Below are 144,179 nucleotides of genomic sequence, written 5' to 3' on the forward strand. Positions count from 1 at the left end.
CTCGTTCCATTAATTAAATTTTCTTATTGTAAATTTTGTCAAATAATCTCCCATGGAACGCTTTCTTCGCTCATGCCAATTTTCCGATCAGAGACCTAGACGCTCTAACTTAATTAGTTAGGTGGTTATTTGTTAAAATTTGATGTCAGCGGAAATTTTCCTTGGTAACTAACACTCTATTGTGTGTCCTAATACCTAAAAAATGAACCCCACATCGTACACCCCAATTGGAACTAATTTGCCCACTGGCAGTCTGGTCTGATCAAGAGGATCGATTGTTTAATTTCTGATTAGTTCTTCAATATTAATGTAAATTAATCCCGTGGAACTGTAACTCCGGTTGGCTGTGGGATGTTCTTCATAATCGTGACCTAAATCAGTCCATCTGTGAACCGACTTACTTGGTGATTTTCTTCAGTCAGTATGCTTTAATATTTTATTCGTATTTCAGTTACACCATCCGTCAATGTAATTCGTCTGTCATGAACTTCTCCGCGCGTAAATCATCTAACATTTGCTACTTAGGAAGGTCTTGCGCAACGTATGACGCAGCGTGACCGCTGGTCGAGAAAGGACGAACTCCGTCAAATTTTCTGAAAGGAAATATTTCAGTTAACTTTTTCCGACGCCTCGTCTGAATTTCCCCACTTGATGGTGGTCTGAATTTTTTTTTTTTTTTTGGGGAGATCCTCTGATGATTATTAACGATTAGGCCTCAAGATATTCATCAATATTTTTCGTTCATGATTCGGAGATGAATTCTACAACAAAAAAATTTACTGATATGAGATTTTTTTGGTATATAAATGAATTACCAGTTAATATTTTAAATAAATATTTAAATATTTTAATGATTATTACTCATTACGAGGCGAGTGAGGTAAAGTGAGTATACATGCAGAAGCGACACCAACGCCGGATACTATCATATTATCTATGCGTATGCTGTTATTCCATCACCATACATACTTGCAAATTAAAATGCGCTTAATTTTATATTATGTAAAAGTCTTAAGTTTGTCAATTTAACTATCATATAAGAGAATTGTTTTCAAATAATAACATGACGATTTTTAATAGTGAATTTCAAGATATTATTTCATCGTACCATGCATCAGGTCGACAAGAACATCATTTCGGTTACGTTCTTTTCTACAAAATCCAAATTTGCTCATTTGCATTTCAGTCAATATCGTTAATCGAGATATTATAAAGTGCAGTTTTTGTGCTCTCAACTAGTAATGCATTTTGAAAGCAAAAATTCAATTCCGGAAGCCAATGTTTGTTGTTTTTGGGATAGAAATGTCAACTTTCATGCTTGTGTACCAATACCATTTTTACGCTCACGCATTTAAACAAATATGTTTAAATTTTTTATTATTCCAATATTTTGCTTCTACTTCTGTTAGGATCTGAGTATCCAAGCAAGGGTGTCTGAGTAGTTCATGCTCACGTGTTCTCAATTACAAGCACCCCCATGTTATAATAAACGTATAATATTTTATTATGGAGTGAATACTACAAATTCGAGGTGACATGGGGAAATCACGAGCAGCAAAGATTCTTGTTTCGTTTCTTGCTGTTAATTAACGAAGGGCAGTGAAGAAGGCGTCACCTTGAGCCGTCCAGCCGTCAACTGCTTGGTCCTCAAAAAATTGATGCGTCCGGATTACTCCTGCGACGTTAGCATGGCTTACCTGAGCTTTAAAATACGAAGTAGATTGTTTAGTTTTATTTTCTAGCTCGTAAGCGTTACGAATAAGTTGAACAATTCTTCTTTGCACAGATAATACAGTATGCATTTTATATTGAATGAGCTCCACGCATTTCAGTGGACCACAGTGTGACCTTGCTATGCGTGAGTCATTTAATTGCACGCTTCCTTGTCCGTTGAAAGATAATCCTTTAAACTTAAACTCGTCCATCTCTTTGTAATTGGAAAATGCCTCCGTTATAAATAAATTTAGAAGTGCAGCACTTTATTACGACCGCGAACAATAACCTTACTCCACTGTAAGATTGCTATGTACTTCTAAGGACACAGTACAATTAGAATTGTGATTTTTACACTTCAATTATACATTTACGGTCTGTATATTTATTGTCACTTTAAAACCAATCCACCAATAGCGCGAAAGCGAAAACCTATGCTGGCAAAATGATACTTCATCGGTCGAACTGAGAAGTTTTCATTTATACGGACGGCGCCTAACTTGCTGTGCCTCACTGCACTCCAGCCTGACATTGAACTATCGGTGCGGATTGATGTGTTGCTTTTGCTGGTAGGTTGGACTTTCTCGTTGGTTGGTTCTCGTTATTTTATACTTGTCTTTTAGATAGCGCAGCACCTAGTAGCTAGGTTCTTAATTTGGTAAAAAAAACTCTTTAGAATTTACTTGGAATTGAGAATATATCAAGACGTATAAATACCAGTGTTGGCATAACTAATTAGGCAGAATTAATACATTATCGCTCGTGTAGGAAAACGTCGTATAAATCTCTTCTACTTCGATTGGTACTGATATTAACAGTGGCGCAACCAACTGACTGAGAAGAACAATTTCTAAAATGATGTGCTTCTTAAATTCAACATTGAATCTTGGTGTGAAATATTGAAGTCTGTCGAACATAGAAAAAAATCCTGTGTTGTCTGTAATATAAAGTCTTGCGCTACTCGATTTCACTGAAGTTTTTGATTGAATTTTACTCATGTAGCTTACCAATACGACTGAGATTCTTAGAATCCTGATAATAATTGAACACAATTCCTGGAGCTTAGGCGCTCGCAGATATTTCCATGCCTTTTTGAGCTGATCGTTTTTATTTTTTTCGTTCCTGGAATTATGACGAAAAGATTATTGAATGACTGCTTGCTCAAGCATATGTTCTTAAATATATTTTAAATTATCATTTAAATAATCTAAAGAGAACTGTGGCAGACACAGGGAGTCAAGACCTTCATGTAAGATTCCGTTCGACGTATTTTGGATGAAGTGTTCCCTGTATCACGGATTACAAATGTTGATGCCAAATGCGTTGGGTTCAGCATGGGCAAAATTTTGGCACGTGTGACTGTGCGACATAGACGTGTTGGGAGAAGAATTTTCTTGACGATATAATTGTGTATTTTACATAGATCTTACGATGTGTTTTCTGTTTTTCTTTGAAATTTTTTAGTTTTTGTCTTGAAAACTCATCTTAACTATCTTTGACATCAAACTTTGTTTCTTGAAAGCAAAAAAAAAAAAAAAATTCGTTCGAAAACCGACACTAAATCGACCAAAACTACGCTTATCTCATCATGTGCTTATATTTCATGATTTAAATATATGATTATATATTCATTTATTATTACATATGATTCCCGTTATAGTATTCCGCTTTTGATTAACGGAAATCCCGCCAAGCGCGGCGCCGAATTCAGTCGCCACGATTGTAGTGCGGAAGCATACGCGCGACGAGCGCCGGCCACCTCATGCCGTCGCCGTTAGGAGTGACAGCGTCGGCAGCAACAGCGACCGCCGTGACCGTGAGCGCCCGTTAGTTTTTCACGATCTTATTCATCCGTGAACGGACTTACCGACGACAAAGAAGTGAGTCGTTAATCTTCTCTCTAAGAGCGATCGAATGTCTTGGTAGTTATTCTGTTTTTGCGTGAAGTAATACGCGAGTTTCCAACAATCACGAATGACCGTGAACTGTATTTGTGCTTCGAATATGTTTCCAAACGAAAGTTAGGTTCAACTTATATTCCTGATGATTGAAAAAATGTTGAAATTGTAGTTAATCATTATAATATATAATATGCCAATTTTTCATTATGTATTCTAAAATTTATATTGTGACTTACTATTTATGTCTCAATATTTCTCATTTTCGTTGTGAACAGGCGCGTTCATTTAACGTTTTTTTCTTATACATCTAATATTATTTCATCATTTCTGAAGTTTATAGCTGGCAAATTATTTTAAAAATTACCTCCTACTTTGATAATGAAAACTGTTTATTGTTCGACTATAATTTCTAATAAATGTCAAAAATACCTTGCACTGTAATGATACTAAACCACGTTAATATAAAAATGCAGTTCGTACGTCGTTTGCCACATCATTCTAGATTGGCCCTATTTTTTCGTGACATCGTGGCTATTCCAACCACGTGTTCCTATTAAAGTTTGATGAAAACTCGTATCGCCAGATTCTTTTTGATAATTCATATTACATTGCTCTAATAGCAAATTTTGATTTGTGCAGACTCCGCTGATGAGCAACGAGCAACCCTGTTAGCTCTTGTGCTTGAATTGTGAGTACTCGACTTTTAGCGCTCGTACATAATTTGTGAGTACTCACATTTCAGCACTTGTACTTGAATCGTGAGTACTCGCCTACCACCCTAACAATATATAATAGGGAAAGCCTAGGACTCGGGGAGCACGTAAATCAGCTTCTCTTTTTCTGCTTTTTGGTCAGCATCCCGATCCCAAGTCAGACAGCTACGAGAGTCTGGTCCAGACTCTGGCGGCCACTGAGCGGTTCGTACGTGTCGGGTACGTCCCGGATCCGTGGCAGCTCCGGCCGAGCACGCCAGTGTGATAAAAAAAAATCACCCCCCTTCTTCCTTTGAAGTGAAAGAAAGGGAGGTTTAATTGAATTTATACGTTATTTACTTTCAATGCCTGTTTCTGTAACTTGAGATTCTAAGTTTTCCAAGAGCACGCTTGGAAAACTTGGAAAGAATCATGCGTTTTAATGCTCGTGGGTAAAATTTTTTCCCTCACTACCGAAGAAATAGTGCAAGATGTTATCGACAACCAACTAATTGTGAACCGAACAATAACAGGGTTGCGTAATCTCTGCTATGATGAACGTTGCCGTATCGATTTATAGCAAACTATTGGCAAATGGACGAAAAATTAAACTACTATGCTATTAACTTTCGGTTGTTTTAATTGATAACAGCTTCCCACTCTACGTACCCATAGTGATTGATAAGCATTTATAGCCACAAAGAACACGCTAACTAACGTCATGTTGCGTACATACCCACATACCCAGTATAGCAGTACAATCGACAATGGGAAACAGTGGGAGTGTTGTTATGTAGTTATGAGCTTAAGAATATAGAGCTGGTTGAGCTCCAAAGCGCTCTCTCTAGAACTTGAGGTTTTCATAATTTTCAAAGATAATTTGTAATGGAAGCAGTTGTAGTGTCTTGATATCTAGAGATGTAATTTAGTTATCAGTCTCCCTATTCATTTACTCCTGCATAAATCTCGCTGTATTTCTGAAACATTTGAGACACTCGACTAGAAGCTATACAAAAATGATGCAATGTCAGCAGTGATTGAAGGGAGTGTGCAATGCCAGACTGGAGTCTAGAGGGCAATGGACTTAACGATTGCTTTATTTGCAAAGTCATTCACACTTTGGCTGGTCACAGATGAGGGCAATGATGCAAGCTGCTTTATTATAGATACGTCCATGGTTATGCTCAGCTTAATAAAGTCAACTTAGTATGTATGCTCAATATATTTCTCTCTCACGTGGAAATGGCAAAGTAATGTAGCTGAACTTTTTGAAATAGTCTAGAATTTTCCCTGCATTTATCAGATTAACTGTTTAACAAGTGAAGGTTCAACTGCGCGGCAAAAAAATTTATAAGCGTTCACGAACTAGTGCTGCATTAGCCCCAGATTTCTTAACTCTTCAAAATCGCGATAAACACAGCCGTTAGAATAAATAATAAATAGCGTGGACGCAACAATCTGACCCTCGCTAATTTCTTCATTTTCTTCATCTGATACAACATAATAGAAACTCAAAGGGTTTTATTTGATCCTTAAGATATATTTGGGTTAGCGGGCAATTCTAATCAATGGTTTATTAAGGAAAGTTTAATTGGAGAAGGGGTGAAAAATGAAAGCGCTGGGGAATTTTCTTGGTTTTTTCTCGGATAATTTTTGAGACTTCTTTTGCGTAACTTCGCTTAGTCATTGAGTGTCATTTCTCATTTGTGAGGCGAGATTCCACCTTCGCGGAGCGCTGCTGCCTCGGGTTCATAAAGCTATTAAATAATGGAAAATCTTTTAATTTCATAAGTTATTTTGTTATTAATTAATATATTATAGTATTAATTTCATAATAAGTTATTAATGATTTAAATTATTTCAAGTTTCATATTGTGTTTCTTCTTTAATGTTTTTAAATATTCAAAATTGTCTTTCAATTATTACCGCTTCCATTTGTTCAGTTTCAATAATCCGTGCTATTTATTGAACATGTTTGTTGGACGATCCTCATTCTAAAGTTTGAGGTTATGGACCGCTCTATAAGAATATTTCATATAATGGGTGCACCGTGGCCACTGCTTCACTGGAGTTCTTAATAAATCCGCGAGAAGATTTAACAGCTTGCAAGACCTTCATAAGGCCACCGTTCCAAACATGGATATCTCCATGCTCCCTGCATGCTGTTGGTTTTAGCCTCAGGTACGAGCCGTTATGTAATGCTCATGTTTATCTTGTGTAATATCATGACAACGATAAATTTTGACTTCACACTAAGAACTTTAAATGAAAAAAAAACACGATTGTGATATCTAAATTATGACAAGCTCGTGCAATTATTTCGATAGAAAAATTGATTAATTTTATTTAGAATTTTCTTGTCCGTTCTTCCTATAAGTTTTACGAAATTAATCGTTGAACCTGTGTAAATAAACAATTTCTGTCATCTTATATTGATTCGATATCTACACGTTTATACTGCGTGTTGAAGACCGTTACTGTCGATCCGTTTTGTGAAGTGCTTGACAGGGATTGAATTCGACCATGCTTTATATGTTTGACATTCACAAAGATTTTTTCAGGAAGTACATTTTGTACAACTATGATAACTAATGAATTAGGTTCTAATTAAAAGGACTGTGCATCTAATTTACTGGTAGATTCGAGCATCACGTTACGAAGTCAAACAAATTAGTTGTCTTTTGGGGTAAAAAGTCAAATGTGAGTATTTTTTATTTAAATAGTTTTACAAGTTCATTTTCTTTCGTTGATTAGAAATAAAGATCACAGGCCGAATCGTTCGTTCGTTCGTTCGTTTGCAAGGTTACTTGCCATAGCCACCTGAGGAAGATAGGAAAATAATTGTATGAAATAAGTCGGTCATGAATTAATATTCTAATTATAAATTTTTGTTAATTAAGCGCAGGCTAGTCTAGTTTTTCATACATGCTCTTATTATGTATGATATCATAATGAATAAAAATGTACTTATTTTAATATATTATCTATTAAAGAGCTCTATCGTACATGAATAGTTGTTTCTCAGTTACCTTTAGAAGTTAGATCATGCATATATTATAGATAATTTTTAACAACATTCTAAAATGTGAGATATGTTCAAAATTTTTCAATATAAATTGTTTTAAATCCATAATTTTATTTTTGCTGATAACTCAATCTATCGCCAACTGCTGGCTTAATAAGAGTTTATAAATTTCGTCATGCATAATACTAACAATTTACTCTGCACCGTAATTCCTTGTGATTTCCATCTTCCATTTGGAGTTATTCCATACATTTTCTTAATTTCAACATAATATTGTATCAAAATTCATTAAAAAAATGCAATTCGACAGCTTCGTCTTTGTTGGCTAAAAAGCCACAACATATTACATGCGCCGCCGTGGCAACGGTCATTTCTTGGCCGTCTTCACAGTCAATTAGTCGCGTGATTTCTGGTCACGGTCTCATGACTTCAAAATTTAATTCCTTCAGAAATTCGTTTATGTACTCTTTTATGCAAAGTCTTGCTGATTATATTCTCATTTCGCCAATAGAGTTTATACAAGCAGTGAATTTCAAATGAGAGATTGAAATATTGTTGCAGATACTTCAACGTTGGAGGAATGTCAGACTGTTCACAAATAAATTTTTAAAAAATATCATGCATTTATTATTTTGTTAATTTTTGACATCTGTTAACAAGTATTTTGATAATGAATTATTGGCTAAAAATTATGAAATATTAGCAGTCTAATTAAGTTAACCACTAACGGAAAAATCTAAAATGTACAGCCATTGGAGATTGGTTACTTCATCTAGTAGCTATGGTCAGTAACCTCCATGGGCAGTAAAAACTTCTTCATAATTTATAATCTTTTCCAAAATGGTTTATTTTATTGATCAAATAAGTATCTGCTGAAACCACGTTTTCTTTCAGCTATTCTTTTCGTGGAAAAATATCCGGAACTCACTGCCATTGTTTAAGCGAGACAAGTTGTTGCATACAATGTTTAGTGCTTAACAATTTCTCTGTTTTGGAAGCAATCATGCGCGATTTCATATTTTTTTCTATTAAGATGTCATTAGAAATAGTTTTACCACATCCTCAACACCGTGTCCCCTCAAACAAGTAAGAAGAACGTTTCGTATACGTTAAGGGCAGACTTTTATTTCCGACCTCTCATTGTGTCTACAAAATTTCCCTTTCGACGTTCAGTGGTGTTGGCATCAAGTTTATTTGAATAAACAATCGAAATAAATGGATAATTCTGAATTAAATTCTCAAATTATATCCACTTACCGCCAAATCCACCGTGGCCGCCTCCAAATCCACCGCCGCCGAATCCACCGCTGCTGAAACCACCGCCAAATCCTCCCTTTCCGCCGCCGAATCCTCCGTGGCCACCTCCGAATCCACCATGACCTCCGCCGAAACCACCTTTGCCACCTCCAAATCCACCACCACCGAATCCACCGTTGCCAAATCCACCACCGAATCCTCCCTTTCCTCCTCCGAAGCTGCCACCACCAAATCCACCATGGCCTCCGCCGAAGCCTCCTTTTCCACCACCAAATCCACCTCCTCCAAAACCGCCATGGCCTCCTCCAAAGCCTCCCTTTCCACCACCAAAACCACCTCCAAATCCACCTTTGCCTCCGCCGAAACCTAAACCACCGCTGCTGAAGCCAGTCGCTCCGCGGCCACCATATCCGCCGCCACCGAATCCACCTCCACCGAATCCACCACCACCGAATCCACCTCCACCGAATCCACCTCCACCGAATCCACCACCGCCAAATCCACCTCCGTGACCATCTGAAAAGTATTTCGAACCTCCAATAAATACGCGTTGCATTTTGGCTCAGGGTGACTTTTTTGCCTTTGCGATACAGAATATTCAAATTAATATTTCTGCGCCAAGAAAATAAAATGTTGATATTAAATTTATCCTCGGACAGTTAGCAACTCTAGCAGCAAATTTAGCAATTTTTATGAAAAGACTAATTATATTTCTCGTAGTATTCTCTTTTAGTACGAATGCCGAATGTCCTAATCAGTATGTCGACTCGATCGCCTCTCAATTACGCTTGACCAAGTCAAACGTTACCGAAACCCTATGTTACCGAAGTACAAACTAACGCCGGAACATAACGGGTGTTAAAACTTTTCAACTATGAAACATATTTTCTAAAATAAAAGTACGCCTGATCTACAGTTGCGTGCGTTTCCAATTTTTGAGAAAAATGAGCTAAGCTAAACATAATCTTGCTGTGAGGACTAGAGATTTCTGGACGTTCGTTTACGCGTTGAACTTGTCACTGCTTGATGCTTTACTTCTACGGTGATTCAGTTCTATCTCTATGAAATTATTCCATTTTGATCATTTATTAGAGAATTCAATATCTATGTCCTATTGATTCTTGAACAACTCTTGTTTATTGTTTCTAGAATCAGTTTGAAATCAAGGGGAATTACGAGTAAAAGATTTTGATTAAAACGAATTAATTTTAAATAAATTTTGCATTAATACATGAAATGACTTATATTAATAACACATTATCGGCTCACCTGCGCTAGCGATGGCGACCAGCGCTGACACAGCGAACGAAGCGACGACGAAGAAACGCTGGGAAAAAATGTTCAAAAATTAATCTTTACATGTATAACATTTTTTATCTTTTAAATTCTGTTATCAGCTAACAGATTGGAGATTGAAAAATTTCTTGAATTCAATCCCAAAATTTTTTCAATTTGAGTGGAGAAATTGATTGTGCATTTCTGAAGAAACTTATACATCTGCTTCGTATATGTCAGAGTCTGGCACCGTAAATACATCATATTAAGAACTAAGTGATACAAACATTCAGGTAATTTATTTTTCAGTAAAATTTATATTGTAATGATATTTTTACTAGTTCTTTTTTTATTGAGCTTTCAAATCAGGAAGTTTCCGTGAATCACCCTTCATATAGAGCCTGTTCGGGCTCATATCCACGACGCTTATCGCGTTGGGACATTACCAGGATTTAATAAATATTATAGTGGTCTCATGAGACAAAATGTGAGAGTTTGATTTGAAGGCAGTTTTAATGTTGAAGATTAAAAATGTAATTAAAAACAAAATAGTAAATGCTTCTAAATTAACGATAATTAAATTTGAATTTTTTTGTTATATGCTTAACGAAACGGGAGTTTCTTTACTGAACTTCGGAATAAAACTATTAACTGAATTCAGGATGAAGCGATTCTAAAATTTCAAGGATTATCTTTACATGGCAATTCCTAGAATTAACTATAACTAAATCGTATGAATATATTTGCATTATACATTATTGCACCTCGTCCTCCTGTTTGAATAGTCAGATGAACTTCGAACTTTTAAATAAAATTATATAACTGTTAACTTAACAAAATAAAAAATATCATTATTCCAATTATTGTTTAATTAATTATTAAAAATCTTATTCTTAATAATTAATTTATTTAACTTGTTTCTTTACCATATTGGAGTGGCTGAAGCAGTACCTGAGTGGAGTGTGAGTGTGTGGCCACAATTCGCTGCTTATATACAAGTCTGTTCGTGAGGTCATCAGCTCACAGGGTCAAGCGATACACATTAGTAAGTCGCTCAGCCCCTTCAAGGTTAACTCGGGAGCCGCTTTTCGTTTCTGTGCAACAAAACACGATTTAAAATGTGGAAAACTTCCTTCTGCTGAATGCGTATCTAGGTTAAAATATTAAGTGGTATATGAGCCAATAGTGCATTACACCTCATCGGACCTAGCAGTCTGCTTCATGTGGCGGTGAACATTTTCATGCTTGATATTGATCGTGCTATGATGATGTATACTGTTCATATGTAGGCAAAATATGAATCTGCATGTAAGCAATGATGGATATCAGTAAAATTTAATAATAGGCAACGTTCAACATAAAATCGTGCAAGAATTTGTGTTACGATAAGAATCGTACGATACGACTGTGTGCTTAGTGCCTACAAGTGCAGAATGGCGAAATATATTGTGCAGCATGGCAAAGTATGTTGTGCAGTATGGCAAAGTATGTTGTGCAGTATGTCGAAGTATGTTGTGCAGTATGGTAAAGCTGTCTCTTATACACATCTAGATGTGTATAAGAGACAGCACCAAATCCACCTCCACCTATGGCTCCACCACCACCACCATATCCACCACCACTTCCCCCATGTCCACCACCTCCTTTCCCACCACCAAATCCACCTCCACCTATGGTCCCACCACCACCACCATATCCACCACCACCTCCCTCATGCCCACCACCGAATCCACCTCCAATTCCACCTTTTCCACCACCTCCAATAATCCCACCGCCTCCATATCCATCACCACCACCACCAATGACCCCACCACCACCTCCACCAATGGGTCCACCACCGCCATATCCACCACCACCTAAGCTTGCACCTCCACCATGACCACCCCCAAAACTTCCGCCTCCTCCATCATGTCCACCACCAAATCCACCTGCAAGAGGTGAAATTATATAAACATGGGGGAAACGAACGATTCAATTCATCAAGTTAAAAGCGATATAAGAACTGGATGCAGATTTGATAAGATTATACACAATGAAGCATATACATTAGTCCGTAGGTTTAGAGCGGATATTAGTAAATCATTTTCATTGCATCTACAGGTAAAAATTATCATTCATGAATTCAGCGTTCGGTTATGACGGAAGCACTTTTATTTATTTTAACATAAATCTATTAATTATTTACACTGCACAAACTCAGAATCATCGAACTCTCAGGTAAGAGCATAGTTTACAAAGTATTTATGTTATTCTCGGTAAACAGGCTTAAGAGTTAACTTGAAATAAAAAAGTTAAATATAAATTTAATTTGCTTATGAAGAAAGTAGGTTCGCACTGCATGAATGGATGTGGAAATATAAGTTATGAAGCAATCAGCGAGCATTTGTTTAATGTTCTTATCAACGTCTAGCATCAATTTTTTAATATTTCAACCTCTCATCACCTCCAAAACCTCCTCCTCCTCCTCCTCCGCCTCCTCCATATCCACCACCCCCAAATCCACCTCCATTCTGATGTCCGCCGCCAAATCCGCCACCACCCTGGTGGCCGCCATCAAATCCACCGCCTCCACCGCCAAAACCTCCCCCAAACCCTCCCCCTCCTCCACCTGTAAATTGGAAAAAATTATCTTACGGCTGCTTTGCTTAAACTTGCCCTTTTCTTGCTTGTTTACGAGAACCCTGTTTTCACAAGGTTCTTGTGAAAATTTACGATCGAATAGTTATATTTTTGCTTCAAAATAATTCCGTTCCATTCTTATTGCTTGTTTAATGATCTACTGATCAATCGTACAATCAATATTATAATTATATTGATAAATAATGGAATAATGGCATCAACTTGGGCTCCTAATTAAGTACGAGTTTGCTTATAATTAGGCCGTTTTTAATAAAGAAAAAAATTATCAGGCTGTCGACGAATCCAAAGCTTTTTTTCTAAAATTCATTCGGATAGGAAAAAAATTCGAATTAACATCAATTTTAATTATAGGTTTCGAAATTTTACTTGTTCTGATCGAACAAAGATTAAATTTCGACTCTCCAGTCCACTCTTTCTTTCATAAAATTCCGAAAACATCTGAAGTGGAGATTTCATAGTAAGTTTTAACCCTCCTTGATCCGGCTAGTTAATTAACCTGAAGCTGTAGCATTTAAAGCTACATGTAAGGCAATTAGAAAAGTTAAGGTTGTGTAATAAGCCAGACTTGTTGAAATTATTTACCTTTGCCACCACCTGCACCGTGATCAGCAGTCACCAAGTTCACTGCCAGCAACACCACCAGTCCAAGTCTCGGTGTCAGGCCCTGAAAAGTAGAATTCAAGTCTATCAAAATGCATCCATAGTTCATCCATTGCCAATTGCCATGTTCACCTTCTTTTTTAACATAAAAACATTTGAGCATAACTTCGTTCCTATGAGGGATTTTCCCAGCGCGTCCCAGATCGTTTTTTCAAACGTGTTCGTCGCTTACGCATAAATAATTACGAATAAATTGAACGATTGCGAATAAATTATTCAATTAAAATTTTTTAGGAAGATAAAACTTGAAGCCAGGTGGTGTAGCTATTTTTCTCGCTATCACATTTTAACATGGTTGAATCGAAGTAGAATTCGAACCCTCCATTTAGCACGATTTTCTTTTAAATCCATGCAACATCTTTTTCAAGGCACAGTCTTGAGTCTTTAAGAAATACAACTCTATTTATTCAAAATCCGTTGAAAATTTTTGGTATCAATGAATGTTTACAAATTGAGACCTTTTAATAAGTTTTCCATTTTTAGCGCTTTATCTCGTTTATGGAAAAAATGCCCTATTGTGCTTGTCATGTCCGTCCGTCCGTCTGTCCGTGACTTCACGTTTTCGTCGACGAGAAAATGCGCTCTGTCACTCACTGCAGTGAGTACTGAGTTATATTTTTTGCATATATGGTCGATCGCACTACTAACTAAATACTAAGTAAATGATCAATAAAAATACTAAGTAAATGCGCTACTTAGTAAATTCAAGGCGGTAAATGTGTGGTTTCGATCTAATATCTACATTGATGAAAAAACTTTTGGTTTAACACTCGTCAGGCCGCCTAATTTGGCAACGTTATGCCATAATCAGAGTAGGTAAAGTTGCACAAATTAAGTCTGACAAATGTTAGATAATTATTAAAGTATGTTCAAGTTTTTGAAACTTACCATGTCTGTGTGAGAGGGATTGCGAGTCCGCAATGCGATGGCCGTCATGTATTTGCGTTCTTTTATAGCGCATCTCAAGAGTGCTGCAATGACTCGCTTGTTTGAGCTGAACAGAGGTCGCTCGGCCCCAGCTACCGCGTGCAGAAGTTTGTTCCAGTCACCGTGAAGAATTAACAGCTTTTTTTCATCGTGATCGATGGGCGCGCAGGTTCGAATGTGCTGTACTAATGTTTTCGCTACGGCGTACTTAATGATCCGAGACCGGATCCAGTGACCGGAACCTAGTCAGGCTGGTGAGGAATCTGCGTAAATTGTTGCTATTCGGGGCTGACCTCCGTCGATACAGTGATAGTAATTTTTCCTAACAGATTCATGGTTTGCCACCGAGGTGAAGATTGCAATGTTCGGCATTGATTGATCTTGTCTATTCATCGAGGCAATATTCAAACAAATGGCATTTCAGGCCTATACGATAGCAAATGGATTGATTGAATAATTGTGTTGAGATTTCTGCTTTTCATTCTGATTGAGACTATAGATACATACTTATTCGTAATTATATTTTGTGTTTCAATAAGTTGAAATGCCTTTCTGGCTCATTAAAGTGGATGTCGTCGTTCCTTACACTAAAATATGTGCAGAAGAAATTTAATAGGCTTGGGCAATTGATAAAAAAAAACAATTGTTGATGACTGTAACACAATTCATTCATGAAAACTGTAATCATTTTTATGTTTGTTTTATCATTGAATTCGGAACTGTCTCGTTTACTGTATTTATTGAATTTTTTCCATAGCGTTAGATTTTCTTAAAATATGTTAATTCGTGGGATACATGGAATCAAAGGCTCAATATTTATAGCACGACATTGACTTTTGAAAAAATTAGAGTCAATCCAAAGATACACATTTTTTACAGAAATTAAAGTAATATAAAAAGATTATATTTAATATCATCGTACTTTTATGTATGCTCTGTTGTATAGCAAAACATGAGCCTCGTGCCAAAAAAGGCACGTGCCAGAATCAAATTTTCTTCGCGTTTATAGTGTTTGCTTTGAAGCAGCTCACGGTCTGAACTTAATTCAGATCATTTGATGTAATTATGTCTTATGTCTGATATAGAATTGCTATAAATGATGATTACGCAAATCATCATAACTTTACCTTTAAAGAGCATTATTTAAAAAAACTCTTCAGGTCGCTGGATTTAATATGAATGAAAGAGTGAGCGAGGAAGAGAGAGAGCTAAGGACATAAGGTTGTTAGCGCCAAGTCTACTTAAGGCCAAGGCCTGACCATCTTGACTGAGGGTTAAACCAATAAGTTCTTTTATTGAAACATCCATTCGTGCTGGTAGAAGATTTTATCTGAATTTCAAAAAGCTCGTTGCAACGCTTTTGACTATCATCTGCTCACTCGGCCGAAGGCCAAAATTTCTATATTTTTTCATCTCAGTGTAAAATCAGTATTACTGTCTTTTTCTATTGCGTTCTTCTGAAAAAAATGCATGTATCGTTTAATATACTTAGATAGCAAGCTGATGATCAACTTCTTCAAATTTATATCATGCAATAGTGACTGCAGAAAATTCTCGTCCATATATGTGTTAAAAATCGGTGACGTCTTCTTGGATAATAATGAAGAATCATTTTCCGAGCACCGTGGTGTTACTCGGCTCGAACGGGAACACGTTTAGTGCTTCCTATTTACTTAGAGGAGAAATTTTATTTGTGGACACGGCGAACGTCTTAAAAGCCATACCTCACTGGATCAACACTTGTATTTCCAAAATGCCTGCGCTAGATTTTCCTGTTTACACAGCAGGAATATTGAGAGCAGCTACGTAGAAATTAGAGTGGATATATATGAAACGCTTACAAAATATTTGAATTCCTCCAGTGAATCAGTGGCTTAATTATTTCTAAGTTATGGGTATTTCTATAGAGTATATTAAAACGAACAGTGTATTTTTGCCACATAATTTCTGCTGGCTCTTAATTGGTGGATTGTGATATAGACAGACTCTAACAAATTTTTACACCAAAATGTGACACAAATTTTTATGATCACTCAATCAATTGTGGGTCAAATCTTCAGTTTGTGCGAGAGGGTATTAAATTATACTAAAAGTAAATCTTTCAAAATTGCATTCGCTTATTAAAAAATTTTTACTTGTACAAATTTCGTCTAAAGTTGAAATTTACGCCATTCAACTTGCTGATATAATTATCGACAGAGTGAAAGCAATTTATTATAAGCGTCTTTCGCCAACGCTGACGAAATGACTGTTAAAAATGTGTAACGGTGAAAGTGGTAGTGTCATGTCACTGCTCGCAAGGATTTTTGTGAGGATTCCTGCTACCATTAAATTTACAAATTGTTTACTATTATATGAGGATCATTGTTAGTATCAGTGGCCGTAGCTGCTTGCTATGCGTGTACTGAACATCCGCTTAAATTATCATCGAATTTATATTGAATTATTTTTCCATGGTACTAAAAATTCGCATTCATTTAAGTTATTTTTGAAATTCATTGAGAGCACTTCTGGAACGTACAACTGCATATTAGAATATTATGACTGAATTTCGGTGATTTTTATTATTTTTTGTTCCAGTAACGATGAGATTAGAACAAGTTTATACTCAAACGTTGATCGATTCGACGCCGGCACTAAAGTGGCTTCAGCAATATTATTATGTGCAGTCCGTGTCGCACAGACATGCTGATGCACCGCCTTCATCATCCGCCGTCCCGGCACCTTCCCTCTTCTCTTTTCGGCTGAGTACAGCCAGGTGCTTCAGCCTCCGTCAGAAGTAAGAGCTCCCGCTATCAGCCGATTCTCGACAAGGAGATCGCTGGATGGCCTCCAATTGCCGCATCGCACCCGCCAAAGGCGCTTAATGCAGGCAGCAGTACTTCAGATTGAATAATTTTTGGGTTATGAAGAGTGTAATGATAGTCACCGCTTCTCTTAGTCGAAATTTTTCGCCAGATCCACTCCCTTCCGTTGTCTGCCTGTCCGTTCAGAGCACATAATAGCACTGCATTAGCACCGATAATCTGGTAGCATTTGCCCTTCAATAGAACCAGCACTATATACGTAGCTTCCTTCCCTCAAGATGTAAATGTCAAAAGTGCACTATCATGCTCTGCTCGTAGAATTAAGATATTGCTCAGTATTAAAGATTTTCTGTAGAAGAGAAATAATTCTATTTGTGCAAATAAATATTCATTTGTCTGTGTTAAGCTTATAAGTTACGAGCTCTTTGTCGGAAACAAAGGGAGAAAGTTTCCGAAGAATCACCTGCAGAAGCGAATGTTTATTTCGCCTATGTAATTCCGTCGTGCACTATGAAACTGGGATCTTTCCACAGACGAAGATTTAATCGCCTTCATCGAGATCCACTTTTATTTCATGGAATCTCTTGTTCGCCTCTAAGAGCTTTGATCGCCTTTGTTGAGAAGTTTCGCTTAAACAAAAAATGCCTTTCGAAATAATCCGGGAAATTTCGGAAGAAGCGATATTATTTTACGTGCAAGTTTCTCCAATTAAAAAACAACGCAAGGAAGTACAGAATGGTTGTTTTTTCTGTGTGGTCTTTATAAATAATCTAAAAAAATTAATTCTCAGAAGCGCCGGTTTATTGATGTTAGTTTACATTTAATAGTCTGCAACAACATGAATTTTGTATTATGCAGCGTTTTTTTAAGTGCATTGTGTTTTGAGAATTATGTTAAATATCAAATTGTTTTGAATTTCAAATTGAATTGCGTTAAAATGAAGTTTAATCCCGTGAGGCAATGAAGCGGAAATAATGACATTGATAACATTTATTTCGGGTGAAATTCACTCATATATGAGTTGTCATGGAAAATGTTTTTCTTCGTTTGTTCATTGACTGATCTCTTTTTTATAACTCCCTTACTTACGTGGACACAAAATTGCTACCATTAATCATGAATCTTGTGATGTGGGAAGCATTTTTCATCTATGCTCAAGTAATGAGTAAAAGGATTCATATACGCCTCACGACGCCTCACGTGTCTATATCGACCTTCACACTCTGCGTGCAGAGCGAGTGCAGTTTACTCACGCAGTTCATGGCTTCCAGTAATAGGGATGGCAAACTGATAATGCACAACTGGATTTTGACACCCTAAAGGTTGAAGTGATGTTTCATGCTGGGTGGGCTTTCTAAGTAACAAAGAATGCTATCACAATTCCGGGTGAAAATATGTCTCTCTCGGATTCTATCCATATCTGACAACTTGTTTAAATACAAAGTTGGAGACTTTGCGGCACTGAAATTTAGCTCGTGAATGCATTTTAAAAACAACCTGGAGCTGTAAAATGCCTTCTTGTAAAATTCTTGTAATAGACAATAAATCGGAATTTTATGTAATAATGAAAACATAAGAATGAATCTTTTGCTGAATATATGAATCGGAAAAAGGAAAGAGTTAAATCGAGAGTGATTATTTTAAAATTAGACAAAAATAGCAAATACATTCCATTGGGGATGAAATGCTCACGTGAACGTCATTATCACGACGCCAAGGAGCTGATGCTACAACACGCACCCACCCTAGTAGTGGAGTCAACTTGAATATTGTTTGGTCTAATAAACGTAAACTCATCGTTGTTTCAACGTCATTTGTCCGGTGGGGCCGTGCAGTTCCATCACTCTTCGGAAGCTCTATGAGCTGCACTCAGCTGGTCAACGTGAGTTGGCAGAATTAAGACGGACGGCACCTACACTTTCACTCCCGCGTGTTCCTGCAGAGAAGCGAACCTGGTGATCCTGCCTGCCTGAGGGGCACACGGCATGGCGAAGGATGCTATTTCTGAACAGAGATGCCGCAGAATGTATTACTCTTTCGGCACTTAGAAGCAGCGGTATGCTTGAGGCTTGTGAAAAATTAGATTAGAACGACACTCAGGTGCATCTGCTGGCGAGCTCTAGAGGCGCTCTACAAGGGCTCAGGATCACAGCTAGAGTTTAGGAAGTCAAACAATTGGCGTTATGTTCAGATTCAGTAGCTTAAGTTGCGTTCAATTACTTCATTCGTCTGTGCTTAAACAGGGTTTTATCTCCGTATAAACGCTTCATTTCATTTGATTCTTGATAAAAGCACATCTTGATGGATCTTATTTCCTCGTTAGAGGTCATTACTGATAGCCATTAAAGTCCATGAAAGAACGACAAAATTGTTGATTTATATTGAATTAACTGCTGAATTCTCATTTCAAGGAAGAGCATCCAAAAATGACCACATCCACACTCATGGGACGAATTTCCATAACAGGTTTTTCACGCATACATATTTCAAATCGAAACCGATCCTGAATTATTTAATAACGAGGCCATTTATTCAGAATACACTCCTGCGTGCGTTTTCAGAATTATTTTGGTCCGCTTTGTTTTCACGTACGTAGTGCCCTAAAGGCCAAGAATTAGAATTATTTGCGCGCCTAACTTAGCGTTTAGGGCATCATACATGATAACGAAACGGAAAGAATTCATTCTGACAACGCCAGCTGGGAGTGTATTGTAAATAAATTGCTTCGTTGTTGATTAATTCAAGATCAGTTTCGATTTGAAATATTTATGCGTGGAAAATCTGCTAAAACTTAGCGTTTACCGCGTTAAACAAAAACGAGACGGACAAAAAAAATTCTGACAACTCTCGCATGATACTAGCAGGATATCGATATATAGATAGCATCGCTGTTAATTAGATTAATATTATAATATCAAACACAATTTGACGAAGTTGTGCGTGGAGAACCTGCTTAAACTTAGCGTTTAGCGCGCTTATTAAAATCGAAACGGATAAAAATAATTCTGGGCCTAATGTCAGCAAATATCTCCATTCTTAATTTAATCCTGTGATCGGTTTCGCTGTGACAAATTTGTGCGTGGAAAATCTGCAATGGAAATTCGCCCCAAACGTGTCGATGTGGTCCAAGAATGCTACATACCCCTACACAGAATATATCCCAGTTTATGTTTCATTGTATGTTTTAAAAGTAAGTTGTGATGAGAAATTATCATCTTTCTTGTGATGTTGAAACTACTAAAAAGTCTACAGTATTATCTTGGATTTCATTACCCGACATTTTCCGCAGATCTTCAGATTTATTAAATCAGTTTCTTATTTATCAACTCACACAGGGTAAATCTAATTGCTCACATTATATTTAGTGCAAAAACTGAATGGCTAGCGTTACTTTATTGAGATATTAATACTTATAAGGCGTTGTCTGTATTTGGCATTGAATTTAATCGAGAAATGAGGATACGAGAGTAAGCGTAGCACTCCTACATAATGCATGGACTCCTAGCAGTCCTAATGTAGTAAAACTTGTAGTGATTAGACGGTAGATTATATTTTATCTACTGCAGCATATGTAAATGAGAACTGAAGAATAGGTTTGAGTAAAATAGAACCACAATGGGATAGTTTATAATCCAGATATTTTCCATACATATTTGATTGGCACTGCAATACATAAAAGACTCAAAACGGACGATAAGTTGTTGAAAACGCAGGGAATCTAAACGGCAAAACTAACTAATGACCAAAGTATCGTGCAAATATTTTTTTTTTGCATGAAATCGATTTCTGAAAAGCATATTAAATTACCTCATTGAACAAAATTCAATTTCATAATATGAAAAAGTCGATCGATGCTAAAAATTAGCGAATACGTCTTTATTAATCCTTCAAAGTAACATAAATGCCCATAGGTGTTTAATACCGTGATTTATGAAATCAGTAAAGAGCCGCCCATGATCATCCAAATTTCAAACAAAACATTCCATCTGAACATCCAGCGAAACTCCTGAAGCTAAATAGCTCTGAGAAAAAAGCTGTTTATACGATGTTTTAAAATGGAGAAACGGAAAACTTTGAACTTTTCACCTACTGCATAAAAGTCCGACACCCCTTTCCAGGAAAATATTTTACAGTAAATCGAAATAAAGTTTACCGCAGTCCTTGAATTAATACTTTCATGAAATTTATCAAAGTTTGAATCTAATGCTATAGAGGCCCAGTACTTAGTAGCATTTCAAATGTTGACAGTATGAACCTTTTTGGAAAGAGTGGGTCCGTGTTACAACTGACCAACAAATTACGGGTACGTGGTAAATTCTTACATGATGGTGTATAGGACACGTAGCGATGTGATCATTTGGTGTACGTAGAGGATGAAGCATCAGGTGATGTTGATACACTTTAATGACGACGAACAAGAGACGACACAATCAATCGGTGATGAACTTTCGGGATGGTCGGACACACGTATATTATTTTGATGATGTCGCGAAACAATCATGGGCGAAGTCCAATGTTAGGCAGGACACATCGAAATCACGACGATCATTTAGATTATTGTAAGAGGTTACACTGAAAGATTTTATGACATGAAAGTGAATTGAATTGTTTCCCCGAGTGATTAGCAATACACTAATAATGAAAAACATAACGTGAAAATAGGTAGATGCATTTTTTTAATGCTGATTTAACAGATTCGATTTAGGAATGAATAACTAAAGAGAAAAATTAGAGGTTACAATTTTTTACAATACAAAGATATTTTATATTTTCTTGCATCTGAGAATATTCGAGGTAACACGCCTTCTGGACTAGACTGATTCTGTTCAAATTTATATTGGCATTTATTTACCATAAGCCTAAAATTTTGCCAGGCCTTAAAGTATGTAGGACGGCAATTAAGTTTGACTAAGTACTTAAATAAGTTGTTCGATACTTGAGACTAGATCGTTCTGGTCCTACTAAAGATAAATATTTTATTGGTAACTAAAATGATCGAGTAGCTCACAGCTTCTTATGTTATGAATAGTACATACAATTCCGTACCCAATAGTCTCATACAATTCCGTACCCAAATATTTGCAGAATAATCTTATTCTTTTTTAGGCTTCAGAAGCATCTTAATAGGAAACGAATTCGAAGTAATTCATAGGAAAGCAATGAGATTTTACAGCGTTTTAACACAAGGTTATAAACCAGACATTGAATAAATAATACTGAATAAGGAGCACAACAGACAGATCAACGAGCCGATATTTAGAACTATTATAAAGGGTAGAACACATTCAACAAACTGACTAGATACAAACTCACGCTAAGATGCTATTAAAAAAAATACATGTGGTGGTTCTCGAAAGGTAACCATTTGACTAACTACATAAAGTCTAACAAATAATAATATAAGAAATTGTCTATAGTCTTCTTGTAGTGATTAACGAACGAGCGTCAGTCAATGGTAGCTCCAGACCACGAAAAAATTAAGTGCAAATCAACAAGGCGTTCTAAAAATAAAATGGCGGAACGAATAAAATGTTAATAAAATTTTTGTGCTTGAAAAAAATTGTTTCCTTAGAACGTAAATAATCAAGAAATTACTTACATCTCGTTCAAATTATTTCAATTTTTTGAATGTGCAGAAATGCTTCTAACTCAAAACTTTATTCGGCTAATTGAATGCAAAAATGCTAATGAATCATCCAGACTACATCTTTACAATTTCTATTTACAATCTTGCCAGCAATTACAATTGCAAGCATCAGACAAAACTACTCGAAAAAATGAATTTGACAGATTCGTATGACAAGTCGAGTAGCGAAAAATTATCGTAAAATGAACTACTTCGGTAGTGCTCACAGTATTAAATTCTGATCTGGTAAATAAAACGATTAGATCGAAAATAAGTTGAAGCATAAAGTAGAGATTTTAATACGTAATAAAAACAGAGATATCTTGGATCGTGAATGTTAATGAAAAAAGAAAAAAAAAACTAGCAGCGATGGTTCAAATATCAATGGAAAATCAGTTGGGGATAATGCTGACAGATAGCCCAGAATACTGCAATGATCGGACAAGCAAGTCTCTCCTTGATTTTCTGCTCTTGCCAGCTGTCAAGCAGACACTAATTAGCACAGGAAATATAATGCTCATCGCCAAGTAAAATGGTAATATAACTGAGTATTTCAGCGCCAAAATCTAAACTTAGAGAAGATAATCTTCATAACGTTATTTTCACGTGCATAATACAGTCCCCTTCTCATGTGAAGCACTACGTCTGGGAAAAGATACTTACAGGCTTGACTTTTTATACAGGAATATTACTAGGCCTAGTAAAGGGGACTGAAACAAGCAGCAAAAATATAGAAGATTGTCAGTACACGTTCACATGAGCCATATTTGTTGACTACTTGTGCGCTTAGGTCAACTACCAGTACAAAAACATGGCCATATTCATTAGACCAGAGACGCGTTCACAAGTAAACACTTCCAAGGAAAACATCAACTCGGTCTCCTGGAAACAGTTTCCCCCAATAAATCCTTCCACGGGTTCTTGAAATAATTCAAATTATTTGGAACCAAACTTAAGCTCCAGCCAATGTCTCAGTTAATAAGAGATAACACGCATAAATCGAGGTATTGTCCCAATTAACTCAACATAATGGAGTATCAATCTGTATTTCTGTTAGAAACCTAATATTCGCGCATACTATTCTCCACGTGCCAGCAGGAAATGCAAGGAGCGGGCATTCATTAAACATTTATTTTGGTCAGTAGAAACTTAAACTTATTGCGCAATCAACACTTCAGGCCCATCAGGATACATTGGAACAATTAAACACTGACAGATAAATTTAATCCATTTGCACATGAACACCAAGTGGATATAGTGCAGGATAAATATTAAAAGGGATTGAGCGAGGCGAACTGTGATTGCGTCCTGTTCATGTCCAGGCTAAACTACTTCCAAGTTTAAGGCTTGCATTATTCTCTACAAACTTTTATCATTCATCGATAAAACGCAAAATTGACGAGAAATTTAACAATTGAAATAACAAATTTTTCATTAAAAGTTGTGAAACATAATGCTAAGAGAAATCAACATCATTTATTTCTGTTTCCAAAAGATTTATATCTCAATTATAATTTAACCTCATTTCACTCGATTAGAAAACATTTTAACTTCAATGGATTAGCTCTGATTCAATCTAATTAAAAATTAACCAACTTCTTACAACGTATCAAGAACCATGGTAAAAATGACTCATTTAAAAAAATATGAAAACTCATGTCTGTGAATTAAGTCTTTTTAGGCGTTTAGTTTAGTTGAATATTAATTGAGGCTGGCAAATGGAAAGGACAACGAGCATTATAAATGGGAAATAAACAGCATTGGTAGATACCTTCGTTCAATACCCAGCATATTTATTGTTCCGCAGCACGATTACGAACAACTTTTGATATCACGCTACATAAAATGCATCCAAATTTTGAGTTCTCCAGAGTGATATTCCGTACATCCCCGTCTAACATCAGAACTTGACAACAATATGATGTTACGAAATCTCACACCGAAGTTTGAGGTTGCAATTGCTTCTTAGGCCGAGCTTTACATGAAAAAGAACATCGGTATGTAGAGGTAGGCTTCTTAGGCCGTGTTTTACAGGAAAAAGAACATCGGTATGTAGAGGTAGGCTTCTTAGGCCGAGTTTTAAAGGCAAAAGAACATCGGGATGTATGGTTAGGCTTCAAAGGCTGAGCTTTACAGGTAGAAGAAGATCGGCATGTAGAGGTAGGCACGTCATCTCCGTATTGCCGATAGCGCGTCAGAAGGAAGCTGGCCACATTTGGTCTGGGGCTGGAACGAGGGAAGGCAACTGGAGGTGAGTGCACCGTCGGCTTAACGTCACGCCAGCTTTATCCAGCGATCTATGGAGTACTCGAACGCAGCCAACCACCTGCAACGAGTGTTAATTAATGAATAAACATTGCACGTATTGAAAATTATATCCGTGGCTAGTTAATTTGAACAATGTTATCCGAACAATGTTGTAGCGGACGGAAAACATACGCAGAACCAGAGCTCGCAATCGAAGAAAATATTTATGATAATTTGTGGCCTGATCTGATCAATCGTCGTCATTGATAACAGGTTAGCGTACTTTTCTTTCGGGCCAAATTGTGTCGAAATTTCCAAAATTTGCTCTAACATTAGTATCGTCTCTTTACGAGCAATACCAAATACTGATCGGTAAGAAAGGTGTAATTGTGGGGTATGAGGAACTCTAGTACGGACTGGATAATATTGAAAACTCCTTTCTTATTCTTAATTGGTAAGCGTGAAGATCGCTTGACTCTACACAGTAACAAAATAACTAGGTATTGAATGGAATTAACACACACCGAAATCTTGTAAGTTTTCAACGATCTTGAAGTCTAAATAAAAAATAAATTATTTATTCACAGGGGTTTTCTGATCATCAGAAGATATACATAAAATGAATTGAATTACAGGAAACAATGATAATCACAGAGCTTATCGTATAATAGTGTCAATACGATAATAAATGTGCAAAGTATGCAATGTAAAAATGAATAAATGATGCACGAGTCAAAGGAGTGAAATGTATTCACACAATTATGACAAAAACCTCTTCTTGTCGTAATCGGAGTCGGCATGGAAGTAGAAGTGTCTGAACTTGGACTCGGGAGGAAGCAGCTCGAATACGTGTTTCTTGCCACCGATTGATGTGCTCTGAACGCGGTAGCCGTGCAGGTATACCACGCCTGAAATGCCAAATAGACAAATTTCATGATAATTTCTACAGTTGAGAAATTATTATTCCGAGACAATACCACGTAATAATTTGTCTTAGCATCAATTTTGCAACTGCATTGATGACAATTTTCAAGTATTTTTCCCGCCGAAAATTCTCATCAAGTCAAAATGACATCACAGCCGTCATTCATTCTCGACAAGCAACGGATAGTTTACTTCTGGCGCTCTTCCTTTCACCTCATCCAATTCAAGACTCCATCCTTTGGATGCGAGTTTTTCATATCCAGGTCTTTCATATAACATCGGATTTGAATAACCTAACTAATGAACAGCTTTCGCATATGGCCTGTGCAGCAAACGCATCGTCGCCACCAGACGTTTTTGCTTTAAATTAATATTCGATAATGGATATTTTCATGTTCAGAACCACATTTATATATTTCCTTGTGTGTTTAATAAAATTCATTCACCTCAAAAAATTTTTCCACAGCAAAAATAGCGTACGAGTCGGCCATCTTTCTTATCTAAATCAGGGTTTGTTTACTATTTATTTCAATCCGACGACATCTTTGTTACGACACAAAACTGAAGATTTACCGCTGGCTATTTCCGGAAAATTACAACAAAAACCTAAACTTTACCGGTGTCCATAAATCCATTATTTTACATATCATAGGTTATAAACTTCGTTCTTCCTCAATTATGCTTTTTTTCAAAACAAGCACATACAATAAGGAATATTACCTATATTTAAATAAAAAGGAAACCTAATGTCTTGTTGGTCCATGATAATGTTGGGCTAAATTAGCCTACCGATTATTTCATCATAGTTTCGGGCTAAATTAGCCTACCGATTGTTTCATCATAGTTTCGGGCCAAATTAGCCTACCGATAGCTTGGGTGGCGTCCGTGTCGTAGTAGAGGTAAAGGCAGGCGTCTTTGAGGACACAGTACCGCCTCTTCCAGAGGTGCCACCTCGCGCCTAACTTGTGCAAGTAACCAAAGCAATCTGGAGCTGCGATGGAGCCTGGAGCTTGCTGGACTCGGCGCGCTGATGCTTCCAGGAGCTCATCTCTCTGCAAGAGAAATGTTCAAGTAAGTAAAACGCCATCCAGAGATGAATGGCACCTTGAATACCAATTTTGTAATTATTAAACAGGATCATCAATCATCGATAAAAAAATTTAATATGTAACAAACTTGAGAACGAGAAGTTTTTGCGTAAATTAGGTAGAAAAGTTGAAATTGAAATATCTTGTCGAAGATCTTGATGTCGTTTAAATAGCTATCAAACTGCTTCACACTCGGCAAACTATTCAATGTCTATAGACATTTTTAATTTTCAGAATAATGTTTTGCATCCAACAATTTATTGGCACGTCGATATATGTTGAAAATCCAACAAACAATTGAATATCATATAATATAAAAGTAACCTGAGCGGCTTGCTCAGAGGCCTGCGTGATGACGTGGCCCCAGCGGCCCCTGGCCTCTGCGGTGTGGGCGGCGAGCTGCAGGCCGACCTCCCCGGCCAGCGACACCGTGAACGCGTACGGCCGCGACGCCGTCGAGAACGCGTGCACCGTGTGGCCTCTCAGGACCACAGCCCCCAGCGGGTGTGGGTCCTGAACACATTCACAGAGTTACGGTGTTAGGATAAAAAGTGATGAATGGGTTAAATGTTAAATCTAGTAGCGGTAATTACCTAGTAATTTACAATGCTAATAAGCCTAACTTCTCCAGTTGTGTCGTGCAGTGCTTGTTCAATCGTCAATTCAGTCTTACAACAATACGCTGACCCTTGTAACACATATTTTGGAGCTTGAAAGCGAATGAGAATAAAAAGATAGACGAAAATACAAATAGAGCATCGTCATTCTCGAGATCTTGCTCACGCTAATATTGCACTCACTCCTTCACGCTTGTAGTGGTAGAGACAATGGTCCTTGGTCAAGGCGAACCATCGTCTGTGCCAGCGTCGGGTGATGGCAGAAGACCCTGGCGCTCGGTGCGCAGCTCCTAACTTGTAGAGGTAGCCGGCGCAGAGCGGCGTGGGGTCTGTGGTGATCAGCGGGGCCAGCAAGTTGCAGGTTCGAGCCACCTCCAGCTTCAAGGTGTCGCACCCGCCTGAACCCAAGTAAATAATCAGTGTGCTGTATGGTTGGCATGACATTAGTGTTTATGATATTTAATCGCATGATTTATAGCTGAAAATTCTACTAATTATTATGTAATTATTAATGATGACACCAATATCACGCACAAAATAAAACAATCTCATTGTGCGCAGTACGGTATAAAACTTATAATTAAAACCCTAAGTCTTCTCCTAATTTATCCATGCTACGTGGTTCATGATTCGCTTTCTATAAGATGACACCAATAGCATTAAATTCTTGCCTGTCGTATAGGAAGGGTGCATGAATTTTTGTCGTATAGGAAGGGTGCTCGTCTCAATTTTTCTTTAAATAGGCGCTAATAAATAACTCGATTGACGCTAGTAAATAACACACAGGAGTGAATACAGCTTTTTTGGCAGCCCAACTTCAAACTTATAGAAGATAAATCATAGATTCGCCAACTTTGACATTGAAATAAATGTTCGAGAATGAACTTGACTTACCATACGTATTAAAGATCCTTGAATTAGAACGAGAAATATGACTACACGTAGAGATTTTTCAATCCCTGTAACTAAAAAAGCAATTTTGGAAACTAATTCAAAATGAACTGATGCTTAATTACGGAGTTTAACTCACCAGAATGTGCGAGCTTGACAACCTCGGAGTGCGAGGCCTCGAGGACACTAACGTCGTTGATGGACAGGACGATGTCGCCCACTTCCAGCCCCGACGTCTCGGCCGGCGTGTCCACCTCAATAGCGGACACAACCACAGGCCGCGACCCGTGGATCCGGAAACCAAACTCGCCCGATGCGCGAGATACGTAGACCGTTCGATCGCTTTCTGAATGCAACAAAAACCTTGTAACCTTGTAACTCGTAACCTTGTGGAACGAAGATTTGACTCTTTTTATCGCATTTTCTCATTTATGGAAAAATGCCCTATTGTGCTCGTCATGTCCGTCCGTCTGTCTGACCGTGGCTTCACGTTTTCGTCGACGAAAAAATGCGCTCTCTGTCACTCACTGCAGTGAGTACCGAATTATATTTTTTCGCTGACATATTAAATGTCGTTCCTGCTATTCCTCTCGAAGGCCTGGTAATCACAGTTACCGGTAGTAAACAAAAGTTTAAACAAGTTACAGGGCAGAATAACTGTATATCACCTAGTTGTTGATTCACATTCACAACGGATGAGTTCAGCGTTGAACAATAATCTATTAATATTTTGCGGACATAAATTGTAGGTTGTTCACTGCATGGTAAGCATAAAATGATTCGAATACTGGTTGCAAAAGAAAAAACGTTAAAATAGCTAATTTTGTACATTTAATCACATTTTTGTACATTTAGTAAATTTTTGTTTTATCAAAAGAAAAACTAAAATTTTAAACACGAGAAAAAAGTTATAGCAAGCAACCAATGCTTTTTACAAATACTTTATTTAGTTGAATTATGAGACAGCATTAGTTTGCTAATAACTCGATGAAAAATGCATATATTACGTGAAAACAGAATGAACAAGTTTAGAAAAGAGAACTGCGGCGAATGCAACAATGGTTAATTGGGATTATTATGTTAGAAAAATAGCACATGAATCTCACTACGGGTGTTATTAATCATGTTATAAAAATAAATTAAATTAGGCTTATGAGGTAGTAGAGCCCGGTCCACATTAATAACATGCATGTGCGTAAATAATGAAGCTGTCAAAAGCACCGCAACGAAAGTGAACATACAAAAACGGTCGTCTAATTGCGGTACAGAATAACGAAGCTTCATATCTCATTACTTGAACAGCTTCGGTCATGATAATTGTTACAGGAAAGGATTATATATTATCTTATTCCCTCCTACATCTGTTCGCTGAGTCACACATACTGTATTCGTGTTTTGTTGTTGGCGCGCGCAAGCCATTTGTGTAGCGCACAGCTTGGGACTCACTCGCCTTGGCCCTTAAAACCCTCTTGCCTCTTTAATTGGCACACGGTCAAGCAGCACGGGGCGTAATGCGTCACTAAAAGAATTCGCGTCTAATCAAAACGACTTTGTTCTTTCCGCTAATTGGCTAAACTGCGAAATTTTTGTCAAATGCCACGAAACTTTAAATTCGTCACCGAGACTAGATGTTTATTCAGTGCAATACTTATTGGGTGAAGTATACTACAACCTTGTGAGCATTTTACTCTTGAATAACGTGACAATTTTTCTTCCCTATTGAGAGAGAAGACCACGTTTTACTTGTCTGTGGCACAACAAGGTCTGGGGTCATATCTATATCCGCCTATCTCTCTAAATAGGACCAATATAATAATTTTATCACAAAAATATTTTCCCAGAAATAAAATAAGCGCAAAAGTGCCACGTGACGAATGCTCTACTACCCTTAAATGTTTCGTATCGCCACATAGAATCGCATTGCCCAGCTAACGATTCCCCGTTAGCTGCGGGTCAACCGATTGTTGTGTCCGGCATCGTAATTTCCAATTCGTTCCCAGAATCGATAACCAGATTTTAAATTGATTTTCAGAACAATTTTTTATCTAATTAGAATCAGTGATGCTCGTTGATCATTGTGAATTACTTCTCAACTCGACTAATATCCTAAATATCCTATGCATTTAGGTGTTAGTAACACGGAAGAAACCATTCCAAAAAGAGAGTTCAGTAATATTCTGTCATAACTGAAGAAAAAAATTCAAGGTCCTTGAAATAGTAAAAATTTCGTTGAGAGTAATACCAATCTTTCTCTTAAACAAATTCCTGAAAGTTTCGCAAGAAACGCCAGATCATACCGACCGGTATCACGCTGGTCTATGAACCTGCCCGCTTGGTTCTGTCGGCACCACAAGCGCAGCATGTCCCTGAAGAGATGCTCCATCACATGGCTGATGACACTGCTTTTGGCTCCCTGATTCAACGATGGTTCAGGATACAGGAATTGTGATGAGCCTTGACTGGAACTAGTGAGTGTTGGTGATGTTGAGGCCAAAGTATGAGGAGAGTAAGGATAAAGGGTTGAACTAGGATACAAGGAATTAGTCTGATTCTGTGTGTTAGCAGTTTGAAGAGACTGAGACTCGAGATGTGGAGATGCATTATGCGAGGTATTGATCGGTTCAGACTCCAATCCATCGGTACGGCTTGTCGAGAAATAGAAAAAATCTTGATTCCGAAGCGAACAGGAAGAAACTACTTCTGTGTGCGGAGAGTCAACTGACGTGTTACTTTCAGTTTTGCTGGAACTACAATTGGAATTTTCAATCTGAACTTCCCTGCTTTTGTCTACTAAAAACGACGAGTTATCGGGCATCGAATGAATATTTGAAGTCTTTTCACTTCGATGGAGAGACGGTATAAATTTCAAATCATTGCATGCACTTGAAGCAGAAACATTCATCAAACAGCTTCTTCCGCTTTCAATTGATTCACGAGTAAATACTTCCTCCTCTTTTTCAGAAGAAGCCGAATTTGAATGAGGTATTTGTAACGATGCAAGTGTTGCTGGGCCTGATGAGCTCTCTACCTTTGGCTTTCGGGCTTGAGCAGCTGTACAAGGCGAACTAAGACTAGTACCGGCTCCTTCAACTTTCAGAAGCGATAACAAAGTATTTCTTGCCCGAATTCTTCCAGAAAGAGAAACATTTGTGCCACGGAGAGCTAAATCATTTCGTTCGTGAGGCAGTTCGTCATGTTGCTGAAAAGTTGTATCATCATTTTTTAACAAGGAAATGACACCTTCATGTTGAATTGCAGTGACATCGTATTTGAAATTTGTAGCGTTATTCGGTTGGAAAGGGGAAACTTGTGTACGTTGAGGAAGAGCAACGCGATTAAAGCAATATGGAATCTCTGAAGTGAGGACTAAGGAGTCTGCGCTGTCGCCGTCAGCAGGAAACGAAGGCGATGATGCTACTGACCTACGAGAGCTGCTGGAATCGGAATGTGCGAACGACGAAGCGAGCGAATTCGAGTTACTTGATGGGAAAGTAGATCGAGAGTGTCGATGTGAAGAATCATAACCTAGAGATGTCTCATGCCTATCAGCAGAGAGTGTTCCTGAATTATCGAGCTCATCAGACTTTCGTCGCTTCTTGAAAAAGGACTTCGGAAGCAAATAATCGGAATGTATTGGGGCAGATATAGGTATAAATTCATAACACTGGAAACATTTTGGAGTTGAATGATCGGAATTTTCATTAGATTTAATATTCGTCTTTTGAGCTGCTACGGGCTTCAGTCGAAATGAATCGCAATCTGCAGAGATCTCGGCATCTTTGTCTCGATCAGATTTAGACAAAATTGAAAAGGCAGATTTTATGTCCTTGATGGATGCAAACCGCCGTTTTGGGTAAGGAGAAAGTACCGATGTTCCAAGAGAGCTGCTTTCATCTTTGAGAACGGAAAGGCCTTGCCTTGAGGTAAGAAAGCTACTGTCGGTCTGAGTCTGCTGGTTAGTCCATTGTCGTTTAAAAACTTGTGATAACGTTGACACGTCTCTTCCATCATTTTGGTATAAGCTCGAAGATGTATTTTTGCAAAATTTGCTTTTTGGTGGTCCGAGAGCCTCGAGCCGTCCATCAAAAGTGTGATCCGACAATGAAGACTCTGTGGTTTCGAGACGTGGACGAAATTTTGCCCTGGATGAAGACAGAGAGTTCTGATGAACCGAACTCTGAAGCGACGCCACCGGTGGAGGATAGGAAATTGGAGGGGATGGAGAAGGATTGGGTGTCATTTCAATGGCTATTGGCCCAATAAACTCGTTCGTGATATATAATAGCCCGATAATATTTCAGTCATGCCAATGGACGACGAGTTTTTTTTGCGAAAATTAAAACAAGAACAGTGTGGGGAAGTGGAAGGGAAGTTGTGTAATTTATGATCATGAGAGAAGGTCGGGGTGAGAACGAAAAAAGAAAAGAAATCCATGAGTATGACGAATTCAGATCTTTCAATATAATTTTCAGTAATAATTTTTAAAAAAATGCGTAATTGCGTTTAAGAAATGCAGCAATGCATCAATGGATGCAACACGAATCAGGATGTTCATTTTATAAAGACCTGACTTAATAGCTCATGTTTCAATTTGCCTTCATACAAATTGGAATTTCCTCAAAATGTGATGCAAGCTATTTTTAATCCGCTCACCTGAGTCGTAACATGTCGAACTACTTCTTGAGGGCTCCATAGCTAAGTTATTAATTCGTTCGTTATCTCAAACAATATTCATAAATAACAGGATTAACTGAACTAGCGCACATTACGCATCATATAAAGTTGCACCATCTGCAAATCGATAAAATCATGCATGTTTTATTGAATATTTACGGTCAATATCAACATAAAATTTAAAGTTTTAAGTCAAGTTTCCAACCGGCTAGTAAACTTCATTTCAAATCTACGAAAGTGCTGAAAATGAAGCCTAAGCAACCAATGGTAAAAGAAATGCCCTGCACCACATCAGTTGCCCCCATGAAATAACTTGCTGTACCAAGAACAATTGCACAGCTAGTTGTTTTATTGATTTTAGATCAGCGAAGAGTAAGAAAGTACTATATATATCTAGCATTAAAAATAAGACAGTGAATATTTCTAACTTCGTCAACTATTTGAAAGAAATTTCACGTTTTAAGGCGTTTCTTATCGTAAATAACCTGTATTCTATTTTTACTGCTATGTTGAAATCATTAATTTTTGCTTCAATGTAAATATTTTTATATTTAAAATATAAATATTTCAAATATTAAATTCTTCACTTGCGATACAAAATTTTACTTTCGAAAGTTCACCAATGTGCAAACGATGAACCCAGAATAAAGCGTTAATAGCTCTGTTCGCAATACCTTATTTCAACGATACTATCTGATAATAACCTCTGAAAATGGGATGATTGAAGAGTAGTTCACTGTAATGCACTCAACAACACAACGTCTTAGGCCACACTGGAAAAATAAATTTTCTTTTAGTTGATTTTCCACATTTACGGTCCACGAAAGCTTAATTCTACAATGCAATTCTTGGACACAGCTTTGACTGCGGACAGCGCGGCGGGTGCCAGCGAACTGCAGCTGCTGCACATCTGAAGCACGAGCCTGCATTGCAACATGCATGACTGCTGCAAACACACGCAGTCACAATATTGAACAGCGATATAAAAAGTCATCCATTCGGAGAAGTAATGCATAAAGAGTATGCAACGGAGGAAGCGGGGTAAACAATGTTAACGAGGGTTAGCAAAATTGCTGCCCAATAGTGAGCAGCCAACGCAGTATAGTAAGTACTTAAAAAAATATAACTCAGTACTCACTGCAGTAAGAGACAGAGAGCGCATTTTCTCGTCGACGAAAACGTGAAGTCACGGACGGACAGACGGACATGGCGAGCACAATAGTGCATTTTTTCATAAATGAGAAAATGCGCTAAAAGGGAAATTAAATGTGTCGTGAAAAAAGAATGTAATGACAGCTTCTACTGACTAGGCTAAGATTATCGATTAAACCGGTAATAGATCAATACCAACAAAAACATACGAGTTTTTAAGGTATGTGTCTGCTTGAAGTAAATCTCAAGAAGGAACTGAAAAATTGAACATTTGAAAAGAGTTCCAAGCATCAAATTGGATTAAAAGCCAGATAAATACGCCTCGCATTGTTAGTCACCCCAAACGCACGCATGCAATGAGTCTCGTATCTGATGCGGTGAAGGTCGCACTTGAAGGAAATTATTGTATTAAATAAAGTTCATTCGCATTGCATTCATTCCATCAAGTCACTAAAGCGACATAACAGAGCGGCACGCACGTCTGGCACTTGCCCAGGCTATACTCGGAGCCCAACACACGCACCGAAACTAGACATAAATACTGATGAAAATCAGAGGCAATACGTTGGGCGTTTAGTATAAACTCTGCGAACGAGGAATAAATTAAATAAATGATTAGTGGCAATGAAGTAAATGATGCGTCAATGAGAACTATATAAACATAAATAATTCGTAATAAAAAAGTAATTCAGATAGCAAGAAATGTGTTAGAAGCAGAATAAAAATCTGAATAAATGTCATCGTATTTACGAAGCTACATAATTCATTAAAAGAACTGTAACTAAATAACGATAAAAAGCACATGATTTGTAAACCAATATCATCATTGTTATGAGCAAAAAATGTGCATTATTTTTAATTAAAGAAATAAAAATCATCATAACAAACAATGGAAACATTTGTTTCAAAAAAGGCTATCATTATACCACAATGTTACCAGTAGAATGAAAACGATGATTGACAGGAACTGCTGAAAATATTGAAGCAACACATTTCAACTCGAGAAGGACAAACTCACGGAAAGTGTTATTGGCGAGCCGACGAAACATTTCTATGGAAGCCTTCCTGTGCACAAGACGGTGTGTGACGGCCTGATATTTCCTCCTGAAGTCTTTTTCACTACACGTCGAATCTCCGGAACCTCGTCTGTTCGCAGCTGCTTCCGTGTTTTGGTCGTCTGCGTTTTCTTCGTCGCTATCGAATCCTTTAATTCGTACATGCGGAGGGATCGGTATTGTGGAAGGCCCACTATCCTTGCGCCATACCTTTAAAATTATGATTAAATATCTTTAAACAATGCCCTAATGTTTATGAATGCTTCTGTTGGTATATTATTCGTGATGGCAGTACTAGAAAATATTATCGGTGTCATTTTTCTACATGGTAATATTTACAATAAAGTTATTTATGATACATTCTATATAAAGTAGGATATCTCTTCAATATGGATTATATAAAAGAATGACCGCTGTCTTACCCTGAGCTCGTCCCAAGCAGCGAGCAGCAGCCAGGGGAAGGCTCTGTACGCTTCACAGTGCACGCCGCGCTCGTCGTCCTCGCCCTCCTGCCGGGGGTGGTCACCCCATTCCAGGCTGTGGCCTGAGAACCTATTAGCAACACAAGATATTATAAACAAGTTATTTAATATTAGCTAAGCCGAAATTTAAAAAATATATATTTACAAATCAGTGTTGACGTTTTAGCCAATCGAAAGCGTTTTGGCCAATCGAAAAACTCGTCATATACAGGAATTTCTCGAAGTACCCATTTAGTACCGTACTCAAGTTATTCTGATTGCCATCAATTTCCAAATTTAAAAAGTATGAAAATAAATTTGGAATATCGTTTCAACTACAAATAATGCCGAACCTCCAATCCCTGTTGAAAGCAGTGCGTTCTTCAGAGCGAGCACGCGGAGGCAGTGGCCGAGTTTTTGGTACATTGTTCATGTTAAGCTCTGGAGGGAAAGTATGTTGGAGACTAGGTGATTTTTGCATCACGTAAAACTGGTGACCCAATTGTTGGCGATGTGCAGCATGCGGTATTGGATGCATAAGTTGGGGAGACGGTGTAGATCTCAATAGTCCTTCTCTTGATGCTGGCCGTTCACCACATTGAGTGCAAAGAGTCGCGTGATGGCCGTTCTTATCGTTATGATGCGCAGAATGATAGTTGGGTTCAAAGTCCAATGGTACTGGTGAATCGTGTATCAAACTATCCCGTCTGTAAGTAGGGATGCTCGAACTCGGTCGTGTCTCTTGCCAGGGAGTAGGGGACAGTTTTAGGTCCACTGAATCACTACGTTCTTGAGAGTGTGAGAAGAAGTTTGCATTTCGGATGTTAGACGAAGAAGAAGTTTTAGTTAAATTGGAACAGTCGGTTCTCCGGCTAACCTCACTCGATTTCTTTCGTGGTTCTTTTAGTGGACGATTGGGGCTCTTTGCTTTAGGTAAACGAGGTGAGTGATCTGTTCCAGAATCGTCTGATGTGTCAAAATCAAGGATTTTTTCGGGTGTTCCTGGTGTTCGCACAGGAGTCCATTCATGAACTCTAAACCCTTCATGCATGGCGGGACTGCGAACCATTCCTGGAGTTGTAACTTCATCGGGAGTTTTGCTTTTGTTCTTCTCCTTCTGATACTTCTTTTCGACGTTGGCCAGAGAATGGCCGTTGTCTTGATTGTCTATGGTCCTCTGTCCCAAAGGAACATATGTAGACCTCGTTTGATCTGAATGCTCGATTTTCTTTGATTTGCACTCAAATACTTTCAATTTTTTCATATCTTGCTCCCTAACGTTTTTCCCAAATGGCTGAGAACTTTCTGAGCAAGTAGGAGGACAAGCAGGAAAATCCAACTTCATACCAGATTTCAGTTTTTCTCGTTCTTCTTCAGACCAAATTTCAAGCTGATTTTCACTATCTGAATCTTCGCCATCTCCTTGGTTGTCTGCACTATCCTCAGTCGTATTGCTGTCAACATCAAAAAAACGGTTTGAATTTTGCGAATCTACTTTTTGTGAATCAGTTTCCGAACCTTCAGCATTTCTTGAAGAAGGTCTTGTGTATGCTATGGACGCTGATTTTCCACTGATCTCTGTCGCCGAAATTTGCCTCGTGCTAACAGCTTTCTCGGCTCTTAGAATCAAAGGCCTCTCTTTAGATTCTTTTGATGGAGAAAACCTCTCCGGCTTAGGAGGTACATTTGGCTTAAACATGAAGGACTTGCTCGAATTTGGTGGAATCATTGGCTTGGTCATATCATTCTCTTCACTGATTTGATAGCTGGCAGATGTGGTGGTATCAGAGACGGGGGATGTCAAATCTTGAGCTGTTTCAAAATCACTATTCAGAATATCGAAGCCTTCTCTAGCGTCTTTTTTAGAATCTATTTGAAGAGCACTCGATACAATGGGAGTTATGATGGACTCGCACTCCACAATGTCCTCCATTCTAGGTGGAGACGAAACATGTCGTTCTTCTGTTATACAGCGGCTCTTATCTGTAGAAGAACTTGAAAATTCGCCAGCGGAAATATACCCATCCGAATTTTCTGACTGCGACTTATTGTTTGTATTATTATAGTTAGACCGAGACGTATCAGATTTTGAATGAATTGTCATTACGCTCCCCGTGAACTCAAGATCCGTAAAATGGCTACTGGACGAATCAGACTCGGGAGATGTTCTCTTACGAGATTCCAGCTTAGATAAAAGTTTAGATGGGGAAAAATCAGAACTTTTTAGCTCTTGAACGAGCTTTTCCATATAATTCTCTTCAATGATCAGGTCAGGGTCTTCACCATCATGATCAAAGCCATCCGATTTGACAGTCATTGAATCTCCACTTATGACAGACCCGTACTCATCAGTTGATGAAGCTATGGCTTTGTCACAGTCACTGGAAGAAGAACTAGGCGAAGTAGGAGCAATGAAACTATCAGGAGTCAGATATTCTGTGGTATTTGAGGGAGCATCCGACAGGCTAGACAAGTTAGTAATGCTAGGTCGGCTCATCGTGGCTCGTAGTCTCAATGATTCCTCATCTTCTTCTAACGAAGACCCGTACAAGCTGCTCTGTTTAACGTACAGGTTTTTCCCGGAGTGCTCTGGCATCACCGCGTTTCCGTTCTCCGAATCTGACATTATTAATTGCCCAGATCCACCTAAGTTGAGACGCCGAGGAACTACCGTGACTTGGCTTTCACTCACGGACTCTTCGCATGCATCTAATATTTCATGGTACGAAGATACTTCGATGGGAGAAACTTCAGGGCTTTCTTCTTCCAGATTTGGACGCATTTCGAAAAATTTAGTATCGAGTTTGTTTTGTATAATATTTTCTTCTCTGATTTCATTGGCATCGCATCGTTTCACGCCTGTATCTGATGATACAACTGAAATTTTCCGGGCTTCAGAACTGGGTGTAGCGGAATCATCAGCGAGCAGGTACTCGTGGAAAGAATCCTCGTCGAGCTGTTCATCGTCGATTAAAGATTCTTGGCTAAATATTCTGCTATGAGACAGATCAAGGGAACATTCATCCACACAGTGAGGTTCTATGATATCCTCCTCACTATCGTTGCAACCATTGATTTCAACATCCACGTAGCCTGATGAAAGTTTCAATGCTCGTTTCTTTTCTTGAAGTATTTCTCCTTCAGACATAGTTTTGTGCAATGCAGTTTTTCTGCACTTTACTGGAGACTCAGAGAGGAACACATCTGATGATTCAGATAAGCCTCTCAGATCATGTGGAGATAAGGAATACTCATCTTCAGCCAGATCAAACGATGGAACTCTTTGCATGCGACTCTCGTTTTGATATCGGGCTGGAGGAGCTAATCGGTCCAAGTCATAAAGATCGCAGCGCACTAAATCGGAATTAGCTGCTTCGGACAAACTTTTTACCAGCCGTCGGTGAGGGTCGAGATCTCCGTTACTCATTGTCTGCGCAGCTTGAGATACCATCCGCGCCTGAGGAAACAAGTGGAATGAATTATAATTCAATTTCGGAAAAAATGTTAAATTCTTGACACAGAGAAACGATAATAAAATTGTGCACCAGCGATCACGAGGAGGTGCAAAGTTTTTGCAAGTATTTTACACATTTCGTGAATTAAAATACCTAGGCTATTCTCATAAAAAAACTTGAAACAAACCTTCTGCAGTGCCGGAAGTGGCTATACGACCACCCAGTTTTCTTCAAATATTTTTTCTTGCACAAAAAAATCATAGGATTCTAATTATACGAGGTTAAACTACGTTTAAAAACGGTTCCAACGCTATGTGAAAAAAAAAATAATTTTTTCAAAATACATGAGAAGAAATTATGAAAATTAGAAAAACCTAGGTTGAAATGGTTATAAGACCAAGATATGTTTTTCCGTTTGTGGATCACATACACTCATTTTAATAGGCAATCTCACCTCCTTTCGCCATAATTACCTCAATGCATCTTCTCCCCACGCTATTTACCATATAATCCAGTGTCTTTTGAGAAATATTATCCCAAGAACGAAGGATAGCCGTGCTCAGGTCACTCAGATTGAAACTGGCGCTCATTTAGGTAAACATCCCTCGCCATGATGCCCCATAAGTTTTCAATGGGGTTGAGGTCAGGACTAAGCGCCGGCCACGGCAACAGAGTAATATTCTGCTCTAGGAACCACATGTTTGCTGATTTTGAGGTGTGAATCGAAGCATTGTCTTATTGGAAAACATATGTTCCCTCATGTTTCTCATCGGCAAAAGGGAGAAGTTGGTAAAACAGCGTGTGCTTGTAAGCCTCGGAATCTTGTCTCCCATGTAAAATAGCTAGAGTTGATTTTCCCTTTCAGCTAAACGCCCTAAAACCCATGACCGAACCAACACCAGATTGCCGCTAACAAAAAAATTCAGGCTCACGGTCCAGTGGTGCCAATAGCATTGCCATCCATCTGGATCATAAAGATTGAACTTTTTTCATCGCTGAAGGTAATCATGTGCCATCCCTTACCAATAAGCAAATATTGTTCAGCAAATTTTTGTTGGTTGATAATATGCTTTTGTTGAAGCACAGAGGCATTTTTTTCCTCGTCATGTATTTGAATTTCTTCGAGTCATGCAATGTCTAACGGATGCGTCGTGCTGTCACATCAACTCTAGTGGCCAATTTTATAGAAGAAGTAGAGGTAGCACAAGTTTTAAAAGCCTCAGAAAACAATCTCCTAAGATCCCTGTCGGTTAATTTTGGAGTTGGTACAGTGTGCTTTTTTCACCCGTAGCCGCCCGGATTAGCAAAAAAATGATTGTGCAATTGGTTTTAAGCGTTTTATTCCCATTTCGATGTCCCGTTGGCTTCTACTGCATTTCACAAAGCCGAAAACTGCGTCTTCTCGGCCTCAGTGAGTCTTGTCCCATTTGGCATATTTTTACTTCGAAAAAATATAAGTGAGGACACTGAACTACACCAGAAGTACACCAGAAAGGCCCTAAATGACGAAAATCAATATATTCTTTATATTGCTGTACTTTTTAAAGTGAAAATGTTACAGAAAGATACCAAAATGGAGAAAAACCTATCCTGGTCTTATAACCATTTCCTTCTAGGTTTTTGTAATTTTCATTATTTCTTCTCATATATTTTGAGAAAATTATTTTTTTCGCATAGCGTTGGAACCGTTTTTAAACGTAGTTTAACCTCGTATAATTAGAATCCCTTAATTTTTTTGTGCAAGAAAAAATATTTGGAGAAAACTGGGTGGTCGTATAGCCATTTCCGGCACTGTAATAGAAGAAAATTTTGAGAAATAACATATTTTCAAAATATTGCACCATGCTCATTGAATTCCCTAAGGAGCTAATGACGACCTGACCTTATCCTCAGCCGTAGAGCATATGTCCAATTGAGGTAACGACTTTCCCATCATCTGGATAGGCTGAGGTTGGTCAGTTTGAGTCGCTTGGGTGCGCATGCTAGACCTCTTCAGTTTTTCTGTTAATAAGAATATTCAACATCCTTGGTGTTAGTACACACAGACAACGAAGGTTAGGAAATTAGATCGAGTTACAGTAATGAAAAATGAACGGCAGTTTGTGGTAAGTGATTGCCTTTAAGTATTCCCAATTCGTTGAAAAGTGTGGTGAAATTGAAATCTCAGGCATAGAAACGAGAACACAAACTTAAATTTGCAAAATTAATATACAATTAGAGGAGCAAATGCATTACCACACAGTGAGCATAGTCTCTTCTACGGAATTAAAGCATGCACGTCACAAAGTCATTCAGATAGGTTACAGTTACGGGATAAGTTGATGACAAATGAAGTAGATTAAGGTGTCGATGGAATAGATTGACTAATGACCAATATAGTAGTCGCGTTTGGTTCAATTAAACTTTTTATCTTTTCTAAGTTTCTCTTAACGATCCACAAGATAATTTAATTTCGAAATTTACAATCAGATTCCCTTGAATCGCGAGAAAGCGATAAAATGTGTTGTCAGAATCACACAAGAGGCAACAGTGCTCAGGATATTTTCCCTGTACTGCGATTTCAGTGATACTGAGTGTTAGCGTTTACTGAAATCGTTCACTACTTGCTGCTATCAGTTAATAAACAAACTCAAATACGCAATATCAGGCGGGGTGAGTCTGAAGCTGAGCAGAAGAAATTTCAACGAAGGTTAAAAATTTCAACAGGTGAGTTGGGTTGCAGCGCAAAATTTACTGACCTTCTTTACTAAATGATGATGCATCAGAGTCAGGTATATTAGAAGTCTTCTTCTCAGCATCAGTGTTCACTTCGCCATCACCTTCTTTCTCTTCTATCGACCAACTGTCTACCGGTAGATTTCGACTCAACTTCTCTGACAACCTCAATTTTGAGTCACAGATATCTTTCCTCGAACAATTATGTTCGGAGGTCTCGTCTTCTGGCTGTATAGGAATGTAGTCCGTCTCTGCCGATGTTACCGTCATATCTAAATCTTGAAAATTTTCACTCGAAGAATGTACATTCGAACAAGTGTTCACTTTAATTTGTTTAGGAAGTTCCCCGAATTCACAACACCCTGTTGATTTGAATTTGGCTGAGCTCTCAGGTGGTAGAACATTCAGATTCACAGGCATGGGCATTGGAGTGAGTCGTTTTGGCATTCGATTATTTTTAACGCTTTCAACTGCCTTTGTAGATTTTTCGGTTCGTTTATCGTTATCCTTGCATTCCTCTGTAATGGGGCCTTTACATTTTCTACTGCTTTTACTAATCTTACTATTTGTAAATGTTTTGGATGAATATCCCCGATGGGGAACATGAATGTCCTGCATTCGATGTCTGACTTCACCTTGTTCAGTAGTGCTCTGAACTCCTTGAAGGGGATCATTCACTTTCTTCAAATGTTTTTCATTTTCATCTTCTACTCTTTTGTACCGAAGTTGAACTTTTTTCTTTCTTTTTCTTCTTTCCCGAGTTCTTACGCTGCCCCTTCGACTCTCATTTTTATATTCGAGACTCACCGGAGATGTTATTGAGAGAGAAGAGCCATTTACGTCATTTGAGGGGGAGTCATCTAAATCTTGGTTATTCTTTACACAGGATATATTATTTGGCCGAATCACGTCAGTTTCTTCGCCAGATTTAATAGTTGTAGGAAGATCTTCTATGACTTGACATGAGTCACTGCAAGCAAGTTTGTTATTTGTTTCGTCAGAACCTTGCTTACTAAGATCTTCAGCGTCCTTGGAACTTCTCGAGCTCTTCGAGCTTTTACTTGAACGATTAGTTTCCATCTGTCTTGATGTTTCTTGTCGAGACATAGCAAAATAATCGGTCATTTCCACTTCATCAATAGAGGTTTTTGGGAACGAAAAATCAGGCTCAAGTTTTTCTTCGCTTATCTGGGAATTTTCTTGTTTATTTTTCAATCCACCTAATTTCACTATCGATTCACTCAAATTGGACGACTGCAAGACACCAGTTCCTTCAATTCGAGGTGAAGAAGCAGCGCTCAACTTTTTATCGGCTTCTGTGTCAGCAGTGCTGGATGTTGTGTCGATCACACGAGGTTGTTTCAATAAGAGGTTCCTCCACGAAGACCTTCGACTGCTTTTCGAAGAACTGCAGTCACTCAGCTCATTCTTTTGCGATTCTTCAGAAGAAATAACAGCTTGGTCTTGGTTGGGAAAGAGGCCGGGCTCGACATATTGCGTATTACTAAGCTGATCGGGAAATAAATTTGCTTCCATTTCACTTTTAATCGGAGGGTTGACATCAAATTCGAAAGAGTCTTTCACTGGTTTGAAAAAACAATCAACTTCAAGGAAGAGTGATCTCTCTTCGCTATCTTTCGGGAACAGGCATCGAATGTCAGACTTGGTAGTTGTCGGATGAACTATCGTTCTTTCGTCTGCCGGTGAGCGCTCTTGTTTTATAATTTGTTGATCATCTAATTGAGGTGCCAGAACGGATACTGGTGGAATATCTTCATTGACGACAGTAAAGTTCTCAGGCTCGTAACACAAAGCTGCTTCAGACTCTGAAATAATCTCTGAAGCGTACCGAACTGGCAAATCAACATCTTTTTCATCTAAAAAATCTCTTTCGTCAATGTTTCTATTTAATACACTAATTTCTTCACTAGTGGCTTCATCACTACTCTCAACTGTTGAATGAATCGAGGATGAACGGGATTCTTCATCATCTTGCATAGATTCTACACCCTCCTCGTCTAATTCGTCATCTTCACCCCCACTCATTTCAAGCTCTTCAATTGAGCCAACACTTCCATCGCGCTCTCGTGCACTCTCTCCATGGAGTGTACGACGGGGAAAATTCGGGGATGGATCATGGAAACCAGGTCGATCGCCGTCTTGTAAAGTTTCTTTGTATTCTACGGCATTCTGGCGTACCAGTGGACTGCGGGTTCTTGTTTCTTGATCATCTGACGGGTGATCTCCGAAAAATAATTCGAATTGCGAACCCAATTCTCGTGTGATACTGTCAAACGAGACCGAATCTTCGCTAAGACATCCCTCATCTCGTCTACTTCCTTGTTTGTGGATAAGTAACAAGGCCTTCACCAAATCCCGTTTATACTCCCGAAATTCGTAGGAACTTTCATCTGGTAACACAGAGGGTTCACTGACCCATCGCTTCAAAGTAACATTCCGCCTTCGCTGATTTGGAGTGACTTCCTCCTGAACATGAACATCACTCGAATCAGGACTTAATGGTGTTGAATCGACATCTTCAGTAGGAGACGATTCAGCTCGGTTAGCCTCTTTTGTATTTGGACCGTGATCTGACAACGCAGCACTATCTTCATTGTCATTTTCCGTCTTCGAAAGACCACATTTGTCGAGCAAAGTTGATGGGTTTCTGTCAATGGTTGGTTGGACTATTTTTGAAGTAGGTATTTCTCTTGCATTGTCAATGGGATATTGATTTTCTTCGTCGAGTGGATTTACAAGGAATGACGCTTCGATTGAATTTTCAAATGTTTTTCCCTCGTCATTCTCCGCCTTAAAATCTTGGTGTTTTGTATTTAACTCGCTATCATCTTTATCTGATTCATAGTGATGCATCTTATCGTCGGCCTTCAAATGTTGACTGGGTAATAGATTTGTCTGTTCGCACTCTTTCTCTTTGGTGTCTTCAGAAACTTCTTTGCTCAGTTCTCCTTTTCTGAGACAATCTTCTAAAGCTCTTATTAATCTTTCTCCGTATTTCTCAATATCAAACTCCCTTTTTCGTTGAGAGCCTCGGTATCGTGAACGCTTGCCTCTTCTTTCGAAAGACCTTCTGAAATTATCCTTACTTACTGTCCGTTCACTCAATTTACCTTTATCCTTCACGCTTTTATCATCAAACTTCTTGGTATATGTGTTCTCTTCGTCATTGTCGTCGGAAAGAAAATCTTCCTCCGTTTCTGGTTCAATGAGAATTTTTGGATTTTGAACCCTATCTAATTGGGCTGCTGTCTCGTCGTGAACTTCTTCATCCTCACCGTCGAATTTCCTTTCTCTAATAGTTTTTGACTCCCGATGCCGTAGTTTCATTGTATCTTCAGTGGTTTTCCTCTCCTCAGACAGCCCTTCTCTCACGAGTTCCTCCTCAAATAATTGATTGTTTATTAACATTGGCGGTTCTGTAGTTTCTCCATGTGCTTCTAACTCTTCGATTTTTTCTCTACCTGAAGTTACCATGTCTAGTACTTTATCGAGTTTTAATTTATCGGCTTCACTTGCACTAATGCATCGGGTTCCTTCTGACAGATCTTCGTCAGAAACTTCAACACTAACATGGCTTTTAATGCCGTGATAGAGAAGGGCTGCAGGTATGTTCACATAAATATTTGACTCGGGAGCAGATCGGTAGGCATACATTTTTGGTAAGTTAGATAAACCGGAAATTGCCTTCTTGGGTTTAGGTCCTGGTTTAGGTATGGGCTTTAGCGTTCTATCCACTAAGATTTTTGACAGTTCTCCTTCAAGTGGCTGAAAATTCACTGATGCAGGAGTGCTTTCTTTAGATGTAGGTACAGTTTTCGACACGTTTGATCTCTTGTCAGAGTCACCAGAACGGTAATTCATACTTAATTCGTCGTCGGTTTGAGTGGCAAATGTGGATTTAGATACCGACCTTGTTCGTTTCGTTCTAACAGAACTAACGTTTGTGAGCACTGATGTGGTCTCGAATGTTTGTGAAGCTGACATAGCAAGGCCCCCAAAGTCGTACTCTTTTATCTGTTCGGTTACTGGAATGTGTTTTTCTACAGAGACCTCTTGTTCCTTACTTCTCTTCTTGCATTTACTCTTCGCATCAAGGGAATGTTCGGCTATCTTACTGGCCATTTTTGAGCGATCGTAGTACATTGCTTCAGAATATATTTTCGAATTTTTCGTTTTCTTTCCAGATTCGGATGATCGAGATCTATCTTTGCCAGGTTTATCTGTTACAGGCCTTCTCGTGTATCTTGACTGCCATTCATCGTCACCAGTCATTTCATCATCGGTTTGTACCCCCATGCTTTCTCTTTCCACAGTTCTACGACGGCGTTTAGAGACATTCTTTGTAATAGTATTTTCTTCGAATTTTTCTTGTTGTAAGGATTTTTTCGCCCTGCTACTCCTTTTCTTATCTAATGTGATTTCGTTTGCGCCATTAGTTGTCAGACCAACATTTGCGGTTTGTGTTTTGCTTTTTCTGGCTTTCGAATCCAAAGATTCATTCCGAGTCGGTGGGTTGGGTTGTTCACCTTTTGAAGATCCCGATTTTAGTCCATAATTGGAGTCTTGCGTGTTGACAATATGAGTCTTCAAAGACTGAAATTCCTCTTTTAAAAAGTTTAACAAACGTTCTTTCGTTCGCAGCAGCGATCGCTTCGCTTTTACATTCATGTTTTCTTTCTTCTGAAATTCAATATCTTCGCTTTTTCGCGCATCATTCCTAAGTGCATTCATTTCTATCGTTCTTTCATCTTCGTAGTAATGAGAAGATGTTGACATTGGAGTGGATACGGATGCTTTCGAATCTTTCGACTGTGATCGTTTCGGTTTTCTCTTCTTGCGTTTCTCAAAGTCAAATTCACTGTCTCTAATAGGCAGTAATGCTGGTAAATCACGGATTTGCGTTTCTCGTTGATACCTGAGTGATAACTCTGAACTAGTTACTGGATAATTTATTTCAGAGGTATCACTTAAGACTTCTTGAGGACGCTTTTTCTTCTTAACTTTTCGTTTTGTAGGTGAAGAATCGGGTGCAAGCAATTTTACAGACTTGGAATTATTTATCTGGTTATCTGTCTCTTCATTCATACTATCAAATATGAAAACGTCATGTTGATTGAAGTTTTCAGGGAGTAATGTGTTTTGATTATAGATTTGTGAAGATTCTTTGTGTGGAGACTCGGCACCTTGCTGCTGCTGTTGTTGTAGCATGCGTTCAATCAAAATATTTTTTTCAATGCTTCGATGCGCTACAGGGCTTTCTAAAACATACTTTCTGAGAGACTCGGTGGGCGTTGCTGAGTAATAAGTGGCAGCATTCGGATGTGTATCTAAATCATTGTCCTTGCCAGGAGATATGACTGCATTCGAGGCATCAAACTTTGACGATATTCGAGTTCGGTCGTCATTTTTTCTGTCTCGACCGCTATTCTGCGGACGGGCCATGGCACCATAATCACTGTCAGCATTTTTATCATCAAGATACCTGGTGTGCGCTTTCCTGCGTTTCTTGATGCTAGAACTTCTATTTTTACTCTTGGTTTCCTCGATGGCTCGAGAATCTTCGGCAATTTTGGCGGTACTGAGAACTATCGACGCTCGAGTCATGTAGCGGGCTGGCGTTTCTTCGTCGGCATCTTTTTCTTCTTTGACAAATTTATGTCTGCTCTTCTCTGAAGCTCTAGCATCAACTTTATCGCTGTATTTAGTAGAATTGGCTATAATTTGCCCTTCTTTCACTACGTTCATATTCATTTTAGTTTTATTCTGGGTAGCATGGCTTTTCTTTTTCATCCCGGTTTGTGGTTCTTCTAGATTGTACAATTTGAGAGTTGCCGTTGTTGGGGTGGGTGGAATTTTCTGCATAATTGTAGATTTTGTCAGACTCGTTTTGGGGCTTTCAAACACATATCGACTGTAAAGATGGACAGGGTCTTCCCTGCGTTGCTTTTGTTTTGATCTTGGAGTTTCTAACGGTTGGCTGATATCAAGACGAAGCCGTGGTTTCTCTCTTCTGCCACGCAGATCTTCTAATCGCTCCGGCTCTTTCTTCAGATATACTGGAGACCTGCTCTTTTCGAATTTTTGAACAATGTCCTTCACCGAAAGCTTTAGTTCATCACTTTCCTCATCAGAACTTGAAGATTTGTCATTTTTCTTTTCTCTGCGTCGATATTTTCTATCGTCGCTGTCTCGACTACGATCATTACTACGGTTTCTATCGTCATTTCCGCTCCCACCACTACCGTCATTGCCGTCTCCACTGCTGCCGTCACTCGACCCACCATTTCCCTCACCACTTTCGTCATCGTCTCGATCGTTTCCATCGTCGTTATGATCGTTGGCATTGCTCTCGTCGTCACCTTCTTCTCCGCTTTCGCCACCCTCTCTGTTTCGATCACCGCAAATGCTTTCATAGTCGTCATCGCACGGAAGCTCCTTTTCCGCCGACTTAGTACTTTTTCGAAGGGCTGTTGTGTCCGGTTGCATTACATCTAAGCTAACGGAATCTTCAAGAAACATAGCACGGGCGGATGTGTTATGCACGATTCCTCGATTAAACCATGAATGATCAAGTCTTGAACTGATCTCTTTACTTAATGGCTCCAGATTTCTTTCAAATGGTTCAACACAGTATTGTCGTCTATTATCAAGCTGCAGGGAATGCTTTTCGTTCATCGTTGCGAACAATTTTCTGTGCTGCAAGAGATTCGCCGAATAAACTCGATTGCACGGACCTTCCAAACCAGAGTCATTAGGATATGCCACACTTGACTCTGGCGCAGGCAACAAACTGTCTTGGGGAAGGTTAATTTGGACACCGTCATAACTCTCGTCGCTTTTGTAACCATCATCAACGTCGCTATCAAATAAGCTATCTTTTAGGGTTGATCTCTGAAAGCAATCGTTCAAATTAAAAGGATCAACGCACTGATAATTATTTGATCTGTCTGAAAATAATGAGCACGTCTCACATTCACAGGCACAAAACGATAGCGAATAACAAGATGCTTTTGAACAAGATGCTTCTTCCACTCCTGAAGCATCGAGGCGAGGCTGGGTCGGAACAATGAGACGAGAGGCATCACGTTCAAAGTCTTCTGCTGCAGCAGAGAAATTCAGTTCTGATTCGTGTATCTTTCTTCTGCATTTTCTGAAGCTCTTATGAAGTTTCTCACGTTTGCACGAAAATGTGTCCACCCTTTCATTGCCCACCGTTTCAGTTACACAGCAGTCTGTTCGTACATCACTACAGTGAGCGAAAATGTCACGTTTGGATATAAATTTTTTCGGTTTCACTCGTCCTTCAAGAAGAAAGCTTTGCATTTCATTGGGTGATTGCACTATTCTTTTTTGAATTAAGGCTACGGAATTTCGCTTATGCTTAACTTCTAACTGGGAAGTCTCCTGAGCAGCAACTGTCAGCAAAAATTCGAAACATAATTGAGATTCGATTCGAAACATGTTTGATTAGAATATATTGGAATGAAAAATGTGGTTCTTTGAAACAGCGCATTGACATTTATCTCTCCTTCACAAAAATTTTTTGGAATTCAAATGTTTAACCTTTCCCATTTATAGGCATTAATTCAGATCTCCGGTTTGGAATATTCATGTCTTACTGTAATTTATTCACGCATTAGATAAATTACTTGGTAAAAATACACCCTAATGCCTGCAATTCTATTCAAATGGCACGAGAATTACAGCGACAGCCTTCGTGCAGATGTGTATGGGTAAACTTAAAGCATGAACAGGTGTTACGTGTAAAATCAGTTTTAAGCGGTGAAAATAGATATACCTATGTTTTTTTTCATTCGAGCATATCCGCGTGAGCAATTCTTTTATTTTGAAAAACAATCAATGTCCAGAGCTGATATGGATGGCAGGGCTTCTAATTGGGATTGGCGATCATAGATGGGATGGGATGACCTATAATAGAATGAGAAAATGACGTTTAACAAGAAGATTATCATGCAAGGTAGAATTAGAGAATAACGAGCACAGGCGCTAGTTCCTTCAGTTAAGAGAAATTTAATTTTCATAGATTATCGTTCGTTCTAACACTTCGGAAGTGACTTCTGAAAAGATCTGTCATTCTTCTCCTTTGTTAAGAAACGCCGCTGATCGAAAAACGTTTATTTGAGCGATTATTTCACATTAATTAGATTCGTAATATTAATTAGTATAGGCGATCACTAGCGCAGATGTTGAAAATGCCTAGATTAGGCTTAGGAAAATTTTTCTTATTCAGGAGCCAATTTTTTTGCAGTCATTTATACGAAGCAGGAAATACTTAGAATATCGCATTTAGAAGCCAGAATACTAGGTAAATGCAGATTTTTATTAGGAAAAGATTAAGTCAGAGCTGACATTGTTGGAGCCAAAATATCATGTGGATGGAATCTTTTGGTAAGCAGTTTCTGCAGGCGGCAATACGAGCTGTTATTCTTGAACGAATGAGAATAAAGAGATGAACGAATAAATAAAGAGGAATTATTATCATAGATTCGAAGTGGTTAAAAAACTTGCCTGCTTCTGCATCTTCATAGAAGCGTGCAATGAAAATGAAGTAAGTTAGCTAAAATATTGGAAATATGAAGAAAGCAAACGAACATTTGAGTAAGTTGATTAAAAGAGAAGCAACAATAATTCTGTCATCATAGCGTAAAATAAATTGAACAGGTTTGCCATGTAATAACGGTGTATTTTATGCTTCAGATAAGAAAATATAAATAAAACAAATAAATATCAAGACCCGAACATGTCACGAGTGTCTCAACCTTTTCATTTCCTTTCATCCTCATTTCACGATCAGTCCAACATTCCTGATAGCAGGAATTGTCTACAGAATCGTAACGCGAACGTAACTCAGTCTTAAGTAATAAACTTAATTGTGACGCTCCTAAACTTATTTCTTCCCTCAAATAAATTCAATAACGAATCATAAGTCACGCTTTAATTCATCCATGCGCGAACACAAGCTGTTGACTGAATTATTTATTGTGGTATTTTTCTAATTAAAATTTCACGAACCGGTGGAGTAATATTTATAATCATAATAAAAGAAGCCCACCCATCGACATATGCAATAATTTTAGTCTACTTTATCCATGCATTTGTGCAATGATACATAATTTATTCTTTTTTATAATGCTATAAAGCACCTTCTTTGATACGCAGTGAACAAACAAATAATTCGTAATATTTTTACGAATTCAAAACATATTTTTTTAGGATTCGAAATATTAAAAAAAAAGCATTCCTTACCTCTGAGTAATGCCTTCGTTAATACAGGGGCGAGGAGTCTGTCGAGAGCCATCTGTTGTTCTTTTTGTAGTAGCAATTGTTGTTGTTGACTGGTGAACTCTGGGCTGCGGTTGCCAAGTAGACGCTCCTGGGCCCTAGCGGCGCACAGTCCTGCTCCGCTGCAACCCGCGCCGGTTGCGGCGTCCTGCGTCCGGACTCCTGAACGTCGACTAAACTTTATCTCTGTATTTTATCCTTGTTTTAGTGCCTAATGAAATTTTCTCATAGGTTCAGTTAATTTAGGAGTTTCCAGGTACCTAAGGCAACGAACACTCAGATATCAGGACGATTCAAATGAGCAAACGCAAAATCAGGTTACATTGGATAACGTTCTTATCAGTTTCAGTGGGCTAATATAAATAAATTAATGGAATTCACAGTATTTGTCGCTTCGTTATAGAATCTTTTTGTGCCTACCGACATGTACAGGAGCCGTAGTGTTGATAATAGTTACAAGTTCGTAAATCCGTCAGCCAATCCCTGACGGCCTTTCAGGCAGAACTCTCCAATAACAGACGATCCGACGCTTGCTGCTACGTGTACTCAGGCCGCTACGTGTACTCAGGCCGCTACGTGTACTTAGGCCGCTACGTGTACTTAGGCCGCTACGTGTTCTAAAACGAGTTTATATTGTAAGATCCGAGGACGTACCTGAAGGTCCGATGGACACATCCTGAGTCTTAACGCCCGTTGAAGGTCCTGCCGCCGCGTCTTGAATCCTGCAGATGGAGGAGGATCCTGTGGCAGCATCGTGTTTTCTCACCGACCCACCACCACCGCTCCCACCGCCACCGCCACCGCCGGTGGAGCGCACGCTGCCGTCCCGCATCAGGCGGGTGGTGGTAACGGGATTTGTATCGAATTGAGTTTCGATTTTTTCGACAGCGTTAGCTTCATCTGGAGTGTCTGACATGGTCGTCGAGCGACTGAAAAAATGGTAGATATTTCAAATATATTCTCACAGTAACAAATTAAAGACAAGGAGACAATAGTAAAAGTGAAGATACACAAATGAAATAAGGAATTGAATTATTATAATGATGAATGAGCAAAACGTATCATTAAACTATATAATGATTCATAAAATAACGAGAAAAAATGCACATAAGTCCTGATTTTAATCTTGTTGAATCAAAATAATTAATTCCTGGTGGGAAAAGCTTATATCTAATAGTCAGCAGCTAAGGCCCTAAACTATCGGACAGTCAGCGGTCAAGTTGCTGAACAGGCCAGGCGGTCTGCTTGTATGCAGTCCCCTCGTCAGACCGTTCGTTAGTCACCGCGTCAGACCACATACACGTCAGTCAGGAGCCAGACCTCATGCCCTTCTGGAAGCTGACGTGCTTCTGCTGCAAGTGGCGGTCGTCGTGCAGGTGGTCTGGCAGGGGGTGCACCCGGGCACTGCTGCCGAGCTCTGGAGTATGGGGTTGCGTGCAACACCCACGCACCGCAACACCTGTAACATACCAGTAACTTGCATCATCTACAACACTATCATCTTTCAGCCCCTGCAACACACAAGCATCATGCAATGCCTGCGACATCATCATCTTGCAGCACCTGCAACACACGTGCATCATCAAACCCCTGCGACATCATCATGTTGCAGCACGTGCAACACACGAGCATCTTCAAACCCCTGCAACACAATCATGTTGCAGCACCATATTCCATACTGCAAATAAACTTCATAAAACCGAATGTCATTTCATGTAATTGAAGCCGGCTGCAACGTCAAAACAAAGTTCTTGCAACTCTAACCCATTAAAGTTCCTGACACATTTACTTCGTCAAGATCCTGCAGCTTTCAGTAGTCACGAATCATAACTACTAAAAACCCCAACAACATTAACCTTCCAACAGCCCCGCAACATAAATACTAAACACTAAAACAAGATAAATCTTCCAACGCTTCAGCAGCATAAACTACTAAAAACTTTGGCAGCGTTAATCTTTCAACGTTAACCATTCTGTTTAACATTATTGAATGAGCCAGAAATCGCACCAAAGAGAATGCTTTAAAAAAGGAGAAATATCAATTCTTCACGGCTATTAATTATCATTGTTAATAACGTTTCGCTAAATTTTGGGTAGCAGGGACGTCAGCGCCCAAGAGAAGCCTTGATAAATTTTTAATATTGCCACATTAGCCTGAAATGAGGATTCAGCCGAGCGGAAATAGACTGCAGAGCAGAATCATGTAGATAGCAGAGCGAAATCTGCAACGGCATAGGCATAAGGGAATATAAAACAGGCTTCTCGTACAGTTATCGAACGTTGCATATCGTGAGTCAAAAGTATTAAGCCATTCGTCAAAATAAGATGACATGATCTGGAAAATAGCGTCAAACTCTTGAGTTGTTCATCAACATTCCACCACAAAATGCAAGATTCAGTAAAATAAGTACTAGAAAAGTTCTTCACCAGTTTGGTCGAGATCTTTCCCATTGAGAAAGTCTGCTGAGTGATGGCTAGCCGGCTTCATGCCAAGATGGAGAGGTTCGTTGAGGCCAGCTGCGATCTTGTTGGCCTCGGTGAGATGGTTGAGTGGAGCGTGAGGCTCGGAGTTATGAGGCAATGAGGCGGACGCCCGTGGCTGCTGGTCCACGTATGAGGCGCTGCTGAGGCGCACGTTGCCACCACCGCGTCCGTTCTGCTTTTATGGGGGTTAAAGGCGAGTATTTGAGGGATAAAATGGCGAAAAATAGTGTTCTAATAAGTGGAGTAATAGATATTGATGAACGGAAGAAAAAACAAATGCGAGATGACGACAGAAAAACAGAAAATTGGAGTGAATAACGGAGAACACTCGAAAATGTGATTAAAAATTTACAAATACAATAATAATTACGCTTATAGCCAAGGGAGCAGAGAATTGAACCACTCACAAGATTGCTGTCTAGTGAAGCTAGTCGCTTAGGATCGGTGTAGCAGATGGTGTTGGGGCGCCGTCGGCTGAAGGGCTCCTCGTCGAAGTCGCCGCCCCTTTTGGGTCGCGGAGCCACGGCGCTCTGGGTGCCCGCCAGCGCTGTGTGGCTCCTGCTGTAGACGTTCTCGTCGGAGGGCACGCGGCTGCGTAGGCACGCGGGGATGAGCGAGCGGCGCTTGCCAGCCTGGCTGCTCGGCGGCTATGGGTGAACATCAACGGGTTTGTACACATGCTAATGGCCACTTTCAAATGTATTGATTCTTCAAATTATATATCGTGGCTACTAACTCGTGTACATATCATGTCAACACGTACTGCACAAACTAGATGTTTCTTTAGCCTCGCACTTCATTCTTGCATTATACAACTATCGAAAACTATGCATTTAACTATGATTTGCATTCTACAACTATCGAAGAGTCGTCTGCTGCAGCAAAAACCCCCAACGAACACAAACATTAGAACCCCTGATCCTGAAGTCAACAATATTCTTTCATTTTACTGCAATAGTAAATCACAACTTGGAACACCACCAAAATCAAGTGGCAGATTTTTTCGACATGTGGTAGGGGGCTGCAGTTAAGTTCGTTCCAAGAGGCTTGAAGTATCCAGCATCTCATATAAATACAATTAAATTTAAAATTCACAAGACATCATCACGCGCACTGTGCAGTATATAGTAAAAGAATGACTAAATTTCGTAAATGCGTAAAATGCGGTGGAAATTCATGCATGGCCGCCGTATTTTGCGCGATACAAAGTTCATCTCCGCGGAAGCCGTATTTGAAGCCACAAAGTTCTTTTCCGTGTACGCTACATTTCGATGGTCACAAAATTCATCGCCATGGATAGGGCCCCAAAGTGGCTGCCCTGTTTCGAGAGCCACGAAGTACGCTCCAAGTTCGAAGTTCAGGAGGTGGGGGCCAAACTCCTAATGAGGGGCGGTGCGTGCCGCTAACAAAATTATGACCCTCGGGAAATTAAAAGCTTGAGCCGGGAAATAATGAGCCCAGCTTTCAGGCAGCACAACTAACAAAAAAAATTGGACAATCTTACCAAGAGAAAATCCTAAGAAATTGATGTGTAAATGAAATAGAATGGATATTTTATTCCTTTTTAAAACAAACCAATTTTTCTACTTCCCCCACTCGATAATCATAAAAATTGATAAATGAACTTACCAGAAAAGAAAATAAATAGAAATTTATGTGAATATTTAGGACAATCTAAAATTTGTATTTACAGCGTCAGGCGCGCACGACGCAAATAACAGTTACAACTACTGAAAGAATACAAAGCAAGACCACCAATGCAACAAGCAGCATCCCAGACCAACCCAAACACTACAAGGCTCAATAACAAATAATATAGAACCTTGAAAATTGGAAATCGCTAACTACAAATCAAGCTATTGATTTATCTATGGGGTTTCCAACAAACGACGGGAACTGCTAGCGACGAAATTTCTGTGTGCAGATAAAAGGGCTTGAAAAATTTTGCAGTGATATTAGCTGAATTTAAGAGATACTATAACTCACAAAACATGTATCGCCCCACATGCAGGCCAAATACCAGAGAGTTTTCACAAAGACTGAGTTAGTCGAGTTTTGATCACAAGCATATTTTTATGAATGTATATTGAGAGGCAACCGTCTCATCTTATATTGGCCCTGCAGGCCTCTGTGGCACACATTAATAATATATTTTTAAAGTTTTCCCACAAGACTAACAAAGTTTGTCCGAGATCGCTGCTTTATGTTATTCTTCTCCGTAGGGTGGTACACATCCACGTGAAGCTAGGGCGGTGCGCATTCTCGTGAAGCGTAGGACGGTACACATTCTCGTGAAGCGTAGTGCAGTACGCATTCTCGCGAAGCGCAGGGCGGTACGCATTCTCGCGAAGCGCAGGGCGGTACGCATTCTCGCGAAGCGCAGGGCGGTACGCATTCTCGTGAAGCGCAGGGCAGTACGCATTCTCGTGAAGCGAAGGGCGGTACGCGCCCTCGTGAAGCGTAGGGCGGTACGCATTCTCGCGAAACGCAGGGCGGTACGCATTCTCGCGAAGCGCAGGGCGGTACGCATTCTCGTGAAGCGAAGGGCGGTACGCGCCCTCGTGAAGCGTAGGGCAGTACGCATTCTCGTGAAGCGAAGGGCGGTACACATTCTCGTGAAGCGTAGGGCGGTACGCGCCCTCGTGAAGCGTAGGGCAGTACGCATTCTCGTGAAGCGAAGGGCGGTACGCATTCTCGTGAAGCGAAGGGCGGTACGCATCCTCGTGATGCGTGCGGCGTAAGCATCGATGTCCTTTAAACGGACGCAGGATGCGACTAAAGTTGCAGTGGCGCAGAGTTCTGATGTTCGCATCCAAACTATTGACCTTACATTAAGTGCTTATTTATTTTTCGGCGAGAGGCTCAGTAACTATAGAATATTCGCGAAATATTTTGTTTTTCAATTAATCTTATACGCATCTTGATTTATCTTATTAATGATCAATCAATGATGATTGATTGATCTTATATTATTAATTGATCTTATACAGGGTGTACCAGAATTAACTGGCCCTTTTAATTTGTTAATAAATAAAAAACCAAGAACGTTTTGAAGTTGAAACTTGTTTTATTTAAAAGAAGAACATTTTTATGGTAATATTGTATCCTAGTTTTTAAATATAATATCTTTTAAATGCCCACCACAATTGTTTTGGCAAAATAGGGCTCTTCTCTTCGTTGCTTTCATAACCTTCATTAGTAATTCTGGCGAGAGTGCAAATTTTTGATATCCGCAAATTTTCCATAAAGAGATTTAATTGTGTTTTTTGAAGGATCCTTGTTTTGAAATGGATCCTGTAATCACGTTGAACTTCTGTTATTGACATCGTTATTGACTGTAGCGATAATTTTCGTTCTTTCTTCTTTGCTGTAGCGAATCATGATGAAAATTTAAGGCTTCATAATTAAACACAAATTTAGCAAGCTATACAGGATAATGACGTAACTATGATACAATATTACCATAAAAATGTTCTTCTTTTAAATAAAACAAGTTTCAACTTCATAACGCTCTTAGTTTTTTATTTATTAACAAATTAAAAGGATCAGTTAATTCTGGTACACCCTGTATTATGTATAAGACACCACGCTTTCCAAAAAACTAATAGTACATTTTTACCAAGATTCACCATATCACGATTCAATTTATTAATAACTTTCTGAGCATCAGTTCTATCAATGCACTAATATCAAGTAATAATGAACGTTGATTTTAAATTTTTACTTTACACACTACGAAATATCCAAGAATCATGCCAAATATATCGAGTGTGATATATAACACAAATTTCCATCACGATAACAAGTCACACCCGAGTGAATATGCAGTAACATCAAACGGGCAATTTTAATCACTTTAAACGGTAACCGATACTTCAAAGCCGGGCGTTGTAGTTTAAAGTTGAAGTTAATCCCAGATATATAATCGCCGCATCGTGGACACAGAAAGTCTCGGCGCCATGATTGGTTGCGCTTCACGAATTGCAGTTGCATCAACAAACATTGCAATAGAAGCTGTGCTTTTGAAAGTCTCGAATTGCAATCAATTCTTTTATGCACGCTAGAATGTACGATCGATGCAGTAAATGATACATATCGTCAGGATTCGTTTGTGGAATTCATATCGCAGCTAGCTCACATTCAAACAGGGATAACAAATGAAAGCGAGTATATATGCTATTTTGATCTTACAAGCCATTTTATTTTACCGGCACACACATAAACAAGTTCAGGTCTGTGCGACCATTGAGAACAACATAGTACAAATGAACATTACACGTAATTTATTCTTTCCCTGTGGAATATTGACTATTACGATGACTTTGTGTAGAAAATAGGATCGAAGATGGCTGATCGAATTTGAATCATACAATTTACTTCAGTAGCCTAAAGACAAATAAAATGGAATGAAATTTTTCCCGCGTTTTCAACAGTAGAAACGCTATTTTCTGTTATTTCAACACACTAGAAGAATATGATCCAAACTACAGACAAATGACCACCCACTCAAGGAGTAACAGCTATGATTTGTAAAATTGATTAATTACTCTTATATACATTATAGCCTTGTATGTTGAAGGATATACACCATAATTTGGAGCACAAACCTGTGAGAAATACATTTTTATGATAAAAAGAAGACCAAAAGTGTTCATCGCTGCAGGCTGGGCGCTTCGAGGCAGCCGAGGAGAGTATTGCTGACTGTACAATTAAAAAGTTCTCATGTAGAGCACACACCTGCGGGCTGGGCGTCTCGAGGCAGCCGAAGAGAATATTGCTGACTGTACAATTAAAAAGTTCTCATGTAGAGCACACACCTGCGGGCTGGGCGACGAGGCAGCCGAGGAGAGTATTGCTGACTGTACAATTAAAAAGTTCTCATCTATGGCACACACCTGCGGGCTGGGCGCCACGAGGCAGCCGAAGAGCGGCTTCTTCTTGTTCTCGAGCACCTTGAGCTCCTTGTCGTTGATGCAGTATTGCTCTCGGATGTCCTGCCGTGAGTACAGCGGCGTGCCGTGCTTGTTGCGGCCGAGGCCCAGCGCTGCGTCGTCGACGCGACGTCGCCCCGACATGGCTCCCCCTGTGGCCTCCGAATCTGAGTCGTAAGTGATCACATCGCGGGGCTCAATCTGAAAATAATATTGCATAAGTACCGTTATTTTTGTTCAATTTCATATAATTCAAATAAAATTTTTAGGGGAAATGAAACAAATTATTACCGAGTTCCATTGTGGATGCTCTAAGCCTCTACTAATTATGGATAACACGCACGTTAGAAGAACAGTTATGTCCTAGCAGCTCCAATTTTGCTTGTGCTGATAAAATATTGTTGAGTTTATTTCATGTCGTTTGAAGAATATTCACCTCTGTTGTAAAACTCTATACGGAGCAACCGTCAGTATACCTAACGATAACTTAAAAAGAAATGTTTAAACGCTGGCGCTTGAAATTTATATCAATTTTGGAGTAAAACCCGAGTACCGCACTGCGTGACTCGATTGGAATATCGGTTACTACGCACGCAGGCTGCTTCGGGTTGGACATTGCCAAATATTTAGTGCCTTCGAATTTGGCGACGCCGATTTAACATGTGATTTAGTATTAACATCTTTTAGAAGCAAAACCACTGTTCAGATTTGCGAATCATTTTCCACTCAGCAGCGCGGGTCGCAAAGTCAGTTCAGCGCAATACTTTCTAGAATGGATGATCCTGATGAAGTGCACTTTAGAAATCCTCATTTTCGTGATCTGATTCGTGGAAGCTGATAGCCATTCCGGCTTTCCAATAATTAAGGAAATGAATTGCTATTCTCGGTGAAATTAATGTATTAATGAATTCCCATTGCACACATCACCATGCAAATTACCTAAATATACAATGAAACAAAATGAAAACCAATTCAGAATTAATGCAGGTAATTGAATTTGCAACCACAGAATTAATCAACCATAAACTCTGAACGATGCGTTAAATATTTCGCCCCTATAACTATAACTATAAGAGACTTCAGTAAAGTGCTTTATAAATATTTTATAGATGAACGCAGTAATGATTACTGCGAATTTATATTAAAAATTCCTGGACATTACAGAGCACCGTTTGGTAAACTAGTTTAAAATTATACTATAGTAATTAGCCAGCGTTATTAACTTAGCTAACATTAACTAGAATTAACTAGCATTTTTAAATTAACTAACATTAACTAGCATTATTAAATTAACTAACATTAACTAGAATTAAGTAACATTATTTAATTAACTAACAATAACTAGCATTATTAACTTAACTAACATTAACTAGAATTAACTAGCATTAAAGCTTATCTAACATTAACTATAATTAACTAGCATTTTTAACTTAACTGACAGTAACCAGGATTAAATAGCATTATTAACTTACATTAACTAGGATTAACTAGCGTTATTAACATGACTAACATTAACTAGAATTAACTTGCATTATTAACTTGACTAACATTATCTAGTATTATATTATACATTATTCGTAGCATTGTAAGCACTTTGCAACTGAATAAAAAGCTTCTCGGTGCATCGACGGAAAAATGATCTCTACATAAAGCAAGACATTGAGCGTGAAATTACAATTTAGACGAGGCATCTTTTCGAATTGCATTTGCTTTGAAGTGGAAGAAAGAGTCTGAAGAGTTGGGCTCATTTCTAAGATTAATGCTTCGAGCACCTGCCGTGCATCTGCCCTCGAACGGCCCGTGTGTTGAAGACGTCGTGCCAACACGACGCGTCGTGCTCGCCTATGATTGAGCTTTTTACAGCGTCGCCAAATATTAATGACATCGAGATCCGGCAACCTAAAGTATTCAAGTGGGTTTCCTGAAATGTGCATAAATTAAACAATGTAATATTCAAGTGGGTTTCCTGAGATGTGAATAAATTTAACAATGTAATTCAATGGGAGATTCGGAAATACGAGGTTAGAAAATGAGTGAGTGTGGCAGCGACGACTTTGGATGGGATAAGATAAAACTCTAAAAATTGAATTTAGCAAACGATGACCATAACAGTCGGGAAAACGTTCAGAAAACTAGTAAATTTTTCGCGAAAAATTGGCGCAGATTTTTTCATAGAATACAAAACATCAAATACGAAACCTCATAGAATACGCAAAATTAATATAAAACTGGATTTTTCATGCGATCAACGAACGTATAGATGCGCAAGTATGTCTACAGAAAAAAAAGAAACGAGTCCCGTGCATCAGGTTCGAATTAGATTTCCTCAATCGTTGCTGTTCGCAAGAAAAGCCGGAATTTTTACAGTACCAGTATATTTATTTAATTTTGTCGAGCAAAGGATGAAGAAATTAAAAAGGTAACTTGAGTACATCAAACATTAGTTTTATTGTCCGATGTAGAGGAAGTGTGCACTTCTAGAGTGCATTTTATATAAAACCTATTTTCAGCCACGCACATTGAATGGAACTGAACTCGTTAAAACATTGCTAACTTCGTTGCAGTAGCGGGTAAATATAATGTTAAAACGAAACCTTAGCGAGTGGTCAATTTTTCAACTAAATTCTCCACAGAAATCACTAGTGCAAAGGTTGAGATAGCACAGTGTAGCGGGAGAACTACCCTGCGTACACAAAATTACTGGGTCTCTGCAAGCGGGCCCTAACGTACGAGGATGAATCAATATGGATCAGCAAACTTTCACAGGTCCACAAGGTATATTTTAAATTCATGGAAAACCCGCTTCCACGACATAGGACCATAACTAAATGCATTTAGATTTAATAGTACAGACAATATATAGACATTAGCTACAGGTATTTATAGACATTACAAAGTGTGGCAGGTCAGGCAAAGGTAGGCTGGCTACTAGCAATCCGCTGCTTCCCGCGAAAACTACCTAAGCATACTTTTTCTCGTCGGTCTCTGTTAGAGAGGTGCGGCGACTGGAGAAAACTTAATAGCGAGGCCAAAGCTGGCCCGCTATACAACAGCACTAGTGCAAAGGTTGAGCCAGCAAGGCAGGAGTGCAAAGGTTGAGCCAGCAAGGCAGTCTCTTATACACATCTAGATGTGTATAAGAGACAGGACATACAGTCAGTCAGACGTGCAGCCTCTAGCAGACATACAGTCAGTAGCAGACGTGCAGCCTGTATCAAACATACAGTCAGTAACAAACATGCTAATAGTTGCAGACCTGCAGCCTGTAACAGACATGCAGTCTGCCAGCGCAAGAGCCACACAAGATGGCTCTTGCGCAAGTTGCACGCTAGAAAACTCAATTGCACCGGTAAAAACTCAGAAGCGTTGGTAAAATTTAATAGCAAAGACGAAATTCGGTTCTGAGCAGAGCAAGATTTTTGCCTTGCGCTTTGTTATGGCAACCCTCCAAAATCTTCATACTCCAAGTAGTGATGTAGAGCTTCAGTGTTCATGTTATAAAACTGTGTCATCAGTTTCGTCGTGAATCATAAATTATTGTCCAATTATTAACATAAAGTCTTGATAACCCGACACTCATATAGCGATTCACGTTCAGGCCATAATAGCATTAAGGGCTCGTTTAGATTATGCTATTATCTAAGTAAGGGCTCATTTCGTGACACTGGTATGTGGTGTTTCAAGTTTCGGGTCTTTACAGGTAGATAGTTTAAAGCCGTATACCTGAAACTATTCGAAACGCCCAAGTTCCTTCTGGAGACTCATTCTTATGTCCCCCAACCCCATTCATTTGCCCCAGCTTGCGAAAACCGCCATCATTATCGTGAAAATTATTTTGCGTATTACGCAAGATGAGCTGGTGCCATGCATTAATGATCTAATTTTTTTATGGAATGCATCACACCCGTGAATTGTGCAAGTATAATTTAAGAGGCAGCAGAAGTGTGCAGAGCCGAAAGAAAAGAAACAAATAAAAGCACCAAAAAATAACCACAGCAGCAAGGCGCAAAAGCACGCGTCGGTGCTGCCACCGTATAAATTGAGCGCAAGTCGCACCAGATAATACATAACAAAACCGCATAGTTAAATATAACTGATTAAAGTAAAATTGAGTGACACAACAGAATTCGGTCGATGTACTAGCTGCTGTCCTCATGCATAGAGAAGAAAGGCCATAATTCTCGGGAATTAAATATGAGCCAAAAAATGCATGAAGTTTATAAAAGTAAAATAAGACGCAGATTCCGGCCCAAGCTCAGGAATTTGAACAGAATGTTTGTGTGGACTCGCATGTCACCACCTAAAGACTCACACGTCGCCACCTAAAGACTCACACGTCGCCACCTAAAGACTCACACGTCGCCGCCTAAAGACTCACACGTCACCACCAAAAGACTCACACGTCGCCGCCTAAAGACTCACACGTCGCCACCTAAAGACTCACACGCCGCCACCTAAAGACTCACACGTCACCACCAAAAGACTCACACGTCGCCGCCTAAAGACTCAGTGCAAAGGTTTAGCCAGCAAGGCACTAGTGCAAAGGTTTAGCCAGCAAGGCACTAGTGCAAAGGTTGAGCCAGCAAGGCACTAGTGCAAAGGTTGAGCCAGCACAGCACTAGTGCAAAGGTTGAGCCAGAAAGGCACAACCGCTGACACACATTTTGGACGAAGATGTAACGTCTCTGCGAGAGGTTACACCTAGACTGCGAGAGGTTCAGTACGACTAGTCGACAATCTATGATTGGGCCATAGTGAATAATATGCCATTCAACGGCACCAGGTTCGAAGCAATGAGATACAGAGTTGGCACAGAGACCGGGATGCCACATCGCTACTTGGCATCAGATGGCACAGAAATTGAAGAGAAGCAACTTGTTCGAGATCTCGTAATGTTGATGTGTACTGAAACCACGTTCGATGACCACATCGAGGAAATAATTGCGCGAGGGATACAAAGGATGGGGCGGATCTGGCGGACATTTCAAACAAGAGAAGCAGCGCCAATTATTACACTTTTCAGAGCCCGCGTGCTACCCAATCTTGAATACTGCTGTCAGCTTTGGGCGCCGCTCAAGGCGGGTGCGGTGCGGAAACTGGAGGCAGTGCAGCGGACCTTCAAGTACAGGATCAGCGGCATGAGGGAGCTGGACCTGAACTACTGGGAAAGGCTGAAACACCTGGGACTGTACTCACTGGACAGGAGAAGAGAGAGGTATATCATACTGTACACTTGGAATATGATAACCGGACTGGCTCCCAACTCTTAAGTGAGACCTACAAAATTGTGACGTATTACAACGAAAGGAGTGGGAGACCATGCATGATTCCCCATTCAATAACCAGAGGACAGACTCTTCGTGAGGGACAGACTCTTATAGAGGACAGACTCTTCGTGAGGGATCACTGTCCGTAGTAGGATCAAGGCTGTTCAACGCCTTACCAAAGGTGCTGAGAGGAGGAGAGTTTGCCTTGCGACTTTCTAGAGACGGTTAGATACGTTTCTGAAGAAGATCCCGGATTGCTCAGTTATTGGAAACTATCCTCAGCAAGTGACAAGCAACAGCATCTTGCATCAGCCGGCCAAAAGGAGGGAAAATATACGGAACACGTCCAATGTTACATCTGGGACCCGTGGGCGGGGTGACCTGCCTATCGACGACTCGGAGACGGAGGACGACGAAGGCGGAAGATCAGCGTGACCGAGCACTAGGAAGTCCTGAACTCATCATAAGGTCTCTCTTCTCTATAAAATCCCAGCTCGTAAAATAAGAAGCAAAGAAGGTAAACAATAGAATGAGCTAAAAAGAACAAGCTTATGCTGTTCGGAACACAACGATAATTAATAACCTGCTAAAGCAATCGAAAATTACACCAATATACATAAGGAGTTCAACAGACTTAATTCATGATTTCGTCAAAGTCAATTTGCATTTAAGAGTAAATTTTCTTATATTATAAATACCTAAATTATAGTAAAATTATAGACAAAATTAATTAAATATTGAAATCGAAGGAAAACCCGGGTCAAAGTAAAAATTCGAACTGATTCAAGGCAGCCGAAAGTAGCCTACGTGGAAACTCTTTTTATAGATTAAAACACAATTCTAGATTCCCAGCAGACTAAATGAAATCCATTTTTTTCATTTGAATGGAAAAAAGAAGAGCACCTAAAATGGAAATTTACAAGCTCCTAAGGTTCCCAGCAATTTTTTCATATGTTAATAGCGCTGATCGTCAAATAATCTTTCTATTTTGTTCACTTCTCAGTTATTCATTTAATATCTCAGTTATATAGCATTATTCCAACTAACTGCAACTTTTTAATACAGTTAGCACAAGCCTAGTTTCGTATGTCAATTCCTCCGATGGTGTACGGTAATTATTGATCTTTACTAAAAGTCCATTGCACAAAAAAATTATAATAATGAAAAAATCAACTGGGATAACTTCTATACAGACTGCTTATTAAATTTCCCTGCACAGCATAAGACACAAAGAAATCAGTAATTGATTCGTTGTTATCACTTCAGTACTCACGGAAATCTCAATTTCCTAAACGATTGTAATATTTAAACGATTGTAAAAGGACTGTGTTTGCCCCAGTAAGCGCGTCATACTGAAAAAGAGCATCATGTAACACGTACGGCTTTTCCGACTCGCTGTACGGACGGCAGCGACGCAGGTCAGTAAACTGGTACAACAAAACCGATCCTGGTACATCGACAACCCGGCTTTCAGGTGCAATATTTATGAAACAGTCGCTGAGTATTTCGATATCGAATATCTACTCGTTATTCACTTGCTGAACCTTCCGAAGTGGAGCAGATGCCAGTCGGAACTTCAATTTTTGTGTAAAATTCATTGAAAATTTGTCCCGATGTAAACTCACTGTAAAACATTGGAATATACTAAGAGTTTGTAGAGGCACTCAACCCACATTATAAACTCTGGGAACAAATTTCGATAAATTTTAAAGCAAAACATTTTTTCGTTCACTTTTTTGTGACGAAATAAACTGTTCTTATGTTTTATACAACTCCATGATTGCGTCATTTAAAATGTTCTTTAATTCCATTAAGCAATGATAACAACGATTAAATCTGAAACACAGGGAAGCGAATCATTAATTTCATTCGGCGAGAACACTGCACGCAATTTAATCAAGGATATTTTAAATAACAGCTCTTGATCGTGCAGGTAAATCCCTGTACAGTGTGGAATCCTCCAGGAATCTTCATTAGAATCGGGACGCAATTTTAAGCAAGGACGCAAAGCTTCAGCTCGGCCACAACAAATCTCCGTGAAGCAGGCAATTAGATTTCCGGCGATTGTCCTACACACGCGAGTGGATAAAAGAAAATAATTGTGCAAAGTTTAAGGGCATTGCAGCACATCAGTCATGATTGATTGCACCAACGATTGTTAAAATTTATTATCTAATTACGTCATTATTGTTTACGCTTATCGTTTGTATCGTGCTAGGAGACAGATTCGACGCTCATTAGCTCAATCGTGTTTATTATTACTTCAACCTTACCTGTGGGAAGACGTCCTGCTCAAACCTAATTGCTACTCGTGTTCAATCTTGCTTTTCTATACGTTAATTTGAGTTTGAGCGAGTGTGTTTTCATTTTGTTTTGTTCCATTTAAATGCATGTTAGCACTTCTGTGTTCGCTCGTTTAAGATCTTATTGCACTGGCTTCACGCCAGTGGTTGAAACCCGTACGTAGCTGGGGTTATTGGCTCCTTGTAGCTTTGGAGTTTAACCGATTTTTGTCGGTTAAACGGAATCAAATAGGTTAGTTATTTTGATTATCTTGCAATTGTTATTATTGTTCTGATTTTATTTGAGCATCATACTGAAATCCATTGCGTTATAACTTGAATTCGTTATTTTTAGGCTTAAACTGTTTATCTGTCCCATTTAGATAAGAATCCACATAACCGCCTCTACTTGCAAATTGGACTTCAACCCTGCCTCTTCTGTTTATTTGAGCTGATCTGCTCCTTAATTATTACGTTCTGTTGTCACTGGCAATATATGGTGAGAATTGAAGAGAGAGAGACACGTTCACCTGAAACATTGACTCGTTTATTTGAATTTAAATATTGTGTTCTCGATTTCTTACGTTTGAACCAAAACTAATGTCTGTGCATTCTACTACAGTGAGTTCCACAACGCGCTTTTCGTTTCCCACTGGCTTCGCTCTGTGAACCACTTCATTTTGCACCACTGTAATAAAAGTTTCAATGGTTTCATAATTCTTTGATTTCCATTTGTAGCAAAATTCAATACGATCATGCAAGCATTAGAGGGCAATGATTGCGAGGTCACGTGTTTGGCAGTGTTTCAATAGCATCATCACTGATGATATATGACTGGTTATAACAATCATTGGGGGCAATCATAAAAAGTTATAGAAGATTACATGCTCTTAAACTGATCAACTGACATCACAAATTACGGTATAAGAAGTAGTTCGTTGATGCCCATATGCCTATGCATACAGTATACGCCTCGTTAGGAATCTTGGCACGTTCAGCGCTGTCCACTAAATGCCAAATCCGATTCATGTAAAATTTATATCCATAATTTGATAAAAATTAATAGAATAGAACCCTTAAAGTTGAATTTCAAATGATTTTGTATGAAACACCAAAGCAATGCAAATTATGTTATTAGAGCTATAATTCAAAAGATTTGTATTTTTGAGTTAACCATCAGAGGTGTCCTAAATAAAAAAATACCTGTCAGTTGACTGGATATTTAGAGGGGGGGCAATAATTATTAACACTTTCCTTTAACTGTTTTTATCAGATCAAATATTTCTGCTACAATGGTATTCAGGTAGTCGAATAAACTGCAGACACTACGTGAAAAGCACAAGACAATATAATATTTGATCAACACAATTTCAGCAAAAGTGGTACAATGTAGGTTTACAAAGAAAATCCTGCACTAGCACAATTTGATCCTGGAAAAAACACCTGGAAACACAGTATTAGATCATTAACATTTTTGGAAATGTGATATTGAGGAGGGCAAACAAAATAATAGATCCAAGTAGACACAAGTAGACACTGAAATACACACAGAAATGCAGATTAGGCTCACACACAAACACAACACACACACACCTGCAGGGCGGGGTCGGTGTTAAGGAAGCGCCTGGAGCCTGGTAGGCTGCGTGACCCCGACACAGAACCTGCGGGAGAAAACCATCTCAATTATTCCATAGCGGTGGTCAGTTCCAAACTTTGAAGCTAATTCTAGCTTTGTTGTTTTCTGCTGAGTGTCACATAGTGCTGAATAATTCAGACCTAAAATAAAGGTTTTACAATCCAAAATGGGCACACAAATGTAACTTTTATAATTTCAAAATTATATTTTGTAGGTTATAAAATTTATTCACAAACAGATTGCACAGTAAAGAGACTAAGCCTGCCGACGAAGAGCAATTCAATGCTAGATGAACCCATATGACCATGAAAAAACTGGACCCTATCATCTTTTATGGTGATGCTATATTTCTAGTCAATGTGTTTCTTACGATCGCGCCGTATGATCAAGGATAAGGTTTGTATTATAATCGAGAGGCGCATTTCAGACAAGACATAGTATAAAAGATCGAAGAATTATTTCCTATTTTATCGAAGAACCGGGAATTGACATACACGCGGGAATGTAGTTCATCTTTCATCACTAATGTGATTACACAAAGAATTACTTTCAGACGTTTGATTCTGTAGCTAACGAAGAAATATGATTCCTACCAGAAATTTAAAGGTAACTGATTTGACAGTCAAAAATCTGACGGCCTTTAAGCAATAATGCTCAGCGTGGCACTTTTTCATGGCTTTCCTTGAAAAGCGAAGCTTGGCGCCTGAGGCCGCGTCGGCACCAGAGATGCTGGTCACGGACTCGCCTCGCGAATTGTGGAGAACCGCAATAACGGCTCCAAAAATCGCGTAACTTCACGCATGGCTCGCCGGATTTCAGTGCTCATGAGGTCCTTTTGCAATGAAAGGCCAGGAAGTTCAAGGCCACAATACTTAATATACAAGTCAGGGTTATAGTTGAAATACGTAGGCAAAATCAATTGATATATTCTAGCAATAACATTTCAAAAGATCCTCGAAAATAACTTTTGCAAGTTGGAAGTGAAATAATCTAGTTGTAACCTTATAGTGAAATAATTATGTGATTTCTTCAAGTTTCAAATTTCCAAATACATTTAAATACAACGAGAAAAATTTGTTAGGATCAGAAAATTGAGTCAGAAAAGAATATATTATCATATTTTGAGAGATTCGTCAGCAGGTTGTTTGAACCTATCCAGCAAGATGAGTCTTTCTTGCACGCATATTACAGCGCTGTTTTGCATGCACTTCACGTGAATTCGTTTACAAAATTACTGCAAAAAATTAGACAGGAGATTCCGCTTGCGTTGGCGTTGTCGTTCAAACGCAAATTTCGGCTTAGCCGCGCTTTTTATTACCAAGCCTCATGAGAATCCAGCCATTCTGTGCAAGAATTTCAGGTGAAAATTCCATGTCGCCTGCAATGTCAAGTCGATGGTCAATATTTGTGGGTCCAAAAATATTCATGAGGCCGTCGAGCGGAACTAACACCAAATGTACGTCGCGAGGATCTCAAGATTTCGAGGCAATATCTTGCGTTAAAAAGTTTAGATAGGTCGTAATGGATGTCAAAGTTATCTTGGGTGCCATTGAACATTCTATACATACATGTCATACTTATTCGCGTCACATGAAGCCCGCTCACGAAATATGCTAAGATGAAGCGGAGGCATATAAAAATTTCATCAAACTAACCTGGATGACTTACTAAATTCAAAGTTTACGTAAAGTATACTGAGATTGCTTAGCATTCCGAGGGAGCAGATGATATAAAATTCTTCCAGGAGCAAGTAACTCAACACTATGAAGATGACAGCAGGTGACGTTGAAGTAACTTTTTATTAGTGAACGGTAAAGGTGATAAAATATATAATTGCTCCATTGGAAAAGCATCATTTGAAGCAGAAAACTTCAATTAGTCAATAATTATTACGCTTCTTTATTTAAGCACTACTATTAATACTAAGCTTGGTATATATACTATAAGTTTAAGTAGTGGAAGGTGATCCGAAAATTGCAAAATTCGCTGTCATATACACACGAAAAAACGCCAGGAAGATATTTTCCAGGTTGCAGTTTAGTATAGGCAAATGGCTACATTATTTTCAATGAAAAGTGGCTCAGACTTTTAAAGTAAAGCTCCATTTCAATTATTTAAACTGTGTTTACATATGACGAAGACTTGACTCACACGAATGACGGACATTTAATTCACGTGGAAGGTTTTGGTCCAACATGCAGGCAGCCTTAAATTCGAACAGCTCATCCCTCTCCCTGAGATTAAAACGCGGAACTTTCGAAATTGGTTTTTCTCGGGAAACTGCATTTTATTATTCTCGGCAATGCAGAAGCATAAATTCAACAAAAAAACTGATTCACAAATTTGTTTATTTATTCGTAATATTTTTGGTTTAGCGAGAATTTCCATTATGGTACACTTCATTTTATTTGTTTAAATGTACAATAATAGAATACACAATAGGTACAATAAAATAATATTATTGTGACTACAATATATAAGATAATATTAATACAATAGTGAATGCAGAAATAATTTTAAAATAAACATCATTTTCCTCAAATTTTTTCGACACGCAAAACAAGAAATTTTCGGGGCATGAGAGAACGGGCAGCACCGGCGCAATTTTCCGGCGCCGACAGCTTCTCTTAATGATTGTACGCTCATGAAGGACAAGACTTGAGAGGTAATTTGCCCTGCCTTAACTTCTTGCTTAAACAAACGTCGTCTCTGAGAGAATAAAAGAAAATGCGCCGGCACGACTGAAAGGAGCCTTCCTTCAAAGCGAATATGACGTGAGCTGAAGGACTCGAAAACTCTGGGACAAAACAGATACAAACCAAAAATGTATGCTTTTCCTTTTGCGTTCTTGGATCCGAAATTAATTTTTTTTTTTCAACCGAATACGATCAAAAACGTAGCATTCGAAATATCGTAAATAAATAAATGTTATTTCAGAAATTGTGAAAATTAATGAATAATTTAACAATAAACAGTTTATCGGAAAAAAACACTTCTATTGAATAAATTTACTCTTATTCAGCTTCTTAAGTACATCGCTCGAACATCTAGAATTCATACAGAAACATTTTATATGTTTAAGTTTTCACCAGCAACAAGGGTTTTGAAAGAGTTGTATGCACGATGTAGGTAATCACAGAAATATGAAGATTGATTGATTGATTGAACTTAAATACTTAGTTTTCGGAAGCTTTAAATATTTTTCTGCCTTAAAAAATTCGTGGTAGTTATTTATATTTGAAACGTTCAGCCTATGAGGTTAAAAATAGTAGACATGAAAAAATTTACAGAAATAGATCCTCATTTGCATATAATTGTGGCAAAGACGCTGAATTCATCGAGAATAAGTACGAAGTTCTAAATTACGCGAATGTCATTAGAATAGAATAGAAGTGTCGGCACTAAAGAAATAGGCCCATGGCCTGTTGCCGATTCTTGAATTTTTCGTGACTTGATTCACAAGGGATCCAGCCTTTGGAACCCGATCTTTCCATAACTGACTATTGATTGAGATAGCTGCTGATTGGAAACTTTATCGTAACTTATATTTATCATTATCTTAGATTGGAAACTTTATATTAGTATTTAACAGCTAAGCCAACAGTTCTCGTTGGAATTATCCGAATTATTCAAATTTATACCGAGAGCTAAGCTAAAGTGCTTAGAACTGCCGGGATATCCCGAGGGGAAAGAGCTTATCATGCCGCCTGCGTTACCGTGACGGATGAGAGGAGCGCAGCCAGCAGATAAAACTCGCCGAGGGAAGTCAATCTAGAGGTCCGGCCTCCCAACTCACTTAAGAGAAAAACGATGCGTTCTTTCGCTGTCAAGATACAACGGAACTCCTCTGAAGGTCAATCGGCAAGCGGGTAAAGTTGAAATAATAATTGAACTTCTCCGGCACTTCGTGAAACAATGATTCCAGTCTGGTTTTACAAAGCTCGTCTTGGGTAACAGGAGGCCAAAATGTACTTCAAATTCTGTGTTAAAATTTTAATGAGAATAGAAAGGTTGTGTCTGCAATCATAATGTCAAATATCAATAAAGAAAAATAAACACCATTTTAAAAACTAAAATACCATTTTCGTAAATGAATAAATGAACAAGGAATAAATTATGATGAGTTATCAAAGTGCCGTTGAATATCATTTCACTTTTCAAGCGAAAAATTTTAACACTCGAAGATGAAAAATGAGTACATTTTGAAAAAATTGGCACATTGATTTCAAGTGGCAATTTGCTAAAACACGATTGCTGCAATCAGACAGCTGAACCTGAACTCAATATAGTTTCTGTTGTATTTTAGCACGGTTTTTGCGGTATATTTGTCAAACAAAGGTATTTATGTACGGCAACATAAAACGGTATTTATGATGAGTTTAGCCGGTATCTTAGCACGGAGTGTTTCCTATACTATGTAACACTGTCTAACAAGTCAAAGAAAAGAGTGGACGTTAATAATCCTGAGAATACCGTCTCAAAATCCTGGATCTTACGAGTTCTGGGTAGTTAATTAATACATGAGGGATAGTGCAGGTACAGCAAATTAAAATGGTTAAATGATTATTAATGTAAATGGAGGAATTAACATAAACAACAAAAATAAAATCAAATACTTCTTGCTGCTGAAAAATTCGATTGATCAAATGGCATTAACGTTAACCGGATACTGCTCGAGCATGTAGAATTGTGTGCCTGAATCGAAATGTGGCTTCTATTGCCTGCAAGATGAGCCGTCGGCCGGCCAATATTGACGAGCGAAGCTCTACGCAGTGGCAGAGCCGGGGTTGGCTTAGGCCAGGGAACAACACAGCTGTCATGGCAGCGTTGCAGCGCCGGTGTTGGCTTAGGCCAGGGAACAACACAGCTGTCATGGCAGCGTTGCAGCGCCGGTGTTGGCTTAGGCCAGGGAACAACACAGCTGTCATGGCAGCGTTGCAGCGCCGGTGTTGGCTTAGGCCAGGGAACAACACAGCTGTCATGGCAGCGTTGCAGCGCCAGGGAACATCACAGCTGTCATGGCAGCGTTACAGCGCCGGTGTTGGCTTAGGCCTGGGAACATCACAGCTGTCATGGTAACGTACGATCTGAAAATAATCTATCAGAACTGAATTCTCGATCACAACTCTTGAATTTCTCTAAAATTAAATAGTAATAACACTTGAATTTCTGTGAAATTCAGTGAATGATTGAGAAACAACATGCAAATCCTGGTTACAATCAAGAAATGCACGGATACTGTAAACGGACTATGCTCATCACAGTTGCTGTTCAGATATTTCTAACACATCACGTACAGCTCGATCACATTGATAGGCATTCTTTCCAACACAGTTAACATTTAGATGAACTCAGCACACCACACTTTTACATGGCGCGTACTGGACCTTCGTAGTTATAACTGAAAACTATTCTACACGTTCCAAAGATGATTGGGACGCTTTCTGCACAACACAGTCCTAATTCTACGCACATTGCAGTTATACGCACATTGCAGTTCTACGCACATTGCAGTTCTACACACATTGCAGTTCTACGCACATTGCAGTTATAAGCACATTGCAGTTAAAAGCACATTGCAGTTCTACGCACATTGCAGTTCTACGCACATTGAAGTTATACGCACATTGCAGTTATACGCACATTGCAGTTATACGCACATTGCAGTTATTCGCACATTGCAGTTATACGCACATTGCAGTTATACGCACATTGCAGTTATACGCACATTGCAATTCCAAATGAAGTATAAATGCAGCATCAGCTGCTGCTGAATTAGTACTTGTAGCGTCTATGTAAACAGTAGCAGTTGTAACGTCTAGATAAGCAGTGACTGCAGCTATAGCGTCTAGGTAAGCAGTGACAGTTGTATCGTCTAGGCAAAAGATGACAATGGAAACGACTAGCCAAGAAGCGATAGTTGAATCGTCTAGGCAAGCAGCGACCGCTGTATGGCGTCTAGGCTAGCCGTGGCGTTTGTAACGTCTATGGAAGCGATGACATTTATAACGTCTAGGCAAGCAGTGATATTTTAACGTCTTGTAAGCAGCGACAGATGTAACGTCCAGGGGTAAGCAGCGACAGCTGTAACGTAAGCAGTGACAGTTGTAACGGTTTGACAATATCAGCTGCAGATGCAAGTTATCAGCAGCTGTAAAAACAGGACCTATTGCAGCAGTAAATGCTGCATAGACAGGTTAAGTATTGTTGCAAAAGATGAAAAATTTGATATGTTAAAAACCGCTGGAATTATTTGCATTTATAAGACAGGCTTAGTATTGCACTGCTAGCAGATGTAATAGCAACAAAAGGAGTTGTAATAGTAGTAATAACATTAACTGCCGTTTCAGTAATATCAGAAGCTTTACATTGCAGCCCTATAGTATCACTTAGATTGATAGCCACTTATGTAGCTGTAGCAGTAGAGATAGCAGCTGCACTACATTGCAGCAGTAGCAGCTGTTACAGCAATATAGGCACATTCTTGGCAGCCGAGCTTGGCAGCTGTAAGGACACTCGCGCGTCGTAGCACCGCGGAGCAGATGTTGCATATGAGCTGCAATTTCTAAAGCTGCTGCTGCTGCTTGCTCTTAAACGCTAGATCGCAGCAACTTCAACATTCACACCTCCATAATAACCTTATCATACAACTCTATAATATTGTGCACATTTTACTCCGTTGTATCTCACTTATCATTTTAAGCTGTATTTACCTCGTAACGACAATTTCTACATGAGTTCGAGAAATCTTTTACAGGCAAAATGTTTAATTAATTTAAAATGAATGGATGGAATATACTCGTACATAATTCCATTGGTCATGTACGGCACCTGAGTGTAAAGCTGAATTTACACTTATTCTTGTATGAATTTATAACAAACTGTGAAAAAAATGTGTAAATTTGTAAGAAATTTTGAGATAAAGGGGATCTCAGCCAACACTTTGCATTCTTTGTTAAATTAAGGTGTAGGAATATGAACGGTACATCGAGGGAGTATACATTTCATTTGATTTGTTTGAGTGAATATTGATTCTATCTGTCGGTGAAACTTTTTTTAGAAGAATGGATTAAATTTCGAGAAAATAAATAATTCTTTAAGTTAATTTCTAAATATGCCTTGCATTTTTAGCATCATAATTTCACTACAAGAAAACATATGGGATAATGCGAACGTTGTGCGCACAAAGCTGAAATTTCTGGTGACAATTACAATTATTTATACAAACCTTGATTCTTATATGTTAAATTTTCAACAAATTGGCGCACCAAATACATAACTGAAAGACGGCACTAATACAATTGCAACATGTTTATCAATCACCTGCAGACGTGAAGTTGAACATGAATTTTTTTAATGCAGAAATACCGTACCCTAAATTGGAAATTATCTGGTTTAAAATAGGCATTTGTCAATCAGGCTGTCGTAATGCGACGGAAAGTTTAAATTTACAGTACAAAAAAAATGGAAAAAGTCGACAGTAGGTCCTCGTGAGTGAACCGCCACACACCGAGTAAGTTCAAGGGAAAGTTTGCGGGGAGTTGTAGCCGTGCAGAGCGCAGTGGCGGACTCCCATATGCCCAGTTGCCACGTTCAGCAACGCGTACCATCTTCCTATGTGTTAAATTAACACTAGCTCTGAATTAATATTCGCAACTGGTTTGAAAAATAAAAAAATGCTTATTGAAAATGTTTATATATCGCTACTAATGACAAAAAAATCACAATAATGTATGACAGTTTCATGCGAGTCACTCCCGTTTAATATATGGCCTCTCCTTCTGCGGTCGATGGTTTTCATAAGTGAATCTAATTTTTATTTTCAACTGATTACTTTTTTTCAGAAGTGAACAAATTATACAGTAACGGGTTTCGGTCCCTGCTTCTATGCTCTCTATCACAATCCTAATCTTCTATAAAAAGTATTTTATTGCTTCATTTTTTTAAGTTTAATTTCTTAAAGCGTTTCGAAAAAATTCATACTCCCGTCAAAGTGGTACAATGCTCATCAAATTCCGGAACATTCTAACGCTTAACTACTTCGGTAATGAAGTGATATTGTCTGTAAAATATGTTGTGCTCAGAAAACTTGAAGAAAGAGTTTTAATCAAAATTATTCCGAACCTTAAAGTGTGGTGAGAGTTGGTAGCGTTCTATTTAAGCCTCTTGCTTCCAAGCCTTACAAAATGATGTTCTTTGCCGTGTCAAGTTCATTCAAAATGCAATCATATTTTCCTTCGTCAGATTTTCACCGTCGGAAGTGCATGTAAGCTATGAACGAAGTTCATTCTTCGTAGAGTTATCATGTAGGAAAATCTAGTCAACAAAATATACCTATACGATGAAATGAAAGAATTTACAGCACCCTGGCCCTAATTGTGTTCTGTTAAGCGGTACCAATTAGATTTCCTAGAAGCATAGGGGTCTGTAAGTTGAACGTTGCTAAATTGAAACTCCTACCTACTCTCCTAATAAATTTAGTGTAGAGTGATCGACCCAGCTGCTGTGAACATCATCTGTCAATAGCTGTTAAAAAGTCTGTCTTTAATCAGCAAACCATCTACGGACAGCTGGTGCATATTGCCCAACACTGGGGGTGGAAATCCAGCTTTCAGGGGCTGAAGACTAAAGCTCAGCCCAGCTGGTGCACTCAGCCGCCGTTACAGCGATGGATGAAACTCATTCTATTTAGACGAAGCAAGACGTGCGGACCATCGATACTACGTAAGAATATTTTGAGGAGCTTCCATTCGTTTAGTAGCAGACATGCAGTCAGTAGCAGACATGCAGTCAGTAGCAGACATGCAGTCAGTAGCAGACATGCAGTCAGTAGCAGACATGCAGTCAGTAGCAAACACGTCACCACCAAAAGACTCACACGTCGCCGCCTAAAGACTCGCACGTCGCCACCTAAAGACTCACACGCCGCCACCTAAAGACTCACACGTCGCCACCTAAAGACTCACACGTCGCCACCTAAAGACTCACACGTCACCACCAAAAGACTCACACGTCGCCTCCTAAAGACTCGCACGTCGCCACCTAAAGACTCGCACGTCGCCACCTAAAGACTCACACGTCGCCACCTAAAGACTCACATGTCTTCGCCTTAAGACCCAACAAAAACATCACAAGCGCTCCTGATTTGCAAGAGCCAGCGCCGGCGCGCCAGCCTAACTGCACTTTATATGACAGCGGCGTATTAGGTTCCGTTTAATGAGACGACAGGAATCGTGGCGCGAGATGAAAATTTTAAGCGGGTCGCCGACAAAATTGGTAGCGGATGTTGTGATGAAATCGGCATTACAGCGCATGCATCTTTTACGACATTACAAAATTAACTACATTTCACAAACGGACTCAACTATTCAAATGACAGGGCATAAAATTGATTTCATAGAAATAAACGCAAGGTAAATCATAAATGTGATTAGGTCTGCAGAAAAACAGGGAAATATTAATAAATCGAAACTAATGCTAATGACTCGTGAATTTGCGATTCCCTGTCATGAGTCAAGGCTGTGATACCGGCTATTTAAGGGTGAGAGTGCGGTGAGTGTTTACTCATGGTGAGTTCTTTGAACTGCATGTCTAGCCACAGAGTAGCTCTAATTCACTAGCAATGTATGCACACAACATGTGCCAGATGAACGTTTATTGTGGGGTTTCGAAGAAGCTTTGAAAAAGTGCGTATACGTCATGCATACCCATGACACGACACTCTCTCACTGAATATATAAGCAGTCACTTGATTTTTCATATACATTCATCAGAGCCGTACAAGCAAAAATTCGGATATGAACTTGCAGCAGATGAGATTAAGCATGCCACCAAGACATTCACTTATCACTTTCAAATGTTAAAAAATTTCCGCTCTCTTTGCATCTCACAACTGTCATTTCGTTTGCAAGTCCGAGAATCAATCAACTTATCAAGCAGGTGCAGTAATAGAGTCCCAATCATTTAGGTTCATAAAAAATTTTCTCCATTAAAAAATTCCAGAATAGATAGTGCATTCAATGCATAAATTTCCGTTAAAGAATTATTGAACCGTTATCAATTCGATTTAGATGATCTACAGGCCGGGTAACTAGAGAGAGTCTCTAGAGTCACCTTCAGAAGGCACAGGGTTAAATAATCTGAAATGATCCTTTGCTTAGCTATCCTCAAGAGATTGATGGATAAGATAGAATAAAGATGTCCCTTATAATGTAATACTTTTAATTACTCGTGGGTCAATACCGATTACTTTAGGCCCTGTAGATGGTGACTGAACCATTCATTTTTTAATTTATTTCGAATTATTTTTGCAAACTTTTATTTGCTAATACTAACATAATTATCTTATTGTTATTTTTTTCCTTATAGGACTAACAGCGGACATGTACTATTCTTTGTTTCAAAGATCAGAAAAAAAGATGGAATTATCAAGAGGTGTTATTCTCTTCGTGTTCAATTGTTATATTAATAAATTTCTAAATTGGTCAACTTCAAGATAGACATTTATATTAACCTCACAATTTGAATCATTTCCAGACGAATTCGATTAAGCCTGTTGACGCAGGCGTAATTTTCCACCCGACGTTCAAATGACATTAATTTTACAATATTCAGTAAGAACAGTATTCCTTTTTTCTCACATTTTCAAAATATTCATCTCTATTGATCACGATTTATTATGAAAAATTTAATTTCATGAAAGATATCCAAGCCTAAATCGTTCTCTGGATGAACTATTCTGAGACTCAAATGCTTTGTTTTATTTGCGACTGATGGTTGAGAAACGTTGGTTATGACGCATGACAATGGCAAGCATAATACGGTCTTTAACGTGAGGCGCTGGTTCTAAAACAGTCTATTAGCGCCCGCGATTTTTCGCCGGTGATCATGACTGTCCCTGTCGGTAATACCAAGAAAGCCCGAGCTCACTCGTTCAAGCCGCTTCGGGTCGACATCGCTTTTCGCTTGCTCCACGCTTATGTTCGCCTCCTCCGTCCGTAACTCACCAGTCAATCGCCCGCAATTCATGATCGAGATGGAAGTCGCTCTGCACTTTTCAACACCGCATCTTCCTCTCTTTATAAGAGTCTCTTGAGTTCACAAGCGCCTCTTTCAGCCAAAAATATTCGGTTAACCCAGCAGGAACAAGCACCATCGGCTCACGGGCAGCCGTTAAGCTTGTGTGATTGGTTTCTTTACGTTACGTCGTGGAGGATTGCGTTTTAGGGGCACGTCTTTAAGGATTTCTTTCTTCATACGGCGTCGCAAAGGATTACGTTACTTAAGTGACGTACGTCGACGTCGTTACTCGGGTTGGCCGAGTGGGGCAAGTCTCCAAAAATGGAGCAGCGAGTTGTGAATTCCAAACCGCAATTAGTTGAGAAAATTGTGTTCAAAATAATCAGCGAGGTGACCACCATTCGAGTATTCGTCTAGGAAGTTTGCGTTACTAGAGTGGAGTGAATTCGTGAAGGAATGTGCTCTTTGAGTAACGTCGAGAAAGATTGCGTTTCTTGCTTGACGTAAGGAAAGATATATATAGTCTTCCTTGCGCGACGTAGTAGGTAAATGATTGCTCTTACATTGTGACGTTTCATAAAAATTCACAAAAATTGTTAAATCCAAGCTAAGCACTTATTGTTATTGGGGAAAAAAGGTTTAATTCATTATTAAGAATCCCGTGAATTTCACCGTGAAAGACGCATGGAACTGTTTGCTGGTAGTCAAGATGCCTTTAGAGATTTTTTCTTTATTAAATTCATGTAGGAGCATCGGCTTAATTGAGACGAAAGCCTAAAAAGTGATTTCTACAGGCCTCGTGAAAAGCGATGTAATTAACTTCGAAAAAATCTGCTTCCAAAACAATGAATGAAACTAGAAGGCATTCATACACAACAAAAGCAGCTCCAAAACGGCAACGAAATAAACCCATGATATTTGCCTGCTTTCACGTCGGTTATACATTAGGCTTGCCTATAAACCAGGTACTCACTTCAGTTCGCGTCGTTATTTTCTTTTTAGTTGATGGCATGAAAATTTATTTGGCTTCCGTGATGGAGGAAACTCATTAGGCTTGCTGTTCGCGAAAAGAACAGCAATGCTGACTATGAGAAAAAGCAGACAGAGAGCAAACCTCTAATTGCATCTAATAATTTAATCGCAAGCTAGCGGGTGCTCATCATAGAACTTCGGAGGCTAACAAGAAAATTTACGATGTTAAATTAAATAAATTCTAGGTGACACCGGTGCTGGAAATCTCTTGTATTTAGTGTAAACATGTTTTTAATTGGAAAAATCATTAATATGATCGATATGCTGAGTTTCTTCATTTCTTCGATATGGTTTCTTCATTTCAATACCTATAGCGATGAAACCTTATATTGCCTTACGTAATACCTTATAACTGTATTACCTAATCTATTTTCATGTAATCCGATAAAATCACCAGCATTGTGCTGCTCCAGGGTAATCTAAATCATAAATAATCTCAGCATGAAGCATTTTAATGCTTGTTTGCGTTTATTGGAAGTGAAACATTCTGTGGCATGGCATCCTTTTCAATTATGGTGAAGCAGAATTAATAATTTCCCAAGCTCTTATAAATTTTTATTACCCTTATTGCTTTCAATTTATATTCAACATCATAAACGATTGAGTAAATTTAGGTCGTAACCTTTGACGAGGACAAAAATCGAATTTACACTATAAAATGGAAGGTTAAATAAAATAAGGAAAAAGCCACTGTCAATAGCGTCACTGGATGCCAAGATGCTCGCCAAGGCTCAGCAGGTAAAAATATAAATAAATGGCGAGTTTATGAAGCATTTTTTCTATCAGATAGATGCTATAACTCAAAGAATTTTCCTTTGAGATCATGCGTTCGTTGAAGTGTTAAACGAATGAGCGCGCGTTACGATGTGCGACGGAATCCCGTTGTAATCGTTGCACCGGACAACATAACCTTGGATTGTTCACCGAGAACTGCGGATCTCATACACATTCGAAAATCATTAAAAATTAGCATTTCATTATTTGGTATCCATTGGCAATTAATTTGGCAATTATCACTTATTCTCACAGTTATTATTGACGTATCGCTTGTTTTGTCTCTAATTTATATAGTTCGCAAAGTCAGACACGTCAGCCATTTATAAGCAGTCGTGCGTATAAAATACTAAATTTTCTATTACACTTACTTTTAAACCGGCAAACCCGTCGTTCGGCTCATCGGAGCATATGGTGTTCACGTTGCACAGCTTTTATCTCGTAAATCGTTCGTCACTTGGTGGCTACGATCACAACATTCATGCGAATAAATGTACAATCGGCACATCATGTCTAAGAGCGGGCGAGGCAGCCCTCCTCAAAAGAGTGGTCGGTGAAGAGATCAGAGGTCGGGATGAGACTTATGGCTCACTGGTTGCGACTGCGACTCGCGTGTTCGCAATATCCAAATTATCGATCGTACGCAGCCTGAGGGACGAGAGGGGCACAGCCGGCGGACGCTCGTGGCCGCTCCGGTGCTTCGGATTAAAGACCCCGGTGGATCGGGGGAGCAAAGCTGGAGTACGAAACGACATAGAAAAAAAAAAACAGGACGAATGGAACGAATGAATGAAGGAATGTGATCGATTGGAGACCACTGACGAGCTCAGCTCTGAGCACAGGATCGATACAGCTAGTGATCACCGGGCAACAAAATTTGAGAAATGAAAGCCTAGCGCAAATAGGAATTGTTTGTAAATTCTATGCTTTTATCTAAAAAATTAAAATATGGCGTGAAATGTAGAGATACATAAAAATTCACTACGAAGCAAATAATGCAGTGAATCAAAACTAATCCTATACAATGTAACTGTGAGGAGCCACGAGTCAACAGTACAAGTCTACAGTAACATAGACTTTTCATCTCATATAAATCTACAATATATACGTACATTTCATCACCATCAAGTCTATATTAACAAACTCGCTTCATCTCATAACATGTCAACAATAATATTTTATTAGGAAACATAATCGTAAGAAGTGCTCATTTTTTCTGAAAGCGCATCTCCGTCGTGCTATATTTATGTCGACAGTCACACATATTAACTCTCATTTATTCAGTGCAAAGAAAACGAAACAAAATATTTTCCATGATGGAGTAAAATAAATAAATGTCGGAGAAACCAGATTCTTTCCCATTCATCAGACATGAATTGGTAGCTTAATGCCATCCCGGGCTCGTTGCCGTCTAGGAATAGATGGACTAGGATGAATCCGATAAAATTGAAATCTTGGGCGATAATATGTCTTACCATTCACAAATTACATTAGGTACTGAATTATATGCTACGTACTTTTAGTGCATTTTAAATTACTTTTCTGTTTCCTTTAACATTCCTCATTTACGTAAGTATTAAGAATTAAGAGGCATTATCTATATGGAGCCCTCTTTTCGAGAGCACTTCAAATGAAGAGTTATCAAGCGCGCCAAGGAGTCAAATGTAGGTGTCGAAGAGAGGGAGGCAGTCCAATATCTGTCAGCAGGAGACGTGGCCTCCAAACCGTATGTCGATGTCGTCAATAGAGCCTGAATTTTTTCACATGGCGTCTGGTCTGAAATTTGTGTCGCGGGGCCGTGACCGCTCAATCGTGACCGCCAGTAAAACCTTGGCAAACAATGTTAAACTGTTGCTGATCGTCCATAATCAAGGCAAGTTTACGGCTACTGGGGAGAAATATGGACCTTAGTAGTCCCAAATGAACTCAACTTATAACATAGTGATCTCGGCGCTGAAGTGTAGGCCTGATGTGGCCGGTCGCCGATTCTTATGATGATTCTCATGATAGAAAATCTATAGACTGAGGAGAGTTTTGTCGCCAAATATATTTATTGATTTTCATTTTATGGATGAATGCGACGAGCGTCATAAGCAATCGGCTAACATTCAATCTTAGCAGCTATTCCATCCTTAGCCCCATTAATTAATTGAGGCAACTTCGTTTACAGGAGTGCCCATTTTCCATCTAGAAAATGTATAGAATCCAATTCCTTTCTCATGAAATTGAAATACAAAATTACTCACAACCATTATAAGCTGCAGCATTTTGACCTGAACAATATCCAAACTCCAAAGCGAGATAATCAAAATGGCGGAATTAAAAATAATTTTCCTACGATAATGAAAATGATTCTGACAAGCAGACAACGTTGGTCTCCACCGACAGCCCTTGAGCTCCGCACATGCGAGCTAACAGGCGAGCAGCAGAGTAGGAGAGAACAGCTTATTTGCATTAGCGCGGCCTGGCAAGAGTAATTACGTGTTACCAGGGGTGCGCGAGTCCTGGTACCACGCGCAGTTGCCATCCTGATCACGCAGCGGCAGTTGAATAGAGCGTTTTTTTGAGATAATAATAAAATATTTATTACACGAGATCGAGGTGATGAGCAATTCTAGCTCCTAACTTTAGGAGCTAGAATTGCTCATCACCTCGATCTCGTGTTAGAAATATTTTATTGTTATCTAATTCGCATTTGTACAAGAATGATTTGATTTTCTCAATGCATGAAGTTGTGACGTTATAAAGATTCTTAGAAAATTAACGGAAGAGAATTAATATTAATTCATTTTTCTCACAACGGGAATGAATTTTTCTATGAACATGATAAATCGAAAGGTAAAGTTTCAATGAATGACCGTAACGAAATGCCGGTATCCGTAACTTTCTCTGGGCTATGCCGTTCAAAGTAAACAACAAGACCAATTATCCAGAAATGATTCCATCCAACCCAGTGTAATAAACAAAATTCCAAAATACAAGACAAAATGAAACCGATGTAAAAAGACAAATTCAAATAGCCACACATATAGAAGTAACTACAAGATGCAGCTTTTCATGCTCAAGCTAAAATCTCCCGGAACTGGATTGTCTCTTAATTAAAGACGTAATTTATTAGTACGCCGTCAGAATAACGGCCATGTCGAGCCTGGAAGATCACTGTAGCAACGACGGTCAAAGCGTTGAATTAATTAAGATAATGAGCTCCTTTAGTATAGATACAAACGGAACTGGATACTCGAACCGACATAACTGCTTTGAAAACAGTTAACGTCGCTTCAAAGTCTGAGCGAATTCAGCCGAGAACTATCCCCGGGCTCCGTTGTATAATTAAGCTGCTTAAAGAGAAGTGAACCAAGCACGCATTTAAAGAACCAAGCAAGCATCAGTGTTTGTGAACAACAGGACAAAAATAACTCACTGCGACGATGACAGTCACTATTAAGAGTTGGGCCGTAATTTTAAAGGCAGTTTCCGGATGTACAATAATTGTACATATAATTCATACAGACTAAGATTGAAAGTTTTACAATTTTCACCTCTTAAATCGAAAAATTTCTAAAATAACAGAACATATATCAAACTCTAAGATTGTGCATTAGCAAAACCCACCAAATAGTAAATTGTTTCTTGACAAGAGAAAGAAATTAAATGAATTCTAACGAGAGAAGTTAGCATAAAAGTTTCAAGAGAATCAACTTATCCGGCAAAGTTACCGTGTCTCGCACGCTTGCAATTCTTAAAAGTTGACGGCGCTTGAAAAGGTTTGGCGGCGACTACATCTGGGCCTATACTTTCAAAAATAGTTAAGAGATCGTAAGTTCATCAGCTAATCATTGAAGGCCTTTCAAGCAAAATCCACCAATCATAGACAAGAAAAAAGAACGTAAGTACTTACGTTCACTCAGCGAGTTTTGAAAGTATATGGCCCCTGGGCTGGTGAGCTCAAACGTAAGGCACGTCAACGACAATAAAGAACATGGACGGAAACAACAACTCATGTTTACAACTGATCCCTAATATCATATGTCGTAGTTCGGGAATGTTTGTTGTGATAACATGTATATACTTTTCTTTATACGTCTACATGAAGAAAGTAGATCCCGAATGAAATAACAGACGCATTTTTTTTCACTGCACTTATTTAATAGTTATAAAAACAATTACTTAATTTGAAATGTTTCCTCATATTCCAAAACATACGTAAAAATCAACCTTCATTAACTTACTTGTTTAAAAATAAAAAAATAAAAAAAAATTAAAAATAAAAAAATTACTTGTTTAAAAATAATAAAAATTTATTGAGTTCAGGTTTTCCAAATCCAAAAGCATATCGAGTGGTTGTTTCCGTTAAATTCGGAGTGCACAGGCTGCATTTCTCGGGTGCTCTCTCAAACAATACAGGTTTCTTCCCCCAAAACTTCCAAGGGTAAGATGTGCGAGGGAACTCAAAAACAAGCGAGGAGGAAGCCAACCTATTGATGGCAAGCAAATAACCCTCTGTCTCGAGCAGGTATGCGGACGCGAGGGAACGTTGCTAGTGAGGGAACTCGAGTCGCCTGGTCAATTAGTGATTGTGTGAACATAAAAAAGAACGTTGTAAATGCTAGAAATTTAAAGTGGCATGAAATTCTCTATTATATCACAGAAACATTTTATTTGCATGTAAAAGCGCATCTCTGAGAAGCACCCTTTTAGATATCCTTGGTCCTTGGTATCCTTGGTATCCTTGATATTTGTTTCCGACGTAGCACGATAAATTGTGAAAATAAATTCAAGTTATCATACATAGACTTTAGTTATTGCTAACATTGCTTTTCGCACAGCATCATCTATGAGTCAAGAAATTAAATTGTTATGAATGCAAATAATGAAAAATTGTACCAATTTGAGACTTCATTCAATTATAATATAATTTAGAAGATTTTAACTAATTTTAATATCATATATAATTATAATAAATTAGTCCAAAAATACGTCTTACGATATTAGTTCAAAAATTACGATAAAGACAATCTGTCAAATGACACGTGAGAAGAAGGCAACCGTCCGAGCGCAGTCGAGCAGCGGCTATTGAGTAGCGAAGTATTGTGCCTCTCGCGCCCCCTGTACAAATAAAAGCAACGACCGCACGACCCACATAAACTCGAAATAAATGAACGGGATCGGCGGCAACTGGCTAGACTCGAAAAACAAACGGGATCGACGGCAACAGATTTTTCTCCACGTGCCGATAGAATCAGCGGCAACAATCTCGTCCAAACGAACGTATCACTTGACAGCAAGCTAGGCTTTTAAAATAAATGGGATCTTCAGCAAATGGCTTGAAAACATCGAAAATATATTGGACTGTCGGTTTTAGGCATGCCTCGATAATAAAACATGTAAAATTTTGCTTAAACAAACGAATTAACAGACACGCAAATTTGGGGCACGCGTTACGATTATAAATGAATTCAATCATTTTACTTCTCTCGCAAAATATGTATCCGTCGCTATAGTGTCTGAATGTAAAGCTCGTATTACGGATCAAACAATATTCAGTAGGTTAACTTGGTGAATTAACTGCTTGCATTCGGATTTATAACTTGCCACAAAAATTTATTTTTTCTCAGCCTTAAACAATAAACAAGCTTCAAGAAGATTATCGACTCACTTTTTACACCAGCCTCTCCATGATCCAGCAATATGTAAGTATCCTGATTACAACCTTGCACCGACAAAATCTCCTTAAGTTGAAGCTCGAGTAGATTTTTGCTTCAGCTTGATTCAACAACGCTTGTTGAATGACTGAGGAGTTTAACTTGGCCATCCACGCTCCAACAACACATCTGAACCAAGTTGAAGTTCTGACGGCATGAGTTTGAAGTGCTAATGGAGTTTCATCTCACAGACAAAGGTGCTCAATTGGCCCATTGAATGCCACTGACTGAGTCTGACCAGATAGTCAAGGGAATGAACTCTAGACCTTGCGGATTGTCGTTCTAGAGACGGTTAATAAATTCCACTAATTCTAGAACCTAAAGATATGAAATATAAAACAATTGAGAGTTCAAAATATAAAAGAAATAATTACACAATGCCATTTCAATAAGATATTGCAAAATTCACCAATGTTTACAATTGGCTGAAACTATTGGCTCAAGATTCAGTGATAATAAATCAATTGAAAATTAAGACGGACCAATGAATTGGCCCTTCAGTGAGAGTCACTCAATTCTGGAGTGCTCGGGCGCTTCAGTTGATGCGTATAATAAAAGCAACGCAAAATGGAAACTGCAAAAAAATTAAATATATTTTATCACTGCAACCTTACTGACTATATATAAGCGAGGGCACTTCTTGGAATTAACGCTTCGAGTACAAACGATTAACGTGTTCAAACTCTGTCAACAAACCATACTTTCATCTCCTTTATTCCCGTTTTGAAAAGTAAACAAAAATATTTATTAAAATAATAATACCCTATAATAATAATCCCCTCACATCAAGGTCGATGGCCCATAAAAAATAACAACTACTCCTGTTGTTATGTTTTGTAAGTTTGCGGTTTTCTACGCCCACACACAAAACTCAGATGATAATTTTTATCAAATTTTTGAGCGCCATATGATGCCTGAAGGAGAGCAATGACTGAAGCCAAAGGGAATACTCTTTTAAAATCATCGACACGTTCCAGTTCCCAGAAAAAAAATGCTGGCGGAAGCGAAGATGTTTTACGTATTAGCGACGGGGAGTCGAAGTCTGGAAATTGGCCCGAAAGTCGAGCCGCGTTTTTGCTCCTAAGTTAGAAATTTCAATCGCCACAAAGCTTCTGAGCCTTCAAGACAGAAAGTATATGTGCGGGGTTCAGCTTTAGCACAAGGATTTCTCGCGCTGCATGAATACAAAAGCAATCAGCGCGGACAAGTTAATAGCGATAACGTATGTATGTCATTCCTAGTGTACTAGTGGTTTACTAGGAATAACATACATATAAATCAATGTCCTTCAATATTCTATCATTAACATAAAATCAATTAGAAAAACTGAAGGAGAATTAAGCGACGGTGCGAGAAAAGATTAAAACTTATTCAAAAGCTTAGTAGAGAAGAGTTTAAATCTCTGCTATTTCAAGTTGCAGTTTAATGTATATTTGTAAGAGAAAAGGCCATGCATCTGACAAAAGTCTCACAAGTAACCAAATTTTTGTGCTAGTATTCAATTCAAATTTAGAACAGTAAAAAATAAGATGCAAATCTTACAGACTCACATATTGAGACAATTCAACTCCTGTGCGTACGAACAATTCCTATTATCCGCAGCATGAGGCCTTGCATTTTTCAATGCTGATATAGAAAGCAGTTGGCAATGCGAGTCACTAGAAAATTCTTTCATAAATCTGTGCTTGCGACAATAAGCATTATTCTTATTAGTAAGAAATGAACGCGAATTGGCCACATTGCACTGACAGCTGCTGCAAGCAATAGCTTTGTACAAACGAGCACATTCGTTCCTGCCAGGCAAAAAGCCGAGCACTATTGAATATATATTTTTTGAGATCATGTCATAGAAGCTTAGTAATTTTTAGCTTCCATATAATTCTCAATATCCCTCCTATCTTAACATTCCATACCAATTTATTTGCAGAAGTTCTCCAGCGCTCCAATTAAGTATAAAAAGTCCGTTCGTAGAATATATAGCGCTTTTTAAAAAGATTTCTAATCAAATCTCTCGTTTTTAGCTAATCTTTTTCATGTAGGTAACGGAATTAATATCGAGTTGAGGCGAGTATTAGAACAACAAGCCACTATCCCGGCGCTTTTTACTCGTCTGGTGAAGGGGAAACAAAGAAAGAAAGTTCCTGCGAAGCCTTTTATGAATAGGTATAATTGCTTGCTCAGAGTCTATTTATCTAACTTAATTGAATTACTATTAAGTCCGATGTATATTGAGACAGTAATTAGCCGCTTTGTGTTGATTCCGATTAATATTTTCGCAGTAGATAACTCCAAATTTTACTGCCGTCCATTTAAAAAAATTTCTAAAGAATGGCATTAATCGTGTGGACATGAAGCGACTGAATATATAATCATAGCGACTGAATTTATAAATGTCTGAATGAAAAAAGGGTCATGGAGCATATAAAAATTTTTTTAATGTGTATAATAAATAGCTTGCGCAATCCCCATGTAACCGAGCACAAAAATCAAACAAAAACCAACGTAACTGTAGAATTTACTAGTTTTTACGGCACCAAAAACTCCATATTTTAGAGCGGGGTAATTGATTCTAATTAAAAACTATTTTTGAATTTTAAGTAAAACATAAATTATATTACATTATAATTATAATTAAATTCTAGAAAAATTAATAAAAGTCGGTGAATTAGTCACATTAGTCTCAGTCTTGAGCACTGCGAAATCTAGAGTAAAATATGGTAGGGTTTGCATATGCAGAAAAACCTGAATTAATGTTTTGTTGATCTCTAAAATAATGAGGAACGTGAGCCCAGGGAGGAAAATATTACATGAACGGAGATAACATAATTTGCTTGGTTTGAACTGTCCAAGGTAATTAATGGTTTATAGACTGGCTGAATTAATTCATAAGCACTTTTTTCTGCACGATATACCGTGGTCAGTTAGGAACCGCTGCTTCTCGCGCGCGGTTAAAGAAGATCACGCGCGCCGGTCGCCCACAGACGCGCGGCGCTAGCGTGCCAGGGGAAGGTGCCTCTTCAATTCTGGTCCCACCCCAAGACTTTGATGTTCATCGCTGAACTCGGGTGGTATTATGCCCAAGTGAAATTCATTTATTCTGGTGCCGTAACATAGAAATAAGTACGTGTTCGTCACTCCATCAGCCAATAAGTGATGGTTGTTCTAACTAAACTGTGTATTCATAGACGAAAAATCAGCCGCTACGCGTACTCAGGCCGCTACGTCTACTTATGTAAGTTTTTATAGTACGGTTTTTAGACCGTATGCTATCTTTCACTGAGGATAGCTTGAATTTTATTCACTACGATCAATGCGCCATGATAAGATAAGATGTTCCATCATGGCCTTGGCATCATATCCGTGAATGCGGTGGTCGATCAGGGTGATGCCTTTCTAAGTATAAGATCTGAAATCCAAAGTTTCCACGAAAGCACGGCCCATCAGAAGGCTCTGCTGAGCCGTTCATCAAACTGATATATTAAACGTCAGATCAGAAATTTTCCCGGTTGTGGCTCGAAATTCCAACTTACGTTATCTGGTGGCAATGGATATTGAAGTACCCTATGCATACTCTATATTCGTCGAAACACTGCGCGTTTGCCGACATTTTGAGAGGCTACGTTTCTGAATAGTATTTAACATTTTGCAAGATGTAATAATTCATGCCATACCTGCAGTTCCACCCGGCTAGGTTCAGAAAGTTTCGTGATGCAGTATAAGGAGCATAAATTTAAGGCTGTGAAATATATACATAGGATACCCGACTAACCGAATAGGTTTAGACAGTGCATGGGCGATAAAATGTGATGGCGTCAATGATTACAAGTTTACAAAGTACCGATGGATGCTTCGACTAACCAACAAATTTTGGCAAATAAGTGCATAATTAATCACATATTCGGCTCTTCAGAATTCGTATCACTTGAAAGTCATTATGCTTGGCTAACAAATTCAAATGAGGCAGCGGAACCCGGAAGCGATCATCATTATGTGGACGCTCTTTGAATGATGTTTAAAATAATTCCTTTAAGACCGAGCCATCAGTAAAGATGGAAATATAACAGAGAAAATGTGCAAAGATTCTTTGCGTGAATGTACTAGTCTTTTGTGCAGTGCTGCTTGAGCAAATAATTTCAATAGCTTCACTTAGCAATATGATTTGTTCATACCAATTTATACTTTTTATAAAGTGTCATGGCGCTACTACTAAATACAAGCAATACGAAGGGCTTTTCCAGTTATTAATCCAGTTCTAGTTTAAGAATATGATCTTCATAAATACTGCAGGAACATTCGCGCTCTCAGAATACATAGTTTAGAGAGCGGGAAATTAGCGGAAATTACGGAGAAAATCGTTGGTTCAAGATAATTGCTATCGGAAGAATTCATCTCTAATTCATTGCGATAGGTAGCCTCCGATATCGTAGCGATACGCCAACAATGGCGGTGGCAACTCATCGGCGGAAGAAAAGTTTTCCTCGGGGAAGGACTGAAGTGCATAAATTTTAATGCAGTGCTGCCAGTGCATAAATTTAACTCTATAAAGGACTGAAGTGTATAAATTTTACTGAAGTGCACAAATTTTATTCGGGGAGTGACTGCAGCGCTTAGAAGTTGAGTGCACACTCGGGAGTGTGTATGAAAATTGCACGTAGCATATACGCTAAGAATAACCTGCAATGTTTCAGCGACAGTGAAGAAACATATAAAAGAAGAAACATTTATATAGAAGAAGAAACATTTACATTTATAAAAGAAATTCGGTAAAACATCAGCACTTAGTTTCGTTTTATCAAGTTATATTCACACCCATAGCAGATTTATCCATTATTATCACCTATGAAAGCTTTATAAGAAATTTTCATACGAAGAAGAAATCAACGATTCGATAATAACGAAAACAATACCATGCTTTAGAATGAAGTAAAAATGTATTTTCCCGATCCTCAAGACGATTGCAACCTCAGCCTACACGACTTTGATTGACCACAATATAAGAGTTCTTGATTGATTGGTCAGATTGCAATATCGCATTTTGCTTGAGAATGAGGCCTCGCGTGGAGCAAAGCGATGTTTTATAGCCACAGGATCGCTGGCGCGTAGCCAGGACTACAATCATGTCCAATGGGTTGCACCAACAAGGAACTTGGTGACTCTGCATTGCGTGAACTTCGCACTTATTACACATAAAATTAAACTCAATTACCTGGGGCGATACTATCAAAAAATATTTAAAGAGTTCTGAACTCTGTCAGCCAATCACTGACGACATTTTTTCAAGCGAAACCTATTGTTTTGTTCTCGTCTTCTCATGGCCTACAATCAGTTCAACAAAGAAACACGAATCAGTCGACTTGGATATTTAGTCTCAAATACTCTGAACTGAAAATTTAAATTGAGGTGAAAGATTTAACCTCTGCATTTATTCGAATAGATGTAATATTGAACAACTCGGCGATAATGAGCTTTTGGCGACGGATGCATTAACCTTTTTCTTTCACATTCGTAACGAAATTTATCATAACCAGGAGAACTTTTAAGAAGAATTTCAATGAAAGGTCCGTCTCCCTTCCGATCTATTGGAGAATTAAGGTGAAAATCCGAGATCAAACTTACTATAGAGCCCCGGCAGCATTTCAACATCAAATTCAGTTATGCAAAGAAATCATTCGAGGATGGTGGAATCAGCATAATATTTTATAGATAGGCAAAAGCTTGATAGATCGAAGTATTGAATGTTAACCTTCAGAAGCGGAAACATTGATGTAGTAATTCGTCTGCTCAGATGTGACAATTTGTGCAATGCCACGTGAGTTGGCAATCTGATTAGCGAGCGTCAACATGGGAACTTCAATCACTGATTGAATCAGACGCTAATTAAAATTCAATGTCAAAGCAAGTAGGCACGATTAACAATAACCGTACGCGGAATGAAGTGTAAATCGCGTGTTTGTGCAACATCAATCCGGAAGCTGAAATAAATTTCAACCATCGCAATAAAATTTCCTCCCATCAGAAAATTCAGCAATAAAGATGCAGCAAGAATGCAAAAGAAGTTGGTAATTTAATGCAAATGAGGGATGAGAATTTAAATGGTCTCGCAATCCTGAGTTGTGTCGAGCAGCGGAAGCGCCACAATAGTTCGCCAGAACCGATGCAGCATCAAATCAACATGCGTTGGCAGTGCGAACCGGTGCGAAAATGAACCCTTGTGCCCCGCTGATGTGGCAGTAATTCTCCACTACGGACGCAACAAGAAAAGCCTCGATCAGTTACTTTACATGCACGTCGCAGAGCAGAGCTAATCCGCGTGCAGGGACCGAGGCTGCAATGGCTGCTACGCATTCAATCAATAAACGCCTTTTGTATGTGCTGTACATGGGGGCCCGTGCGTGGTCTACATGGAAATTCGTCCAAGTTTTCGAAACAATTCTAAATCAATAATGTACTTTCATCTGGTACGTTGTGATCTTCCTCATATTAATATAATCGCAACAACCTGCACTTCTAGACCAGTTATAGTTTCGTACCACTTATTATATGACCATTCAGGAGAAAATATGTAATTTCATTCGTCCCACAAAATAAAGTTATTTAGCTTTCGTCACAGGTTATAATCCAGTATTGGTGAGCAAATCGGGTGTTATTTAGATCTGTTGAATGCCATTCATATACGAAGAAGAAGAGAGCAACGATCAATAAAGGCAAGATAGAGCACGGGGAACTAGGTCGTTATTCTCAGGAAAATCGATTGAACCAGCAATCAATTCGACAAGACGTACGAAGAACAAAGGCATATGAGTGATTTAAGCCCACAGGATTTACTTCAAAACCAACGAATATCGCAAGAAGCTGTAAATTAACACAGCCATAATTCTTTTGAGAAAATTGTATAATTTAAACAAATCACGATGTCGCCTCCAACAAATCTGAATGTTGCAGTATTAGATATAAGCTCGATAATTATTCCACCTCCTCAAGCGAGTACCTACAGAAAAACTACAATAATTGATTACCTCCTCATCTCTGTACATGACAGGCTGAAAAACCACAATAAGCGTGGACTTTGTTACGCTTGTTTGTTGTGTGCGCAGGTTTTCTAATGTACTATGTCTACACGGAGCGGTTTTCTAGCGTACGAGGTTTATTAAGGAATTTTTATAGCGCACAATGTTATTATCAGGTCGTTTAGAAAGTAGCGTTTATAAGGACATGGTTTTATAACTCTGGAACATTCACCAAGAACTTAATTTCATAGATGACGATATATTCAAGAGAAAAAGTTTTAAATTAAGAAACAATTTTAGTAAAATTTGATTTTATTTACTGGAAAAATTAATTTAGGTGAAAGCACTGGAAAAAGCGTTTTAGTGAAAACACTAGACTTTGTTACCCCATCAAGTTTTTGACGTTGAAATAGTAGAAATGTAAGAAAAAAATTAACAATTTCGGTTCATGTATTAAATTATCAATTTATTTCATCTATATAAGGACCAGAAGTGCCAGAAGAACGAATAAGTTTGTTCAAAAATTAGTTGTTCGAGACGCAGGATCTCGGTCTTTTGTCTACTGGCAATCCGCAAGGGCAAAAATGGAGGCATGAGAGAGAATAACAAACGACGACGTCCTCAGAGCTCATCGTTAGCCCCTGAAAAAAAAAATAAATTTCGAGCACCACACATGAATCTCGATGAAGCTCATTAAAATTTCAGCATGAAAGGATGTGTTGGAGTGTGACATATGTTGGGGGGCGCTGTAGAAGTAGCAGGCCATCAACTTCAAGAGGAATGCACTCTATACGGTGAGTGTCCGTCTTCTTAGGTTTAATCACAAGAAAATCGTAGAAAATAACTTCCAGATAAGATGTGAAACGTGGAAAATATTATTTCTTCATGGTAAAAAATTCGTAGTGAACTGGGAACAACAAATAAATCAATAAAAGAATCCTGAATTAATATATATCTATTTCATTTCAGTGAGCAATGCATTAAGTCTTTGTGCGATATATTTTTCTTAGTATAGGTTCTTATATTATGTATTGTTAACATGAATATGTAGTTATTAGCGCTTCAGTGTTTTCGCCTACCAAATTTAATAGATATCAGGAATTTAAATTGTTACAATTATTTTGTGAACAAGCAACTGCACATGAACAATACAGAAAACCTTACTGTCAAGAGTGAGTATGTCAATCATCGGCATCATACCAGTGATAATGAATAGGAGAATCGGAATGAAAATTTATGACAATAATTGCAATGGTTGAAGAACTTGAACATTTACGAATACTGCACAACGTAGGGAGGGCCAGATATGTGGAGTTATAATACAACACAAAATTAAAATCTAGTAGACTTAAATTATGAATAGAGTGAAAGTGTTTGCCTCTAATTATTTAGCTTCTGCGTATGTTAAATGTTTTAAAGCGAACAGCCAATTGAAAGGCTTAGATTGACGCAGGAAAAGATGACGCTTTTCGTTCAGTTCTTTCTTCTGACTAGAATTTGAACCCTGAATGAATAACTCATGCCTGGTTACGAGTTACATATGTAAATGCAATAAACAATAATACACGTTCAAATAGTTTCAGTTATCGAGGAATAGCAATTAGAACGCAATAATTTCGACACTCGAGTACTTACTTTAATTAGAGGTTCCGGTGTGATGAATGGAAATACTGAAAGACGGAATGAAGTTAACTATTGTTTGGCGCACAAATGACGCGGTCATTTTGGGACATAAATTGAATTTTTATATTTCATTCTAATTTTAATTATTTGAACGTAATTAATTATCACTAAACCTCTGCGCTACAGTTTCTCGCCGTGTGTGCAGAACATCTGTGCATTTCTGACATTATTCAAGTTAGAAAAAGCATGGAAGTCGAATAAAAAAATCATGACTATAAATTTTAAGGCATAATGTTCAAAACAACTAAAAATCCTGGAGCAAAGTGGCAGTAAAATATGTGATTAAGAGAGCCAATTAAAATTTCAAACCGGAATACAAAAAAAAAATTTAAATTAAAATTTATAAAAACTCCTTTGCTGAAGATTTGTTTGCATTAATTTTTTCTTGTTTTGTTTGGAAAAATTAATTCAGCTCCTGAATTTAATCTCTTTTCCCGTCGAGCTCTCGCGTAACTCCTGACATCAACGCTCAGAGGTTGTGATTGCGAGTCACAATTCAGAGCCTCGGCACATGCCGCACATATCATTGAGCGGCGCACTCAATTAAGCGCTGCAAAGCGCTCTACACAAATTTGAGGCTTCGTTATAGAGCGTATGGACACAGCTTCAAATTATTTTAAAAAAAATGCCCACTCTAATCTAGATCTTTTTTTGTCCCTATACCGATGATTGTTGTTCATATGATTTTCCGGGGTCTACTTGGAGTCTAGTACTTGGTGAACCGATCAAAATCGGTTTTTGGTCAGAATTTCTTCGCTGAATTTATAGTCGCCTGGAAGTATGAAAAGGGTCGGCCGAGCCGAGTCATGCCACGATAGCAAGCTGCCCAGAGGCTGCCTTTTAAACCCTGTACCAAAGCGGACAAACAGAAGCTGATTTGCGTGCTCCCCGAGTCCTAGTTGGTCCTAATGCTGAGTTGCGCGCGCATCTAAATTTTGTTAGGTTAAATGTTCCGTAAAATTAACTCATACAACTAAACGAAACATCTCCGAATAATAAAAGACTATTGGATAGTTATATTCTTTAAATGAGATACTAGGGAAAGTATTAGGTAAATACCCTATTATTCATCAATTATTTATCAATGCTCGCCAGATTGCTTTAACGATATAGTGAAAAAAATGTTTATATAATTCTAAATAAGAAATCAAGGCGTTTCCTATCAATTCACCTATAAAATTTCAAGCCAGTATCAGCTCCCTGGTCCAAATGGTGAAAAATTAATGTTTTGGAACGGGAATTCGTTCCTTGAGTCACACTTAAATTTAGTTGAAACTCTGAACACAATTAATTCTAGAAGCCTTAAATAAGATGACGCATTGAATAATAAGTTCCATGAGAAATTTATCGTTTTCTTAAATAAAATATTATCCTCCTGAATAATAAATGAATACATTCAATTTACATCGGTACATGCTATAACTATTGCACCGATTCTGTACGTTAATAAATATTACCCTTAAGGAAAACAAATAATAATTAACATGTAAACAAATCAAATAAATCTGTTTTAATTGTTTTCGTTCCATAGTCAGTTTTCTGCTTGTATACCTATATATATTGAGCACGCTGCCTGGTCCTATTATGTCCCAAACCTCGACACGGTGCTTGGTTCACAACCAAGCCTCGTAAGCACCAACTGATTTTTACGAGTCGTCTTTCGTCTGGTCATTAAACAGATGAACCTTTGTTCATATATCATTAATAATCTGCTCCAATCGTAAGTCCACCTAAGATTTAAAAGCAAAGAAAACCATGATGAGACAAGAAATAGTACAATTTGTTCCTAGATAAAGTGTTACCCTTGAAGTATTATTGCTATTCTAAGTTTTTATCGCGTCTGGCGATCAAAACTTAGAATAAGAAAAATCTCATGACTAATTGTCACCAGGATTTTAATCTTTAATAGCCGTCAGAGATCTAATGTCTCAAGTTATCTTGATCAATAATTAATTATTAATGAGATGCTCCACTTAGCAAGGATGAAGTAGCTCTCCGCGTTAAGGTCCAGTTGGTGAACTGACGACGTGCATCACCAACTGAATTAGCTTAACGAGGTCATCAGTTCGAAACATTAATTCAATTGACCGATGAAGTTGCGAATGAAAATTAGGTGAGGCTGCAAATTTTGTTGATCAAAGCCGTCGAATGAAATGAAGGAAATTTTTGTGAATTATTGAATGAGATTGAGTTTAATGGAACTGTTATCGATTAATTGACTCTGAATAGAATAGATAATTGAAACGAAATGTGGGATTTTTATTGTGCAACAACATAACGAAATTGGACCAAAGTTTCATAAAAATGTTAAAAATTATCACAAGTGTGTACCAAAACAAGTAAAATTTCGAGAGAATACAAAACAAAAGTAAAAAATTAATTTGATCTGCGCTTAGCATAATATTGCAAAGAAAACTTGCAATATAAATGCCAAAGTGATAAAACAATAAGAGAGTTAACCAATGAAGGTAATGCGAATTAAATACCAGATTATCAATACATCGTTGTGAGCTAAAAGTGATTCAAAATAGAAGTTCCATTCAACATAAGTCTTCACTGGTTAGTTATGAAAAGTACACGTTACAGAATGTATTCAAATTATAAACGTGAACGAGCGAAGAGGTCGAACGCAATAGTTTTTCTAAGTATCCTGACGTACCTGAGAGTTTTCCAATTTTCGTGAGTTAATTGCTTGAATGAGTGATTATTAAATGTGAATAATGACTAACCGAAGAATTAACGAGGTCAAAGAAATGTTTCTACGAATTCTCCACTCAAAGAAATGACTGAGAGTTCGTCCAAGTATCGATGCACTTGCTGCTCTATATAGTGGTGGTATGATGCCTTTTATGGGGTATCAGTACGGCGGTCACTATGCTCGTATTATTTGTGAAAAATTGTATTACTATTTGGACAATTTGACCCGTTCATTTTTCAAGCCGTCTCCTCCACGCAGTCGTCCGGTACTGTGTCGTGGGTGTAGCCGTAACTTGTTGACATTTTACCAGCAAACCTACGCACTCTAATGCACCGGCCCAACATTTACCCGCTCATCGTATAATTAAAGTAAAAACCTACGATGTACGCAATGTGCTCATGATTCAGTATTTTCTTAACAATGCAGGCGCATAGTTCATATAATGTTCATTTTACGCATGAAAATAATAAGCGAATAATGTGACGTATTAAATTATGGGCAGTAACAGAAAAAATTTCGATTCGAATAATATAATGCTGCGTTTGAATTGTAAGGTAACGTCGATCGAGTGCTTGCCGAATTAATATTGAACTTAAAATGAAAATCAACACATAGTGAAGCTCAAGTATCGTAGCCTAAGTCCGTAATATAAATCTGAACTTTTTCAAGTGCTCCAGGAATTATTTTATAAAAAAGTTCCATTGGACAGTATTAATATACCGGAGTGGTGCATTCAAGCATTCAACGTAACGTATATTCAAGAACATGAACTTAATGGACGCTTGTAACATGGATCGAAATACGATACTTTGTTAGGTCCACTGGCCATGATGCAAACATATTTGAGCCGATATTTTCGTGCTTTTTTACACAAGTCCCTCAAAATTTTGTCTTAATTTTGATATAAAGTAGCTTGACCATACATTTTTCAGACAATCACCATATTGTTTTCATCAATTTTCTAGGCCTATTTGTATTATATTCTCATTCATTTTTCGGAACCAAAGCTCTTGTTACAATATAGTTGGTTCAATTTCGAACACAATACCAACTTCAAACTGCTTCTCTTTTTCATTGTCTTATATATATGTAATATTGTGCGGAATTTAGAGTCGTGTGGGAGGTTATGTTGAAGGCGTAGAACCACCAGATCAAATTATGTCAATTCCTTCTTACTGTAATGGCACCATCTTTTCCAGCACATATTCAACTATTAAATAGTAAATTCAACACACCTAAAATCATCGCATGAGCTAAAATATCAGCACTGCAGATATTTTACTGTGAGTTCGGAACACGACTTCAGACGCGGGAAATCTAAGACAGAGCCGGCAACTAAAAAACTCAACAGTTTCCGCAAATAAATTTTGAGCCTTAGATTGCATTTGCATTTTCTAAAGTCCTGTAAAAAATACTGCCCGGATGCCTGCTGGTAATATTTTACACGCGTCGTCTTAGTGAGGCGGTAAGGCTTCAAATAACGTAACTTTTTTACAACCGAGTTCGGTCTCTCAATTACATCACAATTTTCTAATCATCATATGCGATGACGACATCGAGAAGCACGTGTTTGATGGAAGCAGTGCAGCTGAATGATTACTATTAATTTCATGGCTATTGTTTCGGTACACGTGAATACTTAGGATAAACTCTCAATGACACACGAATGCTTAGTATATAAAACATGTAGACATGCAGTCGAAAGATATTATTTTCCATGCTATCTTTTGTGTGATTGGGTATCTGTGTTTTTTTGCAATCGTGTCCTTCAATCGATTTTGCAGCAATTAAAATTAAAAATCTTTTGTATTTACATCAAAAAATTCCCTTATTATTTTGAAAATTCGCCTCAAATTCACCTTTACACAATACCCGCTTGAGTGAGAATTCGTAAGGTAGTATCCAATAATTACACTTTATTTTAAATTAATTGCACGATTAAATAGAATATTTTCCATACAATGAATTACAAACGATAAACGAAACGTCTATAATTATGACGTGAAATTTAATGAGTTTTAAAAAATATATTTCAGAGAATTCGAGAATTCCTTAAAAAACGTGGGTTGCTTCAAACCGCAGCTCGTGAACGAATCTATGCGACCGACATACCAGCAAGGAATTCTACATCAAAAGAAGTTTTAATAATAGTAATAATAATTATCCCATTTTACACAAATCTTTTTAATAATTTCAACGAGAATAACCCTAAAAATTAAATTAGCAGTGCTATGATATAACTTTTCCTTTAACGTCTAAATAAATCATTGACCACATCCCCTCCTAATTAAGAGTCCAATAATATAGAGTGATAAGACCAGACAAGGAATGCGAAGAGACACTCATAGGACCTTTGATTGTGTCGCTCCTTCGCGCGTGTGGGTGGTATTCTAATTTAGTTCCCATCCCATTATTACTATCACAGCGCACAACACTATTAAATACAATCCTATAGGATTGAATAGAAGCTAATAGGAATAAATAAAAGCTCTTAAAAATATGCAAAATATCCGTCAGGCTCATCAGTCCATTTGTTGTGTGGGAAATCGATGGCAAATGCTACGGCCGGGTAGCCAATAGCAATTAAAGCATGAAAGACAGGAAGTCAGAGCGTAGTCTCTTATATATAATGATAATAATAATAATAATAATGTCAATAGTGATTACGTTCATTGATTACTTAAGTATTTTAGATTTTTTCCATTATTTGGTCATTTTTTCACAAATCGGAGAGGCTATGGGCACTTGCAATAAATTGTCCATAACTGTAAAAATACAAGGAAGGACCAGAAATGGATTTTGTAGCCTAACATTTTTTAATTACAAGCCAAAAAAATTAATAAAATAAATAACATAATCACTAACACATAATGGCCATCATGCTCTAATAAAGAAATTTCATTAACTTTTTGCTTAGAATGGAACGGGAAAAATACTATACGTTACGAAAATTTATTCACAGGAAGGACATTTTCTTAAAATCGATTTTATCCATAAGAGATGAAAATTAAATAGATGAAAATTACCAGCTTATCGGCAAATCTATTTTAACGACTTCGCGTTCAAGTTTGTTCAGGCGAACAATTTCCAAGTTCTTCTTTGGAGCGATAAAATTTTCAGAGAGTGGAGGCCTTTGAGATCGACCATGGCGCTCCCGAATCAGGTTAAGCAATTCGAAGCGAATTCCGCTATAGCTTGGGGGCAAGTCTCCGTCATTTATATTATGGTAAACATTGAGCGTTAAATCTTTGAATGGTAATTTTAAAGGCATATTAATATAAAATACGTACAGTAAGCCATGTCTTATTTCTCTGTGAACTTATATGTGGAACTTTGCGCCTCCCTGCAATTAATGTCGTGTGTCCGAGAACTCCGAATAATAATAAGTGAATTTATACGCACAAATTATAGCATGCTAAGGAGATAGTACATATCAACTCGAGAATTACCTTCCCAATAAAAATTAAAAACACTACAAAATTAATCAAATGGGCTTCAAGCATGCAAAATATTGGCTTTACCTACATGAAAAGGTTTAATATCAACCAGTTCGAAAGCTGCAACATCACACCAATGCGTAGGACTGAGTCAAATCAGCACGAAAGCCTTTTAGCACGAAATTTATAAAGTTCTTGGAACTTAGTAGTTGGGTAAACTCACTTGGGTAACTCATCTCCAAATCATGAACTCCACTTAAAAGGTGCGTTTCGTCCCCAAGTTCTTGCAGAGTATTGAGGTTTGAGTAAAAAATAATGAAATAAATTTTGAGGATTCGGGCTGGTGAAAATTTAAGAAAAAAGGTAGAAATCATTGAATGAATCAAGCCTTCCATGAATCAGAATAGATGCCACCGGGAACCCAAACGAGCAGATGAACATCGTTCACTTTTGCAATGGATTTTTTACTATTCAGGCCTAATGAAATCATCCAACATTTAAGGGTTTATTCACTATTCAGGTGTAATGAAGTCATCCAACGTCTAAGGATTTATTCACTATTCAGGTCTAGTGATGACATCCAATGTTCTTTAAGAACAAAACAGTTAAAAAAATTTTGTGTACGGTGGAGGCTTGGAGCTAAGCTGGATGGCGCCAGTTATAAAAACAAGACGAAAATGTGATCAATTTAGCAGGGTTTTCGGAAAATGTTTAGTTTCGCTTTCCTACCTTCTGAGATTTATAGTTGATTTGACCAGAAGCGATTGATAATCAACTTTTTAATCCATTTCATTTAAAAAAAATCAAGTTAATTATTATCTGATATCCGATAAAGCATTATTATCTACGAAGATCAATGTTCAAACTTACAGAGATAAAAATACAATAAAAATCCAGTATACTCTAAAACTCTTAATTATTGCTTTTTCGTGTTTTTTTTAATTCAAAATAAAAGCGAGCATACATATGCCAAACGAAATTAAAATTTTCAAACCTGGTTTTCAATTTAAGCTAAATGTAACTTCCATAGAGTCTTGAAAATAAGTGAGCTAAAATCTGTTTTCTAGATACTGGTTGAGAAAAATTAATTAATTTCAAATTGGCCTCTTCCTGCTAAAATTGTGAATACATTTAGTTTGGGAATGACTAATTTGTAATGATGAAAATTATTATGTAATTAAAAATTATTATACAACGTCATACAAAAAATTTGTGCCTTCAACCTGCCGAACTAATTAGTATTTGAATTTATTTCTTTCCAGATCAACAAGTAGCATTAACGAGATTTTCATTTCAATATTCTTTGAGCTGTTGCGAGATCACTTAAATAATTTGTTAACTCAGCCTCAATGGGCAACAGAGAGCAGCTATAAACAGTAATAGTCGTGCGCAAGTAATTCTTCAGTTTCGTAATTCGGTATTACAGTTACACACAATAATTTCAAGATAAAACATTATAAAATCCCGTCTTATGGTAGCTATGAACTTGGCTGTCCATGTCTTCTCTTATTTGCCCTGGAGGGATACAAGTTTTCCTCTTCAAGGACAAAGAAGGGCGCTTCACGCATCAATTTGATCTTTCTATTGCGTGCATTTGAATAGAGACCTACTACTGAAGCCGGCTGGAATTCACGCATTTTGAATTCCATGCTGTTACTCCAGGCAATATTAGTCTTGCTCCATGGAAAAGTGGGATCTTCATTTGTTGGAATGGCAAGATTTTTGTTGTTGAATGTTTGAAGTTCGTGACAATGAGGCGCACTGCGACCATTAAGCAGCACTTGAAAATTCCGAGAAAATTTCTCTGATTTAGAAGAGAGCTGAGGAAACCAACGAACTAAACGAGTCAATGTCAAAACACTTTTAGGCTACGCACCAAATCCTAGTCAATATATTGGCTAATATTTTGAGGAAGTTTCGGTGGAGAAACTATCGCAAGCTCGCAGAGTTTCAGGGAGAGCAACATTGTTGTTCTAGACAATAATGATGGACGTGGGAAGAGAGCTTCCAAATGCTAGAATACACGGAACGAAATATTACCAAAGCAAACGGAACATTATACTTCTATGAACGATTTGATGATTATTTCCAGGTTACTGAGAGGTGCTGACTTGCCTTTTGCTTACGTTAAAAATAGGCAAGTCGGTAATTCTCAGCAAACTCGGAATTTACTTTCTTTCGACAAAGGTTAACCATTTCTTAAAGATCAGATAGACCCTAAATTGATTCTATGTTGGCATCTTCACACTGCTGATCTTCTCCCTTTAATCGATAGAAACGTTTAAATATAATTATATAATCATCTTTGTCATAAATAATAAGTTCAAACACTGGCAGCTCTACCCTCTCCCGGAAACAAAATTGCATCAGCTCTCAACTCACACGTAGAGCCTCTGAGATTGTGAAGTGTTGGTGCATTACTGCGGCAGCCATAGACGACTGCCAACCAGAGATTGAGAAGGTGTTTAAAGCTCCAATCTACCTTTATTTTTGGCCTATTATATTGACATGAACATACGCGCTAGCAATGCACAAATAAGTTTTATGGACTTCATTGAATGAGCTCCAACAAAATACATTGAATATAATATTTAACCGACATATATATCGAACGCGCAAGATAACTATGTGTTTTATAACAACACTGTCTTCTAAATCGCCAAAATTTGGAGTCCAATTGCACCTATAACTCCTCACGCTGCCGCCACCAAAGTGAAAGTCAGTTTCGAAGGCACCGAGAATCTGTTCTCTACAAACTACGGCAATTTAGCAATAAAACTCGTTATAGTTTAGCGCGCAGTTTATGAACAATCGTTGAAAATTGGACGAGATAGCGCCTGGAGTTACGGCAGTGAATGTTAAATGAAAAGCCGCTCTCGGGGCATGGTGTTATGCAAAGAAAATAATATAAATAAGGCCGAGATTACACCGGGATTACAGCTAGGACAATAAACAATGGAACAAATCGAGGAGAAGACGGATTACTTTTAATAGCAATAACATAAAGTGACTCGACTGGTTTGGGCAATAACAAACCATAATTTTTTCTGAACGTAAAGCCACTCATATGTCGTATTCATTAACACCGTTAGCTAATGATATATTCTACATTTGTTTTTCTACAGCAACTTCAGCGGGTGTCCAACATTAAAACTACATCGCTAAAACTTTATCAAACAGCCTAATCGTAAGCTGTCAACATAGTTGCAGACTAATTGCAGACAATTTCATTGTAAAATTTATTCAACTTTACACCGAGTCCGCTCATTGAAGTCTAGTCTGAAGCAGGCAGACTACAGGAAAATCTTGGCATCAATTCGTGGTGAACGATGCCACACAGCTGCCACTGTTGCTGCCACTGCTGCTGCCGCAGCTGCTGGCAACACTGCATCAGCAGCAGCTGTCGCTCACAAGGGCTCAGCACTACGCTGCGGTGTGCGTTCCACGAGGCGAGAGTAGATCTCTCACCAATGATATTTCGGAGTCATCAGATTCAGTGCAATCATTCTTCTTCATCAGGCGTATATAGTGATCCTCCATCGATCCGCCAGCCTTCATCAGCTGCAAAGTGATCCTTCATTGATCCTTCTCGCCTTCATCAGCTGCAGAATGATCGTTCATTGATCAAGTTAGACATCATCAGCTGCACAGTGGTTCTGCATTGATCCTCTAGATATGCACCAGCTGCACAGTGATCCATCCTTGATCCTCTAGCCGTTATCAGCTGCAAAATAATCCCTCCAGGTAGGATCAGCTGAATGAGCACCTGACGCCCACCGAGCACCTGTTGCCGACACATCGAGGCCTGAAACCTGCCGCTTAATCAAGCGAGACTCGCTCCTCTTCTCTTCGATAGCCTTGTCTCTGCGTGACGTGACAGCTTGGAGTCTCTGTGACGTGACAGCTTGGAGTCTCTGTTTGATTATGCAAGCTTGGAGTCTGTGTGATAATGCAAGCTTGAATGAATTATGGGATTGGGGTTAACGAGACGGAAAATAAGATTTGCTCAGCGAGGTTGAAGTTGAATGTCAAGTTAAGTGCAATTTGAACGTGACAGAAATATATCGCGAATACGTAAAACAAAATATGTATTGCTGAGAATGAAAACGGAATAGGAGTTAAAATTATTTGCAATCCTTGAGAAAAATCAATGGTACGTAGTATGGTTGAAAATAGATACGAGAAGACATGGACTGTGATATTCCTCGCTACAATTGTGAATAAAACATTTCATTTCATCTGTTTTAGATCAATGTGTTTAACAGGCGCACTGGAACGGAAGACAGTTTAATGAATGCGTATCTCTTTCAATGCTATCAAATGAATGAAATAAAGCTTTGGTGAAGGAGCTAAATTAGTGTTAAATTATTATTTGTAAATTCGAACCCAACTCTAAATGAGTTGTTTTGAAAAACAATCAGCGATGGCTAAAGAGCGAAACAAATAAGCTTTCTCAGCGCAAATAATGAATTCATCTTACAACGCTGCTCAAATTATTCGCTAACTCTAAGCGCACCAAAGTTAATTTCAATTCCATTCTCTTGTGACAAGAGCTCGTTCAAGTTTGTCAATAGGAACCTCATGAGCTGGACACGTATCATAGATACAAGGATTCTGCAGTATTTGTTCCCTAGAGAAACCGAACAATAGTTATACCGTACACCGCCATGAATATATTTTTTGATCAACGAATAGCGTTGTGCAGCGCCGGGCTATTTACTGTGAATTTACGATGAAGGTTACACGAGAATCATATAAAGTATAATATTTGCTACACACATATTCATGAAACTGTAATTTTCTGGCTTTCTCCTTGGAAGGAAATTAAACTAAATTCAAATCTTTTAAAAAATGGCAGTAATCAATATAAGATTGCCGGCATTGCCTTTAAAAAGGTAACCTAAAGTTATTTTCTTAGTCGCTTCCTCCATGCCACCGCAGGAACATATTCATGAATGACATCCGTGGTCATGTAAAGTTTAAGATATCCATCGCATCATTCAAGAGAGACATTATAGTTATTTTAAAAAAGCTACAATATATATGACAATAAAGCATTCATGCATAAAGGATTTTCTAGTCCTGTAAAAGTTTGCGATATGCTTCACATAACATAAAGGATATTCTACATAAGTGGTGTTCATAAACATCATATTCTACATAAGTGGTGTTCATGTGTTCATGAAGGATATTCTATGAGAGCAACACGAGACAGCTCGGCACGCCCTCTCCCTGGCACGCAACATATTACGCCGCATGAATGTCAGGCTGAATATTATATCTGCACTAATATTCCTTCGCTGTTCACTAGCCTTGTGTTAGTTGTTTAGTTCACTTGAGATTACTTAGGCATGTATACGCTTTCAATTACTGCAACTTGCGTGTCCCGACCATATGCAAGGGAACCGGAGTGCGTGGAGGGTTCACTCGAGGATGCATGTCCTGGTTCAGGTGTTCTTGCTAATGTAGGAGCGTGCATTTCTGAGTATCAGTTAAAATAAATTCTGATTAGTCTAATTTCACAGAAAATTATTATGAAATAGCCGCCTTGAATAGAATTTCTGATGCATATTACAAATATCCATTGAAATTGCTTGGACTGAGGAGCTGGTTTTTGTAAAATAGCCGCCTTGAATAAAATTTCTGATGTATATTACAAATATCGATTGAAATTGCTTGGACTGGTTGAAGCTCGTTGGAAATCTTGAAAGACAGGCTGATTGCAGACGAATAATTTGCAGCTACAGTCATCCGCATATAATTCAGCGGTAACATTCAATGAAATTCTCCGAAGACCAAATTTGTGTACAACCAGCGAACAAATGGAAAGGCAATTCAGAAAATGAAGCTTTCCAAGAACTCGCGCAGTGCGAGGGCGCGAGTGTCAACTCCAGCGCCCACACAGCACAAGCAGAACAGCTCGTAAAAATATGTCGGCAGCATCTATACAAAAATTGTCATTAAATAAATGAAACCGACAGAGTCAATGATCTTGGAAGTTATTTTATTGTTTAAATTATTTTATATTATACTATTATTTAAATATTATTATTATTTAAATAATATTTATTAATATTATTTAAATTATTTTAAATTAAACAATTATTTTCTTGTTTTTAAATTGTTCAAGTGGAACAATACAAATTAGAGATATCTTTTCATGACCTCTCCGTCAAAACGCGTTACCTCTCAAATGACGAATAAGAAAACGTCACTTAATATGACGTTATAATTATTAGTACCATACATTATCATGCATTGCAATCACTGTTAACTATTACACTAAAACACCTCACCTAATAAAACTAAAATCAGAGTTTCAGTTCACATTTATCATCGTGGAATTTAACTCAAATTAAAAAAAGTTGAATTACGCAACAAGATTTTCAGCTCTACGTACACAAGCGCAGTTCTTACAGCAAGACGTAGAACGTAGCATCGCGTGGCCACGAAAATATCTTCATGTTATGCAGAAGACGAAATCAAACATTAGTTTCGTTCAACACAATAAATAAATAAATAAAACTTTTACGAACGAATCAAAGTTAATGTTTTCTTCCGTTCGCAAAGTTAGTCATCCAAGGTAATCTGCGCACAAAACATCAGCTGCTCATGGCGATGAGATTTTTACCGCAATTCGCTGACTGAGCAATAAAGTTATTTTATATTGCCGATATTTTTTTAACAAAGTAAATATAAAACCAGTAAAAATTTTAGCAATCCATGAAGATCAGTAGATGCCATTTGACTATCATTTAAAGCGCGAAATTAAATTTAGTGCGTACTGAACTATAAACTTAAGAGGAAACTTCGGAAATATCTTGACCAAATCAAGCTAGATCAGAAATAGAATAAGATAATAAAGGGATAGTAATTAAATTTTAGGAAAATGTTCTAGTAACTTATCAAAGATTATAGACAATTAAAGGCTTCCTTTAAATACAGAGCGTCCATTCTTCCACGCATTTTCAAAACAAAAATACGTGAATAGAATATGTTTATAAATAATCATTGTTATGTACTGTGTGAAAACAAGTACAGATATGAATATTGGAAACAATATCACTACTGAGAATTTTTCTATTCTGCACTCTCTAAAGATTGGTATTTCCTTTCAGCACAGGATCATTTTGCGTTCAATTCAACCATTCCCAAGTCTGGAAGAAGCCGGCAAGCTTTCTTTCGGAAGACCAAGTCAATGACTAAGATGTTAAGTCTGCATGAGGAAGATAGTCACAGACCAATCTGGTAAGTCTGCACGCAGAAGACCATCTTGCAACGGAGATTTGTCAATGGGCTTCTTACGGCTGTCTGGTCAACGATGACTGCTTTGCACTGCAATTCTATCGATCTGATATGTGCTGACTGGATAAAACACTTACGAGGTCCAGACGACAGGCAGGACTGAAGGTAGCTACATATATCCATATATATATGTGCATAATATTGGTGTAGTTTGGCAGAAGTTGTTCTTTAATGCAGGTTTCATTGCATTCATTTCTAACGTACATTAGAAATCTCAGATGCCATTCAGTGTACTTATCAGAAACGCCCAGCACAGACAGTATCTTATGGGCATTTATGACAGATGTCATAAATGCCCAGAAGATATCACATACTAGTCAAAATCTTCTGATGATCAGAATAAACTCACGCATTTCATAGCAGAGTGTTGTAGGTATTCCATGTCAAAGAGACAAGCATAATTGTTTGTTGTAAAAAAACAATTTTCACGTCACCCTTTCAATCAAATAATGAACAAATTTGCAATGTCGAAAAAGTACCGCGGCTAACAATTGGTTTCGGGAACGTACGTACCTCGATCCCCGAGTCTTTCATCAGAGTCCATTTATATATTTTCAAAAATCGCTCACGTTAGACTTGAGTTTGTTGGCGTTGTTGAATTTCATTACTATCGTCGAGCTACCAGTTTAAGCTACACGTTACATGCCTTCGATCAATTAATTTAATTCAACTATAAGATTCAGAACTGTTTCAGATTCGGAATTCTGACAAGCTCTGGATTTTCCTCAGCAAAATTGTGATGGAAAATTTCTAGTTAATTGAAAGAGGCGGCCCGATAAAAGACTTTATGTATAATAATCTCATTGCTATGTATATATAATCTCGTTGTTTTCTTATACATAATAATCTCGTTGTTATGCATAATAATCTCATTTAGTACCATAAATACATCCTAAAATCAACAGAAATAAACGAATAAAGATTTTAACGTCTATATAAACGCATGCTTAATTACACGGCAGTTAAGACATCTTTAAGTCAACGTCAGTTACCTTATCCAAAATTAAATTTAAGTTGAAGTTTTCTGAAGTCAACGCATATTAACGTATCATAAAATCAATGCCAGTAAACGTATGCAGCAGTCAACATCAGTTAACTTATCCTATAACTAAAGCCAGTAAACGGATCCTAAAGTCAACATTAGTTAAGTTATCCTATAATTAAAGTCAAATAACATATAATAAAGTCAACGTCTGTTGATGTATCAGTATACGTGTTCAATTAACTTGTCTTCAAGTCAACTTCAGTTAACGTATCCTTAATTCAATGTCAACAAAAGTGACCTGAAGCCAATTCCAGTTAATGAATCCTTTGTATTAGCTATCTTACCTCAGTTTGCCCAAAAAAATGCGTGACAGTGCAACGTGTAGGAAATGTGTCGCTATTTCAACAATTTGCCCCATTCATTTCCCTAGATGTACCATAATGGCAAGCAAATACTAAAGAAGCCTGAGATTGGAGGCTCGTCTGGCAAGCTTTATGCGGTCAAACTCGCCGCAAAGTTCGGCCCTCAACAGATTAGTTGCCCTCGAAAAACTCGTTAATATGGCACAAAAACCTAATTAAGTTGACTCGCCTCATTAAGTCTACCGTTCAGAAATATCTGATCAAATTTCTTAGGTTTTTAAGTGTGTGAGAGCTTGCCACATGATCCCTCACGGATATAGAAAAAAAGTACATATATAGTCTCTATAAATCTGTTTTGTTCAAGCGACCGTTCATTGGCTATTACATAAAAGCGACTTCATCCTTTGAGATGCAATTAAAATAATTTTTAATTAATAGCTACAAACAAGAGCCAAAAAAATCTGATGCCCTACGGTGCAGGGTTCGGCAAAATTTCTTAAATGTTTTTCATATATGCTCAGAAGACTTAATTAATGAGATCCTCGAGCATGTTGCTCCTCATTACATTCCTCATTAAGTCTCTGTCCGCACGTGGCCGATTTGAGGCCAGCTTTTTTGCGGCCACTGAAGATCTGAGGCCATAATTCCACGACCAACGAGATTTATTTATGTTAAGCAGCGTCGTAATTAATTTGCCTTGTGCCTAATTACAAGATTTACTAGATCCATGCTGGAATGCCCTCAAAGTTGTTTTGCTGCCTAATTTAAATTGTAAATTTTGCATTGCAAGCAAGGAAAAGATCGCAAATTAACATAAAAATTTCAATCAGTTGCATTCCTATACATTTTTTTTATTGCATAATGCATATCAAAAATAAAATATACGCGCTTTATGTTACATGAATAAGCTGAAAATAAAATAAAACTGCTGCATTTTCTACATATGAATCGTACACATATAAATTACGAGCTCGAGTGGTGTTGACATACCGAGTGCCGCTGCAGAGACAGATTCTTGTCCTAATCCTCGGCACACGTCGAATAAAAGTTGCAGGGAAAAACTGTGACCCACACAAGCGTCAGGAAATAATCCAAGAGCAAAACGAATATGGAAACTAAGAGCGGCACGGGAATAGAACCTCACCCCACGAGTTCAGGCACGACACTGAGAGGGAAATTTCGGTGCAGCTGCGAAGGGAAACACCATCTCTAATAAAAACACCCACTGAATAATGCAGTAAATAAATATGTATGCCATCCGGATAATTCATGTTAATAATACTTCATGACTTTCACACAAGAATTTATGCATTTATGAATAAGGGGCAGTAGGAAAAAATTAATTCAACCTGTGTAATGCCCGATCTAAAATTATTACCCGGAAATGATTGATTCATGAAAAAATGTTCGAGCAGGCATTGTCTTGTTTCACAAACAATTTGATATACATTGAAAAGCATCTAGAATGCATTCAAGATAAAAAACTGTATAGCTTGAAACCCACAGTGCGTGAACGCAGGAACAGCGCTATAGGCCTCCCACCTGTTAGACATTCTACGTCTGGCATACCATGAGAGTCGCACCAAAAAAAACCCTCCTTTATTAGAAATTGTGTCTTAAATTATAATGATTTAGGTACAAATGTGCCCATAAAATAAAAAAAAACTGTCGTGTATAGTCTACTCTCTATTCTAAATAAGAACTAAGTCACTGTAATTTGAACAAATCATTGCAAATGTCCAAGTTGTCGTACGTTTGTTTAGGGAGGATGGATTGGGGAACTGACACGCTATTGTGCGTAACGCCAAGCTTGTTTGAGTACAACTCCACAATGCGCGAAGAACCACTAAAAATATTAATTTTTTATTCGCAAACAGTCAGAATTTGATGCTCACCTAAAAATTTACTTTCATAACTAGCATATATAAAAAACGTTGCTCGTTCCTTGTTCGTATAGCATTGTTCCTACTTAATTTATCTTCTAATGTATTTTTTTTTTTGTTTTAATTAAAAATAGTCATGTAGAGGAATATTCTCCATTCTTTGTGAACGATCGAATTTGTCATCCATCTTGATTAATTTTTTGACTAAAGTTAACTCCCTACGCATAATAAATTGAAAACGCATTTAAGTTTCAAGTTTTTCTCTAAAATATAAGCGAGTTCAAATCTTTTAATAATTATCGTAAATAGCTTCATTCTATTTCAACATACCCAGATCATCACCGAATAAATAAAGGGAAAAAGAAATGCTACATTTGCTGGAATGAAAATATAGACTAAACAATGTTAATTTGATTATAATAAACTAGCAGGATAGACCGGCATTGTCCAGGATCAATAATTCCTGCAATTCTAGAACCGAGTTATCCCGAAACCTGTCTCTAAGAATCTCGCAAAAAATGATGGCATATTTTATATACAATATAGACTAGACTCGCGTTTCGAAAAAAACACGACGAAAAAAAATATTTTGCTTCTTATCCATGCAATTTCTATGAAAATTGAATTATTTTTATTAATATTTTCCCCCATTGAAAAAAATTGTCAGGTCTAAGTAATATTTCTACAAGATAAGTATCATGACACCCCAACAGCCCCTATATTTTTGCGTCTTCTGTCTATAAACACACTAACAAACGTTAACCAATATATGTATAAAACATAGTTTCCTGGGATAGAAATTTTCGCTCAACTGCGTATCGGAATCGCAGACTAAAAAGCGGCGCTGCAAGTATGCGAGGTCGACTGCACTTGGCAGCCACGGCGCCTCTTGGGCGTGTGGCAATGGCCGCAGCTGCCACATGCCATAGTATTTCTCAAATATCGCAGCAGCTGCCACATGCCACCGCATCTGCCATATGCCACCGCCGCTGCCACATGCCACCGCATCTGCCACATGCCACCGCCGCTGCCACATGCCACCGCATCTGCCACATGCCACCGCATCTGCCACATGCCACCGCCGCTGCCACATGCCATCGCAGCTGCCACATGCCACCGCATCTGCCACATGCCACCGCCGCTGCCACATGCCACCGCATCTGCCACATGCCACCGCATCTGCCACATGCCACCGCCGCTGCAACATGCCATCGCAGCTGCCACATGCCAACGAAGCTGCCACATGCCACCGCATCTGCCACATGCCACCGCCGCTGCCCCATGCCACCGCAGCTGCAACATGCCACCGCAGCTGCAACATGCCACCGCCGCTGCCACATGCTAACGAAGCTGCCACATGCCACCACAGCTGCCACATGCCACCGCCGCTGCCACATGCCACCGCATCTGCCACATGCCACCGCCGCTGCCACATGCCACCGCAGCTGCCACATGCTACCACTGCTGCCAGATGCCACCGCATCTGCCACATGCCACCGCAGCTGCCACACGCCACAGTATTTGTCACACTTAACAACTGCAGTCCCACAACACTTTATATCTACGATCGTAAAAGATGATTGCACATTCTTTTCTTCGCGCCTAGTCTTTGTTTTATATGCACTATTAACACACAGTTGTGCTGTATATTAAAAATAAAATAACACAGAAACTGCTCACATACCCTCAAATCCTCATAAATAAACACGACCAAAGTTTTCAGTAAAACTCCACGTTATATAAATTCAATCGGAATGCGAATCTCGATTTCACAAACTTTTTATGGTTGAGTCTTAATGGATGGAAAATTGTGCAAATGCAGATTTGGTTATGGCGTTGTGATCTCATTTTTAATTTATCGTGATTGATGGCAGTGAGGAAAGTATTCGTTTTGAAATGCAAACAAATAAAGTAAAAGCTGTTAAATTAATAATCATCATTTATTGTTATAAGTTTACTGAAAAAGTCCTCGGATTTTAATGCTAAAATTTAACTATGTCTTAGTTGGAGATGCGGAGATGTATAACCAACAGAAACTGACCTGAAAATCATTGATGTGAGAATAAAGACTGAAGATATATTTCTGTAATGTTACTAATGATTATTAGTACTATTTTCTAGCGACCTGAACACGGTTTTATGAATTACGAAGTCATTCACGAATGAACAGAGTGGAATGTGAAGAAATAACGAAGTTATTGATCAAAAATTTTCTTCTGGTATTACAATTTTCTTTATGAAAATGATGGAGGGAGACTGAAGTAAAGCCATCGGACACAACTAATATGAACAGAAAGAAAATAAGCGAATTTCTAATTTTTTTTGTCTCTTTTTGGGCGAACAGGATACATACTCGAAAATGTAATCGAACGCAAACTTAATTTATTCGCACGTACCAAAGAATTCTATTAACGAACACTTTCATTTAACTGACAAATGACAAAGGAAGAATGACATTTTCCTCATATACGCTAATAAATTATAGGCAATTAATGTGTAAATAAAATTAGTCTAATCTAGTATTAATGTCACCAGATTGTTTGAATCGCAGATTGACTAGAAAATTAAAAGCGAAGAAACTCCACAAAAATTTAGCATATCTCTTTTGAAAACGTTTCAAAAGAGATATGTCCATCCTTTCGTTCTTATCCACTAGATATTGTGAATAGATAGGTATTCACTTTATTACTTTGCCCTCTGCCTGAAAATTTAGGTTTTTAACTAATGTATTTTTTCTTTTGAATCCAAACTTTATTAATGTCTGATTGTATTTGTGTTCTAGAATTATCGAACTGACGATGGAGCAGCTGGACTTCGAAACGTTTTCAATAGAGATACGCTGAATTTTTGTGTAGTTTTCTTCGCTTTAAAATTTCAAGTCTAGTTAATCTTTTAATTAAAAAATTCCTGATTCTCCCGCATGGCGTTTGACAAACGTCGTGACTTCCCTATGGGGTCGATGACAACATAAACATACATAAGTGTGGGAATCTTTTTCCAAACCGAACACAATCTTAGTACGAATTTTACTATCTTCCTCATAGCAGCAGTTATATTCAAAATTTGAATAAAAGACATTTACGCGCTATAAAATGTCGGAGAGATTCAAAACTTTCTGATATATTATTTACTCTAAACTATCGACAACTTTGACCGGTTAATCGTTAATGGTTCGCCTCCTAGCAGAACTGCAAGCCCACGATGAGTCAGGCAGAGCCCAGATCGCTGCGTATAATGCAGATATAATTGTTAATGTTTTATACATCATAAATGAAGACTATAAACTCATAGAATAAATGTGCCTTTGGTTGTAGTGGTGATCAATATTGATTATCTGGATCTGAGATTCTATTACCGTTGATCATGTGCAGAATTCCTTTGAATACCATAAGCACCTACACCTGCACTTAAATTTGTCGCTATAAATATACCTTATTCCTATACTTTGAGCTATAACTAATCGCCCTTAACTAATAACTTGTTGCTGTAGTTTAAGACTTATTACTATAACCTTTAACTGTAAATCTATGGCGCTTCCAAAGCCCTTAGCTTTGCTAGGGCGGCTAGACGTGTCCACCACCAGAAACACCGCGGCTTTAGAAATGCACCCAAGAATTCAAATATTTAAGAATTGTTAGAAAAAAACATTATTCAGTCTACACATAATATTACATTTGTATAGTAGAGCAATTTATTTACTCTACACGACGAAATATATTCATTCACAAACTTTATGGTAAAATATAACATCAATAAATTAGACTGGGAACCTAACAACAGTTAATTATATGCTAAAATATATAATAAATATATTGATCGAATAGTTTTTACTCACCAGCCCTGATGCGAGGAAGGCTCATCGTATACTCTGCCATGGCGAGGTTACTGTAAACGAATTCGAATAACTTTATTAATCATTAAGTAAACCTTTTCGCTGCACTTCTAAAAATAATTCATAAATCTAAAGAAAATAATGGAAAATCCTTCAGAAATTATAAAATTTACATGTCTGAGGCTGCAGGTGAATAGAATCTCTTGTATTTAAGATCACATTTCCACGTTTCATCGACGAGGGTGGAAATCAATCAGGACTTTATTGGAATTCCGCGTATGAGTTACGGAGGAAGGCATGGATGGCTTCACCTGCACAACAGAGTGATTGTCAACCGTGCGCTGCAATCAGACGTACAGGGGAACAAGTGCGTGTGACAGACGTACGAAAATAAAGTGGAAGTTAGAATAAAGTTTATATTCACTCCACTATTAATTGGTTCACAATATCTCGAGGAGTTCTTCTCAGTTTAAGAATAAAGGCTAAAACCAAAAAAGTTGCATAAAACATTTTACTGAATAGAAGTCCTAGATAAACAAAACAGAACGTTTCGGGCTATGCCCATCATCAGCTAGTAAAATACATCTGGAAATACATGGAAATCAATTTTAGTAAATAAATTTAGAAAATGATAAGGAAGAAAAGAAAAAAAAACACAACTATTGACCTAGAATCAAAAGAGGAAAAGAGCTGGATTGGTTATTCAATTTAGGTTTAAGTTTATGGATGTAGAGAGACTCTAAAATTCCTTTCTTTCCTTATAATTTTCTAAATTTATTTACTAAAATTGATTACCATGTATTTCCAGATGTATTTTACTAGCTGATGATGGGCATAGCCCGAAACGTTCTGTTTTGTTTATCTAGGACTTCTATTCAGTAAAACGTTTTATGCAACTTTTTTAGTTTTAGCCTTTATTCTTAAACTATTAATTGGAAGTTGCCCTTAAGTTTGAATTCACTACACTATTATTATGTGGGAGAACGATGCATGACGTCGATACAGAACATCGATTAATGAAATTTATGACATATATTATTGTTAAATGACGGAAAATACGAGAGGAGAAACTGAATAAGGAATGCTGCGGGACAAGAAAAATAAGAGATAAAAAAGTTAAAAGAAAATAATAGTATTTGAAGATGTCAGGGCTTTATCATGTAAGTGAATCATAAAGTAATAATTAAGTGAAAGAACGGCACAAATGAATAGCACAGAGCACATCAAATAAACCTTAGTATAACAGTAAAATATCAAAATAAAATAATCAGGCAGCCAACAGGAAGAAATCTCCGACGAAAGATAGGGGAGAGAATTGGAAGGCATAGAAGCGCAGTAAAAGAGAGAGAAAGAAGGCGACAAAGGGAGCGTGCGGTGCAGAAGAGAGTTAGAGCTGCGTCGAGATAAGGTCATACAGATTTGCTTTGTCTTGCAGATTTACGGCCGACATAGAACTGGCCTGAGGCACGCAGCCTCTTCCACACAGCCTTGCCACACAGCCTTGCCACACAGCCTTGCCACACAGCCTTGCCACACAGCCTTGCCAACAGCCTTGCCACACAGCCTTGCCACACAGCCTTGCCACACAGCCTTGCCATACAGCCTTGCCACATAGCCTTGTCACACAGCCTTGCCACACCGCCTTGCCACACAGCCTTGCCACAAAGCCATGCCACACAGCAGTGCTCCTATAGCTGTGTTGGCAAAACATCAAGGCCGATAGCATTACAACCCAATAATTGAAAGCCAATACTTAATGCGGGAAATATTAATTTTATATCGGAATGAGATTTTTATACGAAATATTTATGGATAAAAATCTCGAGAGCTAATGGCTATTGCACAACTAATTACATGCATAAAGAACAATGTTAAGTCCGTTCATTTGATCGCAGCTCATAGATGTCAAGATTTAATGATTCCGGTTCTCAGAATGTCGAAAATTTCTTTATCAAGAGAAATTTTTCAAGATAATTGTTGCATGATCTCATCTACCATAAGCAGTTGAACTTCAGAGAAGTCAATATTCCAGAAAATATCGGCAATCTAATCGACACCACACACCAGTAATAGATCCTCGGATGGTCCCTATACAGCATGTAACATGGAAGCATCGTCGAGAACAATAAAAATAAATTACTTACGCAATTGATAACAAAGAATATTGATATTGAACTGATTTTCCCATCTTAATTTATTACCTACTGTAGAGAGCGCCACCTTAATTCATCAACCCTAACTTGATTCGTTAACTTAATTAATTACACACACTTTTGATTGCCCAGTTATTTTGCTAAAACCACAATTTAATACCAATACGAATAATTAATAAATCAATTGATTACCATCATAAAAAGTTGATTGACTTGCAACTCAATTGATAAACAACTCGACTGACTACTAACTCAATTGACAAACAAATCAACTGACTACCAACTCAACTGACTACCAATTAACTCAATTGATAAACTACTTAATTGCCTAGCAACTCAATTAATTACCAACTCCCTCGTACGGGCAAGGCCAGTTTGTGTGCTGAGGCCACCACTCACTGGGCATTCTTGAGTTGATGTCTGGGGACATTAAGGCATCGACCCTTGAATACATTACAGTGATTGGGCGCGGCAGGAGTGGCTGGCAACATCAGTGAGACAAAGACGTCTTGACTAAGCGGAGGGCATCAGTGATTTCTCACGGGATACAATGGAAAAAAGTTCGATTAATGATACGCAAGATGTATAATTGATATGTAGTACAAAATTGCACAAAGGTGCAAAATGTTTATACTAAAAATATTATAGATCAAAAAGGGTCAACGGGCTGGATATACAAAGGGAATCAATACTAATCGGGATATACAAAGATAATCAATACAAAGCGGGCTGGATATACAAAGACACAGTTACTGACGAGGAAAACGAAATTTACGCCAGCTCAAACATTAGGAGCCAAATTCTATTGTGAAACGCCAAGCAAGAAATAGACATTAAAATAATTATTCAATTCTAATTAATGGTCAGATCAGTTAATACAATTTCGTCCTGTAAAAATTGGAGACCAGTCTCCAATTTAGCGATTTTTTCAAATCTCTACAAAGTTTGGAAAATGCGCAGGAAAATGCGCTGTAATTGAGCTGCCATAAAAAAGACAGATTTTTAAATCCCAGAGGAAGTAAATTTTTTTATTACTTTCGAGCGTCAGCGACACTCAAAGAAAATGACGCCAGTGACATGGCATCGGAAATTCCACAGAAATGATCTGACTACAAGAAAAAGATTTAACTTGCTGGAAAATATTCGAACCGGTAGCGAACGTATATATATATATATATACTACATGAAAAACGTTTTATATTATAAATCTACTCGGTTTACATTAGTTATAAAGCAGGAAATAAAATCAACTGAACGTCTACTATCATCACTAGTAAGCATCATCTCGAAATATTTATTGTGTTCTAGAATTATTGTGCGTAAAATAATTTCCTGTTCCATCAATTCGTAAAGTATATAGATTATTAAAATGCGCATCAAATAAAATATTATGAGCAGTTTACACAGTCTCATATAACAAAAAAATTGAATTTAAATATCTAAGAAACTAACTTGCAATAACGCAATCCCATTTTCTGCGCCTGAGTAAAGTAAGGTAGAACAAATTATTAACGAGTCTCTTCGAGCCAATGTCAAGGGCAAATCAATATGCAAGGAAATAAATTGTAATAAAAAAAGTCTCAACAACGCATAAAAATGTGAATGGTTCTCATTAGTGCTAATTTTCTACATTCTAACACTAAAAAACTTAAGAAAATTAAATAATTTCCAGATAAAAATTCCGATTACAGTTGTGTTGCTACAAGCTAATTAGGGATTAACTCCTGCATTAATTAGCCTGAAATGTTTCCTGCTAAGGATTGCTTTAAACATTGAGTTATTATTGCTATTTCAATTAACGCTTTGAATTAATTTTTTGGGTCAATGACTAGAAGTTTATCGATATCAACAATATGGTTTATCTTCTCGGAAATTTAGCTAAAATTGCAAATATATTTGAATGTCTCTTTCCACAAAATACGTCTAATGTTATTCTAAAATTTCCAGAACCTTTGCTTCGGTATTACCTGTAAGATAGGCAAGCTGGTTTTGTTCCTGAAAATGTTATTTCACGACGAAAAGTTGAAATGCAAAGCAATTAAGACTACCCATAAAATATGGCCAAAACTCACAAAGACTTGAATGCGTGGTAAGTTTACTGCTCGAAGATCTATTGAGATTTGGTTGTTTCCGCCTGATTTTACTTTTCGCAACTCTTCTAGCTCCTGAATTCTTTCCAGCAAAAAGTTGCTTTAATCATCGCAAAATCAAAGTATTCATCAACATTTCTCGAAACTGCTCGCCGAATTCTGCAAAGCTTGCAATTTCTATTCGTGGACGAGCCCGAGCAGCGACGAGAGCTACATTCACTCGCCACAAGCGACGACCAAATTAGCGTGGAAAATCCTGACAAAGTTTCGCAGCCTCATTCGTGCCGCGCAGCACAAGTTCTAATTAAACAAAAGTGGAGCCGCTGGCAAGCGAGTTGATCTCATTCGCTTCCTCGCGTCGAAATGTTTGGTGGCTCGCCATTTCCTATAGTGGAATTTTAAATGTATTCAGAATTTGTCCATACAGTAAAAAGAACAAACAAAATCTACAGGGTATTCCGTCGTCTCAAGGAAATGCAGTTGATGCTCGAATCACTAACTTTATGAATTCCTAAGTTCGCAAACAGTAAAAATCCTACTGGTAAATAAGTATCATATCCCATATCACGGCATTTACAATTATTTATTTTAAATAATAAATATTTCGAGACGTTTGCTTTTCGCTAGCATTGTTCAACCAGTGAAATGTGGCTGGTAATAGTAAATTTTTTTATTTAAATGTAAATTCAAAGTATATCAATCGACGTCAAATTTTAAAATCATTTCAGCCTTCAATATACTATTTTTGCGTATTTGAATGGTGGAAAACATCTGAATTCACACAGGGCTATATTGCAGCGGCGCAGCTCACACTCGGAGAAAAGCAAAACTTTTTAGTGACAGCGATCCGCTTATTGGCCATGCATGAGTCATTCTTATACAGGTTGAGCAAGCACAACGGCGTATCAGGGTTACGTGCAGAAAGTGTGTCACTATTCAGACAGTATGCCCCATTCACTCTTCTGAGTGTACTAGTCATCTCAACCTGCGACGCACCGCTGACGTCTAGAGCGTTCGTTACTCCAAGCTTCATTGCTCGCTGTCAAGCTCGGTGAGTTGCAATGGGATGACCGATGACATTTCTTCGACCGCGTCACTTCTCTTGACGTGACTCGTGTCATTGCAAAGAAATGTAACGTGGGACGTTGCTGAGAAATACTTTGACCTATTGACCATTTTTTTATATTTCATGTATTACTTTGACCTACCTATTGATCTTATTTTCATATTTCATACATTACTTTGACCTAATGCAAATATTTTCACATTTCATACATTACATTGATCTATTGACCAGATTTTGATATTTCATACATTACTTTGACCTATTGACCAGATTTTGATATTTCATACATTAATTACTTTGACCTATTGACTAATTTCTACTTTAACCCATTTACCATATTTTCGTGTTGCGTATAATTATAATATTATAATCGACTCGTCATTTCTAAGTCTGATCTTGGTTGTACTTGATCATCAAATAAGCGGTTAAAACGTTAAATTTTTACAGGCATAATATTTTTGACCTGATTATGAATTCATCCAATGTACCCAGTAAATGCATTCTTTGCATTTTAATTAAATTTAAATAAATAAACGAGCTTTAACTGTAAGTGTTATATCAAGTGAAATCAACGCATCTAGTTTTCGAAGCAACGAAGAATGATAATATTGCATATTTGTTTCAAAATCAAGGAATGTCAGAACTGTGTTTTCCATCACCTTATAACCTCTGCGAACGGATCAATGTTTCAAAATATCAACACACATTGCAAGAAAATAACATTTCACTGTACAAATTCTCCGTTATTCAACAAAAAATAAATACAAAATACTGTGCAAACTCACTACCTGGGAAACGTTTCGGTTACCGAAGCGCAGGAGATTTCAAAGAGCATGTCGGAAACGGAAAATTCCTCTTCAGAAAGGCATGAAAACATGAGTGTTTACAAATGATCAAACTGGTCCAACAGCAGACAAATATCAGCAGAGAAGCAGTAGCAGCCAAGAAAACAGCAGACGAACAGTAGCAGCCAAGCAACAGCAGACAAACAGTATCAAACAAGCAGTAGCAGACAAACAGTATCAAACAAGCAGTAGCAGACAAATATCAATAGACAAGCAACAACAGACAAACAGAAGCAGACAAGCAGCAGCGGCATACAGCAACAGACGACGAGTAGCCTACTAACAGTAGCTGACAGGCAACAGCAGAGAAGGAACAGCTTGACATATCACAGACCATGCGACACGATGCTTCAGCTGAGCGCTGTAATTGCGGGGCAACTAATCGGCCCAGAGCGTCGACTGCAAGACGCGTTCCCGCTGCTGGAAATGTCGCGGGCGTCGATCATTGCCACGTATTGCTTAACGTAAAACAACCAATTAGGCTGCCAGATACAGGAGACTTCTATCGCGAGGAATGCCACAAACAAATTGATTTTTCTAATTGACTTCCGCTTTTTGCAGTATATCAATCTTTGTAAATGATTTAGTGCACACTATTTAGTGAAGTGCACTATTATCTCCAAGTTCATGAGAAATCCCATTACTCTGATACTCTTGTAGCTTTCAGGCTTTAAGTGGAGAAACTCATCATTAGATGACGGATTTGAAGTACAATACAATTCAAGAAATATTGTCAAATTATTTATATTATTACTTTATGAATATTTCAAAGCAACACCCCTTATTCCGTTACTTTTACATCTCAGTTCATAAAAACAAAGCACGACAGTTGCGCAATTAAAAAAACATGTTGGTTTTAAAACAAATATGCACATTGCCATGAATATTCGCAGTATTTCTATAATAATATCATTTTAGTAAATGACGGTTTTTTTTATATTTTTGACAAAATCGGTATCTATATTGTTGACAACTGTTTGCTTATGAGATTTTTAAGGGAAAGTAAATGCAAGAAATTTATTATTTTATAAACAACATGTTTAACCTATGGAAGGAATGAAACTACGTTTCGTGTCAAGGCCACCTACTTCTCCAAATAAAGGCTGAATGCCTTGGCGCAGAACCAAATGAATTCTCAAAGAATAATACGTTAAATCGACATTCACTAAAAGGCTCTCGGAAATGTTGCTATTGCTTCTGCTTTCTCTGCCATCAGAAGAATATAAGCGACGTGGCAACGACCGTTTTGATGGTCTTTACCGCTCAGCGACGACAGGGTAAATGCAGCCACTGTAAATACATTGCCAGGCCAGCAGCGAGGCTGGCTACTCAAGTCAAACTCCGAAAAACATTTTACCTAGAATTTGTACCTAGAACATTGTAATGGTCGAGTATTTGTGGGATATTAGAAATACTGCATCAGCTTCCGAAAAAGGCTTTCCCAATTGAATTATTAATTATATCTTTACAAAAAAATGATGATTTGATGGTATCATGAGAGTTTCAGTGTTTCAATTTGATATTGAAATAAATAAATCAAAAGAACTGCTCGGAATAACCTATGACAAATTTGACGTTAGGAAATGGAGCCTGGAATCTCATTATGAAAACAATAATTTAGCCAGCAGCAATCGACATCTGCTAGAATTTTCCGTAGGTATTTTAATAAAGCCTGGATAATTATGATACCAGGACGATAACCAATAAAGCGTATATATAGCGGACGAAAAGAACGAAGATGCTTTTATTAATCTTGAATATTCGTGGAAATAGCGAAAATTAAAAATATTGATAAAATAAATTTTCGCATTAAAGAGGACGATTTTTGAAAATGTCACAAGTAATATTTAAAAAGATATTAAAGACAAATACACTGGCAAAGTTGATTTTTCAGACAGAATAAGACAATGACACAGTAAACTCAAAAATTTATGTGTTTCTCGGGTACGGTTTGCAATAGACCGTCATTTACCGTCATTTCATTGCTACGAAATGCATTCTTTTGTGTCAGTTTGACTCCTGCGAGCTCTCATAGGATATTAGGGTAACGCAAACCGTGTCGACTAGCATACGACGCATATTAAAACAAACTGCAGTGTTGCATGGGTAGAAAGGCGTCCATATGTTTTTAAAAATTACATAAGTAACCTTAAAGTAATTTCATTTTGACATATCATTTTCTATACAGCAGGGAGTCGCCGATACAGAAGTGCTTGCGTGGTATACGACGCGTTTGTTAAATTTATTTCAAGCAAAAAAAAATAAAAAATGCAATGAATTAAAATAATATGAATAAATACTCCTGTACAACAATATTGATATTGTGAAGAAGTAATAAAATTTATAGTCCGAAGATTTTCTCCTAATAATACGACAGTTTCGCACATTTTTTTTAACGATTAGAGCCCATCAAAAACAGAGTTAACATTTAGGAGAATCTACACAGAGTATTTTGCAACAGGAGAGCAATCTAAAAAGAGAGAGGAAGCTGGAAAAATCTTTAAAATTACTTACGTGTTAGGAAAGTTATAGCATAGAAGCATTGAGATGGAACGAACGTTTCATCATTGAGGATACCTATACGAAATTCATCTTGAATAAAAATTTCACGCACTTACCGATTTTTCAACAAAACCTCTCCACAATCTAATCTGTTCGCAAGAAACAACAAAATAGTAGCCCAGAAAATTCATTAAGTGGAGCAATCTTTGTAAGATGTATAAGGAAAATGTTATTTATTTGTGCGGTTATTTTCAAACGAAAATTAGGTGAAAATCGTCACTCTTACTACATCAGTAAATTTTAGATGATCTAGCACACCATGCATAGCTGCAATGGCAGCTGCACAGTCCAATTCCAAAGGGAATGCGAAGAACTACATTAAAGTGATTATTGGAACCCGTATAGAACAATCATTGAAGACAGACAAACAAATAAGTACGATGGAAACAAACTCATGAATGAATTAAGACTATTAGATGGCCTAATTTATCGCCTCATGAATTAGTGTATGAAAAAAGGAAGTTGCGATTCCCGGAGAGATTTCATTTTAAATAATTAGTTCCACTATTTGGCCTCATGAGGGCTGCAGGCGATGTAGTGTCAAACTCTCCTTTCTCATTAGCGGTTCTTCGCTCCTAACGAGGGATGTACGAGGGTTGCAGACGATGAAGCGTCAAATTCATGGTTGAATTAATTTTAAAATTTTTTGAAATATCGTTTGTATTTCAGTGAAAATGTGCAAAAGCGCATCAAATTCCCTAAGAACGTACCATTTATTGACATAAACTGAATTAAAGTCGGGGAAGTTTCCTCAGCTTGCTTCATATAACAATTTGCATACCATTTGCCAATATTGATCTCTTCATTACCTTCGAAAAGTATCAAAAGATCAAATGAAAAGCACAAACTACTCGGAATACCAACTTTAGCTGAGAATAAACTTTTACATTTTCACTTCCCGTCTAATCATGACAGCCAAACTTCAGATCTTGGCAATTTTGTAGCTGGGGAGAAACCGTGTCCCATTAAGCCACGTACGTGGAGATCAAATAAAAGTTTCAATTTTTCCTAATTTTAGCGAGAAAAACACAAATCAAAGAGCATAGAAATTCGTTCATTACATTCATTTAGTGTTATTTGGCTAACTTCATATCAAGGAAACATGAATTTGCATGGAAACAATCAATCAATGTGAATATATCGTAAAATTACAACAGGGTTTACAAAAACTTTAATACAATTAAAGAACTTAATTCAGTAGATTGATCAACAATTAGCAACTCGTTACAAATAAACTCAGCCAACATAAAGCCAGTAAACACGAGTCTGATAAACACTTACAATTAGCCTCATTGACCAGCGATGTATGGAACTATTGGTGCCTTTGTCAAGGCGGATTGGTAGTGTAACAAGACCATTTGAAAGCCAATAACGCAAGGCTAAAGATTTTTGGAATCACGTTGCACTTTTTTCACTACGACTTGAATTCGTAGTGAAAATTCTCCCAAGTTGAACTAATCTCGTATTTTACCACATGCCAGCCACGTCAGCATCACGACCAAAAAATCTTTGGTAAGTATTGGAGCCTAAAGCCACTGACTTGTTGCGCATTATTGTTAAATCGGAATCAAGTTCAATTTCAATGAGAGGCGCGTTTTCTTCAAAACAAATTCGCGATCAAATTGCATAATGAGGCGCAAAATATTTCCGTCTTTTTTAAATGACGCATCTTCAAAGTTTCACACGAAATAGAAAGCATTCAAGCATCAGCTTGATATAGGAATTCTGTTTTACAAACAGGTAAGTTCCAAAAAAGGCTAGAATTATCAAGAAATTTCAAAATGATTGTAATCACATCACACAAAATATTGCATGTATATTGAAGCAATTAATAACTTTCAGAAATAGAGGATATGAAAAGGCGTATTATAAAAAAAAGCGGGACCGAAACTATGTAGGATCTCGGCATGGTGCACCAGCAAGCCAGCCATTCGGGACCTCATTTGCATAACGAGGAGCTGGAAAAGGTGCTTGCGTCCTACAGTCCTGCCGACGAAAAGCCGGTGAGAGTTCTGTAATAATTTGAAGTTCTACGATGCTCGGAAGTTCCCCAGTACTCGATAGTTCTAAAACTCGAAAGTCCCCAGTACTCGATAGTTCTAAAACACGAGAAAATTTCACAGTACGCGATAGTTCTATGAAACTCGGAAACTCTACGGTTTTCGATAGTCCTATGATACTATGAAGTTTCAAGCATGGTTGAAACAATACAGGGTTGACCCACGCTTCGAGAAATTTTGCCACCGTTTTGCACCTCTTCATTGTGAACAAGTAACGGAAAACGTAAACAAATAGCGTGAGTATCGTCAAACATGTGTTAAAAGTGTCAGTTTTGAAATACTTTTTTTTAAATTGACCACATCCTATGTTGTACAAATTTATCCATAATTGCAGGAACAAGTCTTGTTCTTAACCATAGTCTGGGTAGGGTGGCCCAGTGGTTACAGTTCAGAGTACCAGGATTGGCGCAGAGAGGTGAGGTTTCGATCCCAGCTCTGTGCGTCAGTTTCTGGTCAGAATCGGCAAGGAGGCCGGGCGGTTAAGCACAGCAGAATTGAAGCAGTGAGTTGCGAGTTCGAGATCCAACAAGCTGTGAAAGTTCGGCGATGTTAAGAATCAGCAACAGGACTAAGGCCTAATAAATGCTGAAACCCGCTATTATTATAATTATAACAGCAAAATGAACTAATTTTGTCGTACAAAAAATGAATAAACGGAAAATAGAATCTCCGGGCTGACAGATCAGCTTCGTGCTTCGATATGGCAGCCACTTCTCTGATCATCCGTCCGATGATCTGAAAAAGAGGAAGCGACCCCAAACAAATTCCGTTTTGGTCGGGTGATTGTATTTTGCATCTCTTTGATTGATATCATCAACTGTTTTTACTCTTTTGATGCGTCTCCTCTAAATTTCAAATCGATATTTATATCGATTATGAACTAGAAAATAAACCAGCATCAGAGTGAAAAATTAAAAAGCAAAAATCACAGAGATGCAGGAATACTAGCATGACAAAAACGTGATATTTTAAAGGGGCACTTTATTTTTTATGACGTCCAGCCTAATGGCAGCCATTAACAACCGTTAGAAGTCAGTCCACTCGGTTAGTCGTTTTCTTTTCCATTCATTTGATTAACCGCTCGACACAATTGCATTTTGACACCGGTAATTAGCTAAGTGAAATTTCGAACCATTTTTCGAAGGATTAGAGTTGTAAATTTCTATAAAGTTAGTTCACATAAGCCATTATTTGAATAGAGTTCACGAACAATTTATTGTCCATTTTGAGGTGCGTGTGACGTCAGAGGCGGAACAATACACGACATCCGCATGGCTGAGATGTGCGCGAGTTAACCTTGTTTAGTTCAACCATGCTTTTACGAGTCTCGTAATTTACACCATACTGCAAAAATCTACTGAGCCTGTTGGTACTTTCATGCTATGAAGTCCACTGACGCTATAAATTTCTACTATGCTAACGAGTCATACGATGCTAGAAAGTCTTACAATTGTATAAATTTCTACATTTATATAAAGTTCTATGACAAATCGATGTCTAATAATGCATTTTCCACCCTGGAAAATGCAAAGTAGCGAATTCATTGAATTTCCCTATAAACACAGGGACACAATAGCAAGTAGACTGCCAGCAGAGCGACAGCTGCAGGGAGCACATATTCATTAAAGTTGCCAACCCGAGTACCCGACTAAGACGGTTACATAAAAAAATCTTATATGACGTGATAATAACCTCAATTTATTAAGAACACAAATCTGAGCACCATTCGAAGTCGAAACCGTAGCTTTGAAACTATTTAATTTAGATCCTTAATTGGATATTAATTGGTATCGCTAATCACGGTAGCTTTGATGCAAGTATATACATATATGGGCGGTGCTTCACTTGAGCCATGAAGCGGTATTTACATCAAAGTTAAAACAGCGCCGACCAATCGACGGCTTCAAGCGTCGTTCAACAGAGCATGAGCAGCTAATCGATAACGACTAATGCAAATCCTATAACTTAATTTTTGAGCTGGGCCAATCAAGCGACCGCAAATTTGTCTGCATCATGCAATTAGACGAGCCAAATTTGATAGTAATGCAGCAGGACAAAATTCAATCAAAGATCCATACATTTACTTTGAATGAGTTGCATCAAACCGTAAATTACAGACAGAAATAAACATATGAATGATCATTTATCTAAGATTTACTTCTTATTTAATGAAGCATTCAGAGGTGCCTACTCTGAATGCTTCATTAGAATGAATGAACTCAAAATACTACTAATCAACTACTCTCAACTCAGAATGAACAACTGATTGCATTTAGTAAGCCGCAATGAAGACTTTAATAATTAAAAATATTGATGCTATTTTTGCACTGTATTATGATTTCACTGGACAGTTTGGCAAGTGTATTCATACGTACCGGATAAATTTTTAAATAAAATCAATGCAATAATTGGATGAAAATGAATGAAACGTTAAAATATTGGAGCAGAAGTTTCATCTAAAGTAACTAGTACAATATTCAGATCACACAAGCAAAAAACGAATCCTGGTGCATAGTTACGGAGCTAACATTTACTGGGCGTAACGCAAAACTTTAACCTATCCCGCAATAACCGTCACATTCCACACAGTTCAACCCATGCAGGAGAATATAGGAAGTTGCAGATTAAAACTACGTTCAACAACGGGAAAGATCAACATTGTGAATAAAAGTTTAAATCTCAAGTTCAGATTTTTTTATACATATTATTTTCTACTTTTAGTTTTATGTTAGTTTGTATGCTTGTGCTGATCAAATCTTGCAATCAAAATTTCAATTTCCTTTTTATAAAGAACCGCGTTCGTTAGTTCTGAAAATCGCCGCTTTATGGGGAATGGCGCTGCGATCGATTGAAGGAAAACAAATTTCCACTTCGAAAATTAATTTGTTTATAGTAGTGATAAATGCGTCTGGAAACGTGCAACAAATTATTGATTAATGTATTGTCATCGGGAGCTGAGCTTCCCTAAAAGTTTCAGAGCGCTAGCTAGCGGGAAAGTTGGTGAAATATCGATTGCAAGATTTGATCATCACAAACAGACAGACAGACAGACGGACACGAAAGCGAGCTAAGAAAAACGTGGTAATAATGGTATTAGTCCTAGTTTTAAATATCTTAGTACACAGCAACATGTACAGCACACACCTGTTCGCTGTGCTGTCGCAGACCGAATGATCTACTATACGTGAGTATATTCCGCGCTTCAGACAATACGACAACATCGTGCGGATATCGGATTCATTTTTGTTAGTAAAAATTAGTATAAAATGCATCTATAAAAAACATGTTTCCCTCAGCTACCGTAAGAAAATTTTTAAATTTATGTAGTGGACCCAAACGGGCATCGCCTATTATTATTTCGTAACAGTTCATTGTTGCATCACCTATTGACACAATTTATTTGGATTGGAGATATTGATTGTTATTACAAAGGATTTTTAAAAGTTAGCACAATAAATATTTTCGATTCGTTACAATTTCTATTTCCTACACCAAAACATACCAAATTCCAGTAGTTTTAAAAAGACTTCTCAGATTGTCGAAGGCAAGGCTATAAAAGGCCCATTACTCGATGCTTTGAGGCTGCCTTCGATGCTAGAGTGAAAGGCACTGAAAGGCCGGCCATTTCTTATCACAAATCCAGACACGAGTGCTGTGCTTTATGGGCGCCGTCCTTCATACACGAGTCAACTTCCAAGTCTATTATTGATCGCCCCGATTGACGAGTTCAAGCACCGTTGAATATATAAACAGAGAAGTTTAGACATCGTGCGCTTTCAATAAAACAACACAATTATTGCGTTCAAATGTGATTGCTGATGATTTTTAAACCAGTAATGAAATATCATTTCCCTTTAGAGAATTACATTAGTACTATACATTAGTAGGTTGTATAGTATAAATGAGGAATGGACAACATAACAAGACCGAACTGCTCGCTCAGCACGGCCACTCTATTAGGTAGCCATCAAAGCCGGTAACAAGATCGCTCAAAATAAACGTCTCTCGGGACGAGGCAAGTGCCAAGTTTTAGTGCTGCTCGTCTCACGATATGGACGAGGCCGTTCAAGAATAGTCTTCCGGAATGACAAGCCTCTGAAACCCAAGTTTACGTTTAAAGAGAAAATTTTGTAGGAAACTTTTTGCCCATCGAAATGCAAAATATTTATTTTGTCGTACTTTAAGCGATGATTGCTCGAAAACAAAAGGGGAAAATGATTTAGATAATTGATCAACAAAAATAATTGTTCTGATACGCGATTTTTATTACAAAATCTCTTCAAAGATCATAAATATTGAACAAAATGTTGAATTTACGTAAAGCAAAAATGAATGAAAAATGAAATGAAAAATGCCGATCCACAATGTACCTTGTTGACCATGAACAATTTAAAATGAATTGTGACACATTAAATCTATTTTTTATTACGATTATTTCATTATATTTTCTACTAACTTTCCTGAGCCCAAAGAACACTTAAGTGCAAAAAATAAAAAATCTCGTAGGAACTTCAAAAATCATCCTTTCAATAAACTATAAAACATAAAAATGTAACCAACAAAGCAACCTATACTCAAGACTCGGTAATGTTGATTATGCAATTACAGAGCCAGCTAGATGAGGAGAGGATATCATTGAAAATTATCGGATATTGCTTCCCAAATTTCTCCCCGAACGGCTAGCAATTACCACTTATAATTAAATCGACTATCCACGCGAAGTCATGGCTTTTGTTATTCTATTGAGGAGAAATAGCAAACACAAGCAATAGCCTACTTTCAAGACCCCAAAAAGGAAAATATAAAAAACGCGTTTGTTGTTCTTAATATACTTGCTCTGTTTAAATTCAGATAATAACAAGAAAATTGCAAATTGGAAAAAAAATATTACATTGGTTCAATTAATTGAATTGGGTCTGATTTCACTTGGCAGTTTTACCCTTGGTTATGCTGTAGTCAAATGAAATTAAATTGGTGCAGGATCGGTAGAAGTGTGGAATGGCTTTTCTCCGCCACACGAAGACTGCGTAGGTACAGAAGGGAAAAAACATTGAGATAACTAAGTATAACATAACTCAATAAGAAAGTCATTAAAATTAATGAAAACACGCGCCTGCGGACTCGCGCCTACGTGCAGCTGTGCGGCGCTACAGCGTTATAAGTCATGTTGGATACGAAACGTTCTCGAAACTACTGTTTGGTTCGTCTTTGGCTAGGTTTCGGCTGTTCGCGTAAAGTTAGTTCCGTTATCCCTGAGTTTAGTTTCACCGATCTGGATGACATTCCCACTGGTACGTATTCAACTTTTCATTACTTTCAGAGCGTTGTTAGATAAGCTTTTGATTTTTTATAGTAAACTGCGGTATATATATTTTGGCGCCTTTGGCGTGCAATTGGCCATGCATGTATAGGTTTGTATCATATGTTTATTTTAGGTTTGAAATCTGTTTTCCATTTCAGTACGGATGGGTAATCATCCACAAACTAGCACTCAAAACGTCAAGTTAATCGGACCGAATAAATAGAAAAATTTATCAAAATAATTAAATGAGTAAAAATATTGAGTATATTTGTTATGGTATTAGTTAAAGTTAATGCCAGTCCTAAATAACACACCCTTACTATAATGGGCTGAAATGCCCTGTGAGTGAAGCCAAGTATCGTTCTAACAACCCATGCCAAAGTACAAGGCTTGGACAAAGTTAGTGGTAAAACTCTTTAAAATAGATCGCTGTGACTCAGAACACCGACGCAAGTTACAACATAATGGATAACTTGGGGCAGGTTTGAACGGTAATAAATTAAATGCTACATTCACGCGACTGTTCAGCTAATTGAGACGTTGCGTAACATTCGAGTGACTGTTCTGCAAATCAAGACCTTGGGTATCACTGGCGCGACTGTTTGAATACAAAAGCAAAGAACTGCGCCAACACAGATATTGAGATGAACTACATAAATCTTCATACAAATTATGTCGAGGTTGTACACGAGACGAGTAGGTTGTGCATGGCAAGCGGGTGCGCGAGTTGAATAATGTGGCATTGAAAAATTTGTGTTCTTGCAAATTAATAGGCAAGTATCGATTGACATAAAATAGTTGGCCATAAAAAAATTATTTATACCTAATCTTTTTCAATTTACCGTGTATTAATATTTTTTTGTAGCGACATGTTCTGTCATGATATGGTCATTCCGTATCCGTAGTTTCATTATTTTGTAGCTGACCTTGAGTTTATGCCTTTTTAAGCCGTTTTTTCAACTTTCATCTCGAGTCTCTGAGCTACACTCTTACATGCGCAAATTAATTAGTTGTTTTTATATACTTTTTGACTATCTTCTTGAACCCTGTTTCTAATTAGCCAATAAATTAACTAGATCATTCTTGTGGAGTCCTTTATACAGTATCCAAGTTTTAATGAAGCACGACCTATACCTTCGTGCAGTTCTCCATCTGATACTGCACTTGGCATGTCCGATCAACGCTGTCCCCACTCCTGACAAATATAATGCAGAAAAGCTTTATAAAAAATGTTTACTGCCCGTAATTCTTCGGCAAGCTTGAAATTGCCTTCGAATGTTCATTCCTAGAAAATTCACTCATTTACGGACGCCATTTCACATATCTAAATCAATATCCAGTAGGTATTGGTAAAATGTTCGGTATTTATTATCCTGCGAACAAAGCCGCATTGATGACTGGGTATTATAGCTGAAGATAAAAACAAGTGATGCATAAAATTTCAACATCCCAATTATAAAATTTAAAATTAAAATTTTTTTTAATTATTTAATAATGCTAGCCCTGAAGTCCATCACAATCGCGCATTATAGGAGATGAGTGATTAAGGCAGAGCAGCCAATGTGGGTCGAGCGATGAATAAGCAGCGATAAACCGATAAATAATTTCTGCTGGAGCTCCAAAAAAATTAGGCTTGAGGAAGCACTCTAAGCATTAGACCAGCTCCTGTACAAGCTAAATCAGAAGAGTTGAAAGGAAAATAACACTATTAACAACAATCACAACAAACATACCGGGAAAAAAATTATTTCCGAAAAATTCCTAATTAAACACAATTTAGGGACTGTCTTGATTGTTATACATTGATTTAGGAATTATTTCACTCGACAAAATTAGATCAGATCGTCAATGATTATCACCGCATTCGAAAAATACAAGTTGGCTCTTCATCCCTGAACTCCCTATCGGAAAGCTCATTCAAGGTCCGGCTGTAAAATATTCTCCCCTGAGTCGTAAACTGCAATCTATTGGAATATTCTTAGTGCGGCGAGTGGTCGTCGCCTGCAGAATGAAAACTATAGGTCTCTTTAAGGAAATATATGTTTAATAAATAACCTCAACCATGAGTTTGGCTCCGCTGAGTAAATAAATAGAATTCGGCAACAAGATATTACAATGCATTTTTGTCATGAAAGCTGCATCGTTCACAAACATGTGGTTGTATACTATCAAGGACATTCACCATCAATCTACATGAGGCGGATTATGTAGATAATAAAAATTGAAATTAGTCCGTGATAAAATACATCCCCCGTTTTAGCACTTCTACAGACGAACTAAATCATTTACAACAGCCTTAATACGATCGTAACACTCGGGCAAAAAACGACACAAGAAACCGTAATAACATAACTCCATTATTCACGAAATAGCAATAAGGAAGAAAGTCTAAAAAAAAAACAATACACCCAGGCAAACAATAAAGATAAAAAAACTGAGTTTTAAAGCCAGTTCTTCTGCCGAGTTCAGAAATGCGGAAAATATAACCGTCCAAAAAAGAGTTGGACGTGTTAGATCTCATAACGGCTGGGCGATCACAAAGCAATTTCTGTGCGACAGCGACGTTCAGATGTTCATTTCAAAGTCCGAAATCTTAGATGTAATTTTTTTTCTGTTCGGCCACGGACGAATAAATAGATAATCTGTAAAAATTATTTGAAAAAAAAAACTTAATTCCATGCACTCCGTACTTGCAGTACCTTGAGCTCACGATTTCGATAACTGCAGCAAGCGTTCAAACATCCTTCTGGGAGAGGACGACAATTCAGACCTGTCGTGCTCTTGCTTAGGGTGTAATTAGTTCTCAGCCGCAGCACCGCACAAAATACATTGATTCAGTTACAGAGAAGCTAAAGCAGAGTAAAAAAGTTCCATTACGGTTTTTGGGCGAGTAAAATGTCAGTTGCATTATAGTACTCCGTATTTGGTAGAGATATATGCATTTATGCGAATTATTGATGGAAGACCATTTGCGATCTTTTCTACCAGTGTGACGAGGTGTGGAGTCATGAGCCTTTCACTATAACGACTCCTGGGACTATCACTAACATCTCTCGTCTAGTTCTTCTTTAATCAAAATTTATGGGAGCCTCTGAAGACTAGTTCAATGTGGCCCCATGACAGGACAGTTCATAAAAAATTTAAGGAACATTATTTTCAGCTAGGAATTTAGGTGTTCTGAAGAATTGTCCAATGTTTCTCGAAGGCTGAATGACTACAGAATGGGGCCGCCAAAGTGGAGACCACACCGGGGTGGAGAGCCCCACGCCAGGGCAGAGGGTCCCACTCCAGGGCAGAGAGTCCCACTCCAGGGCAGAGAGTCCCACTCCAGGGCCGAGAGTCACACTCCATGGCAGAGAGTCCCACTCCAGGGCAGAGAGTCCCACTCCAGGGCAGAGAGTCCCACTCCAGGGCAGAGAGCCCCACACCAGGGCAGAGAGTCCCACAGAGCATTTATAGGTGTTCAGGAGTTAAACTTCACTTTAGCTGGTCGTACCATGGCATCCGCCGGCTCAACGCCTCGGAGCGGGACAGCAAGGCATTTCAAAGTTCGAGAAAGATGGTTCCAGAAAGATGACGTAGCAGCAGGCCGAAGCCGGCTACTGTCACGGGAGCTCAGCACAAAGAACCTCTTGCCTCAACGGTTAGAACAGAACTCCCCTCTCGTCTAGTTCACCATTTCCTGCGCATCACACCAATGAGCTCATACGGCGGCCGTTGCCGTAGATGAAGATGCAGCGATCTCAACATGCACGCAGACTGCGGTGGAGATGGAGGTTAGATCCCCTGCAGGTGCGACATAAATATTTAAAATGTTTCAATTGGCTAGAAATTCATGGTATTGTCAATATAATGGAACTTACTTGATTCCATATTCAATAGTTTTATAAAAAATTAGTTCAGTGAGAATGTCTCCAATATACTGAAAGCGAATCTATGCGTGTCGCCCACATGAATCATGATTATTCGGCAGGATTTTTAATTATAGTCATTTGAGGGACGATGTCATCTTTCATTTATGCAATTCTGCAACCAAGCCTAACAGTATGCCTGTAATTGGTTATCGCTGATTCCTAGTGTACCGCATTAGCATCTTTGCCTAGTAAGATAAAGCCGTTATATTGAGCAGTTATTTGAGGATTTCCTGGACAGTTATTTGACGGCAACTGGGCAGTAATGGTGACGTCTGAGCAGTATTAAATGAACTAGTCAATTCCTTCTTTCTCACTGATGCTTTGTCAACGGAATACTGACTCACGACCATTATGGTTTCAACAAGATGGCACGACTCTCCATACGTCATGACTCGTGTAGAAACTGCAGCCAAATTGTTCTCCAGGCGATGAAGTGTCAAAAAATGGCCTTCGCGTTCACCTGATTAGTAAGCTTTCTAATTTTTCTTATGGGGCACAAAAACGTAATTGTTTTCATGCTATTTTTTTTACCCAAACGAGTAACATAAAAAGTAAAGTATTTACCCAAAAACATGGAGTAAAATTCTCTTTTGTGCTAAACTCCGGCGATGAGTTCTGCTTAAATTTAAATTTTTGGGTCAACTTGAAATTTATATTAACGCAACGGCGTGTCTGACTCCTCGCAAAAAATATAAATTCCCGTCGATAGTCACGACAGAGAAATATGGCCGCGAATCTGACCGAAAAATTGGAGCCGCTCCAAAAAAAATCGAATGCAAAATCGGCCCTCAGCGACAAGCGTCTTCATTTCACAGAAATTTTGAAACTTATGATCCGATGACGCTGCCACAGGAGCGATCGCGGCCACGTAAGATATATATTGCTCAGCAAAAAATATGCAGCTGGTATGCATAATATAAAGCCGATAAAAATCATTAATTAAAATAATAATGATGAAATTGGGGACCTGAATAAGCAGAAAATAATCAATCCGCTGGTATTTTCAAGCTTCGTTTTTAAGAAAATGGTTCTTGAAACGAAGAAGAAATTCCTCAAAATAACTCTGGTTTCTCTCAGACTATGGTCTTAAGACAGTTCATGAGAATTGCGTAAATCACAGAAATAGAGGACATAAAATGAATGAGTTACCATGCACTTCATCATAGAATTCAATAAGATGCCAAATCCTTTCTTAATTCCGCAAAAAATTTAGTCGACTGATGTTGATGCGGAACTCATTTGACCAAAATTTAATCGGCTGACTAAAGCAGTATTTTCTGAGAAAATCATAACAGAACTGTTAACTTTAAATCGTAACGTCATAAATATTTGCAGACAGATGGGGATATATATTGGTAGTCCTATAAAAATACGTACGGTATAACAACCGCAGTCAATTGCAATTTCATTATCAAGAGAAGAGCGGGGAAGAGACTTAATCTGAACTGAGCAGAATTAGTTATCAACAACATTAGAGAAAATACAAGTACTTTCCGAACTTAGGAAGCTTTTCAAACTTGTGTTTATACTTGTTCGAACAGATTATATGTAATGAAGAACAAATCTGCATTTGACTGAAATAAATATCAGCTGGAGGCATTTGAGTAGAAGTTTCGGTAAATCGATTTAAGCATTAATCATGATATGCTTCCTTATTGACGCTCGTGAATTTCACAAAAACAAAAACTTGGCAAAAACAATTTAGAAGCTGCCGTCTGAGTAAGGGATTCTAAAAGCCGATTGAAATGCCAAGGGCAAGATTCTGCGTCTCGGCTCAACAAGGCGTCTGGGATCATTCGATGCTCGGAAAAGCTTGCGAGGCTTTCTTCCGAGCCTGCCGCTTAATGGAATTTGTAATTCAACGAGACAGGAAATTGAGAAGCTAAGTACGATACTACGGAAGCTGCATTTGTATATATAGAGTCTGTAGGAGATCGGGCCTAGTGAGCATCACGAAATGATGCTGAAGGTAATGTAGTCGAAGTGGACTTGCGTTTGGAAGAAAAAATGTTTCTAATGTGAATTCAAATCATCTGAAAACATCTACTAGGTACACGCCAACGTACTATAGGGATGACTATATTGTTATAACTTGTAGATCGCGTTTTTAATTAACACATTCCTCTACATCGTGAAAAAGATGTTTAATCGAACCTGTATGTCCAACCTAAAACTTTCGATCTACTTTTTTATTTATAACAAATGGTGAAAAATGATTGAAGAATATTTCATAGACATATTCAATCCTTTTCTGCGAATTTAAATGTTTGAATTTAGATAGCAAAATAGTGTCAGTCTGTGTAGACAAAAAAAAACTCAATCGTTTATAATCTCGTTACCAGCCCGCGCGGGAAAAAACGTGAAAGAATGTGTAAAGTTCCATCGGGGCCGACAAGCTAATTTTGACTCATGAATAAAGTTATTATTAAAACAATCGCCGGACCGCTCATCGGAAGGGCAATATGAATACCTTTCATGAATACTCAATCCGTGCCGCGAGGCAACGGGAGGAAATTATAGTGAAACTGAATAATGAATTACCCAGTTTCTTAATAAAAAGACCGGTTTACCCATCACGTATTATTCATACGCTGGTCGTTTTGGAACGCTGGGCAACATTGTACGACGAATAGTTCGATTATTGGTTAAAAATGTCACTGGTTTAACTCTTGCATTGATTACTAATTATCGTAAAGATTAAATTTAACTATTTTTTTAACAAGAATAGAACTCATCCTAAATGGTGTGTATTCATTGGCAACAAATTTCATCGGTAAACAAATTGGAATAGGCTCGCCATTTCCATCACTACATGCCTTCATATGTGGTAGCGGATCCAGGAAAATACGAATTTACAACAAACAAAAATACTGAAATCCTTGCCTTGAATTTATCGAAAAGCAAACTCCTCATTCTAAATTTCCTCCTAAATTAGTATAGATCCTTTTTTTTATCAAACCGAAGTGTTGAAGTGCACGGCACCACTTCTCACCAGCTTCCACCAAATCTCCGCCCAACACTGCGCTGCGAAGCTTGTCAGCGGACATGGCAGAAATTTTGCGAGAGCGTTTCCTAAAGGCGCATTTTCCCGCCCTGATTTTCGTTGAAAGGCTCACGTAAACAACGCCGTCCTAAAAGGATCTCAGAAATGCGCGCAAGAATTCTAAGCCTGGGCAAAACAGTCTCGTCTGTTCAGAGATTCAGAGCATCGCGAATGAAATAGGAAAGCATTGAGTGGACTGAGGAACATAAGTCTTAGCGTCCACACACTGAGCAACATTCCACTACTAAGATGCTTGGGAAATAAGTACACATTTCAAATGAATTATTTAGAGACTATTATTGAAAATATTCCCATACATTCAATTTGACCTCAGAAAACCATCATGGTAACAAAAGCTGCACAGTAAAATTTCATTATTTGGATATCAGTGAATGTGGTGTATGAATAAATGTGAATTCCATACCAGATCGGTTTGCAGCAGAAAATGTCAAAATTGAATAAAAAAATTTAAATGCCCATCATAACATAGAATAAATTGAGATTCGTATATAGACGTAAATTATGTTAATTAAAGCTAAATAATGATAGCATTTAACGATCAATATAATAAAAATGTCCATGCAGGATTTAAGCCTAGGATTATGTTTCAGCTCATTCATGCCGCAACTATTGGCGTACTCATTTCTTATTGTTATGTTTTCTAATTGCAAAATTCGACGAATAACGAATGATTCTGCAAACAATGTTAATGTTATAAAGCCATCACCTAGGAGGCAACGCTCTACATAATTGATATTACGTAGATATTTCACTTGATCACAAGATTCCCGTTTAACATTTAGATGTAAGTATACGCATATAAACTTTATAATTTACATTCATCTTTAAACTTATGGTCGTCAGAAGGGATGAAGCAGGCGCTCCAGCGAGTCTTATAAACTGTCAGGCGAATGATGGGTAAAGTTCTCTGGCCGCTACATCGCCAGGGCCACCGGAGTGTGACTAACACATTGTATTCTGTCGTTATTCTACGAACATTTTCACTCGATTTAAAACTTAGAAATTGCTTTAGAATTATCGTGCAGAGAAGAATACTAGACTTTACGATTGAAGTTTTAATCAAGAAGTGAACAAAAATATAAAAGAAAAATTATTTGGAAAATGAAGGACAGGGATTTATGTCACGGATGAAATGAAAAAAAAAAAAACTTAGAATGATGGAAATTGAATCCATAAGTTTAAGCTAAATATAGATAAATTAAAAATTCTCTAATGATATCTTTCCATCATTCGAATTTTCTGCTCGTTTTGCTTCTTTAAAATGGACCTTGCAGTAAGCCTTCCTAAAACCTTTATCTGTTATCTCGTGACTCGTGACGGTTTGCGGCGCAGAAAGAACTACGGCAGCCCAGGCCTCTGCTACAAAGGAGGCGGCGATGTTTTACGACATGGAAATGATTCGCATTCAAACCATTCAGAGAGCGGACGCCGGTTGTCATAGCGACGGCCGGTCAGCGGCAAATGCCAGACGTAAGGTACAACGCTGGCGTTGACGAGAAAAAGGCTGGAAGAGTTGCCACTTGCCTTGATGACACCTCAACAATAACGCTATACAATAACGCTGTAACGCCTCAACCACGATTACGCTATACGCGGCATAAAAACTTAGGGTGATGAGGATCACAAGCTCTGCATCTAACAATGAAAGATATTATATTATTCAAAACCAAAAAATATACACACCTGAGATTATTGGAGTTCTGAAATTAACCTGACATAATTACAGTTGCCCAGTTGTGAAATTAACATATTCCTTGAATTTAGTAGGGATCGAAGTTCATTTTTGGCAAATTTCGGTTAATTACCTACTCTAAAAAATTAAACCAACATACAAGAAAAACTATCAAAGTCACATAAAATATTTCTTGAATTTAGTGGGGATCGAAGTTCATTTGTGGCACGTTTTGGCGCATTGCCTAATTTAGAAACGATTAAACCTACATGTCTGGCAGTGTTTCAGCCACATTCATGATTTTAAATTAACTAATTTTGCGATTATTGTGGAGATTCAAGTTCATCCGCGGAAGTTTTTGGCTAATTACATAATTAAGAAACTTCTAAACCCACATGCCTGAAATTATTGCAATCACTGCAAAAACGTGAAATAGCATAATTATTAAGGAAATCTAAGGAATTAAGGTGGAAATCTAAAAGGAAATCTAAAAGGAAATTAAGGAATTAAGGTGGAAATCTAAGTTAATATGCGGCAGATATCCGTTAATTACTGCAGCCAGAAACAACTGAATTCAAGCACGTGAAATTTTTAATGCCCCTGCACCGCTGTAAAATGACCTTATTTTACGACCTTGCTTGAAATCCAAGTTAGTTTGCTGTAGTTATCGGTTAATTACATTATTCTTGATCGACTATACCCACATAACTAGAATTATAGCAGCCTCTCTGAAAGTAGAAATGTACATATTTCCGTAGTTTGGTGAAGATCTACGTAATTTAGGATAGTTACCGGTTATAGTTGACTGTTAACTGTTGACTGTTAACCATCTTCTATCAGACTGTTAGCATGGCTTTATTGCTGGCAGATCATGCACCACTAATCTCCTGTCAACCTTGAATAATTGGACTCGCCTGCTGGACGAAAGGGTGCCAGTGGATGCACTGTACCTCGATTTTGCCAAGGCATTTGATAGTGTTCCGCATGAGCGACTGTTACGTAAAGTGAATTCTTTGGGAATAGAAGGAAATGTACTCCAATGGATCAGGAATTTCCTAGTAGGCAGAAAACAACGTGTCAGCATTAACGGAACCGTATCAGACTGGGTAACTGTGCGAAGTGGCGTACCGCAAGGAAGCGTTCTTGGACCTGTTTTGTTCGTCGCTTTTATAAACGATCTACCAGAAGTAATGTCAAGCGTGTGCTCCATGTATGCCGATGACACAAAAGTTTATAATACGTTAAGGATGCGTCAAATAAAATGCAACTGCAAAATTATCTTGATAGTTTAGTTGACTGGGCTTATGCGTGGCAGCTGCGTTTCAATGCTGACAAGTGTAAAGTACTTCACCTCGGCAAGAACAATGAACAGCAAGCTTACAGCATGAGAAGACACGGTTGCAACGAGAGGGTTATGATTGAGAAGTCTTGCGTGGAAAAAGATCTTGGAGTTTGTGTCGACAAGGAGCTAAAAGTTTATAGGCATATTGAAACGCAAGTTAATACATCCAATAAACTGCTTGGGCTGATCAGACGCTCCTACGAGTACCTAGATATAGAAATGATGAAGCTGCTGTTCACCTCTGTCGTGCGCCCGAACCTAGAGTTTGGAAACGTTGTGTGGTCACCGAGACTTGAAAAGGAGAAAAATTTAGTTGAGAGTGTTCAAAGACGTGCAACAAGGATAATCCCAGGATTAAAGGGCAAGTCTTATGAAGAAAGATTGAAGATTATGAAGCTTCCCAGTCTCCGTTATCGTCGCCTGCGTGGTGACCTCATTGAAGTATACATGTATACTCATGGTTTGTACAAGGTCCCAGAAGGATTACTAGAATTTGAAACAAGAACCAACACCAGGGGCCACAGCTATAAACTAAAAAAACTGCGGTGCAACTTATCCACGCGACAACATTTCTTCTCGCTTCGAGTCACTGACATGTGGAACAGCCTCCCTGGAGATATTGTTGACGCTCCGAAAATGAACGCGTTCAAGAACAGACTATAGACAAGGCCATGCATGAGCATATGTTTAATCTTAAAATGCCTCGTACCCTACGGAACAACTGATATCTAGAAGCTATTTTAAATTTATACCGTCCGTTGAAAAGATCTGATCAAAAGGCCAGTCTAGTCAAGAAAAGTACAAGAATCGGCGACAGGCCTATCCAAGCCTATTCTTTAAATGCCGAAGATACTATACTATACTATACTACTATACTATATTGCAAGCCTTTCGTGTTATAGAAAATACGTCATAGAATAGAATAGAAGTGTCGGCACTGAAGAAATAGGCCCATGGCCTGCAGGATGCCGATTCTTGTACTTTTCGTGACTTGATTCACGAGGGATCCGGCCTTTGGAACCCGAGCTTTCAATAACTGACGATTGATTGAGATAGCTGCTAGACTTATTGTCTGGTCCGTAAGTTGCTAGGCATTTCATATCTTTTGAAAAAAATTAGCGCATTAGAATCTTTACCCGAAAGTGTGCCTTTAACACTGCATATGCGCAATAATTTCTATACTTGTATTGCTAGAGATTTTCTTTCCTGCGAAGCCAAATTATGAAAATTTGAAAAAAAACTTACACGTTTTCGCAAAAACAACCAACTGGGCTAAAAAATACTCATTGAAAATTTTCGGGGGTGAATAATACGAGTGAATTATATAATTTAAAATATTAGATTGTAAGAGGTTTTTTATTTTTTAGTAACCCAACACTTTTTTAGTATGTCAAGAGAATCTATATTAAGATCTTAGTTCATTTCATGTGCCAAATTATCAATTTGTTATAAAACTCAAGTCTTTTGATTTACGTATCTCCCTCATTTCATTTCTGCCCTCCTCTCATTTCATGGACTTTCCTGTGGGATTTTAACTATGACTAGTTTTTCAAACTTTTTTATAGACTATTGAGTAGCATTACATAATATATAACCTGATATTACAAAAAAATAACCTGAATTACAAAAAAACAGAACCCACGTAGTACCTTGTATTATTATCACTGCTTGAATTATTATCGTCATATCACTGCTAATCTGTAAAATCGACTCATTTTTTGAATTAGGTTGCGATCCAAATTTGTTCTCGGCAGTTTTCCCTTAATTAAATAATCTAGAATTTATAAAATCCACCTACCTGAAATAACTACAGCCTTATTAATTAACTTATTTTCTGGCTAAGTTTGCAATCCAAGTTTGTTTCCGGCAGTTACCCCTTAATTGTTTAATTTGAAAACAACCAGAATCACATAGCTGAAGTGAGAACAGCCACTGCGCGGGTGTAAAATTAAGATATTTCTCTACTGTGGGTGAGATCTAAGCTTGTTTGCAACAGTTATCGGTTAATGGCCTAATTTTGTAACGACCAAATCCACATACTTGGAATTATGACAGCCTCTGTACAGATGTAAAGTAATCATATTTCTCGAGGTTTTGTATAGATCCCGCATCAATTGCGGTAGTTACTGGTTACAGTCCCAGCCTATAAATAACACCTTTCAGTTCTTTCCTCATAACTTTTGAAGAAATAGAATCAAAATTTTGCATTTTCAAACGAGACCATAGCCTTTTACTGATAAATGTGTACAGCAATTTAAAGGCTTGTACCGGTATTGTTATAGCTTTTTCAAGATATGTAAGACAATGCAAACTCGAAAAACCTACGTTTTCTCAAGAAAAAAAACCATCAGGTTCCAAATAATTCAAGATGAAAAATTCTCTGAGTGCATTATATATTTATATATACTGAGAGCCTGATTAACTTTTTTAATTGTCAGCCTCTATCAAGTACGTTAAGAGAATCTATGTTAAGATCTTATTCTGTTTTAGGAGCATAATACCTACATGTTACACCTTACACGACTAAAATTTGTTGACGTTGCTCCCTTCATTTCATTGTTCCACTTCCATCTTTTCATGGAAATAATTTGGGACTATTTTTGTTATTATATTAACCTGTAATTATAACAGCAACTGTACAGGGGTAAAATTTACATATTTCTA

The 144,179-nt window shown here is 38.0% G+C and overlaps 2 protein-coding genes across 2 annotated transcripts; both read right to left on the bottom strand.

Moving 5' to 3' along the window:
- Nucleotides 1-7,007: 7,007 nt before the first annotated feature.
- Nucleotides 7,008-12,475, bottom strand: LOC108672810 (glycine-rich cell wall structural protein-like; the record flags this gene model as incomplete). The annotated part of the gene is made up of 5 exons (XM_018160552.2): nucleotides 7,008-7,126; nucleotides 8,589-9,104; nucleotides 9,858-9,915; nucleotides 11,430-11,791; nucleotides 12,367-12,475. Coding segments are annotated over 5 exons (1,062 nt in total), but the record flags the coding sequence as incomplete, so codon positions are not given.
- A 10,000-nt stretch (nucleotides 12,476-22,475) lies between these two features.
- Nucleotides 22,476-115,496, bottom strand: LOC108672816. Its single transcript, XM_018160557.2, has 19 exons — nucleotides 115,449-115,496; nucleotides 67,684-67,751; nucleotides 58,506-58,742; nucleotides 54,018-54,257; nucleotides 53,554-53,782; nucleotides 52,447-52,585; nucleotides 51,781-52,055; nucleotides 51,091-51,288; nucleotides 41,826-49,238; nucleotides 40,970-41,088; nucleotides 35,986-39,089; nucleotides 35,594-35,723; nucleotides 35,135-35,381; nucleotides 28,430-28,636; nucleotides 27,583-27,797; nucleotides 27,107-27,295; nucleotides 26,560-26,746; nucleotides 25,543-25,678; nucleotides 22,476-24,849 (listed from the first exon to the last, which is right to left on the bottom strand). Exons 1-19 carry the CDS (start codon nucleotides 115,486-115,488, stop codon nucleotides 24,798-24,800), a joined length of 13,425 nt encoding a protein of 4,474 aa, XP_018016046.2. The 5' UTR covers nucleotides 115,489-115,496; the 3' UTR covers nucleotides 22,476-24,797.
- Between the last annotated feature and the right edge of the window lie 28,683 nt (nucleotides 115,497-144,179).

Source organism: Hyalella azteca, unplaced genomic scaffold, assembly GCF_000764305.2.
Source record: "Hyalella azteca isolate HAZT.00-mixed unplaced genomic scaffold, Hazt_2.0.2 contig15387, whole genome shotgun sequence".
In the NCBI taxonomy this organism is placed as follows: Eukaryota; Metazoa; Arthropoda; class Malacostraca; order Amphipoda; family Hyalellidae; genus Hyalella; species Hyalella azteca.

Coding starts and splice junctions, on each gene's coding strand:
- LOC108672816 (XM_018160557.2), bottom strand. CDS start 115,488: ATGGCAGAGTATACGATGAGCCTTCCTCGCATCAGGGCTG. Junction 53,783..54,017: donor CTTCACTAGACAGCAATCTT/GTGAGTGGTTCA, acceptor CCATAAAAGCAG/AACGGACGCGGTGGTGGCAA. Junction 35,724..35,985: donor GCTTTCAACAGGGATTGGAG/GTTCGGCATTAT, acceptor TGTTGCTAATAG/GTTCTCAGGCCACAGCCTGG.